This window comes from Callithrix jacchus, chromosome 3 (assembly GCF_049354715.1).
Source record: "Callithrix jacchus isolate 240 chromosome 3, calJac240_pri, whole genome shotgun sequence".
NCBI lineage: Eukaryota > Metazoa > Chordata > Mammalia > Primates > Cebidae > Callithrix > Callithrix jacchus.
The window spans coordinates 61,609,656-61,753,834 of NC_133504.1; positions in this window are offsets into that span (position 1 = coordinate 61,609,656).

Genomic DNA, 144,179 nt, shown 5'->3' on the forward strand with positions numbered 1-144,179 from the left:
GATTGAGCTCCAATTTTATGTAGTATTACAAGTAATGCAGCATAACAACTAGGTGGCTATGAAAAAATATGGAATAAAGAAGATTAATACTCCCTGATAATTATATTAATTATAGCTACATACAATAGGAATATATCCTGAATAATTTTCAAACAAATTGCTAAAAAGAGAACATAGGCAAAATTTTCCAAAATTTGGGGTGAGAATGTGGAAGAGCAGTCCAGATTTTTTAAATTGCTCCATGTTTCAGTTTGTGAGAAACTTCAAAACACTTTTTTGATAGATAATGAAGGAAAATCATAGTATATGGTAGAGTAAGAGAAATCAGAAGAGACTGACCTTAGTTCCTGTTGCCACCCCAAACATAAGTAACTCACTTACATGTAAGGAAAAGTAGTTAGATTAATTCACTATCCTTGGAATTGCAGTTAAGGTCCATGGCAGAGAACAAGGGCACTTAGTACTCACACCCTAAAAAGAACTGTTAAGCAGCCTCCAAAAATAGAGCTAGAATCTGTGCCCCAGCTCTGCCCAATCCATGCTTATAAAAAGCAGAAGAGGCTTTACCATCTTTAACCACTGCTACATTAACTCCCCATCCATTCCTCCCTGCCCACATCAGGACCAATAACAACAACAGTAACAAAAAGACTGTGCTGAGTGACTTGAAGAAAAGATAGGGTATTTATTACATAGGAATTATTGTAAAATAACTATGACACGGCTTAGTAATGGCATTTCCCAGTTTATCATCAAGAAGAACAAAAATAAATTCTCCTGTGAAAAACTTTGTTTAGGGAACAGTGGGAGACACCATTAGCCCATAATTGAGCTTCTGTATAATCTTATTTTACACCCTAATCATAAGTGTTGCACTCTCCTATAGCGCACCCACATCTAGAGAAGCAACAAGCATAAGAAAGTGAAACTGACTACAATGGATTTGGGATATGGGCACCTTCCTTCAGCAAGGTATGACTGGTTATATATGCAAGAGGATCTTTATATTCCTTTTACCCCTTTGTGCCCCCCACCAATCTTGGTGGATCTGGTGTCTCAGAGCAAGTTAAGGGTCCTCTTCTCCATTTCTGGAATGGCTGTGCTATGAAAACGGGAGTGAATAAACTCTGAACTGAATCTGAGATTAGAGTTTTGAAGCAGATTGGGCTAGGTTTTAATAACCAGCATAACCGAAAAATAACTATTTAAGTATTAAGAGGAAACAATCTTAGTACAAATAAAAGGTTTGAAATAGCAAAGGCAAAGGGCGCTTTTTTTGGAAAACGGCATTCTCAGTTGAAACTACCTAATGAACTATCAAGTTTATTTATCAAGTTTATCAATAAACTATCTAAGCTGATTATGTATAATCTACCATTTCAGAAGTCTTGGGTAGATGTCTTTATTGAGCAGAGATGGTTCAAAATTTTCTGTGAATATTACATGTGTCTGTACTCCAAACAAAAATGAACATTAAAAGCAATTCTCTTATACTTGGAGATAAAATTATCTCTGTTTTATAGTAGCACATTTCTCCAGCTCAGATAGTATGTCGGCTTTAGCTATTGAAATAAAATACAGTAGTTTTGTAAATGGTAAGACTTATGGAAAATTGATGACATTTAACATATAAGATAGTTCACTTCAACTTTGACTGTGATGCTTTTATAGTTAAAATTTTAAATGGATATTACGTTATTCTTTGTCAAATTTATGTATGAAGTAATATTTTGTGAAGATTATTTCCAGTTGTGAATTATTCTGTCTGATACATCTTGCTTCAAATTATTTGCAATCAATTTTATTGAATTGCTGCACTATCCAGATATGTTATGTTTGATTGTATCTAGACAGTGTCTTTGTAGAAAAATATTATTTTTGTAAGTATTACTTACTGTTTTCCCAAGAACAGACAGTACCATTTACATGATATATATGAAATAATATAAGGCAAAGTTACAAGCATTAAGTTTTCTTAGACGTTTTACTACCCTCCAGACATCTTATTTGTGATTCACTGTTTTCATTAAGTTCTCTTTCCAACAATAGTGTTTAAGTTTAATGACATTTATTTTTACTTTTGTCTGTTCTGAAGGGATTTTGTTCTGCTCAGTATTTAACATGCAGGCAGGCAGGCATCTGAAAGTTTTGTTTTAACTTTAAAGTTGTTTTTTTCTTTCAGTTCCATCCTGACAAAAAGTAAACATAAATATATTTTATTACTCAGATCATTTAACAATAACAACAACAAATCTACATAGTATACAGAAATGCCAATGTAACAACTGTGTTCTATATGAAATCATTAGAATAAATTTCTCAATACGCAAAACAATTTTTCCTCCATTTATTTATAAGCAAGAATAGTGAACTAGACTGAGAAATTTTCCACAGTTTTGTTAAATAATAAATTGAAAAGATTTTTGCATAGGACATTTAGTTTCTCTGTACAACATTTAAACAATTATATTTCTTATGTATTAGAAGAAATGAGCCATATTAAAATGCATCATTAAGAAAACATACATTTCAATTTATCTTCACAATATACTTAGGGGGAAAAATAATGCTGTTTTGCAATAAATAGCATACTACAGAATTCCATGCATGTCAATATCTTGTAAAGCTCAACATAATTTAAATATGTAACTAACGAGATAGATTAATTACTCTAAAAAATAAACTCTGTTCAAAAATTAGAATGATACACTCAGGTCTCAATATCTACTTTTTGTGTTCATTTCTTAATGCCCATTTGGAATTATAGTAAACAACAGAAAGGATTATCAGTTTCGTCAGACTCCATCAAATTCTCATCGTTACAACTATTTCACAGTGGGTAAAATAGATACTCCGAGTTGCTGACTCAACAGACACACGCTATATTCTTTCTTTCTAGCAGAAGCTTGATTTTCTTAAGGGGTCAGTGTGCTCAAAAGCAGGAAATGACTCCTGATTTCTAATCACTGAATTGTCTTTGGCTCCTTTGCTAGATTTTGGCCACTGGATTTACAAGAAACTATGCTGGGAGGACCTAGGGAGGACTTTCTTTTCCTGATAAAATAAATTGAAGCTCTCTTCAATTTTTTAATTTCTTAAAGTGGATATTTACTATAGTTACAGAAACCATAGCGTTACTGTACAAAAAGAATGTGAAAAGCAAAAGTCAATATGATAAAAGTGTCAGAGTTTTCACACAGAATGGATCAGGGTTCTTAAAATTTCAATTTTTTTTAAACAAGTGAGCAAACTTGATCATGATTGCCATGAAACCCCGGGACCAATTACAGTGTGGTAACAGGAAGGAAAAAGCAATACTTACTAGGATTGAATTGTGTCCCTCCCCAGCAAAACACTATGTTGGACTGCTAACTCCCAGTTCTGCACACTGTGACTTTACTTGAAGATAGAATTTTTACAGATATAAGAAAATTAAAATGAGGGCAACAGGGTGAACCCTAATATAATATGACCACTTTTTTTTTAAAGGAGGCAAATCTGGATGCAGACACAGACAAGCACACAGAAAGAATACTATGTAAAGAATGGAGTTATGTTGACACAAGCAAAGGAACTACCGTAGAAGCTAAGAGAAGCCTGGAACAGATACTTTTCCAGAATCTTCAGAGAAAGCATGGGCCCACTGCTGTCTTCATTTCAGACTTCTGGCCCCTAGAAGTGTGAGAAAACAAATTTCTTTTCTTCTAAGCCACCCAGTTTGTGATAACTTGTTACAGCAAGAAAATAATATGATACTTAAGTTTTAAAAATGAAATAATTTCTAATTATTTACTGAATAAAATGAGATTTTAAAACAAAACTTACCTGTTAGAATTTAGTTGATCTCATCATTCTATATATAATGAGGCAATAAATATAATAGACTTTCTAAAATGAGGCTAATATTAATTCTCAGTCTTTAAGAAAGTCTGCAATAGAAAAATCAGCATTTATTTGTTCATTAGATTCCCATAGACTAAGGTAGCAATGAAATATCTTTAAATTTCAGTCTATTCACACTGCACCCTTCAGATCAGTTTACTTTGATGTCTTTATAATGCAATCAACCAATCTATTCTCAATCCTTGCTTTCTTATTCATTCAGCGTAACAATATCATATGATTTATCTTTTGAATAAGGTGATGCTTTTCTCAAACTGTATATGATTCACAAATTGCTTTCTTCGGCAGAGGGAAATGTGAGCTCATTTCCTGCCAAACAAAGTAACTGCATAAGAAGGAAATAAATGGATTAAAATGGTGCAAGTTTTATCTTTTTACAGAAAAGAATGTAGTGTGAAAGTTATTTTTGTTATGAAAGTTGAAAAGGCAAAGGTCTAATGTTCATCTATTCCAGGATAATAGGCTAAAAGTTAAACATTTGAAAAATAGGGGTATTCTCTTCTGTACAACCCTAGCTAGAATAAATTCTAGATGAGTTTTGCAACAAATCATATGATTCTACATAAATCAAAATTTTGCAGGCATATAATTTTGTTAAGTGAGTTTTCTTGACAGTGAACAATTCCATTACATCATATTAGTAAACGAGACAGATTAAATGATTAGACATCTTTGTCAATGACTTATTAAATGAGAATTACTTAAGGAAAAGGTACATCATCCGATGAGACATTTTCCTAAATTGGGATAAACAAAGTAATAGTTATATTTGTAACAATTAAGGATTTTTCTAATTGGCCATACTCTCTGTTTTAAAGAATGAAAATCAATGAATTCTCCACAGACTTTCACTTCCATTACAAATTTTCTGCACTTTGCACAATATACCCCTTTGAGAAATTCAGGAAATACATGAGCATGTTACAAACAAGAAAACTTGTATAACCTCCCCTAATGCTGAGCTCCCAGAAGTTTTTTCACTAAGAAATACTTTTTTAAAAATTAATCAACCATATAAATACTATTTATTATCCAAAGGATGAGACTGTAAAATATAAAAGTTTAAGAAATTAAAGTCTATAAAATGTCTTTTGTTTTGATAGATCATCCCCATAAAATGAATTTCCAGGAAAAACTTAATATTATATATGTCTTACAATGGACAAATCATTGATAGATGTCATAGCCAAGATTTTTGCCTGTGGGCTGTGGTTTTCCCACCCCTGTTTATTCCAGAATATTAAGTTTCATGGACTTTATAACTGATATAGTTTGGATATTTGTCCCGGTCCAAATTTCATGTAGAATTGTAATCCGCAATGTTAAAGGTGTGCCCCTGTAGAAGGGAATTGAACCATGGCGCAGATTTCTTTCTTGCTTTTCTCATGACAGCGAATGAGTTATCATGAGATCTGTTTGTTTAAAAGTGTGTGGCACCTCCCTCTTCTTTCTCTTCCTCCTGCTCTGGTCATGTAAGACGGTGACTCCTTCCTCTTGGCCTTCTGCCATGATTATAAGTTTCCTGAGGTCTTCTCTACCATGCTTCCAGTACAGCCTGCAGAACTCTAAGCCAATTAAACCACTTTTCTTCATAAACTACCCAGTCTCATGTAATTCTTTATAATAATGTGAGAACAAATTAATACAATAGCCTATCTATTTGTCTTTTTGTGAAAAGAATAGGGTTTTCTTCATTCAAACTTAGTTCTCTTGAGCCAAAAGTTCATGTAATTTTAGGAAGGACAAACAAGGAAAATATGAGAAGTATAACAGGGCATAATACATAAATCTATATTCAAATATTTAGTATGCAATGTCATGCTACTGAACCATACAGTAAGGCTTAATTAATTATATTTGTCTCCCCTTATCTTTGCTAGGTAGATACTTGCATAAGATCTATTTTTTCTTCTTAAAATACCCTCATTCTCCTGACTTTATTAAAAGTAAAATAAAATATTGTGCCAAGGAAAACATAAGAAAGATAAAGCTAATTTGTGAGTTTACTATCATCATCTTTTAAACTATGTAAAAGAGATTTAATTACATGTTAGAAAAAAAATGAGAAAAAATATATAAATTAGAAACTTAACACTGTTACTTCACTTTATCTTTTTAGAGTAATCCAAGTTTGAAGACTGCAGTATGTTCATTTTCATTCTTATGTAATATTCCAGTTTTCCAATATTATTTTTTCATTTTTTTTTTCTTTTGACAGACACATAGATTTTTCCCATTTGGGCTATTAAATACAATACTTCAATGAACATTTTGTATGTGGATTCTGGTATACCTGTGTGGACATTTCTCGTATATATATACTTAGTAATAAGACCAGGAAATGTATACACATCCTTGAGTCTACTGAAAATAATTTAAAATGAATATTCCCCATAGATGTATGAAGTTATACTCCCAATGTCAGTGAATGGATGATGGATCTCCTTATTTCTCTCTTCTTTCTCTCACTCTCGCTCACTATCTCTCTCTCTCCAATTTATCATTTTTGAAGCATTTTCTAAGTTGCAGGCACAGCTCTACATATAGGTCATGCAAGCTTATTTTAACTCAAAAATCTCACAATGATATATACATTGTTACTAACTCTTTGCATACAGGAAGTAGCAAAGGGAAATAGAATTTCAATGAGGAGGTTGTGTTCAGCAATACATCAGTTCCTGCCTCTAGGCCCTGTAAGATGGAGTCTGCAAAGAGTCCCTTGGCTTTATAAACAACTACTGTGGTTTTTGTTACAGACTTTTCATGAAAGCCTAAGATAGATTACCAGAGACTAAAGACGGCACAGAAGGGAAGAATGTGAGCTATACAGGTGACACTTTGAATAAGTTTGCTTTGGAGAAAGCAGAACAGAGTGTGAAGATGGACTTGAAAAAGAAAGAATGAATCTCTCTGTCTCTCTCTTGGTTAAGGTATGATTTACATATAATTTTAAAAAATATGTTAGTGAATGACTTTATATATATTATTTCTTTTTATCAGTGAATGATATACACTTGTACGGATACACCACAATTTGTTGATCCATTTGCCTGTTGGAGGACATCTTCACTGTTTCCAGTTTTGGTCAATCATGAAAAATTCATTGCATATATTCATGGGAAGTTTGTGTGTGTGTGTGTGTGAGCATAAGTTTTCAAACCAATTGGGTAAATACCCAGAAGTATGATTGTAGGATTATGTGGTAATACCATGATTAGCTTCAGAAGAAGCTGCTAGTTTTCCAAAGCATTTCTACCAGCAATGAACAAGAGTTTCTGTTTCTTTGATTCACCCTAGCATTCGGTTTATTAGCTTTTTGGATTTTAGCCATTCTAGTATATATATATATATATAGTAATATCTCATTGTTGTTTTAATTTGCAAATGTTTAATTCTCTAATATAAAAGAATGAACATATTTTTCATATTATTGACATACATATATTTTATTTAGTGAGAAGTATCTTTCGGAACTTTTTCTCATTTTTTCATTGGATTGTATGTTTTCTTATGGTTGAATTTTAGTTGTTCTTTCTATATTTGGGGTATAATACCTTATCAGATATGTGTTCTTCAAGCATTTTGGCCCAGTCTGAAGTTTCTCTTTTTATTTTCGTAACAGAACTTTCAGCAGTTTTAGTTGAATTTAACTTACCATTTTTATTCATGAATTGTGCATTCGATGTTGTATATAGTAACTAATTGTCAAACTCAAGGTCACCTAGATTTTATTCTATATTATCTTTTAGGATCTTTATAGTTTTGCATTTTATATTAGATCTATGATCTATTTTAAGTCAATGTTTTAAAAGATATAAGATCTGCATATAGATACTCTTTTCTGTTTTTGTTTTATTCTTTGTTACTTACTTTTTTTTGGCATATGATGATTCATCTGTTCAAACACCCTTTGTTAAAAAGAATATCCTGTGTCCATTGAATGACCTTTGCTCCTCTGTCAAAAGTCAGGCTATATTTGTTTGTATCTATTTCTGCTCTGCCTACTGTGTCCTATTGATTGATATCTATTCTTTCACCAATAGCATACATTCTGGATCATTATAACTCTATAGTAGGTTCTGAAGTTGATATGCTTTGGCTACATCCCCACCCAAAATTTCATCTTGAATTTTATTTCCTATAATCCTCAAAATCTCAACATGTCAAGGGAGCGACCAGGTGGAGGTAATTGAATCATAGGGGCAGTTTCCCCATGCTGTTTTTATGATAGTAAGTGACTTCTCATGAGAGCTGATGGTTTTATAGGTGTTTGGCTGTTCCTCCTGTGTTCATTTTCCTTCTTGCCACCTTGTGAAGAAAGTAACTTGTTTCCCCTTCTCCTTCCACCATGATTGTAAGTTTCCTGAGGGCTTTCCAGCCATGAGGAACTGTGAGTCAATTAAACCTGTTTCCTTTATAAATTACCCAATCTTGGGCAGTTCTATACAGCAATGTGAAAAAGGACTAAAACAGAAGTCAAGTTGCTAGACTTTTCTTTTTTTCTCTTTTTTTTGTGACAGAGTCTCACTCTGTTGCCCAGACTGGAGTGAAATGGAGTGTTCTTGTTCTACTACAACCTCTGCCTCCTGGGTTCAACTGGGTTCAAGCGATTCTCCTGCCTCAGCTTCCCAAGTAGCTAGGATTACAGGCGCCAGTCACCACATCCAGTTAATTTTTTGTATTTTTAGCAGAGACTGGGTTTCACCATGTTGGTCAGGTGGGTATCAAACTCCTGACCTCAGGTGATGCACCCGCCTTGGCCTCCCAAATTGCTGGGATTACAGGCATGAGCCACCACGCCCAGCTGTAATGCCAAACTTTCAACTGACATTTCAACATTTGTACACGTTTAGTTCATTCTGCTAAACATTTCCCAAATGCTCTCACTCAAAATATAGGATAGTTTCACCTGCTCAACATTCTTCTCAACATTTGTATGGTCTGTCTTTTTCACTTTTAGACATTCTGATGTATGTCTAATAATATTTTGCTGGGATTTAATGTGCATTTCTCTGTTGAAAATGACATTTTTGGCAATCCTTTAATTAAGCTGTCTTTATGATTTTCTTGTTGATTTTCAAGAGCTGATAGTATCTTCTGGATATAATTACTTTGTGATACATGTGGATAAAAATATCTTTTAAAGTCAATTTTAATTAAGAATTATTTATTACTCTTTTATAGTTAACTTTTTTATATTCTGTTCAAAGACTGTGAAAATATTATATTATGCTTTTTCTAGAAGACTGATTGGTTTACCTTTTATATTTAAGTCTATAAACATCTTGAATAATGTTTTTGTAAGATAGGTCAAATTCTCATTTTGTACTTTCATTTTGGGTAGATAATGAACTAACTATCATTCACTGAAAATACTTTTATATTGTAATTCATTGTGACTTTCTTTGAAATGAAGTGAATATATGTGTAAGTGTCTCTGTTACATTCCGTTAGTCTATTTTTCTAACCCTAAATAATACACACTATTTAAATTATTGTAATTTTATAATGGATCTTGATATATTTGATGCAGGTCTTTTGATTTTACCTTTTTTCTCCAATATTGCCTTGGTTTTTCTAGTCCTTTTGCATTTCTATGTGAAATTAAGATTTAGATTATACATACATATACACTGACTTCCTGATGTCTGATGCTTTTATGTCATTTCAATAAAGAACACCAGGAAAAAATGTAAACACATTTTACACAAAACACTCTAGATTTCTGATATCTTATTATATCAAGAGCCTTTCTTAACTTTCTTTTTTTTTACTTTCCAACTTTTATTTTGGGTTTAAGCAGTACATGTGCAGGTTTGTTACTTGGGTAAATTGTGTGTACCAGGGGTTTGATGTACAGATAATTTTGTTACTCCCCTCCCACCTTCCATCTTCAAGTAGGCTTCAGTATTATTGTTCCGTTTTTTTGTGTAAATGCGTAGTCAATGTCTTCACTTGTTTAGGAGCTAAGGGTACTCTCAAACCCTTAGACTTGCAAAAGCCGAACTATATGCCCATTTTTTTCCATTTAAAAATGGAAGCTGAGGCAGAGAGGCAGGTTTTTCAAATCACCTTTAATTAACCTGTCTTTCTAATGTGTGATGTTTCTTCCATATGACAGTAAGTTTCCATTTATGTACTTTTTCATGTGAAATATTAGGCTCATGGCTATTATTTTTGATACTAAATTTTATAATATCCTATAAGATCTTTTAGATCTAAGTCTCATCTAAGTCTATTTATATTTCTAAAATAAGTAATAAATTTTGTACATTACTGTACAAAAGTTAGCTAATTGCACATTTTACTTTTCTAATATCAGAATGCTCCAGTAATATGGTTTGTATTTAGGCAATGACAATTTGTAAACATCCTGAATTAAGACCCTATTAAAAAAACTGTTTCAGAATCTTCGAGTAAAATATTATTATATGGTTTAAAGTTTTCAGTTATTTACCCAGAGAGTTGTGATATATTGCAGAATCCCAAATATATCAAAGGATTTTTCTTTATTTTTCTGCCCCTGTGATTCCATGATTAAAGCAGCCTACTCACCCTAAGATTTCCTAAGTAAGAGGAAGCACTTAAGAATTTATTCCTTAAACAAGATGGTCTATTATAGATTACTATAATTTCCACAACTAGACATAAAATAAGGGTTACTCAATTTAACATGTAATATATTCATATAGGTTCTAATAATATTGGAAGAAGAAAAAGTTTAAAATAAGTATGAACACAAATCACTATCTTGAATGCATCATTATTATTGAGTCTGTATAAAGGGACAGAAGGCACAGCTATTTTGGGGGAAACTATCATAAGATTAGTTTTTAAGAGAAGGGTAACAGATCCATGTGAATATGTTTAGGAGGCTTTAAATATAGAAATGAAGATTAGAATGTGATAAAAATGAAGATGTACATCAGGTAATTATCCCCTAAAAAAAATTTTAACTCTCTTTTTAAATTTTATATATCTTAGTCTGTTTCCTGTCTTCAATTTTCTAACTATGAATGAAGAAAATATATTTGAACGCTGTAAGTTCTAGACTGAAAAAAATCATGTAGACTAAGGATGTAAAACTACTGTTTGGGGGCATATGTGAGATCTAAATAGGTAAGTAAGTTTACCAAGAAAGAAAATATACAGAGATAAATAAAGAAAACACACTTGCAGGGAGAATGAGAACAAGCAGGCAAGTTTGCTTTCTCTATGCTCCCATCTTCCAGTCCAAAATTTCTGTGAGACCTAATTATGATTATTTGGAAGCGAAATACCTTATTTATAATTAATTCTCTCAGCAAGAGATGCCCTGCTAAACAAAGTTTACTAACTTATATCATCACATGTTTAGTTTGAATTGAAACTGACCAGTAACTGAAACTGGATAGCAACATTTGGGTAAAAATAATCTAGATGATGCTTCTGGGAGTTTATTCACATATGCTACTCCTGAAAGTTACCCATCCTCTAAAAAAGTGGGTATACTGCATAAATAAATTATGAGATATCTCATGTTTTATGTCACACCATGAGATAAAAGTTACCAAAACATACATGATAGGGAGCCACCAGTTTGGAAAACCACCTCTGCCTTCAGTCATCTCCCCTTTTTCTTTCTTTTATGCTATGTATCATTTATGCTTAGATAATTTTTACCGTCTGGCAAACTGAAAGAACTCCTAGGAAAACATTCTGTTGCTTATTGGGACTTTATGCAAGTGGCATAAAAGCAGGAATCTTCTTCCACCATGAGTTTTGCTCAAAGTTGAAGTGTGATGCCTACGCTAAAACTACTGTGACACATACTCTGCTTTTTCTTGTCCTATGGAAACCTTTCTAGTATCACTGATGGTTTCTAGGTCATTTTCGTGATTTAGATTTCACATATATTATATGGTTTTCTAGATGACAGTATATAATTTAAAAAACGTAAAGATTTTCCTTCTTTCCTTTCCTTGATGGTATACAGATTCACAAATATAGATATTTGAATGATGAAGAAAGTGGAGTTAAATAAAATGGTTTACTATCTAAAAGATCTCTTAGTAGAAATAAGTATAAAATATAATGACATTTTATAAAAAAGAAAACATGTACAAGTTTGGTAAACAACACAATCTAATTTTACTTTTCAAATACTTTTAAACGTATGATAAACGACTAGCAATATGTCACTGATAAATACCAGAAACATTCCTAGATATTTGTGGTATTTTGTTACTTTAAACAAAAAAATTTTAAAAAAAGAGAATTATTATTATTATTATTATTTTGAGACGGAGTTTCGCTCTTGTTACACAGGCTGGAGTCCAATGGCGTGATCTCGGCTCACCACAACCTCTGCCTCCTGGGTTCAGGCAATTCTCCTGCCTCAGCCTCCTCAATAGCTGGGATTACAGGCACGGGCCACCGTGCCCAGCTAATTTTTTGTATTTTTAGTAGAGATGGGGTTTCACCATGTTGACCAGGATGGTCTTGCTCTCTTAACCTCGTGATCCAAAGTTGATATCCTCAAGAGAATGCTTGTAAAAGTTAAGAAACTTGTGAAACAGGGAGTTATAAATAGATCAATTTCTCAGATTTGGGTCTAAGGCCAAATCATCACGTTTCTCAATGTTTCCACAAAAATAGTTTGTTATATTATCTTAATAGTTTCTAAATAGACCTCAAATTACTCCTTTTTATGGTGCTACATTTTATCCCACAAAAGAGTAGGTATTTAGATGAATGACAAAAAATGATGATGAAGACACACCAAAGGTAAAGCAGGCACACCTCACAGTATTATGTATCCTTTATTGCACTTGGTAGATATTGCATCATTTAGAAATTGAAAGTCTGTGGCAACCCCATGTTGAGCAAGTATATTGGTGCCATTTTTTTCAATAGCATGTGCTCATTTTGTGTTTCTTGGCCACATTTTGGTAATTCATGCAGTATTTTGCAAATTTTAATTATTATGTTGGTTATGGTGATCTGTGATCAATAATGTTTGATATTATTATTGTAATTGTTCCAAAGGCATCAAGAATTGCCTCCATATATGATGGCAAACTTCATTGACAAATGTGTGCTCTGACTGTTTAACTGACTGTCTTTCTCCTTTTTCTTGAACCTTCATATTCCTGGAGATACAACACTATTAAAATAAAGCAAATTAACAACCTTACAATGGCCAATAAATATTACAATAAAATGAAGAGCTGTACATTTATTACTTTCATCAAAAACTTGACATAATTAAGCCTAAAGAGGAAGGCATGCCTAAAGCCAACATAGGTGAAAAGCTATGACTCTTGTGCCAAACCATTAGCCAAGTTGTGAATGAAAAGAAAAAGTTCTAATACAACATTAAAAGTTCTTCTTAGAGCGTAAATTAGTTCAGCCATTGTGGAAAGCAGTGTGGCAATTACTCAAAGACCTTACAAAATACTTAACTTTTGACCCATTATTAGGTATGTACAGAAAGGAATATAAATCATTCTACCTTAAAGAGACATGCACACAAATGTCCATTGCACCACTGTTCACCATAGCAAAGACATGGAATCAACCTAAATACTCATAAATTGTACACTTGATAAAGAAAATGTGGTACATATACACCAAGGAATACTATACTGCCATGTAAAAGAGTGAGATCATGTCCATTGTAGCAACATGGATGGAACTGGAGGCCATTTATCCTAAGCAAACTAACACAAGAACAGAAGACCAAATACCACAGGTTCTCACTTATAAGTGGGTGCTAAACAGCAAAAACACATGGTTACTAAGAGGAGAACCACAGACTCTGGGGCCTACTTGAAAGTGGTGGGTAAGAAATACAAGAGTATTAAAAAATACTTATTGGATACTATGCTTACCACTGGAAAACAAAATTGTAAGTACAGCAAACCCCTGAGGCATGTAGTTTACTCATATCGCAAACCTGCACATGTACCCAAACCTAAAATAAAAGATAAACAACAAAAAAAAGAAAACCTCCTGAAGCTTAAAAATATATATGTGTGTCTCCAGTGAGCACACAAATAATAAGAAAATAAAGGGCCTTTCTACTTATATGGGGAAAGTTTTAGTGGTCTGAGTAGAAAGTCAAACCATCCACAACATTCCCATAAGCTAAAGTCTAATCTGGAGCAAAACCTTAACTTTTTTTAAATCCTCTGAAGCCTGACAGAGGTGAGGAAGCTACAAAAGACAAGTTGAAACCTAGCAAGATTGTTTTATGAGGTAAGGAAATAAGCCATTTTCATAACAAAAAATGCAGGTAGGCCAGGCATGGTGGCTCACGACTGTAATCCCAGCACTTTGGGAGGCCGACAGGGGTGGATCACAAGGTCAAGAGATCGAGACCATCCTGGCCAACATGGTGAAACCATGTCTCTACCAAAAAATACAAAAATTAGCTGCGTGTGGTGGTGCACGCCGGTAGTCCCAGCTAATTAGGAGGCTGAGGCAGCAGCATTGCTTGAACCCAGGAGACAGAGGCTGCAGTGAGCTGAGATCATGCCACCTCACTCCAGCCTCGTGCCTGACGACAGAGCAAAACTGTCTCAAAAAAAAAAAAAAAAAAAAAAAAGCCGATGAAGCAATGGGTGCTGATGGAAAAGTTGCAGCAAGTTATCCAGAAGATGTTGCTAAGATAATTGATGAAGGTGGCTACATTAAATATTAGATTTTTACTGTAAATAAAAAGCCATCTGGGACTTATATAGCTAGAGAAAAACATCAAAGTCTGGGTTCAAAATTCAAAAGTAAGGCTGATCTTTTGTTAGGGGCTAATGCAACTGGTGACTTTAAATTGATGCAAATACTCATTAACTATTCTAAAAACCATAGAATCCTTAAGAATTATGCTAAATCTACTCTGCCTGTGCTCTACAAATGGAACAAAGCCCAGATCACAGCACATCTCCTTATAGCATGGTTTACTGAATATGTTAAGTACGTTGTTGAGACCTACTAATCAAAAAAAAAAAAAAGATTTTTTCTAAATATTAATGCCCCTTGAAAATTTACCTGGACCCTTAAGAGCTCTGATGGAAAGGTACCAGTAGAATAATGTTGCTTTCTTGCCTGCTGACAATGATTCAAAGAATAATTTAGATTTTCAAGATTTATTATTTGTAAGATACATTTCACAATGCTATATCTTCCACAGATAATAATTTCTCTGATGATTCTGGGCAAAATAAATTCAAAATCTTTTGGAAAGGATTCGCCACTCTAGATGCCATTAAGAACATTGGTAGTTCGTGGGAGAAAGTAAAAATATCAACTACAATAAAAGTTTGGAAGAAGTTGATTCTAATCCGTGTGGATGATTTTGAAGGGTTCAAATCTCCAGCAGAAGAAGTAACTTAAGATGTGGTAGAAATATTAAAACAATTGGAATTTGAAGTGGAGCCTGAAGATGTAACTGAATTGCTGCAATCTCATGATAAAACTCTGATGGGTGAGGGTTGCTTCTTATGAACGAGGAGAAAAAGTGGTTTCTCAAGGTGGAAACTATTTCTGGTGAAGTTGCTAAAAGAATCGTTGGAATTAACAACAAAAGATTATAATATTACAGAAACCCAACTGATAAAGCAACAGCAAAGTTTCAGAGGATTGACTCCAATTTTGAAAGAAGTTATATTATGAGTAAAATGCTGGCAAACAGCACCATATGCTACAGAGAAATGTTTCATAAAAGAGTCAATTAATATGGCAAACTTAATTTCTGACCTTTTTAAAGAAATTGCCAGTCATTCCAACCTTCAACGACCACTACATGGATCAGTCAGCAGCCACCAACATGAGGTGAGGCATTCTACCAGCAAAATTATTATGACTAGTTGAAGGCTGACATGATTGACTTTTTAGCAATTAAGTATTTTTTAAATTAAGGTGTACACATTGTTTGTTTAGATATAATGCTATTGAATACTTAATAGTCTACAGTGTAATGTAAACAGAACTTTCATATGTACTGGGAAACCAAAAAACTTTATGTGACTTGTGTTATTATGATATATGCTTTATTGAAGTTATCTGGAACTGGGTGCACAATATTGCCAATATACTGATGCAATAGCTATTTGTAATATATTGCCTGGTTCTCAAATTATTAATTGTCTTTCCCATTGAGTCCTTTTCTGGGATCTCTCTTGGAGGAAGAATGACTCCCTGCCCTATTGACATCAGACTTAGACATGTGACAGAATTCAAAAAATAAACTGAAGTATTTCTGATTTAAGAGTCAGTGTGGCCCCACTAATTCTTTTTATTCTGCTCTTTCCTATATTTATGCTGCTCCTCAAGCTTTAGTCCTGGTCTGCAAATGATGGCAGGCAGAGTTAAAACTAAGCCAGGATTGCAATTTGCTGTATAAAGGGATTTTTTTTTTCATTTTGGTGCCCCAGAAAGATTTCAAACTTAAACTGCAACATAGCCCAGAGAAAGCAGATTGAAAGATTCATCAGTGTAAATGATTAACTTTATCTTTCCAGTGACTGATTTTAGGAATCCATATCTGACTCCATTCAGAAATTGTGCCAGAAGACCTCTGGGAAAAGTTTCTTTGCTCCAATTAGGAGACACTGAAGATAAAGGAAATGGCCTGTATCCTTCTTCTGGTGCCCTTAACATAACTCCTGGAACTCCTGCAGCCATCTCATAATAATCAAGGAGGAAGGCAAAGTCTAGAGATTCAGAGAAAACCAAAACTGGAGCTCTAATTCACTCGGTTGGAGGTCTGCCTTATCTCTAGTGATATTTGAAGTGAAATAATCAATCCCTTTATTTTTAAAGCCAATTTGATTCAAGCTTGACATTGCTTTCTTATATTAGAATGTAATATGAACATTATATATATTCTAACTATAGCAGTAGACATTTCTATATACATGCAATAGAATTTATCTTAAAATGTTACTTTTAGATCTATGGTGATATTTTATAATTTAAAAATAACAAAAAACATATTTCCATAAAATACCATTTTACCTCAATTCATATACTTGAGCCTATTGTTTTCATTGTAGTTGGCTGCATAAAATCTAATAGCTATGAGAAAGCAGCTTTCAGAGAAGCTCAGCAGCATTGCCAGATAATTTATTTCTGAAAATAATGTGCAAAGTAGCTACTTCTTTCTTTCTTTTTGTTTCTTTTTGAGGTAAACACTTTAAAGGTGTTCCCATTTCATTATCACAGCATTAAAGATTTTTTTGGTGGAACTCTTTGTGCGGATTTTCAATTTTATAGCAGCTTATAAGTGATTGGCAAAGAGTTGTGCAGAGCCCTACAACTTTGAGGATATACAGCCTTCCACTTGGCAGAGAGAGATGCTATACTTCAAAAAATTTCCTGTGTTAAAAATGCAAATTAGCATAATATTTTTCTGACTTCAAATTAATTTAACAAGTTGTTGAATATTCAAAGATAAAATGTAGAACATAGTTTGCTTCATAAATAACACAAAAATTCACCTAAATTGTGGCTCTCTCTACGCCACCTAACTTGTTTCATATTTGCATAACACATGGTCGTTGGTGAAGTCTGAGTTAGAGGTTTATATCCACACTCACATCAGTTTCCTATGGAGGAGTAAAGGATGAACAATTTGGATATACTTGAAGTTTCTGGAGAAGTAGGTTATAGTCATTTGTGAAAAGTAACTTGGGGCTCACGCATCCCAACAATTTGGGAAGCCAAGCCTGACTGATCTCTTGATACAGGAGTTTGAGATTAGTCTAAGCAACATAGTGGAACTTCGTCTGTATGAAATAATAGAAAAATTAGCCAGGCATGGTGGCACCTGCCTGTAGTGCCAGCTACCCATTGGGAGACTACAGATTGGGAGGCTTAAACAAAGTAAGTAAAAGATATTTTCACAGCCTGGAGGCTAGAAGTCCAAGAGCAAGATATCAGCCAATTTGGTTTCTACAGAGGCCTCTCTCCTTGGCTTTCAGATGCCTGCCTTTTTACTGTATCTTCACGTTTTTCCTCTGTGCAAGAGCAGTCCTCATGGCTTGCTCTCTGTGTACAGATGTCCTCTTCTTACAAGGACACTGATCTAGATTGGATTGAGGCCCACCATAATGACCTTGCTAATTTAATCATGTCTTTAAAGGACGGATCTTCAAACACAATCAACATTATGAGGTACTAGGGATTTTCGCTTTCACATATGAATATCGGTAGGACACACAATTCTGCTTCTACTTCTCTATGCTCTAGAATTGGAAAGAGGGTAACAGTGGAAATAGATTTATGTTGGAAATAGATACTCTGTGTTGCAAAGAAAAATTAACCCTGAGACAAAGGATTTTTCAGCAATACAATTTTTACTTCCTTGACTGCAGGAAGGGTACCCTCACTAGCCATCATGCCAGGAGAGTACAATGAACAAAGGAAAACACACAAATTTATCCCTTATGCATCTTGGGGTGTGCTTACTGCTGATCTCCACTGGCTGAAGCAAGACTTCACAATCTAAACTAAACCAGATTGGGTAACAACTTAAAACTTTTCTGAACAGGTAAAAGCAGTGAAGAGCTGGGCCTACCTGTGAACACAGATATTTTGGTTAAAGAAAAAGGAAATAGAATGTACTATGTGCCTGCAAATGTGGCATGTTTGACAGCTACACAGGATAGGACTTAACAAAGAGTTACTAGCAAACTTATTCTTTAACAAGAAAGGAAACTTTAAAAAGGAACTTTTCTATTTCCCACAATCTACATAGTCATAATGACCATACATTCTCTATGAATATGGGGAGTAGACAAAATCTTTTTGTTTCTTTGAGGGACCTAAACAACACAGAAAATTAAATACATAAAATTTATCCTGGCAGTGGATAAATACTAATGCACTGAAAAGGAAAAGCATTGCATGTATTAGAAAATACAGAAGAAATAAACAGTGTAAAAGTGGGCTTTAAAAATGAATAATAGTAGACTTTCTGTGATTAAAAGTATAGTGCCCTGAAGAGATAAGCAGGTAATGAATAAAATGTGGGCTAGAAACGTAATTTATTCAGAATTTACACTGAAACGGTAGAGGATATGCTACAGAAATAAGAGCAAGGCTGTGTAATCAGATAATTCTAATTTCAAAATGAAGCTATGTTAATTTGGTAAAGTTGTATAAAGATTTTAATATCTGTGAGTGATATGGTTAGGCTTTGGATCTCCACCCAAATCTCATCTTGAATTGTAATCCCCATTATTCCCATAATCCTCATGTGTCAAGGGAGAGAGCAGGTGGAGGTAACTGAAGAATGTGGGTGCTTTCCCCCATGCCGTTCTCATAATAGTGAGTGATTTCCCATGAGATCTGATGGTTCTATAAAGGGCTCTTCTCTCTTCACTCAGCATTTCTCTTTTCTGCTGCCTTGTGAAGAAGGTGCCTTGCTTCTCTTTCACCTTCTGCCATGATTGTAAGTTTCCTGAGGCTTCCCCAGCCATGCTGAACTGTGAGTCAATTAAACCTCTCTCTCATAAATTACCCAGACTCCTGTAGTTCTTTATAGCAGTATGAAGATGAACTAATACAATGAATCACCCTTTCTTTTCCTAAATAAATCAAAACGATAATATTCTGGTAAAGGCACCACTCCTTTCAAATGTCCATTCTCTTATCCTTCTTCAGTAGGAATCTCAATTTTTGTCTTGCCAAATTCTGCCCAAGTACAATAATACCTCATTTAGTTTCTACTGAAACCATATTTGGTTTATGTTCAAGGTTTGGCCATTCCTAGGTAAGTCAAAGTATTTTGTGCAGTCTCCTGGAAAATGCCTCAACGGAGGGTCTGTACACTCTACCTCTACATTCAACCTTAAAGTGTAAATTAGATATGATGGCTGAAGCTCCAACAGTCATCTTGGACCATAAGAGTAAAGGCCGTATCTTAAGAACTTTAGACTGGAAGCAGCCTGGGTACCGCAGTTTGTTGAGCTAAATCAGTATATTATAATATACCTATACTTGGCTTTTCTACTTCTCTACTTCTTTTACATGGAATTGGCAAACTTTTATCTGGGTTAATCTTTGCTAATTGCATTTTTGGAACTTCTGTAGTATTGAATCATTTTTATATTTACAGTGTTGATACAAAGGTATGCTAATAATGAAAAATGACTAGCTTTTTGTTTTTTTGTAAGCAAGGATTATTTAAGGCAAGAGACTAGCAAGATAATAAAGCAGTTAACAAATAATAACTTTAGGAATTTACAAAAAAATATATCCATGTGGGAAAGAAAGGAGGCAAAGGGATCTTTAAAAGATCTCAGAGTCTAAGATATGAGAATACAAAAGAACATATTTCAGGTGGATCAGTCAGGCAGTGAAATATTGAGACAATGTGATTCGTGTAATGTAGACATAAAATTAGAAAGCAAACTGTTGAGCAAGCAGTCATTAAATTCCAAGGTTGTGTAGACAAGTGAAGAAATACTCAGTTGGCATTGGCAAGAACCTCAGCTTCTCAGGAAGTAGGGATAAGGGCAAAGTCATGAGAACAGAAGCATCAAGAGTAAGAGTGGCCACATACATTTAATAATCAAATTGTGTAAGTGCTATAGATAAGTTAGAGGATTTTTATATTAATACATGGTAAATACTTTCTCATTACTCAAGTAAACTGGCATTTGAAATATTTATGGGCAGGAACGTCTATCAGGATAAAGGTTCCCTTTTGGTTACCGGATGTTCTGGAAACTGCCTAATTTTTACTTTTACTATCCTCTGTTTTCTTTACTATATGACAAAAATAAAACTCTGCATTTGATTAGAAACCTAAGCTAAAATCTTGTATTGTATATATTTATTTAGATGCCTATGCAATTCATTGCTAATATATAACTCTTTGGTTACCCTAGACACCAACATATTCCTCAAGCATCTCACAAAATCAGTGACAAAATCGGGATCAAGATAGACAATGAAATTACTGTGTAAACTATAAAGTGCTAAAAGCAATGAACATATCTCTATTACTATCTTGTTTTTTGAAATGCAGTTTCTTCATTGTAACCATTCACTGGCTCCCGTGGCTGAGTATTTGTGATTATTTAATGACTCTGTGCCTATTAAGGTAACATAGAATATTTTGAGACATCTTGCAAATGCTGAGTATTTTGAAATACAGCTAGAGTTATTATTTTACACTTTATGATTATGGTTTACTCTAGCACAATATGTATTTACTTTTGTCTTTCGTCGATGTATCTTACTTATCAGGTCTAAAAATGGAGAATGTCCATAAATTGATCTATTCATTAGTAATGATACTACTTCACCCTGACTAGAAGGACTATCATCAAAAAGTCAGATAATAACAAGTGTTGGGGAGAGCATGTGGGAAAATTAGAACTCTCATAAACTGTTGGTGGGAATATAAGAAGTGGATAAGGATAAAATTTCAAGCATTCAGTGAAAATATAAGCACTGGGATAATCTGTTATAGTGAAACTGTGAAGGAATATTCAATTTTAAATGACTGCTGTTGAAAATAATTACAACTAGTTGGACATATAGAAAGTAGGCTTCATATTTCACATATCAGAGACCAGTAATGGATATGACATATGAAGAATTTTCACATTAATAGTTCACCTGCCCCCATGCAATAAAAACCAATGTAGAACCAGCTTAGATTACTTTTACCTAGCCATGAGTGAGATGAAGGAAATTAGTAGGACAGATAGAAGTAAACTTTAAGAAACTGTTGATAGCAGAAATTCTCATATTTGATGAAGTTCTGGAAGGGAGTAATGAAAAGTTGAAGTATATGATAGCAAAGAAACTAGGATGCTGCACTTCCCATATATTGAACAGATTTTTTAATTGAACTTTTTAGCCCTTGGTTTTCAATAAAAGTTTATTTGCAGAAAAGTATTATCTGCCACTTCAGTTTCCAGGCTGTAATGTTAGTGGATTCATAGTATTACAGACCTATACAGTTTTATTGTTTGGTTCTTGATTATGTGTCAATGGCTCATAGCTAAATAAAAAAAATGGAATAATAACTAATGAATCATCCTGACAGGTAAAAATACTATACAGTGATTAATAATGGTATTTGTTTACAACAAATTCTTTCCAGAATTGTCCCTAACTCAGTTGTTTTCATTGTGTCTGGTTTCATGATGGAAAACAATATTGCTTAGAAACATTAAATTTCTTTATACAGAATGTTGATGCCATCGAGTAGTTCTTTATAAGACTGAACATAACTAGAATTTGCATTACTTATAATATTTGCTTAAGTAGAATAGTTCAAAAAAATCTTCAAAGAAAAGCCAGATAACTTTTGGTTTGTTAATACATGAAAGTGACTAAAATAATGGAGCATTTGATAGTGATATAACTTTCATATAATAATTGAATTTGCAGTGCTTAGTGCAATGTGGTATTAAAACAAAGATGTCTTTCTTCACACTCCCCAGATGTCATTTGAAATAAGTAATAGCATACACATGAGGTAAATTATTTTTCAAATTGTTTATATCAGTTAGAAGTCTTCTATTTTAGTTGACAAAAATGCATCTTGAACTAAATTGAGCCATGAAAAGGAGAATTTAGTGGCTCAACAAAATTAGCCCATGAAAAGAGAGAGATGAACATGAGGTCAATTCAATCAGTTGGCAGAACTGAATAGATGCAGAAGTTCTCCTTCATTTCATATATCTGTTGTTCTATGTATTTTATCACCTTTCTGTCCTGATAAAGTTAGATAGTTGTGTTCAATGTATGTAAAAATAACAGTTGGAAGTTCTGGATTTTTATCACACCGACTCAGAGACTAAAAGTAAAGAAGACTTCTCTTGACACCTTACATGAAGTTCCAGAAATTGAGCATGGTTAGCTTTGAGGGAGTTTTGCCACTCAGACTGTATCAATCACTGTGGGTTATAGTGTTTGTCCCAGACTAGATTGCATGGAATTCATATGGAAATACTAGTGGCCCAGAATAGTCAAATCAATGTTGAAAAGGAAAATGGATTTCATCACTTACTACAAAACTACAGTAATGAACACAGTAAGGTACCAGCATAAAGACAGACATATGAATCAATGGTGTACAATTGAGAGCCAAAAATAAGCTCTTGATTTTATAGTCAGCTGATTTTCAACAAAAATGATAAGAAAATTCAATGGGAAAAGTCTTTTTTTTCAACAAAATATGCTTAGATGATTGGTTTCTACATGCAAAAAACAAAGTTGGAGTGGTGTCTCACACCACAGAGAAAAACTTAACTGCAAGGGGTTGGCTGACCTGAATATAAAAACTACTGTAAAACTTTTAGAAGTGAATATTTAGACTCTTGGGTTAAGCAGGAGGCGGAGGCTGCAGTGAGCCAAAATCATGCCACTGCACTCCTGTCTAGGCAAAAAAGGGAGACTCCGTCTCACAAAATAAAGAAATAAATAAATAATCTTGGGCTAGACAATGATTTCTTACATATGATGCCAATAAACAAGTGATATTACAAAAATATTTCCAAAATATGTATCACAAGACTTATATTCTAAACCAAAAAGAAAAAAAAACCCCTTACAACACAACAATGAAAAGATAGATAACTAAATTGAAAATGAGGAAATATCTGAAGATATATTTTTCTAAATAAGATGCATGTATGGCTAATAAACACATTTAAAAGATACTCAGTATTACTAGCTATGAGGGAAATGCAAATTAAAGCCACAAGATGTGACTTCACACTGACAGTGACGTCTACAACAAAAAAGACAAATAATATCAAGTGTTGGCAAGGATGTAAAAAAACCAACACCTCATACACTGTTAGAATGTAAAGTGATACAACCAATAAGTAAAACAATTTGTCAATTTCTCAAAATGCTAACTGTTTACTTATAGAATCTGGCAATTTTATGTATATATATATATAATATATAATATATATGTATAATAGATACATATTATACTCCTAAGTATATATACAAGAGAAATAAAAATATATGTCCACACAAAGACGTATATGAATATTCACGGAGATATTATTCACAATAGTAAAAAAGCAGAAACAAGTAAAATGTTTGTTAATTGATAAAGTTTGACATACCTATACAAAAGCATAATATTCAGCAACATAAAGGAATGGAGTATTGATAATGTAATATTGGGATTCAGGGGTTCAGGGTGCCCTCAGCTCCCCTGAGAGGATGTTTTTCCAGGTTCTTGGTCTCCTGCCCTCTCAAGAATGAGAGAGGGGACCACGGTGCAGTGCGCAGTAAATGCAGGACTCAAAAGTGTTTGTAGAAAGTGATTTATTTAGAGAGAGAGAGAGAAACAGGAGAAGAAGAAAGAAAGAAACAGCTAACTCTCACACTGAGTGAGAGAATCCAGAAAAATGGAATCCAGGAGAGGAAAGCAGCTTCCACACTGAGTGGAAGGGAATAGAGAGAGAGAGATGGAGTTTAGGAGCGAAAGACAGGCTTCCATGAGAGAGTGCGGAAGGGGACCCCAGAGGGAAAATCTAGAATAGAGAAAAACAGCTTCCACAAGAGTGTTCATGGAAGGAGATCCAAACATGGAGTCCCAAGGGGTGTGGAAGAAGGGGGATTTTAACCTGGGAGGAACCCCCACCTTCTCTAAGACCCCAGGCCAATGAAAGGAGTTCCTGATAACTTCGGCTAGAGTGATTGACTCAGTTTTTTCCCCTGCGCCTGCAAAATTTTAAAGTAAGCAGTTAAATATCCTGATGGAGAGAGATGGGAACGGAGCATGGTGGTGGGAAATTCTTGCCCTTAAAACTAGGTTCCCTTGTGGACCCGGAAAGTGAACACATTCCCTCAGATACGTGTTACAAGATGGAAGAACCTAAAAATCATTATGCTAAGTGAAAGAAGACACAAAATAACATATAATGTATGAATTTATTTTTATAAAATGCCAAAAATAGGCAAATATATAGAGATGGAAAATAAATTATTGGTTGCTTGGGGCTGTGAATGAACACTCTTCCTTTCATTTTTTTTTCATTTTTTTTAACTTAGGGTGTTGGAAATGCTGAAAATTTACAGTATGATAATGATCATCTATCTATCCATATATCGCAGTTAATTGAATTGCACATTTAAAATGATCAATTTTATAATACATAATTTATCTCAAAACAACAGTATTTTTTAAAAGGCATAGGAATTCTTTATAAGACACTATTTAAAATATCAATTGCCACAAGAATGTTGCATAAAATGCCACCTCACACTCAGTGTCCTAAAGCAATATGCATTAATTTAGGTCATGAGTTGGCAGGCCACTCCGTGGAACCTCTAGTATCACATTAGCTAAATCATGTGTCTGTGGTTAACTGCAGTCCAGCCATGTGGCTCTGTTGATCTTGGCTAGATGCTGAAGACCTTGTCTAGGGGTTGACTAGCTTTCAGCTTACCTAGAATGGACTCAGGTGTGTGTTCTTCTTCCTCCTGCAAGGTAGCACAAGCACATTTTAATGGTACTGGCAAGCACAAGGAGAAGTGGAAATGCAAAAACAGATTTTCAAGGCCCTACTGCACATGTCTCATTGGTCAAATCACATGGCCAGTTTTATAAACAAGAGATAAGAAAATGAACTCAACTTTCTGACAGAGGATGCTGCAAAATAACTTGATAAAGCTAATTACATTGGAAAAGATACAGGACATGAAACAGATACAGGACATGAAATGTGGGGTCCAATTTTAAAAAAAAACTATTCTCAAGATATCTTTTAAGTAGGCTGAAAATAAAATTACAGTGAACTTTCTTATTTATAAATCTCTCTCCCTCTCTCTCATAAACACACACACACACACACACGAACAACAGAGAAAAAACTAGAGAGACAGAATTATGTATCAGAGTGGTCATTTTCCGTGGGAGGATCCAAATGATACAATACTATTAGAATTATATTATTAGTTTTTAATATGGTTACATATTCTGTGTATGTATATTTCTATGTGTACATATTTCTGTATATATTAAATTATATATTTGTTATATTTCAAATTCCATCAATTATATACATTACTTAATAATTTTTACAAAATAATTTCATATTAGTAATGGCTTTGAATAAAAATAATCAAGATATGATTATCCTTAGAGGCTTAAAAATTACCTAAAATAGGCCAGGCGAGTGGTTCAGATCTGTAATCTCAGCACTTTGAGAACCCAAGGCAGGTGGATCATGACGTCAAGATGTGTAGACCATCTGGCCAACATGGTGAAACCCCGTCTCTACTAAAAATACAAAAATTAGTTGGGGGTGGTGGCGGGCACCTGTAGTCCCAGCTACTTAGGAGTCTTATGCAGACGAATTGCTTGAACCTGGGAGGCTCATTGCAGTGAGCTGAGATCACGCCACTGCATTCCAGCCTGGTGACAGAGTGACCTTCTGCTTCAAAAAAAAAAAAAATTACCTAAAATGTTAAACATGGAAAAGAGAACAACAGTTTTGAAATTAATTACCCTATTTATTTATTTATTTGTTTGTTTATTTATTTACAGGTAAGGAAACTGTGCACCAAGAAATCTAAAAGGGCCAGACCCGGTGGCTCATGCCTATAATCCTAACACTTTAGTAGGCTGATTTGGAGGATTATTTCAGGCCAGGAATTTGAAATGAGCCTGGCCATCATAGCAAAACCCCGGTGCATTGTGGTTCCTGCCTGTAATTCCAGCTACTTGGGAGGCTGAGGTGGGAGAATGGCTTGAATCCTGGAGGCAGAAGTTGCGGTGAGCTGAGATTGCACCACTGTACTCCAGCCTGGTAAACAGAAAGACTCTGTGATAAAAATAAATTAAAAAATAAAATAATAAACAAAAAGAAAAGAAAAGAAATAACTAAAAATGTTTTATTAGGATTATCTGAATTTACAAGCAATTTTCTTTTTGGCTTTTAACATAATAGTTGTTTTTTTTTTTCTTTGCCATCTGACAGGCTGGAAGGATTAATAATACTCTAGTCTATTTGCAAACAGTAAGAATTAGTTAACAGTAATATGCATTTTCTATATATATTATGTATTACTATGTTCTCATATAGTTCTAGATAAAGCAGATGATTTTATATCTTAAAGTTTATGTATTACATTTATGTATTTCCTTAGGAAACTTAGAAAATACATTATATAAGTCACATCATAGCTCTTACATTCTCATCTAACCTGGTGCAGAAACTCAGTCAATAACTTAGAGTATAATCCTACATTAAAAAAAAACAATTTTCAACACTGGTTTATCAAATTATCTGATAAAATATAAAAATGATTAAATATGAATATGATCAAAATCAGTAGTTTTTACTGTAGTACACTAGACAACGAAAATGGTTACATAAATGCATGTGTTTTTATGCATTTTGCCTTTGAGAAACTACCAAGAAATTAATTGGTTACATTTCTTTAGCTCTGGTATCTGATTGGTAAAAATTTGTTTTTCTTTCTGCAACTTGGACACTTCAGACAGCATTTATAATTTTTATGCAGAACTATAATCATGTATTCATTACATTATTAATTCATTCATATATTCTGAAAATATTTATGAAATACCTACCATATTCCTGGCACCAAGACAGGATCTGGGTCATGAACACACACACATGATGCCTTTCCCTTGATGCTTACATACATTGCTCAAAGGCCTCATAAAGAGATATCATATTTTTGTTTAGCCTGGACTTTAAGGCAAAAGTTAGGTAATTTTCAAGTACCCCAGCACTACTGACAATAAGGGTTATAAAAATGATATAGTTAAGTAAATAGATGGATAGATTATAGATATAAAGTTTATAATAATTATGTAATATATAAAATGTAAAAGTCATCAAAATATGAAGGCTTTAATAATGAACTTTCAATTAGATAAGGTTTCTAAATTCACCATATATTCATTTTATTTTATACTCTTATTTCTATTGGGACTAGAATGCTTTATATTTTAATATTAGTATTAGAATATTGTGCTTTCAATATTTATGTTTTTGAAAAAGTAACATTTTACAATGTATGTAATCAAATGTTCCCTAAATAGACTACCCTATTTAGGATAAATGAACATTTCAACTCTGTCACTTCAACATCTAGTACAATATGATGAATTCAGTATACTTTTTCTTTATTTTTTAATTGCTGGAATAAATGACCTGCATTCCAGAGATATATTTGACCCTTAATATTGATGAGGTTACATATTCTTAAATCAGTGAACTAAGGTACTTTCAAATCTTCATGCCCCTAGCTACAGATCCAAGGGAAAAAATTTAAAATCAATCTAGGAAGTTAGTTTTTTCAAGGTTCCAAGTGAAAGTAGCTTTGTTCTTTCATTTCATGATCCTAGCAGAGTTTTCTTCTCAGACAACACAATAGGAGGTCCCATTATATGGACTTACTCCTTTTTAAGCAGTGCCCTAGGCATTGGATAATTGCTCATAATATAAAGATCTACATTATAAATACTACATAAATCTTTTGTGTAATATTTTACAATTTATATTTTTGTACTTTATTATCTTTGAGCCCCCTACAGATGTTTTTCAAAACATTTACCACCCCTTATATTTTCAAGGATCTAAAATATATAAAGGCTTCTCTGTTGGGAGTCCACTATAGAATTCTCATTTAAAATATTTTTTTCATTTCTTGTTTTGATTTATTTCAATTCACCTATGTATCAAATGACAAATCAGTTGGTTGCTGACCTTTAAAAAAGTCCCAGTGCTTTAAGAGAAAACTGTAGGGAATCTGTCAAAATACTGCTCATCTTATAATAACCCTATAGCATTTTTCCTTTGCAAACAATTTGTAAGACTGTATGTACTTTTAATAAAATTATATAACTAAATACATATTTTATTAATATTTTCTATTGTATGCTTCTGTCTTATTTTTCTGTGTGTTATTTGTTAATTTATTTATTTTATGGAACTTAAAGGATAAAAAGGCAATATTATTTTTTGATAAGCTGTATTAACCAAATCCTAAAATAATAGATATCTCAACATTTCTTAATATCCTTTGTTGAGAAAATAAAATGACTTCCGGAATGAACTGAGGACCTTAATGAACCAATATTCCACAAAAATAACTACAATACTGTCAAATCAAGTAAAACTGAACATTTCAGAAGTTCTGAAATTAATTCAGCTATGTAACAAACTTAAAATGGGAAACTGTCTTTCCAATAGAAATAACTATACTTCAGTAAAACAGCAAGGTGTACAATGGTGATTTAATATGAGGAAACTATTCCCACTTTCTGCACAGCTCAGTGGTCTGATAGCTGTGAAAATCCAGCAGTCTTGAAACAAACATAGAATAATGACCTCTTTTGGAGCTACACCAAAAGCATCTTCCACAGTCATTATTTTATCCAAAATACAAAATAGTGCTTTTAACTTTGGAAAATCATTTTGCAGTTCTTCAAAATATTAAACATTGAGCTACCATAAGCCCCCACAATTTTGCTCTGGGTACATACCCTGAATAAATAAAAATATTTGTCTACAAAAATAACTTGTAAAATATTAATAGTGGCATACTCATAAGAACTAAAAGAAAATAAATAATCCAAATTTCCATAAAATGTTAAAAGAATAAACAAAATGTAGTTTATCCATACAATGGATTATTTTTGGCAATAGAACAGGAAAATCTATATGTTCCACAACATGAATGAATCTGGAAAATACTATGTTGTGGGGAAAAAACTCACACACACACACGTATTTTATATTTCCATTTACATGAAATGTCCAGAATGGACAACTGTGTTGAGACAAAAAGTAGATTATTGGTTGCCTGGGGTTTGAGAGGGGTCAGAAAATGTGGAGAATGTGACAATGTGTATGGAATTCTCTTCCAGAATAAGAAAAGTGTTCTGAAATTAGACAGTGGTGGTTGGATATCTCTGTACATATAATTTTTAAAAATTCTGCTGTATATTTTAAATAAGTAAGTTATATAGTCTGTAAATTATGTCTCAATAGACATGTTAATACAACAGAAAAAAATGATAACATTCATGCAGTAGAAAGACTTTCAGTGCTTCATCACATCTCTGTAGGAAATGGTACACACCCTGGTATTGCAACTACAAGATGTAGAATATAGGGTCGCAAATCTCATTTCCAAAATAACTATTTACCTATATTTGATATTAATTTTTTAAAAGATGAACATTTTGATATTCTCTTTTATTTCTTCAGTAGCCCTGATGTAAGACATACTGATTGCATTTTACTGTTTCTAATCGGGATTTGAATCTTCCATTTTTTACCTACACCATATTGCAGTGCTCTTAACTTGTGTCGTTCACTCTCCAAAATCTGTTCCCTATTGCTCGTACATTGAGATTCATTATTTTGATACAATTCCTAGAAAAGTAGAATTTCAGCAGACCCTGTGTACAAACACTATGTTCTTTTTATCCCTAGGCAATATAAGGAATAAAATAGAATTACGGATTTATAGAATCTTAGACACATTCTTCCATATTTAAGCCTCAGAACTTTTTATACAATATTGTATTTAAAATCATTTGGGATATATTACATAATAGGTTTAAGAAGTACATAGAAAATAGAATTTCCAATATAATGTCCCACAAAGCACTGTTTGACAAGATGAATTTTCAAGCTAAAGGAAAAGTGTTCTAGGTTAAATGTGTTTGAACAACAACAACAAAAAGGATCAAATGAAACTGAAATACTTTTTCCACATAGACTTCCCAAACCATTTAAATGTATTAAAGTGAATTTTGACTCTCAAGAAGGTAAATATAGTCATTTCCAAATGTATGTGACCACAGGAACTTTTCACTTAAACAATATCTATAGGTGTTATAAAACATATTTTGGAAACCATAAAAGAATTTTTTTCAGCAAATCAATTCAGGAGTTCTAAATTTCTTAAAATCTAAGAAGTAGTCTATATGTCCATCACTTTAATACAAATACTATATTTGATTTTGTTTTATTTAATTATATTTATATAAAAATACTATAATACACAATTTTATTTATGTATAAAAATTCAAGTTGTAAAACGAGATGTAATAAGAGAAAAATTTTCCTATCTCTTCACCTTTTATCTGCATATTCCTGTTACTGATAGCAAATGTTAACAATTTTTATTTAAGCTCTTTATTCTACCCTTCACTTTGATATTTCTAAAATTCATTTTCTAAACTTACACTGATCTTTTTTCCATAAAATTATGTTAATCTCTGTCTACCATTCTATACTTTCACTCTCTCTCACACACATTTTGCCCTAGTTGTCTCACCAAACAGAAACATTTCCAGACATTTGAGCAGAAGTTCAATGAAATCAATAATTAAACATTACATCTGCACCTATGTTATTTGACACTCATTTATGTAGTAGAATATGTAAAGAGTTTTGTAAGCAAACATTGCGTTTGCTAAAATAGTTGCTTTATTGTACATAGAGCTAAAAATACCATAACCATTTAGACTTCTAAGCATAGCTGTGAGGATATGATGCAGGTAAGAACACTGAATTGAGTGCTAGATTTTTTTTATTATTATCTATTTACTTATTAGATGGATTCTCACTCTGTTGCTCAGGCTAGAGTGCAATGACATGATCTCTGCTCACTGCAACCTCCACCACCCAGGTTCAAGTGATTCTTCTGTCTCAGCCTCCCGAGTAGCTGGGATTATAAGCGTGTGCTACCACACCTGGCTAATCTTTGTATTTTTAGTAGAGTTGGGATTTTACTATATTGGCCAGCCTGGTCACAAACTCCTGACCTCGTGATCCACCTGCCTCAACCTCCCAAAGAGGTGAGATTACTGGAGATTTTTAAAAACCCAACTATTAGGCGATCTGGCTACTCCTCACTTCATATTTTTGTAACTTTGGCAAAGCATTTAACAACTTCAATTCTAGACTGAATCATACAAGCTGAAGATTCTATACATGTATATATATATATGTACATACAAAGATACATAGATAGTTTGTCTAAAGTCACTAGCTGTTGCAAAATTCAATAATTTTCTAAAGCTACTTAGAGTCTCAGTGAGAGCTGAGGTTCTAAGTTATTTCATAACTTCAATTTGGTGTTCTTTCCAATAAGCTATTCTACTTTCAGAATTTGGTAAGATTTCTCTTTTCCTTCTACATTATTTTACATAAGTTGAGTATATTTAGCCTTCAGTAGTCAAATAATTGTTCAAACAATTATATTTTCTAGGTAGACTTTGCTAATGAAGGCCAGGATTCCATTAATGTTCCAACATTATTTGGTTTTAGTAGCTATTGTGTGTGCATAAGTAGAAAGAAAACAAACAAGCACTATGACCAACAGGTACCACGCTAGGTCTGTTGGAGCAGTGATCTTTGAGAGAAACACTGGGAGACACAAGCATTATAGGGTGTGAAGTTCTCCCTCTGCCCATGGCATTCTAATGTATCATGCAGAAGTTTAGCAAAACCAGGGTAATCAGACTTCAGAAAAGGATCTGTCCTCAGAGTACAGGCAGGATGCTTAAGCTGTGAGAAATGAGGAACACTGACTCAGCTCCCCTCCACTGTGATCTAGAGTTGGATACACTAGCAGTACATTGGGGAAAAACCTTGGCTTGTGCTCTGCTGCATGCATAGCTCAGTGTTTGTGACTGGGTGTGACCATAACCCCTAAGCCATACTGATTTCTATAGAGTTTTCAGAACAACTCCTTTGTGTAGCCCAATATTCATAGTGCACTCTCAACATACACTATGTGTGTGTGTGTGTGTGTGTGTGTGTGTGTGTGTGTAGAACTACACTATGCATGCAAATATTGGTGTATGTATGGCTGAAGTATGTGAGGTGTAACTGGAAAAAAAATGACTTTAAATTTTCTTTATCTTGATACACCCTGAGAAAAGATGGTCTTCCCTGAGGATTAAATGAAGCCTGTTTAAGGGTGATTCTTACCTTCCACTAGACATTGAAGTTATTTTATAATTGCCTCTAGGGGCCTAAATGTTGTGGTGACACTTATATTCCTAACTTTACTTTCAACCCTTCACTTTCATTCAATTTATTTCAGCCACACTGGCTTACCTTCTAGCACTTGGACAATTCAGTTCTTTTTCTCCTCCACAGAGACACTCCAAAACCTGAAAAACCCTTTTCTGTGTTCTAATATCTTCTATTTGTTATATCAACATAAATTTATTATTTGTTATAACTTTTTGTTATGTCACCATCAGACAATATCTCTGCCAGTCTCACATCCTTTGATGCTCTTTATTGTACTTGTTATTATCTGGAATTACCTTTAATATTTACACATCTTCTTTCTCTACCCATAAAAATATTAATTGTACAAGGAAAAGGATGCTGTTCCATCCATTATTTTGCCCATGATCTAGAACAGTTTATGAGACTTAGTGGGTACTCAATCTATTATATTTTGAGAGAATAAATTAGACAGTGTCATTAAAGGCAGTGAGGGGCTGAGGCCTTCATACTGGGGCTCATTACTTGGCATTATGTTACGTGAGTCCCTGAAAATAGTTGTTGGTGTTTGAACCCACAGTGGCCCAGGGCAACCAGATACCTGAACACAAAGAAGTCGGTGACTGCAGAGCTTTGGGGTGGTTAGATACTTTTTGTTCTTTCTCAAAGCTATGTTGGGGGAAAGGCCACAGAGCTGATAAGGAACAGGCGCAGGAGCTACATTAGGAGGCAGAAATAGCCTATTCCTTTAAAGCCAAAGAACTGTGAAGCATTATAAATCATTATTAATAAAGAAAACTATTCTAAACTCTAGGAATTGTTTTAGTTATGATTTTCTCTCTTCAGTAAACAACACAAGAATATATTATCTAGTTACAGGTTTTCTTTCTCCTTATTCTCTTCGTGATTTTTTAAAATTCAGAAAAAAAATAAAAACATTTGAGCAAATATATCCAAGAAGCTAATAAAGCCAAATTATTTTTATTTGCTGTTAAATGTAATGGAAGTAATTAAGTGCTGAGGAAGAATGATAATTTAAGTAGTGATTATTTTTTAATAATCAGCTGCATTCTAATATTCTTAAATACAGCCTAGCATAGCACATGTAACATTTTGTTAGAGAGTTAGGAACATACTGTTTCATCTAAGGATATTTATTAATCCATTGTCAATTTACACGATATTATATTAGTACAAAAGAAAAACACTAAAGCCATATTTCTATGCAATGGAAGTAGAAGAAATGCTAAATATTTAAATAGTTTATATACTGGTTAATTATCTTTTTGGTAACAAATTAAAAAGTCTTATCTTTTAGATAAAGTGTGCTCCATTTATTTTGATTTATTTACAGAATCCCAGTGAGTAATCGAGCATTGTTTTTTTTTCCCTTTCATTAGTCTATTATCTAAATACACCTACTGATTTTTCCTTCATGTTTTGTTGTATAATTTAGGGTATTTGGTTGTAAGTTGGTGAGGAAGAGTTTGCATATCTGAGTATGACCTTTTTCCCTTTTTCTCCTGTTAATACTTGGTTAAAATATAGATATTTCCCTATGATACAAAATAATCAGTCATTAAAGACTTTGATGTTTATGGTATGATAGCAATACTATTTTCATCTATGAGCCCTATTTCATATGCCATTTTCATAAATCCTTATTACCCTATAATCTAGATATGGTAGGAATAAGATTGTTTAAAACTCATAACTGTTGTAGGAAAAGGAAGAACATTTCAGTCTTTAGAATGAAAAAACTTTTCTTATACTATTTAGATTAGATGCCCCTCTCTTTTCACTAGATACCAGAATGTTCTTAAAGCATTGTCTCATCAGCAAAATACACAGTAGAGAGTACCCAGAATAGAGAGAATCTTTCCAGGAAGCAGATGAAACTGAAATTGCGCAAAGATAAAGGCAAGGATCTTGAAAATACATTGTTGGGCCCAAAATATAAACCTTAGGTATTATAGATAGAGAATAACAGTTCATTCATTTTGCATAGTAGCTCAGTAACAAGAGAGGAACCACCAAAAAGAGGGAAAAGTCAACAGGGGAAACCACAAGGACAAGACCAAAACTTAGGATGACAAAATCAAATTACTTGGACAGAACCTTAAAGTTATAATTTCTCACAACACTACTACAATACCTGGTTAAGCATTTCAAAAATGACATTCCTAAGTAAACTTTTTTTGCTCAAGCAGACTCCTGGCATGTATATGTATGTAAATTTATTTTTGGAGTAAATGAAGAAAAGTTGAATAAATAGACTTAAAAAGAAAGAAAACCATGCAAGTATTGAAAAGACAAATATCTGTTTTCATCTCCACCAATCAAGAGTGCAGTGCCTCAGATGTGCCCATCCTAACAATAGGACACCTTTATAGATGTTCTTTGAAACTGTTCCTCTATTATCTAAGACTTCAGAGTCTAGCATTTCTATCTACTTTATCAGAAAAAAAGAGCCCATGTGAATTTAATTATTCATTTTATTAATTTATCTAACATAAATCAGATAATATTTACTTAGTAAGAATTGAAATGGCTTGCCCCAAGAATAATGGGGGCCAATAAAACCTTTACTACACTTGAGTCACGGTATCTTGGTTCATATCCTGACTTTGCTAGTTAACTCAATGTGTATCCTTTTGGTAATAATACATTATTCTAATACTTAAATTCATTATCTCTAAAAGGGAAATGAAAATATAAACTATCTAATAGAGATTTGTAAAGACTAAATATAATATTGGTAGTATAATCAAATATTTTATATATATGTATGTCTGTATATCAGGAGTTCAAATACTAACACATAATTTTTTGCTGCTTTTACATGATCACAGCTAATACAGAATTAATTGAGGAATCGTTGGCTTTTAAAGATTCAAAATTTGTTGACATTTTTATGAATTTTACTTTTTATATTTAATTTTTATGAATTTCTTTCTTCCTAATCTCTACATTTATAAGTCATGCAGTTCTTCAAACGAGTAATGTGACAGATCAAGGATCGCATTAAAAAGTAAGAATATAGTTTATAAATCATGTTATAAATCTGTCTAAAATGCAGACATAAACATAAAGCCTCTTTTTGACAAACACTGGGTCTCAGTAGATTAAAGCAATATGTTGAATGAACTTCATGAAAATAAATTTTAATATAATGAGCACAAAAGAATAAATCAACTAAAGAATATCAACTGAAACAGTATTTTCCATTTTAGATTTATCATTTTCAAAAATTTCTACAGAATTTTTTCAAAAATTCAGTCTAATTTTTAGAAATGGCACGATTTCTTATATCTGATGACTCCTCTTCTGTAGAAGGTACTCCTTTGCATAACAAGTGTCCAATCACCTTAGGTCTATCATCACTAGGACATCATATGACCCACTTCATATTAAGTGGCTGCAAATTATGTTTCCTTATTTATTTTAAATTTCTACTTGAAATGCAAGTATCTACTCTGATAATTAGGCTTTCATGGAACAAATACTTATAGAGTCAATATCCTTAATTTTGTATTGCTAATCAGAAACTCTTAATAGTTGCAGTATGAGACACAGAATTAGGTCCTTAAATCTTGATCATATTCAAACCCAATTTGATAAATTTATTCATATTCAAACATATTATTTCCTACTGAGGCACTAAACTATATTGACTCCTTACAAGTGTGCCAAATTCAGATTGCCTGGGTTTAAATTCTCTGCAATTTGGAGTTTTCATGCCTCAAGTTCCCCACTTGCAATATGGGAATAATAATAGAACAGAAGTAATGAATTTGTTGTGATGATTAAATATGTTAATATTACAAAATACTTAGAGTGCAATGGGTACATTTGTGGCTGGCAAGATGGCCTAATAGGAACAGCTCTTGTCTGCATCTTCCAGTGAGATCAATGCAGAAGATGGGTAATTTCTGCATTTCCAACTGAGGTACCAGGCTCATCTCACTGGGACTTGTTAGACAGTGGGTGCAACCCATGGAGGGCAAGCTGAAGCAGGGTGAGGCATTGTCTCACCCGGGAAGTGCAAAGGGTCAGGGAACTCCCTCCCCTGGCTAAGGAAAGCTAGGAATAGTGTATTTCTGCCCAGGCACTACACATTTGCCATGGTCTTCACAGCCCACAGATAAGAAGATTCCCCTGGGTGCGTATGCCACCAGGGCCCTAGGTTTCAAGCACAAATCTGGGCAGGAATTTGGGCAGATACTGAGCTAGCTGTAGGAGTTATGTTTCATACCCCAGTGGCACCTAGGGATCCAGCAAGACAGAACCATTCACTCCCCTGGAAACGGGGCTGAAGCCAGGAAACCAAGTGGTCTATCTCAGTGGATCCCACCCCCACAGAACCCAGCAAGCTTGAAATTTTCGCTGCCAGCACAGCAGTCTGAAGTCAACCTGGAATGCTTAAGCTTGGTGGTGAGAGGGGTGTCCACCATTACTGAGGCTTGAGTAGGTGGTTTTCCTCTCACAGTGCAAACAAAGCTGCCAGGAAGTTCAAAGGCTGAGCCCACTACAGCTTGGCAAAGCTGCTGTAGCCAGACTGCCTCTCCAGATTCCTCTTCTCTAGTTAGGGCATCTCTGAAAGAAAGGCAGCAGCCCCAGTCAGGGGCTGATAGATAAAACTCCCATCTTCCTGGGACAGAACACCCTGGGGAAGGGGTGGCTCTGGGTGCAGCTTCAGCAGACTTAAATGTTCCTGCCTGCTGGTTCTGAAGAGAGCAGTGGATCTCCCAGCACAATGTTCCAGTTCTGCTAAGGGACAGAGTGCCTCCTCAAGTGTGTCCCTGACTCCTGTGCCTCCTGACTGGGAGATCTCCCAGCAGGGGTCAATGGACATCTCATACAAGAGAGCTCCAGCTAGCATCTGGCATGTGCCCCTCTGGGACAAAGCCTCCAGGTAAGGAACAGGCAGTAGATTCCACTGGTGATACCCTGACAAATGGTCTGGAGTGGACCTCCAGCAAACTCCAGCAGACCTGCAGCAGAGGGACCTGTTAGAAGAAAAACTAACAAATAGAAAGGAATAGCATCAACATCAACAAAAATGACATCCACATAAAAACCCCATCTGAAGGTCACCAACATCAAAGACCAAAGGTAGATGAATCAACACAGATGAGGAAAAACCAGCACAAAAGGCAATTCAAATATATTATTAAATAATAACAACAATGATTAAAATGACAAAATATCAGCATGATGGTGGCAACAACACCTGTATAATAAACTCTTTTCTGATTAATTAATATAGATAAAATTAAGAAATATTATAGGCCTATGAGATAAGTACTATCAATTTTTTTAATTTTTGGCATAAGGAATTTGAGATCTGAAGATATTATAGCACTTGCACAAAGTTATCTAGTTAATATATACCAAGGTCCAAAGTAGAGTCCAATCAGTATAACTCTTGAGGCTATTCCCTTAAGCACCTTTTTATACTGCCTTCCCCTATCATCTGTTCCTTCAATTAGTTCACAGTCTAGATTAGAGAATGGGAGGCTAAATAAGAGATTACATGAGAAAATTGAAAGGCATGCAAATTTATGCTCAAAGCAATAATCTTCAAAGGAAGATTGACAGTGAGCTGGGTCTTTCAGAATGCGTAGGCTTTCCTTAAATGGATAAGAGGGATACTTGTATGCCGAGAATGGGAGGCAAAGATAATGGATGCCAGAGTAAAGGCCAAAAATGATGTGAACTAAGAGCATGGCAATATAGTGCCAGAGGTGGCTAGGAAAACTACTTGGGTTCATGGCACAAAATACTTCACTACCAATGTAAAAATACATTTATATATTACAGTACATTGGTAAAGTATAATCTTTGCGTAAGAAATGAGGGAAAACCCTCATGTATTTTTTTCCTTTTATTTTGTTTAATAAGCAAGAACATTTTCTATTACTACTTAGCTGGCAATGTACTGGATGGGACAGGAGAGTCTAAGGCCGATAAAATTAATAAGACTAAGACAACTATTAGAAAACACAACTAAAATACTTGCAGTGGAGATAAAGCAAAAATAATAGACTATAGAGCAATGTGGGTTCTAAAATTAACAAAGCTTCTTATAGCAATCCTCTGTGTGGGATGAAGGATTGAGAGAAGTCTTTGGTTGCTCTAAGGTTTCGAGTGCTCTGCTCTGTTCTATAGGGTATCATGTTTGGATGATATTGTTATTTATTTGTAGATGGAATATAGAATAAGTATCTTTTGGTTTTGAGCGTTTTGATCCCTAATTTTCTAGAGAGTGGAAGTATGGAGTCATATAGCATATAACAGGCAACACATTTTGCAGCCTAGGAAAAATAATTTTTTTTAAGTGGAGATATTGGAATAAACAATGCATTATATACCCAAGTGGAGTAACTCTAATAATTAGGGTTACTAAAACACATTGCCATTTTCTATTAGTGCAAACTACTAAATAGTCTATACTACATAGCTTTTTATTTCTACTTTCACAGATCATTTTAATTGAGTAGCATAAAAATGTTGAACCTCATCTGAGCCTGATATTTCTGGAAAGCAGTGATGGTTGAGAAATTCACTCATTTTATTTTTGTTTCAAAAAACAGCTTTTGACAAATGACCACATTGTCATTATATATTAGGTAGATTAATTAACCACCTCCACCCTTCAAATGAGACTTGTTCATCATTCCTCAGGACTCCCATAAGAGTTGCTGAGGACTCCCTTATCTGCTTTACTACACTTAAGTTCTCCCTCCTTTTCTTGGAAATAATATTCAGAAATGAGAATTCTACCTATTGTAATAGCCTAAACAAAACCAACCCCTTAACTGATGCGTTTTATCCTCTACATAGACAGCAATCAATCAACCGTGATTAATTTCCATGGACAGAGATAAATATAGGTCTGAATTAATCTCAGTGCAGCCATTTTTAGCCACATAACTTAAAAAAGTGACTATCTCCTTTATTTCTCAATGTGCTTATATAGTAAATGGAGCTTCTATGAGCTTCATGTTTTAATGTTTTATTTATTTTGAGATTTTTAACCAAATTGTTTACATAAAAGAGCACATCTAAATCCTTCCAACTGAGGAGCCTGCTATGTACACATTCCTTGGCAATTTCTATAGAGAATAAAATTGAATAAAAAGATTACATCTCCATTTTCTGAATTGTTGAAATTTAAAATCTTGTATTTGTTTTGTCCTTTCTTTTACCATCCGTTTTCAGTAAGTTGTATCTAATTCTTCCTTTTTTTTTCTGTCCCAATGCAATAATTTTAGCACATATCTCATAATTTCTGGTTGATCAAAATAGACTTACAATAGCTGTTCTCACTGGAAAACACCTACTCATCCTAAGCTATCTTTACATTATTTGTATTATTAAAATAGTAATACAGAATTATCATTCATAACCAACAAGTTTCTATGCCCATTATCATTTAAGAAAAAGTTGGTTATCCTTATAATATCAAACCTCTTCCTGTTCTGGCCAATGCCAACATTTTGAACTTCAATTTTTTCTGTTTCCTCACGCATCATCTACATGAAACATCTAATCTGGAACATTCTATACTATAGTCACAATGAACACTCTTGGGGGTCCAGTTAAAAATTCTTATTTATACAATTTTACAAAGGGGAAAATGTAATCATTGTTTTCAGTATTCAAATCCCTAACTCATTGATTCTGAAAATTTTCCATGAACAATTTTCTCCTCTTCATTTTATACACCTTCATACTGTATTTTATCTTTTCCATTTCTCTCAATATACGAAATGCCTGAAAAGTAAAGTGTTTGTTTTGTTTCATTTAAATCCATAACACCTGGCCCAGAGCTTATCACATATTAGGTGCACTCTGTATGAAAAAATAAGTCGTTGGACACCGAGGTGGATGAATCAGGAGATCAGGAGCTCAAGACTAGCCTAGCCAACATGGTGAAATCCATCTCTACTAAAAATACAAAAAATTAGCTGGGCTTGGTGATGGGGACCTGTAATCCCAGTTACTCGGGAGGCTGAGGCATAAGAATCTCTTGAAGCCAGGAGACTGAGGTTGTGGTGCGCTGAGATCACACCACTGCACTCCAACCCGAGTGACAGTGCAAGACTCCACTTCCAAAATAAACAAATAAAAAAGAGGTAATCTGAAAAAAGAAGTCATGATTCAAAACGAAAGTTTAACCAGAACCAAAACTGATCTGCTGTGCATTAATCAACAAGTGAATTATCTAGTTTAAATTTTATCTGAAGATGTTGGCAAAACCCCATCAAAATCCTTTATAAAACATTTGAATATTATTCACTATGTAAGAAACACTTTTGAATGTTTGCTTGCAATTTTTCACCTACGTATAGAAATAATGTAATTTTTGACCTAACTTATGTAAAGACAATTACATTTGTTTTTTCAGCACTGTATCATGTGAAAACTACCAAATGGATTTTCACCTAAATTGTGGACTCTATTTTGATATTATTAAACTTAAAATATATATTCAATAAACTGTGCAAAAAATTTAATTTTTGAATATATGAGTACAAATATGCACTCATTTCATGTTATTTTATGATTATCCTGAGAAATAGAACAGTTGCTCATTCAACCCATGTTAGCAATTTTCCACTCTATGAGGCATAGAAATTTTTAACAGGCTTTGGAGCTCGGTCCTCCAGAGTTTTAGTTCAAAACTTAATTCTTCCACTAACTAGCTATGTGACTTATGCAATTTACTTGACTTCTTTTTTGCCTCTAGTTTCTAATTTTTACATTAAAAATAATACCAGCACTCAGTTTATATGTTTACTGTGGTTGTTTTTTTTGTTTTTTTTTTTTTTTTTTTGAGGCAGAGTAAGACTGTAGACTCAGGTTGGAGTGCAGTGGCAGGATCTTGGCTCACTGCAAACTCCACCTCCTGGGTTCAAGTGATACTCTTGACTCAGTCTCCCGAGTAGCTGGGATTACCAGTACCCACCAAAACACCAAAAAAAAAAAAAAAAAAAGTTGTTTTTTTTTTTTTGTGTGTGTGTGTGTGTGTGTGTGTATTTTTAGTAGAGACGGGGTTTTACTATGTCAGCCAGGCTGGTCTCAAACTCCTGACCTCAGGTGATCCACCCATCTCAGCCTCCCAAAGTACTAGGATTACAGGCATGAGCCACTGTGACTGGATTCAATAAAATAGAATATGCATAGTACAGAACAAGTGCCTACCACAGTTAACTTATTGTCATTTTTGGCTTAGCTTGTTCCAGGATAAGATGATTCAGTGATATACTGAAATACTGAAAATGTTCGGTCCTCATAACCTATGTATCCTTAAGTAAGGCTAGAAAACAAACATTTGCACATACTAGTATAAAATTTTGATGTTGCAAAGTACTAAAGGAGAAACATATTTCTATGACAACTTGTATTGGATTATGGGCAATTAATTGAGTTTTTAAAATCATTCTCTGAGGAAAATATGACTGACCTAAGAATTTAATTTGATGAAAGGAAAACCATGCCAGATGGAGGTGACACCATGAGCAAAGGGACTGGTGGGAGAAAGAAGGATGAAACGACATGTAGACATAAATAACTGTATGAAAGAAAGAGAACAAAGGGGTAAAGAACTGGATGAATCTAAAGAAATTCGGAGGAAACAAAAGTGCCAATTTCAGCAGGTAAGTGTGCCAAGATTGGCTATGATTTACCTGAATGATAAATTAATTTTCACTGTGAAACGAGATTAGGACAGTGGCCAAAAGGTATGTTGAAACCTAGTTAGGAGCTTATTGCAGCAGAATAAGGGAAAAATGTTAGTAATTTGGAGATTAGGTCAGTGGTTCTAAATATGGAAAGAAATAAATGAAGAGATATTTAGGAGGTAAAAGTTGCTACTTGTTTATAAATTAGGTTTAGAGGGCAAAACAGAGGAAGCAATTCTAAATTCTTAAGAAACAAAACTGTGAGAGGAAACTCTAGGTTTAGCCAACCTTTTAAAGAATAAGTATTGGTGCCAATTTACTCATATGTTTTAACAGAATTAAAATGTATTCTTTTTATATGACCTTGAAGACATTGGACACACATTTTCACATAAAAGATAATTGATTCCATCACTAATGAAATTAAGCAGCTTGAAAATCAATTATCTGAAAATTAAATGCTTTTGATAATCAATCAAAAATGAAATTAGGAAAAAACATTAATTCCATGAAAATGGTATTCAAATGTGAATGAAAGCATGTGCGTATAAATATCTGACATCAATGTAACAGTAATATGCTTAGTATAATCATCACAATTCAGATGCAGAATAATGGTTTATGCTTCCTATTCATTATAAAACAGAACAACTTTTACTGAAATACAATAACGGTTTTAAAAAGAAGTGATTTTAAATAACTGAAGAGAAGACTTTAAAACTTACTGAAATAGCCTATATTTACCAATTGAAATGTATGTCTCATATTAAATTGTATAAATATTATAAGTAATAAAATAATGAGTGACATATATTATAATTCATTATAACAAAATATAATTGTTACAATGTTTTCACAAAATTATTCTATTTACATCTTATAGCAGTATTATAAATTGGTATTTTTGATGTAATTATAGAGATAAAGCAAAAAGACTAAGAAGAATTTTCCTATGTCCGAAACCAAAAATCTAGTAAACATACTTCCCCATCTATCTAAGCCTTCTAGTTTCGTATTTATTATTTTTTCTTATTGTATTCTGGTGATATTAACAGGATATCAGATGTTGTCTAAAAAGGCATGCTAGGACCATGACTGTTAATTTACAAGTCTAGCAAATTCACAGCCCTTCTGGACCCTTGGATATCACTAATTAATTACCATATTTTCTCCTGTTGAACTTAAAAGAAATCATGTTCTCACAGTCTTTCTAAATGTAATTATCTTAAAAATAATGATCATTGAGGCAGAGTTAATACAGGGATAAAATCTGTTCTGAGCTATAAAGAAAGTTGAGAAAATTCCAAGTAATATCTAAATCTCATCATTTGCTCCATTGAATCTTATAAGTTTAATAAAACATTCTGATCTGAATTAGAGACAATTGAATAATAATTGAAATAAATGCTTTTTTCATTTTCATTGATAGAAAGAAGAAACAAACGTATAAATATCAAAGATCTCATCTGAGATTTCACAGCAATGTAGCAGCAAAGGTAGGATTTGCACTCAGATCTATTTAACTTTATAAATGGATCCATAATTTGCTTCTTATCCTGACTAGAGTAGGAGCAGGACAACAAGCATACAAGTACTCTGCAGAACTTCTTTAGGATAATTCTTCCCTCCTAGTGATATTGATATCTGTAAATTTGGACTTGGCAGCATTCAGCATAGTTACTACCAATAATGCAGAACTGAGGCTAAAAGTAGCATAATCTAACCAAAAAAAAAAAAAAAAAGAGGAAGATTTGTTATTTTCCACCAGATAAACAATTTTTTTCCAGTTACAAAAACCTATATCATTTCCCCTGCTTGCATTTTATTTGGAGTAGTGGGCAGGTTGACTTTTACTGTGAATATTAAAGAGACTGCAAAATAAATGAATTTTTAAACATTTAATTCCAAGTCATTCTTTAACACTGTTCTTTTACTTACCACTCTATGAGTTGATTTTGGGGTTAAAGAGAAATATATATTTTTCAGTTCACTGTCTCTTAACAATACTCTTCAGATATTGGCTAAGTTTCAGGAATCAATATTCATTCAAAACATCTAAACATTTTACAACACTAAAGCATTAAATGTATAGAAATATCCAAGATTAGAATACTTGCCTCATGCGTGTGTTCAATGCAACAAATATAAAAGATGTATTTTTCATGTATCAATTACAGAAAAATAAGGCTGTATGATAGCAGGCCATTGAAAATCAAAAAAGCATTTCATAATACAGACATTGTAAATCAATACATTTTATAAATACAGACTCTATCTCTGCACTCTGAAACTAACTTTCCTGGTTTGCTTGACTTCTTTCTTTTTCCCAAATGATTTTTAATTGCTGGTAAGGAAAATCTGAGAATTGCCACATTGCACTTTCTTTTCTTTCTTTAAAGCTGCTTTGTATTTAGTTGCTATTGTTATTATCATTATTAGTGTTATTACTCGTGTACTAAAATAATGTTCTTGATCCAAGCACACACACAATGGCCAGTGGTTTTAATCTAGCAGAATAAGAAACACAAACTCAAATTCAGTCAAAGCAGTATAGCCCATATTTTATATTCAAAAATAATACTGCTGACAATGCTAGTTTATGTGTTCACATGAGAACAAGCAGGGAAAAATATTTATGTGTACACTGTATTCCTTTCCTAAGTACACTGTCTTTTAATGGCAAAAATCTATATAATAATAATAAATGTAATAGGATAGCCACAGGAAAAATCACTGGTTGGAAGTACTGAGCACACAGCACAGTGGTGTCTCTCAGAAAGGGAGTCTGCTGTATACAGAAAAGCTCAGTGATGAGACTGTAAAGGGACATTCAGCTGAGCAGTATCACTACTTGGCAAAACCATAGACTGAAAAATTACAGAACTCACACAGGCGTAGATGAGAACTATGTAGATAACAGTTGAATGACTTCTTCTTTCCTCACTGTAGTCTAAGAGGTCTTGAAATCCATGAAGACTGGATCAACCAGAGGGGGCTAACAGAGCAAAAGAATCCAAATTCTGTCATACTTTGGAGAGGACTGACTGCAGTGTCTTATAGCTCTTTTTTTTTTTTTTTTTTTTTTTTTTTTGAGACGGAGTTTTGCTCTTGTTACCCAGGCTGGAGTGCAATGACACGATCTCGGCTCACCGCAACCTCCGCCTCCTGGGTTCAGGCAATTCTCCTGCCTCAGCCTCCTGAGTAGCTGGGATTACAGGCACGGGCCACCATGCCCAGCTAATTTTTTGTATTTTTAGTAGAGACGGGGTTTCACCATGTTGACCAGGTTGGTCTCGATCTCTCGTCCTCGTGATCCACCAGCCTCGGCCTCCTAAAGTGCTGGGATTACAGGCTTGAGCCACCGCGCCTGGCCTTATAGCTCTTTTTAATAAACAATTGATTTTACCCATTACACTACAAGAGATAAAAACAAAACACAAAAGCAAAAACTAAGGGTTATGTTACTTGATATATTTTGTCTATTTTTTTTTTATTGGATTTTAGGTTTTGGGGTACATGAGCAGAGCATGCAAGACAGTTGCGTAGGTACACACATGGCAGTGTGCTTTGCTTTCCTTTTCCCCTTCACCCACATTTGGCATTTCTCCCCAGGCTATCCCTCCCCACCTCCCCCTCCCACTAGCCCTCCCCTTTTCCCCGCAATAGACCCCAGTGTTTAGTACTCCCCTTTCTGTGTCCATGTGTTCTCATTTTTCATCACCCACCTATGAGTGAGAATATGCGGTGTTTCATTTTCTGTTCTTGTGTCAGTTTGCTGAGGATGATGTTCTCCAGATTCATCCATTTCCCTACAAACGACACGAACTCATCATTTCTGATTGCTGCATAATATTCCATGGTGTATATGTGCCACATTTTTCCAATCCAGTCTATTATCAATGGGCATTTGGGTTGATTCCAGGTCTTTGCTATTGTAAACAGTGCTGCAATGAACATCCGTGTACATGTGTCCTTATAGTAGAACGATTTATAGTCTTTTGGATATATACCCAGTAATGGGATTGCTGGGTCAAATGGAATTTCTATTTCTAAGGCCTTGAGGAATCGCCACACTGTCTTCCACAATGGTTGAACTAATTTACACTCCCACCAACAGTGTAAAAGTGTTCCTTTTTCTCCACATCCTCTCCAGCATCTGTTGTCTCCAGATTTTTTAATGATCGCCATTCTAACTGGCATGAGATGGTATCTCAATTTGGCATCTCTCTGATGACCAGTGACGATGAGCATTTTTTTCATATGATTATTGGCCTAATATATGTCTTCTTTCATAAAGTGTCTGTTCATATTCTTTGCCCACTTTTGAATGGGCTTGTTTGTTTTTTTCCTGTAAATCTGTTTGAGTTCTTTGTAAATTCTGGATATCAGCCCTTTGTCAGATGGGTAAACTGCAAAAATTTTTTCCCATTCTTTGGTTGCCAATCCACTCTAGTGACTGTTTCTTTTGCCGTGCAGAAGCTGTGGAGTTTCATTAGGTCCCATTTCTCTATTTTGGCTTTTGTTGCCAATGCTTTTGGTGTTTTGTTCATGAAGTCCTTGCCTACTCCTATGTCCTGGATAGTTTTGCCTAGATTTCCTTCTAGGGTTTTTATCGTGCCAGGTCTTATGTTTAAGTCTTTAATCCATCCGGAGTTAATTTTAGTGTAAGGTGTCAGGAAGGGGTCCAGTTTCTGCTTTCTGCACATGGCTAGCCAGTTTTCCCAACACCATTTGTTAAACAGGGAATCCTTTCCCCATTGCTTGTTTTTGTCAGGTTTATCAAATATTGTATAGTTGTAGATATGTTGTGTTGCCTCCGGTGCCTCTGTTTTGTTCCATTGGTCTATATCTCTGTTTTGGTACCAGTACCATGCTGTTTTGATTACTGTAGCCTTGTAGTATAGTTTGAAATCCGGTAGTGTGATGCCCCCCGCTGTGTTCTTTTTGCTTAGAATTGACTTGGCTATGCAGGCTCTCTTTTGGTTCCATATAAAGTTCATGGTGGTTTTTTCCAGTTCTGTGAAGAAAGTCAATGGTAGCTTGATGGGGATAGCGTTGATTCTGTAAATTACTTTAGGCAGTATAGCCATTTTCACGATATTAATTCTTCCTAACCATGAACATGGAATGTTTCTCCATCTGTTTGTGTCCTCTCTGATTTCGTTGAGGAGTGGTTTGTAGTTCTCCTTGAAGAGGTCCCTTACGTTCCTTGTGAGTTGTATTCCAAGGTATTTTATTCTTTTTGTAGCAATTGTGAATGGCAGTTCATTCTTGATTTGGCTTTCTTTAAGTCTGTTATTGTTGTAGACGAATGATTGTGATTTTTGCACATTGATTTTATATCCTGAGACTTTGCTGAAGTTGCTTATCATATTTTGTCTATTTTGTCCTGTTGCAGACTACAAAAATCTGGAGTTAAAATTTATGTTCAAAATGTAAGTATAAAAATTTTTACTTTATCTTTGTCCTAGCGATTTCTTATAAAACTGTCAGCCATTATTCAAAATACACTCTCAACCACATTTCCAGTCTATCCTCAGTGGTCCCTTAGTGGCACTTATAATCAGCCCCCTTACATAGTGAATGACAATTACCATTTTCCTTCCCTCCAGCTTTTGTGGTCTGAGAAGACTTAATGCCAAGCTCCCTGGTGCTGACACAGGCTGGGCTCCTATTGCTACTGCTGCTGCTATTACTAAAGAGAAGCTGCACTAACCAGAGACTGCATTGAAGCAGAACTGATTTGAGAAAACTCATAACCAAACCCATATTGCTAAAGAGGTCTCTGGCTTTCTTAATGGATCTGTACAGTAATCTGTGCTTCATCATTAACCCAACTTCTCCAGTAACAGAATTCTAGTTATCATGTTTCACTCATTCTTTTTCTCATATTTAAGATAAAGTTCAAATATTTTTGCAATTTTGTAGGGCCATTCAAGAATTCCTGCCTAGCTCTTCAGTCTTAATTTTAATTACCTTCAACAGGGCAAATACACCAAACTACATGTAAATTCCCATTTACACCATGATCTTTCTTACCTCTAAGTTTTTCAAGAATTATTACCAAGAATATGTTCTCAACTATTTTTACATTGGATTTGTAATAGATTTTGCAGCAGTTTCAGGTTCATAGCTAAATTGATCAGAAAATTGATACTTAAAAATGATACTAAATTGATGCTTAAAATGCTAAAGATACAAAATATAAATATTAACCTTCTATGTCTTCATCATTCAGAGTTAACATAATATGTACTTTTATTGTTCAAATATTTTTTAAAAAGAAGTTTTACTTTGGGGTTTCTTTTTGTTAAAAAATGGAACAAGGATGAGGGAATGTGTTCTCTCTCTGGGTCCACAAGGGAGCATAGTTTCAAGGGCAAGAACTTCCCAGGCCGTGTCCCCCTCCCATGCCTCTCCATATCCAGGAGATTTAACAGATTCTGTTTAATTTTTGAGGGCACTGGAAGAATCAAAACATCAATCACTCCACTGGAAGTTCAAAGGAACTCCTTTCATTGGCCAGGAAACTTAGAGAAGGTGGGAATTTCTCACAGGTTAAAAATCCCAGTTACCCTCATCCTGGCAGATTTCCCCTCGGGGGTCCCCTTCCACACTCCCTTCGTGGCAGCTTTCTCTCTTATTCTCCTTTTTCTCTTTCTCTACATAAATAAATCACTTTTCTGCAAAAAATTTTTGGGTCCAGTATTTACTTTATGAGTGCACTGCATCCAGTGTGGTCCCCTCTCCCATTCTTGGGTGAATGAGAACCCAAAAAAATTCTCCCTGGGGAGCTGTGCCTCCCCTGTACTCCAAAACCCATTCACAAGTGTACTAAAAATTATTGAAATAACTTAAAAAATGCATGAAATCAAGTGAAATATTTTAAAAGTCAAATTTTAATATAAGTAACCACTGTTTGTTAATTTTGAGATGGAATCTAGCTCTCTCGCCCAGGCTGGAGTGCAGTGGCCGAGCTCCACTCACTGCAACCTCCACCTCCCAGGTTCATGCCATTCTCCTGCCTTAGCTTCCCGAGTAGCTGGGATTATGGGCACCTGCCACCACACCCAGCCAATCGTTGTATTTTCAGTAGAGACAGGGTTTCACTGTTTTGAGCAGGCTGGTCTCAAACTCTCGACCTCATGATCCACCCACCTCAGCCTCCCAAAGTGCTGAGATTACAAGTGTGAGCAACCGCACCCAGCCACATAACCACTGTTAACATTAGGTGGACTTCAGTCTCTATCTATACTTCCGATATAGTGGCCAGTAGCCAAATATAATATTAAGCACTTGAAAGTGGTTAGTGAAACTGAACAACTGCATTTCTAATTTCACTTCAGTTGATTAATTTTAGTTTAAATAGCCATGTATGGCTTGGGGCTACTGTATTGAATAGTGCAACTAGAGATATTATTTAATGTATTTATGCGTATGACAATGAAATATTTCTAAAAACGGAATTATGCTATAGGTAGTTTCAATACAATAATTCAATTTATGTTCGGTAAATTTTTAAAATAAGAAGTTAAAGTGAAAAGGAGAAGATTGTTGACACTGTAACAAATGTGTGTACTACATAAGTAATAGCACTTTCTGACAGAGTTCACTAAGTTTAAGAAGTTTTCAAGGCATTAAGATGGCTCTTGTAAGCTCTGCAGTTTGCCTCTCTACTAAGAAATATAGTGATATTAGCAACTGCCTAGTTCTCCAATTTTCTCTGCCCTTAATTTTGCTTAGTTATATGATTATTTTCACATTCTGCAAGTTCATATAATTCTGTTTTATATCCAGAAGTACATTTTCAGTAGCATCATTATTTTTGAATGAATTAAATGCTTATAACTAGCTCTTCTTAACACTCTTTTTTATTTTAAAATACTTTAAGTCTATCTTGACTGGATAGTAATTTCACTAAGGATTATCAATTAGCACTGTGTTCCTTCATTTAACAGGCCATATTTGCAAATATCTATTTGTTGCTCTTATTTTAAAATGATATTTTGATCATAGATAGTCTTAAATATCTACTACTTTATTAAAAACCCTAGGACTTCCCGGCTTAAGGTAGTAAACCTTTTATTTTTTTCTCACCATTTTTTCTCTATCAGCAATGCAGATAGAGTCTGGTAGGATGGTTGGTCTCTTTTCCAGAAAATCCAGGGCTTTACCTGAAGTGATTCCTACTGCCAAGGCTGGAAAAGCTGAGATGGCTTTTTGCTCATATATCTTACGCATCAATGACACTCTACATGCCCTCTCACTCAAACAAGGGAAACTTCCTGCATTTCAGCTAAATAAAGAGGGAAGGAGTAGAAATGCCAGCTCATGTGTAGTTGAGGCTTGGATATGCTAGCACATCTCTTGCCCCCTTGTTCAAAGGAGGGATGACATACACTCCACCCAGGGAAGCCAGCACAGGGAAGAGACATATACTAATACCTAGTCACGTGTTTCTTCAGAAATTTATAAGCCTTCTAACATTTTCTTTTATTTAACTTTGTTAAGAAATTTCAAGTCAATTTGAAAACTTTCTGCCATACCCTCTCCTTATGTACACACCAATTCTACTTTTTCTTGTTTTTAATACATACATTTGAGAAATTGGTCTTTAGTCATTAAAAACTATAGGTTAATTAATGCACATATCTCCATTCACTATGCACCTCAGACGGTTCTTATGTCTGCAAACTATTTTTTAAAATTATATCTTAGAAGTTCTCTGCATTATATCTTTGAGTAGATCTGTTTCATTTCTTGATGAAACAAGCAACAATTATGTTTATGTTGGATTGTATCTCTAAAGGCATTAACATTTTTGTCTTTTTATGTGCAGGCTATTCATTGTCTTAATTTTTCCTACGTGATTCAATTGTAGTGGTGTTTTCCATTTATTAATAATTGCACAGTCACGCTGTTTTGGCCTTCTACTTGTTCTTTATGTAATCTCCCTTCTTATCTCTTTCTGCTGTTTTGTGTAGTTTCCTCTTTCTCAGATTTAACTCTTCAAATAGTATTTGAGAATGTCCCCCAAGTTATGGTTTAAGAACAGTGTATTCTTTTTCTATCAATTTTCTGTCGCCTGAAGAAATGATGGAGGATGAAAGAAAACTGAGGGGAAGTAGTGTATGCTATTCCTTCATGCTTCCCTTACTTCTAAGGCTTTGCTGAGACTTTTGTACTAGTATTCACTCTAATTATTTGGTGGGTGGGCTTAATCATTTTCTGATTTCTTTCTATAACCCTGAAATGATCTTCATTGTCCACATTCTTTGTTTTTCTGTTTCACTCGTTTTTCCTTAGAGCTTGTCCAACAATTCCTATGTAAATAGAAAAAAAAGTATAGCTAACCACTCAGATTTCAGTGTTACTAATGTTGTGCATGTGAGAGGATTCTGGGTATTGTACTAATTAGTACAAGCTCTGATGTGAAGAATAGACTAGGAGCTGCTTCTTTATTCTCAGCTGCATAATATTCCATGTCCTTATTTATTAACCTAGAATAATCTCAATTTTCTTGTATAGTTGCAATAAATTAACTGTTACAGAAGGGAGAAGAAAATTCAGTAGGGGGTTTAATTTACTGTTTGAACCCCAAAATACTCCACATCTTGGCAGAATAGTTCTCACACAAGTCTTGGAAGTCACGCTAGTATTATACCTGATTTTGTTCAGCCTGGATTGTGTGACTGCTTGTTCCTACAACAGAACTTATCACAGATTTTCTATTTCTTTCTTAATCAGTCTTGCGCAGCATTCACTGTGAACACCTTCAAGTGGGTCCTATCTGTCTTTAGTCCTAGTTCCTACTGTATAATTAAACTTGAAATATGTTCAGGTTTCTTTCTCTTTTTTCTCTTTCTCTTTCTTTCTTTTTCTCTTTCTCTCTTGCTCTGTGTCTCATTTCTTCTGTCCACTATCTTCTGTCTTTTCTCTGTCTATTTTCACCTCTGCCCACTTCCCAGTACAACATGATGGCTGACATGAGGCGATAACTAAAATTTGTTCCATCACTCTGCCTCTGGAGGCTTTTCTTTGAATCCATATCACAAACATTAATTTTGTTTCCCAAAGATAAAGATTCTCCATTAACTAATAAAAGTCTTTTGCATAAAGGCTTAGACTGAACGTCTGTACAATTTGGTGGTCTATAAAAATATCCAAATCCTAAATAAATGGTTTATCAAGCTGGGATCCAACAATATTTTTCTTCTGAATACATTAAGAATTAACCTGAAGAGTCCCCTCAAATTTAGCTCGAAAACATATCCAGGGATTATAATGGAAATTCACATATTAATGTTATTCATGTCCCTGACCATGCTGCTAATGCAAATACCCAGGTAGCAAACATAAAGAAAATGGTAACGTTACCTTCTGTGTTCTTTAAATTGGATTCTAAATATTATATCTGTTTACCGGCCCTGATATAAATCATGCTGCTGTTTGTGTGTTTCTCTTTATCTATTATAAGTTCCTATTTTCAGCCCACTCCCAACCACAGGCTAGATGCTCCTTCCCAATGTGAAAATCACTTTAGATTTTTTTCGCTGTTACATATCAAGCTTCTCTAGGCAGAAAACATCTAGCAGCAGCTACGATTGTTTTCAGCCAGCGCAGTTTCACATTTATGAGGAGAGAGGTTACTTTCAAATATGTGAAAATGCAGCAGTTAGATATAATCTTTGCTCTGCTAACTGGGGAATAAAAAGGCAAAAAGCTTTCTGTGCAATTTTAAAGATTTGGCTATAATTATACACATATAGGTGTCAGACAGAATAACCCTTGTAAGTAACAATAAATGCCTCTGAATCATTTTATTAACCTTTTTTTTTATTTGCCATTTATTGAAAAAGTGACCTTTCCAAAAGTCGGTTAATTCATGTAAGTTATTATAACTTTGAACAATACTTAGGAAAGAGAGGCATTTTATTACCAGAAGATCATCTTGTTAACAATCAAAGCAATTTGCAGGAGAAATTGTGGAAGGAAAGATGTAATAACTGACAGTCTTCTTACTACGTAATTCGGTTATCCTAGTCAAGAATACTTCAAAAAATAAAAGCACTCTGAGACCTTTATATCATAGTCTCACAAAAATTATGAAATCGAAAGTGACCTTACAGATAATCTAATCTAAATGGTTTATTTATAATTAAAGGAAATGATAGCCAAGCAAGTTAACATATTGCAGCAGTTTGGTCTCGCAAGATCACAAAAGCAGTTTAAGAAAATGTCAGACTAGAACATGAGTTATCTAATTCACCATCCGTTGTCTCTCCACTATCTTGCACCACCTCCATAAAAGCTCCAGATTATAAAATGTCTTTTTATTGCCACAGAATATTAGTAAAGAACACAGACTACCACCTTTTACTGTCGATGCCACATTGGAGGAGTTACTTAACCTTTTTATGGCTCAAATTCCTTATTAGAAAAGAAGACAATAATCGGATTTATTTTCCTTTCACTTAAAAACAAGAAATATCAAATACAATTGTAGTAAATTTTACCATGTCTTCATGAAACTTCTCTATATATCTCAAGATATATTAAACCTTAATCATCACAGATGGCCTCGCATTTATTTAACAGTTAACGTATTTGTTAAATAATGGACCAAATTAATTTCCTTGTCACAGACCTGGAAAGTTATATCCTTCAGGAAAAAAAATTGTTCCTCTCTATTCTTTGACATTTAAGCATAGAATATTACTTGCACTCTGGAGTTTATGCATTTTCTCTCAGCAGCATTTGGCACTATTTACCACTAAATCTTTTGCTTTATATTTTTTTCTTTCTCATTTGTTAACACCACAGTCTGACCAGAACATCTACGTCTCTCTTCCTACACTCGTTCATTAAACAATCATAGTTTGAGAATTCTCTCATATAACACTCTCGTTTATCACTCAACACACTCTCCATGGAAAATATTATCCCCTCTCATGGTTTAAAGTATTTATTTACCATTATCTACATTATGGCCTGATATTATTCCCAAGTATCTGAAACAAGTATCAAAAAAATACTGCCCTTTATATATCCCTCATTTTATTAGGCAAACTTTTGATACATTCCAGGAGGTTCTCTTTCCCTTACTAATCTCATAATAGTTTACTGAAATAAATTAGAGAGTGATCAAAACACTTACGGATATATAATGGCCAGAAATAATTTTCAACAAAGTTCCTCGATTTTCCTCTCAAAATCACAATAAGTAAAATCATATGTTATTTGTGTTATGTATACAAAATTCACAGTAAACCTGGAGAAATCCACTGTCCTGACTTTTCAGAGATAGATCCAAAGATTCCTGTATTGTTAACAGTAAGGAGACAATAAAGGCAATGCTTCTTGTTGGTGTAACACATCTCTTCTTTCATATTTAAGATGATTAAAGTGATGACATAAAATTACAACTTATCCATTCTCATTAAGATACTAAAGAAAATTGTCTCCATTTTTTAAGATGTAGTCCAAAACCATTAGTACACAAATATTTTCACATGTCAACAGGTTAAAGAATCAACAGAATCTTAACATTTTACTTCCTTCCTTGATTTTAACTAAAGTGTAATTTACCTTTTCAAATGTTGCATACCCTAACTTTTTTTTTTTAATTTTACTTTAGGATGTGGGGTACATGTGCACATCCTGCATCCTGCAGGATTGTTGCATAGGTGCATACATGCCATGGTGGTTTGCTGTCTCCATCCCTCCCCTATTGCCTACATCAGGGATCTCTCCCTGTGTTATCCTTCCCCATCCTCCCCGACTCCTACTGTCCCTCCCCTCCCCTTCCCTCCACACCCCAGATCTAGCCCAGTGAGTGTTGTTCCCTTCCCTGTGCCCAAGTGTTCTCATTGTTCATCACCTATGAGTGAAAACATGGTTTTCTGTTCTTGTGTCAGTTTGCTGAGAATGATGATTTCTAGATTCATCCATGTCTCTACAAAGGACATGAACTCATAGTTTTTTATGGCTGCATGGTATTCCATACTCTAAATTCTTAGTAAGCTTATTTAAGCACATAGACTTATAGATGAATAAACTTTTAAACTGTGGAATCTTTCATCCATTGAAGCCAGGTTGCTACAAAGGGCTCTTTCCATACATAATATTAGATCTAAAACTGAACCCATAGTTTCTTCTCATTTTTTACAAGATCACCCTCCTGTGTTGTGCAATAGCACAAAACTAGACCAAGATACTCTCATTGTAAATCCAAGTGCTATCCTAGAATCTTTCATTTTCATCGTCCCTCAATCCAATGATTCATTGATTAAGTCATATTTATTTTCTATTTATCTCTTTATTTTTTCTGTCTCTTAATATCAACTTCATGCACATGTATATTTTGTCTGTCTCTTAATATCAACTTCATACAATATCATGTAGGTGGCGATGATTCCTTACTTGCCTAATGGAAAAAACAAAACAAAACAATAACAAAGTGTTCTTAGCTGTGTGCAGTGGCTCGTGCCTGTATTCCCAGCATTTTGTGAGGCTGAAGTGGGTGGATCACCTAAAGTCAGGAATTCAAGACCAGCCTGTCCAACATGCTGAGACCCCATCTGTACTAAAAATATAAAAATTAGCTGGGCATATGGGAGGCACCTGTAATCCTAGCTACTTGGGATGCTGAGACAGGAGAATCGCTTAAACCAGGGAGGCAGAGGTTGCAGTGAGCCAGGATCATGCTATTGCACTCCAGCCTGGGTGACAAGAGTGAAACTCCATCTCAAAAAAAAAAAAAGAGGTTGCCCTAATTTGACTCCTAAGTTCAGTACAGCACACATTCTTTCTCAATGCACTAGGAGAGAGTCTCTGTAATGTTTGATTATTTATGTAGCTCACATCTTTCAAATGTGTTTTAATGCTGGAACCTTTCTAGAAATAAAATAATTATCTTTAATAAATCTTAAAATGCCTTGCAGAATTTCACCCTTTTGTACCATGAGGATACTTTCACGAGAGTTTACTTTATTCGCTTTCCTGTCATGTTTTGTATTATAATTGCCTTTGAATGAGAATTTATCCCTACCTTATCAATAATTACAAAGAAGGCACACATTTGAACTCATTCACCATTTTATAAACAGCAACAAAATTGTTGCTTAAAAATAGTTGTCAGTAAGTACTAGCTAAATAAATGAAGTGTATTAATGCAAATTTGACTTTAAAGTGACACTCTGCTAAATCTAGAGTGTCATGTAGCAAACAGTTTGAGGACTGGGAATCAGGAATCCAACTCCCACAATTTCCCAGTGTGACTCTAGGCATTTGACTTCGCCTCTCTAAGTCTCGGTTTTCTTGTTTCTGAAATAAAGAGATTGGACTAGGTAATTACCAAGATTCTATGAACCCAGGAGAAAGATGAGAAAATGTGCAAGAATAAACACTCAGGTGGAAATGCTGCAACCCTGAGAGGCTCCCAGGATGAATGAAAGGCATAGTACCCTCTTACCCTCACCCTGCCAAAAGCCAGTTTTTCAAACCTTTCTCATAGCCCCTTCAAAAAAGGAAAACTTAAATTACACAAGTCATAGTTCAAGGACTTTGAATAGATTATTTGTATGCTCAAAAGTAACTCAAAAGGATAGGGCTGTGAAGAGAGAACCTCTTAGGAAAGAGACCTTTTGTATACAAATAAATTTCTCTGCCTTCTGAATGCATCTCATATTCTGAAAGATTTCCAGGTTCATCTTTTTAAGAATTTTAAGCAGATTTATTAGACAATCTTGTTTAAAAAGAGTGAAATGTGTTGAAATTAAAATCATAGAATAAACCACCTGTCTACTGTATACACAGTCGGTAGCATGTTCATATTTTACTATTGATATTACTATTAATTATCATTGATATTATATATTGGGTGGAGAGTGGATATATTTGTTAGAATTGTCAAGCAACACTGAGCAAAATGATACCACGATTTTTTTGAAGATTTAAAGTTGCACTTAAAAGTTTGTATTGTGCTAGAGCCAATCTTTAAACATTATTTACATACAAGAAAATCAAGCTAAAAGAAATAATCATTCTAAATCCAAACTATGCAATATATAAATATTCAGTTGAAAAAGGAGTAATTATTTTAAAATATAGTAGAAATACTTATAACACATACTTATAAGAAACAATTTTTGTTAGCAAGGAAATATTTGGCATAAAATGAAGCAATTGTCTTTGACTTTAAGGTAAGGCCACCATTACAAAAAACATATTGTGAGCTAAGGGAGCAAATGCATTCTTTTGCATGAGAATATGCAGTTTTCCTAACACCGAATATTAGGTGTTTTCCTAACAGATTATATATTGGGTTTTTTTCTGAACTCTTTATTCTTTTCCATTAGTACATATGTCTGTATGCCAGTATCATATTATTTTGATTACTGTACCTTTTTATGTTTTTTGAAATCAGAATATGTGAGGTCTCCAGCTTTGTTCTTTCTCAAGATTGTTTTGGCTATTTGACATTCTACCAGTCCATGTAGATTGTAGTTTTATTTTTTCTATTTCTGTAAAAATGTCATTAGGATCTTGATAGTCATTGCATTGAATCTCTTGGACTAGCATAAAAATTTTAAGGTGTACCTTTTATGAGATGAACTTTTAGATTTCACATATTTGTAAAATCATGCAGTTTATCTTTCTGTGCCTTGTTTATTTTTATATAACATGATATCATACAGGTTCATCCACAGTACTTCAAAAGATAGAATTTCATTGTATTTTATAGCTGAACAATATTCTTTTGTGTATATATGTATATATAAATACACATGTATATATATGTGTATATATATAAGAATACTGTATATAAATAATACTGTATATAAATAATACTGTATATATGTATAAACATTTTTTCATCCATTTGTCCATTGATAGACTTTTAGGTTGATTTAAGCTCTTGATTATTGTGAATAGTGCTGCAATGAACATAGCAGTGCAGATATCACTTCAACATACTGATTTCAATTCCGTTGAATATATATTTATATACAATTACTGAATCAAATAGTAATTCTAGTCTTAATTTTTAAAGGAAACTCAGTATTGTTTTCCATAATAGCTGTGCTAATTTACACCTCCACCAAAAGTGTATTAATCCTCAATCCTCATCATCCAAGCCAGAATTTATTTTCATCTCTTTTTATGGTAGTCATTCTAACTGGAGTGAAGTGACATCTCACTGTGATTTTGATTGGCATTTTCTTAAGAGCCAATGATGCTAAGAATTTTGTCATGTATTTGATGGTCAATTGTATATCTTTTTCAGAGAAATGTCTAGTCAGGTATTTTGTCCATTGTAAAAATCAGAGATAATTTGTGATTATTTGCTTTTGAGTTGTTGCAGTTACCCACTGTCAGATGCATAGTTTGTAATTATTTTCTTTCAATCAGTATATTTTATCTTCACTCTGTTCATTTCTTGGCTGTGCAGAAGTATTTTTTATTTGTCTTCGTTTTGTGTCATTGTTCATTTATTTAGTTTGAAATGATCTGATTTGTCTTTTGTTGTTGTTGTCTGTGTTCTTGAAGTCCTAACCAAAAAATTCTTCCCAGAGCAATGTCATAAAACATTTCCCAGATGATTTCTTTCAGTAGTTTTACTTTTAAGTTATGAGTCTGACTTTTAAGTTTTTAATGTATTTAGAGTTGATTAACAGAGAGAACAGTCTCACTTTTAAGTTTTTAGTCCATTTAGAGTTGACTAAGAGAGAGAACACTCTATTTTCATTCTCTGATATGCAAATATCTAGTTTTCTCAGCATAATTCATTGTTTTGTCTGTCCTGTCGGCAATGTGTGTTCTTAGCACCTTGCTTGAAAATAAAATGGCTGTAAATGAGTGGATTCATTTTTGTACTCTCTATCCTTTTTCATTGGTCTGTTTTTATATCAATACCACACTGTTTTGATTACTATAGCTCTGTAATATATTTTATTTTTTTAATTTATTTATTATACTTTAAGTTGTGAGATACATGTGCAGATCATGCAGATTTGTTACATAGGTATACATGTGCCGTGGTGGTGGTTTGCTGCACCCATTGCTCCATCATCTACATTAGCTATTTATTCTAATGCTATTCCTCCCCAATTCTCCCAACCCCTGCTATTCCTCCCCTAGCCCCTGACTACCCCCCCCAGACCCCAGTGTGTGATGTTTCCCTTCTTGTGTCCATGTGTTCTCACTGTTCAACACTCACTTATGAGTGAGAACATGCGATATTTCATTTCCTGTTCTTGTGTCAGTTTGTTAAGAATGATTTTCAGTTTCATTTATGTCCTGGCAAAGGAAGTAAATTCATCCTTTTTTATGGCTGCTTAGTATTCCATGGTGTATATTTGCCATATATGCTTCATGTGGTCCATTATTGCTGGACATTTGGGTTGATTCCAAGTCTTTGCTATTGTGAATAGTGCCACAGTGAACATACGTGTACATGTATCTTTATATTAGAACAATTTATAGTCCTTAGGGTATATATCCAGTAATGGGATTGCTGGGTTAAATGGTATTTCTAGTTCTAGATCCTTGAGGAATTGCCATACTGTCTTCCACAATGGTTGAACTAATTTACACTCCCACCAACAGTGTAAAAGCATTCCTATTTCTCCACATTCTCTCCAGCATCTGTTGTCTTCTGATTTTTTAATGATTGGCATTTTAACTGGCATAATGTGGTACCTCAATGTGGCTTTGATTTGCATTTCTCTAATGACCAGTGATGATGAGCATTTATTCATATGTTTCTTGGCCACATAAATGTCTTCTTTTGAAAAACATATCCTTGGCCCACTTCTTGATGGGGTTTTTTGGATTTTTTCTTGTAAATTTGATTCAGTTCTCCATTGATTCTGGATTATAACCCTTTGTCAGATGGGTAGATTGCAAATCTTTTTTCCTATTCTGTTGGTTGATGGTTTGCTTCACTGATAGTTTCTTTTGCTGTGCAGAAGCTCTTAAGTTTAATTAGATCCCATATGTCTATTTCGGTTTTTGTTGCCATTGCTTTTGCTGTTTTAGTCATGAAGTCCTTGCCTATGCCTATGTCCTGAATTGTTTTGCCTAGGTATACTTCTAGAGTTATTGTGGTGGTAAGTCTCATGTTTAAATCTTTAATCCATATAGAGTTAATTTTTGTATAAGGTGTAAGGAAGTGATCCAGTTTCAGCTTTCTGCATATGTCTAGCCAGTTTTTCTAACACCATTTATTATATAGGGAATCCTTTCCCCATTGTTTGTTTTTGTCAGGTTTGTCAACGATTAGAGGTTGTAGTCATGTGGCATTCTTTCTGAGGCCTCTGTTCTGTTCTCTTGGTCTAAATCTCTGTTTTGGTACCAGTACCATGATGTTTTGATTACAGTAGCCTTGTAATGTAGTTTAAAGTCAGGTAGCATGATGCCTGTAGCTTGTTTGTTTTGTTTAGGATTGTCTTGGCTATGCAAGCTCTTTTTTAGTTCCATATGAAGTTTAGGGTTTTTTTTTTTTTCAATTCTGTGAAGAAAGTCATTGGTAGCTTGATAGGGATAGTACTGAATCTATAAATTACTTTGGGCAGTATGGTCATTTTCAAAATATTGATTCTTCCTAACAATGAGCATGGAATATTTTTCCATGTGTTTGTGTCCTCTCTTATTTTCTTGAGCAGTGGTTTGTAGTTCTCTTGAAGAGGTCCTTCACATCCCTTGTTAGTTGTATTCCTAGGTATTTTATTCTCTTTGTAGCAATTGTGAATGGGAGTTTGCTCATGATTTGGCTCTCTGTCTGTTATTGGTGTATAGGAATGCTTGTGATTTTTGCACATTGATTTTGTATTTTGAGACTTTGCTGAAGTTGCTTATCAGTTTGAGATTTTGGGCTGAGATGATGGGGTCTTCTAAATATACAATCATGTCATCTGCAAATAGAGACAATTTGACTTCCTCTTTTCCTAATTTAATACCCTTCATTTCTTCTTTCTTTCCCTTCCTTCCTTCCTTCCTTCCTTCCTTCCTTCCTTCCTTCCTTCCTTCCTTCCTTCCTTCCTTCCTTCCTTCCTTTCTTTCTTTCTTTCTTTCTTTCTTTCTTTCTTTCTTTCTTTCTTTCTTTCTTTCTTTCTTTCTTTCTTTTTCTTTCTTTCTTCTTTCTTCTGTCAGATTGCTCTGGCCAGAACTTCCAATACTATGTTGAGTAGGAGTGGTGAGAGAGGACACCCTTGTCTTGTGCCAGTTTCCAAAAGGAAAGCTTCCACTTTTTATACATTCAGTATGATATTGACTGTGGGTTTGTCATAAGCAGCTTTTATTATTTTGAGACAAATTCCTCAATACCTAGTTTATTGAGAGTTTTTAGTACAAAGGGCTGTTGAATTCTGTCAAAGGTCTTCTCTGTATCTATTGAGATAACCATGTGTTTTTTGTCTTTGGTTCTGTTTATGTGATGCATTGTGTTTATAGATTTGTGCATGTTGAACCAGCCTTGCATCCCTGGGATGAAGCCAACTTGATTGTGATGGATAAGCTTTTTGATGTGCTGTTGCAATTGGTTCGCCAATATTTTAGTAAGAATTTTCATACCAATGTTCATCATGGATATTGGTCTGAAATTTTCTTTTTCAGTTGTGTCTCTGCCAGTTTCTGGTATCAGGATGATATTGGTCTCATAAAGTGAGTTAGAGAGGATTTCCACTTTTTGTATTGTTTGGAATAGTTTCAGTAGGAATGGTACCAGCTCCTCTTTGTACCTCTGGTATAATTTGGCTGTGAACCCATCTGCCTGGACTTTTTTTTGGTTGATAGGCTATTAATTGCTGCCTCAACTTCAGACCTCATTATTGGTCTATTCCGAGATTCAACTTCTTCCTGGTTTAGTCTTGGGGTGGTATAAGTGTCTAGGAATTTATCCATTTCTTCCAAATTTACTTTGCATAGAGGTGTTTGTAGTATCTCTAGTGATAGTTTGCATTTCTGTCGAATCGGTTGTGATATCCTCACCTTTATCATTTTTATTGCGTCTATTTAACTCTTCTCTCTTTTCTTTTATATTAGTCTGGCTAGCAGTCTATTTTGTTGTTCTTTTCAAAAAACCAGATCCTCAATTTATTTATTTTTTGAAGGATTTTTTGTGTCTCTATCTCCTTCAGTTCTGCTCCAATCTTAGTTATTTCTTGTTTTCTATTAGTTTTTGAATTTGTTCTATTTGCTTCTCCAGTTCTTTTAATTGTGACCATAGGGTGTTGACTTTAGATCTTTCCTCACTTTGCATGTGGGCATTTAGTACTATAAATTTCCCTCTTGACACTATTTTAAATATGTTCCAAAGGTTCTGGTAAGTTGTATCTTCATTCTCATTGGTTTCAAATAACATCTTTATTTCTGCCTTCATTTCATTATTTATCCAGTAGTCATTTATGAGCAGGTTGTTCAGCTTCCATATAGTTGTGTGGTTTTGAGTGAGTTTATTAATCCTGAATTTTAATTTGATTGCACTGTTTTCTGAGAGACAGCTTGTTATGATTTCCATTCTTTTGCATTTGTTGAGGAGTGATTTACTTCCGACTATGTGGTCAATTTTAGAGTAAGTGTGATGTGGTGCTGAGATGAATGTATGTTCTGTGGATTTGGGGTGGAGAGTTCTGTAGATGTCTATTAAGTCTGCTTGGTCCAGATCTGAGTTCAAATCCTGGATACCCTTGTTAATATTCTGTCTTGTTGATTTGTCTAATATTGACAGTGGAGTGTTAAAGTCTCCCACTGTTATTGTGTGGGAGTCTAAGTCTCTTTGTCGGTCATTAAGAACTTGCTTTTGTATCTCATTAAGAACTTGCTTTTGTATCTGGGTGCTTCTGTATTGGCTGCATATATATTTAGGATAGTTAGTTCTTCTTGGTGCATCGATCCCTCTACCATTATGTAATGCCCTCCTTTGTAGAGACAAAATCTCACGATGTCGTCCAGGCTGATCTTGAACACCTAGGCTCAAGCAATTCTCCTGCCTCTGATTTTCAAATGCTAGTATTACAGGAATGAGCCATTGCCCTCAGCCCAGATGTGAAAGGTTTTTATCTCTCCTTAATGGAACATTTCTGGGTATAATATTCTTGACTAATAGCTTTTTAAAAATTGTTTATTTGTTTGTTCTTTCCTTTAGCACTTTGAATACATCATTGCATTGTCCACTGGTCCACAGGGTTTCAGCTGAGAAATCTACTAGAAGCCACATTAGGACTCTATGGAATATATATTTTTTTCTCTTGCTTTTTCTAGTATTTGTCTTTGATTTTTGATAATTTAATTATAATGTGTGTTAGAAAATTTCTATTTGAGTTAAATTTGATTGGTGAACTCTGAGCTTCCTGTAACTAGATATATTTGTAGACATTATTCCCTAAATATTCTTTCTAGGCCTTTCTATCTGTCATCTCCTTTTGAATTTTTATGATGTGGTGGTTAGTTCACTTGATGGAGTCCCATTTTAGACCTTCATTTTAAAAAAAAAATTTATGCCTTTAATCCTCTGATTGAGTAATTTCATGTGGTATGTTTTTGATCTTACTGAATCTTTCCTTTATTTGATAAAATCTGCTGTGGAAACTAAATTTTTTAATTCTGTTATTGTATTTCTTGTATCTAGAACTTCTATTTTCATAATTGTTTCTATTTTTTGTCAAATTTCTCACTGTCCACCAGGCATGGGGTAGTCTTTAGTGGGAAGGAGAATACTGACTTCTTTCCAAGTCAGGGGAAGGCTCCACAAGACTTCATGTTTGATATGTTCCCAACCCAAATCTCATCTTGAATTGTAACTCCCACAATTCCCATGTGTCATGGGAGGAACCCAGTGGAAGGTGATTGGTTATTGGGGTGGTTCTTTCCTGTGCTGTTCTCATGATAGTGAACAAGTCTCATGAGATCCAATGGCTTTAAAAACTAGTTTGCCTGTACAAAGTCTCCCTCTTTTCCTGCTGCCATCCATGTAAGTGGTGACCTGCTTCTCCTTGCCTTTCTACGATGATTGTGAGGCTTCTCTAGCCACATGGAGGTGTAAGCCCATTAAATCTCTTTCTTTTGAATATTGCCCTGTCTCAGGTATGTCTTTATTAGCAGCATAAAAACAGACTAATACAATGGTTTGTGAAAAATCCAGCCAGAGGTTCAGGTATTCCCATAGATCATTACCTCCTGCAGCACTACAACAGTGGTCTGTCTCCTCAGCATAGAATCCCTGTTGAATGAAACACAGAGTAGCTGCCAACATCTATGTATCATATTGATGAGTACCCCAATATTTGTCTCCAATTTACCTCAGGTAGTTCAGCCCTTCTGGCACTTTCAGTGCTTCCTGTGGCACAGGACTGGAGTAGGGTTCCAGAAAATTTCTCAGACCTGTAGGGAGATCAAACATCACCTTCAAGTCACTCCTCCTACCTCAGAAATTCTGAGTGTGAAAAAATTCTTCATGGGTTGCTTTTACAAGGTTGCTGAATGGGTGGTGTGGTCTAAAATAACCATTCCTCTTACTGGTCAAGGTTTTTCTCATTTCTGTTGATCCAAGTTCTTCCCCAAGTTTGCTGAATTCAGAGATGTTCTTAACTTTTGAGTGGTTGCTAGATATACTGGGGGAAGTTATGCTGAGTCACCTTCTGTTTCACCATCTTGTTAATATCATTCTGGCGCTTTCTCTCTCTCTCTCTCTCTCTCTCTCTCTCTCTCTCTCTCTCTCTCTCTCTCTTTTGTTAGTCTGGCTAAAAATTTGTAAATTTTGTTAAACTCCTTTAAAAATCATCTCGTTTCCTTGATTTTTTTTCTATTCTTTTCTACTCCCTATGTGATTTATTTCCACTCTAATCTTTATTATTTATTTTTTATCATAACTTTGGGCATAGTTTGTTCTAATACTTCTAGTTTCCAGAGCTCTAGAGCAAGGTTGTTTCCTTAAGATCTTTCTTCTTTTTAGTGTATGTGGTTATCAATATAAACCTCTCTCCTAGTACTACTTTTACTCGTCTTACATGTATGTTGTGTCTTTGATTTTATTGTGTAAAGACATTTTGAATATCTTTTTTCTTTTGCTTTTTGACACATTGGCTGCTCAAGACTTTGTGGTTTAATTTTCACTTCTCTGTTAATTGTTCAGCTTTCCCTTGGCTACTAATATCTAGTTTCATTCTATTGTGATTGGAAAAGACATTTGGCATAACTACAGTCTTCCTAAATTTGTTAAGACTTGTTTGTGACCTAAAAGGGATCTATTCAGAGGATAATCTATGTGTAAGAGAAATGTGTATTCTTCTGCTGGTGGGTAAAATGTTTTACATATTTTCTTAGGTCTATTTGGTCTATGATGTTGTTCAGGTCTTCCTTTTTTTCTTATTTATTTTCTGTCTGGATATTCTATCAATCATTGAAATTGGAATATTGAAAATTTCTACGATCATTATGTTGCTGCCGAATTCTGCCTTAACTTCTGTCAATTCTTGCTTCATATATTTAGATGCTCGTAAATGTATATAGATGCGTATATGTTTATAATTCTCATACTTTCCTTTTGAATTTACCCTTTGATCATTTTATAATGTCCTTTTTGGTCCCTTGTGACAAAATCTGGTGCAAAATAATTTTGTATGGTATACCTATGGTAACCTGTGCTCTTTTCTGTATTGCACTTACATGAAAAATTTTTTCCATTCCTTTCTTTTTAATCTATGTATGTTCTTAAATCTAAAGTAAGTGTCTTATAGTTAGCATATAATTGGATCTTTAAAAAAATTCCTTTAGCTATACTATCTTTTGACAGAGTATAATTAATTCATATTTAAAATTATTATTGGTAGGAAAAGGCTTACTATTAACATTTGTAAAATTGTTTTCTGTCCATATTCTAGATTTTGTATCTCTTTTCTTGCTTCCTGTTTTATTTTGCATTTGGTTGATATTTATGGAGTGGCGTGCTTTGATTTCTTTTTATTTTCTTTTTTGTATCACCTTTAGGTATTTTCTTTGGTATGGCATTTACCTAAAATATCTTATGTTTATAACAACCTATCTTATTTGAACTTTAATTATTTAAGTTCAGTAATTCAATAACATTTTAATTGAAGTTATGTTCACCAACCACTACATACTTATGTTATTTAATATCACAAATTACATCTTTATATTGTTTCTATGAACATACTTTATACTTATAGTTACCTATATTTTTGTATTTTAACATTTATACCAGAATTAAAAGTGATTTATACACCACCACTCCAGGATCACTATATTCTCTATTTGTCTGTATATTTTCTTATGTGTAAGCTTTATACTTCAATATACTTTGTGTTGCTTTTTGGCCTATTTTTGTTTTAAATTAAAGGACATCCTTTAGCATTTCTTCTATGACAATTGAAGTGATAACCAACTCTGTAAGCTCTTATTTATCCTAGAGTGTTTTTACCTTTTTTTTTCCCCTTTTTAAGAAAAAACATTGATAAACACTGTATTCTTGGTTGCCAGTGGTTTTTTTTTCTTTTAGTACATTGACTATATTATTCTAATTTCTCTGTCCTGCAAGATTTTGCTGAGTAATCCACTTATAGTTATATAATGGCTCCCTTGTATGCTAAGTGTCTTTTCTCTCCTTGCTTCAAAATTTTCTGTTGTTTTTGAATTTTGACCATTTGATTAAAATGTGTCTTCATGTGCTCTTTGAGTTTACCTGTCTGAAGTTACTACAGCTTCTTTAATTAAGATATCCATTTCTCCCACAGATTTGGAAAGTTTCCAGTAATTATTTCCTGAAATAAGCTTTATATCCCTTTCACTTTATCTTTTCCTAGTTAGGCTCTAATATATATTGTTCTGTTTTATGTTATTCCACTAATATTTTAGGCTTTTTGCATTATTTTCATAATTTTTTTTTGATGAAACAATTTCAAATGACCTCTATTTGCATGTTTTATAATAATTATTTTGAATTTTTAATCAGGTAATTCATAAACATCACTTTTTTTAGAGTCATTTTCAAGGAATTTATTTTTTTAATTCAGTTTTTCTTGTTTCCTGATGTTACTTACAACTTTGTAAGTTATTCATGCATTTGAAAAAAAAAAAAAGAGGCAATTTGTCCAGTCTTTACCAACTTCCTTTGTCCAGGGAAAGAATTTTACCAGTCACCCTGGCTAGAGATTCGTGGGACTTCTCCAGTTTTATTTATGTATTTATATATTTCTTTATTTATTTATTTTTGTGGTATGTCTTCACTAGGCTTGTTTATGCAGCTTTTTACTTATCGGAATGTTCCAGTTTCTTTATTTTTTTTTTTCAGAAGCTTATAATCCCTTACTCCCTCTGTTATCTATCTTCTGCATCATAGATTTTTTGAAGCAACAGCCTGCCTCCCAGCTCTGTTTTTTGTTCACAGAAGCCCACAGGCAACTAGAGTATGCCAGGTTTTATAATTACTCTGTGTCAGACTATGGAGAAATCAGTCCCTCAGGCAACAATCTTGAATAGCCAGAACATTGGATGTATGATTCACTCTTCTCTTTCCCTGGAGGGAGAGCTTGCTGAGCTGTATCTGTATTGGCTTCTGTGTGCTGTATTACCGGTCCTCTAGAGCAGCAACACAGTTCCTAGAAAATGCATTGTTTAAAGAAAGAAAATATTTTGAAACCTTTAGCAAATTATCAACATTTTAGTGTTGTAGGGATATATTAAATGAATAAGAAATCATGCAACAGTCATATATACAGAAAAATAATTTTCCACAGAATTTGTATACATACAATCAAAGTTTTATGTACCTTAGAAGCAAATGTGCAGAACAATTAATGGGCTAATTTCTCCGTGTTTTTATTTTCTGTTTTTTTTCTGTAAATACTGTGTTTATAGACTGTCCCACAAAATAATTTTAGAATTGTTAAACATTAAATATAAAGGAAATAAAGTGTTTATTTCACTTGTAGGATTTTATATAACTGAAACTATCCGTAAAGTTATATATTTTGTTGGATAATATATCACCTACTTAAACATCAGATATCAGCTTAATTATTACTTCCCAAGGATGACTTACCTGAATTCCATGACTAGGTCAGCTTATAGTAAGAAAAACTAAAGTTTCTCTATGTATCCTTCTATTAATATTTAATACATACTAGTGGATTAAACCACTTTATACAAAAAAAAAAAAAAAACCTGTGGGAGTGAAGGTAATTGAATCTGACTGCAACATAAATCCTTGATAGTTTATATTAGTCCCTGTTTTTCAAAGCTGCTAAATTTTGTGGGTTTATTGGAATGGCTCCCAGCATCATTCTCAGTCTGCAGTGGTAAAGTAGGTGGCATTCAGATTGAAGTGAATTCACAGAAAATTTCAAATCTGCCTTCACATCTAGTAGCAACTGCCTGTGGAATATAAGGGCTTTGGCTTCACTTTTGCCTTCTCAACATTGAACAAATTTCTAGAATTGGCAAATGCTAGCCTATAAACGAGAACTATAAAAGGAAAGCTGGCATTCATAAACATAGTAAGAACCTTAGAAGGGAGCGCTTGTGGTGTCAAATTGACAACAGGCGATATCCATGTAAAATCATAATGCTGCTGCTATCCATTTTCAGGTAGCTGCAGGTCATCATATAAAATATGCCCAAGTTATTTCTTCCTCAGTTTCCAGGTTGTAGGAAACTTCCCATGAAGTCCTAACTATATGTTGAGGAAGAGGCTGTAATAAATGTGAACAATTGCTTTTATGCCACTTACTTGTGCTTTCAGATATTGGGCAGATGAATCTTCTAAATACCACTTCTCTAAATATTCTGGTTTTTAAATATTAATATAGATTTAACTGCCTATGTCTACATTAAACTTAAATGTTCTTGTGAAACAAGTATAATGGAGGATAAAAAAGCTGCCACTAAAAGTCAAAGGAGTTGCCACCAGTATTGGAATTGTTGATTCTCTGAAGATCTCAAACCGACATACTGAAAAAATAGTGGTTGCCAAAGCTGGCCTGGAAGTTGCTGAAATGTTCAGAATTCCTAAAGAATCTTCCGGAAACTATATCATTCTATAGTGATTAAAAACGTAGTTCATCAAAGACAGTTTGGAAAACTCTTTGAATCTCTTATTTGCCAGTTTCTCTGGTGAAAGTACTTCCAAAGAAAAATGATATCTATTTGTCTTTGCTTTTTAAATCTCCCACACATTCCTGTCCTTGGCAAAATCTAAGTTGGAACAAGGTACCCACATAAATTTTGGAAATCAAGTTTTCAGCATTAAAAGGAAATGGTGATGGAGCTGAGTTGCTATAAAGCTATTCAGCACAATAAGTATGGCTTATGTCCTTTTACTATCTCAAAACTTTTTTTTTGTTATTAACAGTGAATAACTGATATTAAATATTTGTGGAAAAAACAGTTAAATTTTATACATTGTACATCTGTATTTTCCTTATATCTCTCTGAAGCTGATGAATGTACATGCAGCTTAATCTGCAATGTTACTTTATAGCTTACCTTTTAAGAACATTTTAATGAGGATAAGTATAATGTTTTCTATGTAAAATATTACTTTTACCCTTTAAAAATATTTCTTAAGGCCATTTACTGTAAAATAATATGAGTTTGGGATGCTTTTATACAAGTTAAAATAGTTAAATGTTTATAGCATTATAACATGGTCTTAGACTCAGATTTACTAAAATTTATTTCTGCTATTTCATTACAGTAAATGCTAATGTTTTTCTGAAAATTATGGATTATAAAATATATAATATTTTTAAATGGCAATATTAACAATTAAAAAATACATTTTAAATTTTATGGGTGCATAGTAGGTGTATATATTTATAAGGTACACAAACTATTTTGATATAGGCAAAAAATACATAATAATCACATCAGGATAAATGGAGGTATCTAGCATCTCAAGCATGTACTATTTCTTTATGTTACAAACATTCCAATTATACTGTTAGTTATTGTTAAATGTACAATAAATTTTAATTGACTAGAATTACCCTGTTGTGCTACCAAATAGTAGATCTTATTTACTTTATGAAACTGTATTTTTTAATCAATTAACTATCTCCACTTCTCCATCTCATTACCATTCCCAGCTTCTGGCAACCATCATTCTACTGTCTGTTCCAAGAGTTCAACTGATTTAATTTTTAGCTCCTACACATAAGTAAAAGCATGTATAATTTGTCTTTTCATTCTTGGCTTTTTTTTTTTTTTAACTTAACATAATGTCCTCAGTTCCATCCATGCTGTTGCAAACATCAGGGTCTTTTTTTATATAGCTGAATAGTATTTTTTTGTGTGTATGTACTCCATATTTTCTTTATCCATTCATCTTTTGATGGATACTTATGTTACTTCCAAATCTTGGCTATTATGAATAGTGCTGCAATAAACATGGGAGTGCTGATATCTCTTTGATATGCTGATTTCTTTTTTTGAGGGGTATATATCTAACAGTAAGACTGCTGGGTAATCTGGTAGTCTGTTTTTAGTTTTCTCCATGTTGTTCTCCATGGTGGCTGTACAAATTTATATTCCTGCCAATAGTATATGAGGGTTGCCTTTGCTCCACATCCTCACCAGCATTCATTATTGCCCATCTTTGGATAAAGTGATTTTAATTGGGGTGAGATAACATCTCATTGTAGTTTTGATTTGCATTTTCTGATGATCAGTGATGTTGAACATCTTTTCATACACGTGATTTTCATTTGTATGTCTTGTTTTGAAAAATGTCTCTACAGCTCTTCTGCCCATTTTTAATTTGACTCTTAGATTTTTTTCCTTTGGAGTTGTTTGAACTAGGTTATGAATCTCTTTGTCAGATGGATAGCTTACAAATATTTTCTCCCATTCTTTGGCTTGTTCCTTCAATTTGTGAATTGATAGTATCTACAATTGAGTGCCTAGAGATAACATAGATTGCAAAACATTTTTATAACTTTCTTCTACTTTTTAAAATAATTTTATGCAGATATTTATATATATTAGATCATGAAAAGAACATTTATTATACTCTTTATGCAACTATTTGCACCAACTAATAATTTTTACATTTTGGAAGACAGGATTAAAAAGAGTTTATGATACTTCTGCAGGACTACAAAGTTTTAAAAGTTAAAAGATAAATTAAAGATTACATTGTCCAAATGTATGCATTTATAGATAGACAACTTAATACATGATTAAAAAACTATGTGATTATTTTCAAAACACTGGCTGGGGCAGAAATTATAATAAATCTCTTTTTGTTCAGTGTTTAGGCAATATCAGTTCATTTCCTTTTGATGCACTATTATTCATTTTTTGAATGAATAGTGTTCAAAGGGCTTGAACAAATTATGTACCTTGACCATTCTTTGCCCTAATTCTATTTATGATTTTCTAAGGTTATTCTAAAAATCGTCATATTGCCATCCAGACTTTGAGAAGTCAGTTGCTCTCTGCTAGTCAGATGTTTGTTTCTTCATAGACAGACCAGCAGCAGCATCCTATCTCTAATAAGATAGTTCTGTTTCTTGCATTTGTCCACAGAAAGGTTTTATTTTTAATTCCTCTTTGTAGTTAGGTCAGAGGAGATTTGGTTGACCTATAGCCAATAGAAGGTAGAGAAAGTCATGTCAGTGACTTTCAGCTCTTCCCCTTTCAATATCTGGCATAACATTTTTATCAATTCCTCTTATTCCTGAGGCTTTGAAGGCCACATAGACCAAATAGTGTAAAACCAAGGTGGAAGCAACCTTGATCTATAGTTGGAGCAAAGCAGCCCAGTAGACTCATGAGGCTATAATCTGATTGAGGAATGAGATTGTATAGTGTTGAACCTTTGTTAATTCAGCATTTATGTGTTATCTCACATAGCCTAGGTTCCCTGAGTAGTTTAAGAAATAAGCATGCTAAGGAATGTTCTTAGAACTATGTGTCAGGGTTAAAAATGTTGACACTTAGAGAAAATATTTTATTTTTAATCTATCTGATTCAGGCCAATTTAAGTTTTCTAGGAAAGTCTGAGAAAGTAAGAAGGTAGTAGGTAGTAACTGATGTCAAAAAATAAACTAATTGGCAACCAATTGAGATGACTTTTTGAAAGGCAAGCTCAACTTCGCAGAAAGTATTGCAGGTTGGAAGGACAACTTTGTTAGAAAACTCTCCTAGTAAACTTGGAAAAATAGCATATTTTCTAATGTTGCAATTGTTTTTCTTTTAAAAAATAAGCAATATTCTGACCTCATTAAGAAAAAAAGATCATTAATTGAAAGCACTTGAATGTTTTCCAGTGACAAAATACAAATGTCTTGCATAAAATGTAGTTGAAATTTAAAATTGTTGAAATTGTATTTTATTAGCAATGGATCTTTCCTTAGTTTAGTAATTTTTAACATCAAGAACACTATTAAATATAATTAACTGCAAAAGGCCAGTATTGTAAACATAAAATACAGTAAAACTTTTACAGCAGATTTCCTATGGTTTTGTGGTAGGATAAAGTCAATATAACAGTAATATTTTGCCTTTTTTTCTGCCTTGTAAGAGAAACAGTTCACAATTCACACATCACTTTTACCATATAATGTAGTACTTTCCAAGGTTTCAAAATAAGAAACCAGCTTGCCCGTATTTTAGCTACTTATTTTTAAGAGGAAACAACCAGTCTTAATGTTACATAATGACAATGCTTATCTAACCTCCTAGAAGGGGAGTGTGCTGGGTAAATAAGAAAGTTTACTGAGCATCTCCATTTCTCCCCATATTCTGCATTATGCTTTCTTATCACACTAATCAGTTGCTGTTTTCTGTCATGTTTCAGGCATTCTATATTATTAGAAAGGCAGAGAAAGACGATGGCAAGCTAAGTCAGAGAGAAATGACAGAAACTGATTTCCATTTCCATTCCATTTCTTTTTTTTCTTCTCTACATCCCTCTGTTTTCAGAGATGAGGACATTCCTTTCCTCCAGGTAGGTGGGGGAAACCTCTCAAATATGAGTCTCCTCCCAGGAAGGTTGGAGAATTCTTTTCTTTTTTTTTTAATGAAAGAAAGAAAGAGAAAGAGAAAGGGGGAGAGAAAACAGGAGTCTTCCTCTATTGCCCAGGCTGGAATGCATTCTAAAAATAGGTATTAAAAATCTTTTTTATGCCGATAATTTTGCTTAACAGCAGAGACAGGAAGGAATAAGGGAAGAAAATAACAAACAGCCAACCAATATTTCATTTAAGTCTGTGAAAATCTATGCAAATGCTCAAGAGTGATTTACTTCCAATTATGTGGTCACTTTCAAAATAGGTGTAATGTGATACTGAGAAAAATGTATGTTCTGTGGACCTGGGGTGAAGAATTCTATAAATATTCACTGAGTTTACTTGTTCCAGGTCTGAGTTCTAATCATAGATGTCCCTGTTAATTTTCTATCTCACTGATGTGTCGAATATTAACAATGTGGTGTCAAAGTCTCCTGCTATTATTGTGCAGGAGTCCAAGTCTCTTTATAAGTCCTTAAGAACTTGTCTTATGTATCTGGATGCTTCTATATTGGGTGCATATACATTTATGATCATTGACTCCTATTGTTACATTGATCCTTTTACCATTATATAATGTCCTTGTTTCTTTTAGTCCTTGTTACTATTAAAGACTATTTTGTCAGAGACGAAAGTTACGACTCCTGGTTTGTTTTTTTTTTTTTGCTCTCCATTTGATTGGTGAGTCTTCGTGTGTCCTTGCTTATGAGATGGATTTGGATACAGCATACCGATGGGTTTTGACTTTTTATTCAATCTGCCTGTCTGTGTCTTTGTTTGGGGCATTTAATCCATTTAAGTTTAGGATTCATATTGATATTTGTGAGTTTAATATTGTCGTTTAATCCAGAAGGAATAGATTCTTCATTACGGAAATACTCTTTACCTTTTGGTAAGTTTTTGGCATGACTGATACTGGTTGTTCCTTTCTGTGTGTAATGCTTCTTTCAGAAGCTCTTGTAAAGCAGGGCTGGTGGTGATGAAATCTCTGAGCACTTGCTTGTTTGTGAAAAATTTTATTTTTCCTTCATTTATGAAGCTTAGTTTGGCTGGATATGAGATTCTGGGTTGAAAATTCTTTTCTTTGAGGATATTAAATATTGACCCCCACTCTCTTCTAGTTTGTATGATTTCTGCTGGAAGATCTGCTGTGAGTCGGACAGGCTTTCCTTTATGGGTAACCTGACCTTTCTCTCTGGCTGCCCTTAGAATTTTCTCGTTTATTTCAACCCTGATGAATCTAATTATTATGTGCCTTGGAGTTGCTCTACTTGAGGAATATCTTTGTGGTGTTCTCTGTATTACCTGGAGTTGAGTTTTGTCCTGCCTTACTAGGTTAGGAAAGTTTTCCTGAATCATGTCCTGAAGAATATTTTCCAGCTTGGATTCATTCTCTTCATGACATTCAGGTACACCTATCAAATGTAAATTAGGTCTTTTCACATGGTCCCATATTTCTTGGAGACTTTGCTCATTCCCATTTACTCTTTCTTCTCTAATCTTATCTTCTTGTATCATTTCATTAAGTTGGTCTTCAACCTCTGATATTCTTTCTTCTGCTTAATCAGTTCAACTATTAAAACCTGTGCATACTTCACAGGGTTCTTGTATTCTTCAATTTCATTAATTCACTTATATTCTTCTCTAAATTGTCTATTCTCATTAGGATTTCATTAAACCTTTTTTCAAGGTTCTTAGTTTCTTTACATTGGGCTGGAACATGTTCTTTTATTAACTCACAAAAGTTTCTTTTCTTTTTTTTTTTTTTCTTTTTCCGAGACAGAGTCTTGCTCTGTTGCCAGATGCCAGGCTGGAGTGCAGTGATGCAATCGCGGCTCACTGCAACCTCTGCCTCCTAGCTTCAAGCAATTCTCCTGCCTCAGCCTCCCGAGTAGCCAGGACTACAGGCGCATGCCACCACACCCAGTTAATTTTTGTATTTTTAGTAGAGATGGGGTTTCACCATGTTGGCCAGGATGGCCTCTATCTCTTGACCAGGTGATCTGCCCTCTCTGGCCTCCCAAAGTGCTGGGATTACAGGCTTGAGCCACAGCTCCCAGCCAGTAGTTTCTTATTATTCACCTTCTGAAGCCTAATTCTGTTAATAAAACACACTGGTTCTCCATCAGGCCTTGTTCCCTGGTTGATGAGGAACTGTGATCCCCTGTAGAGAAAGAGGCATTCTGATTTTGAAAATTCTTAGCCTTTTTATGCTGGTTTCTTCCCATCATTATAAATTTATCCACTTGTTGTCTTTGTAATTACTGACTTTCAAATTAGGTCTCTGCGTGGATGTCTAACTTGTTGATTCCCAGCACTGGAATCTGAGCAACCTACTTTGCAGGCTAAAACAGCAGCATTAAGATTCATGGTGCTTTTCTGCCCGGGAATCTCTAGTCTGGCTTCCCTCTTGAGTCCCTGTTTCAATCAGCTGAAAGGGCAACTCTGCCTTCCCAGAGCTCCAAACGTGGACCAAAAGGGGACCCAGTCCTGTTTACTCTGCACTGAGAACCGCTGTGCTGAGGCACTGGCAAAACTACTGCACTGGCCACAAGAGTCACACCGGCGACCTGTGGGGCTCCTCCGCCGGGCATCTCCTGGTCCGTGAGCAACAGAAGTTCATCTGAAATTGTGGTGTCCTCTTGTTCTTTGCTCTTTCACTGGGAGCTACAATTCTGAGCTGCTAGTAATCAGCCATCTTGGATCTCTCTCCCTCCATTCCATTTCTTAAAACTTTTCTACAATCAGAGCTTCTATCCTATGATTTAATGTATAGAAACCAATCCTTTCCTTGGGCACTGTGTAAACCTTTATGACCTGCTAATGAATGGTAGAAATAAATGTTCACAATGCAATGTGATAAATATTATAATGATGGTCTATCCAAACTCCTAGAAATAAACCATAGAAAGGCCAAATATATTTGAGCTATAGGTCTCATATTTAATATCTAATTATCTATATGAAATCCATTGCTAATAAAAGGATAGTAATTGTGACTATGGCACTACTGATAAATCCCCAAATTAGTTTCTTCTTATCAGTTATTTGCTTCTAATTATTTAGTTAATTCTTACTGTCATGGAACATTCAAATAAAAGAAAATAAAAGACTTTCTCTCTCTCTCTCTCTCTCTCTCTCTCTCTCTCTCTCAACATTTGGAAATAAGTTACCTAATTTTTTAATTATCAAGGCTATTTTTTACTGTTATTTATTCCTTCCAGTCATGATCACGTATGAGCTTATTTAATATATTCTGATATTTTATTACAGAATTCAAAGATCTAAATGATTGAACAAGACTGGATCCAGGGCTAACTTAGAACATACTCTGATTTACTCTCCATATTTGATTTTGAACCAGTGATTATCACTGAAATGATGCTCACCTTCCTTTGGACACAACACAAGAGAAGCAGAATTGATTTGTGTTGTATATAATGAATAAGCACATTTAGAACAGGTCTCTTTTTCTGAACATGATTCTTAAAAAAATTGGAGTTAGCTAATATATCAAATAAGTCATCAAATTATTGAAGAATGTTATAATGGGCCTTATTCTTGTTTTGGTATTTACATAGCACTGGCTAATGGAAGTTTATAAATGTTTAAGGAGTCAGCTACAATTGCCTTTTTCTGGTTTAGGTCAGACTCATTTTCACTATTTCTTCTACTTTTGTTTTTCCGTGTAAATATCAGATGGCTTTTTGCTGGTGTACCATGTAGTAAAGAAGAAACTGGATTTAGAAAGGTAAATATCTCTCACAATGTAGTAAACTTACATTTTCACAAAACTGATCATTTTCAACTCTCTGTGAGGCAATGTAATGACTTATGTGTCAAGATATATTCTATATGTACCTTTCTACCTGCCATCAAAAAATCTATTTACATATTTTAACATACAGTAATCATGACAAACGAGGATTGGGATAGATCAATAGATAGACATTAATTTTAGCTGGGTAAAAGCTGTAACATGTATAGTTCAATTAAATTTACATAAAATATCAATTTCTGTAGCTCCTAAAGAATATATAATATCTTAAGAATCTTTGACAAGACTCAATTTAATTAGTTATTTATATCTACTAAATGTTTTTTTCTTAACTTCATTATGTTTTTTATACTTTTATTAATATTGCATTTATTTCCTTTTCTTCCAATTTCATTTGCAAATATATGACATTTTAGTCACCTTGTTGATCCATTATCAAACCAAAAAATCTAGAAACCATATCTAATGATGTCATCTCTATGCAAATATATCCCCTAACCCAATCACCCAATGCATGAACACAGTTAGAAATGGAAATCAATGACAAATTAGTTTAATCATATAGTAAGATACTGAAGTTTATGACTTCATATATTTAAAATTTAATTATTTTCTACAGTATGTCTAGAGAAAGTAAAATTGGTCCTATAGTTTTAACATAATGTAACTAGTTGAGACTAAAACTTTGTTCAACTTAATTTGTCATATCTTATAACTGTGTACTAATATTGCTTAAATGGCCTGCAATTTTTTTGATCAGCAGCAAAATCCAAGATGACCATCATAAAGATATTTGGAGCCCAAAGTAAGATAATCAAAATTAAGCAGTAAATGAAACAGAAAATTTAGATGTGTGCATGCATTTTGAAATTGAGACAATATATCTAATTAGAATAGTTTTCTTATTAGTTAATTAAATTTATTTTGATAAATTTAATTTATCAATTAACTGATGCTCAGCACAGAATGCCATGGTGATTAGAGCTTACTGCAGCCTCAAATTCCCGGGCTCAAGTGATCCTCCCTCCTCAGCTCCCGAGTAATTGAGACTACAGGTGCATGTTCCTACACACAGCTATTTTTTATTTTTAGTTTTAGTTTTTGTAGAGATGAGGTCTCACTATGTTGCTCAAGCTGGTCTAAAACTCATAGCCTCAAGCAATCCACCTGCTTCAGCCTCCCAAAATGTTGTATGCTTTTCTGTCTATAAATACCCAAAGGTAATTGATCTGAAATGCTAATTAGACATAATAAAAAATATATACCTTAATAGACAAATATGCTTCTGCAGTATTAACCTTAATTCTTTCTTTCCAAATTCTTAAGATAATTCTTCCATAATTTATTATAAAATTTCTAGGAATGCTTGAACTGATTTTATTTTATTTTATGTGTTGCCTGAGAAAAGGGTTTTCTACATCTTAACAGTCAGATAACCTGCAGAAAAAGTTATAAGTCATTAGGTAAACAGAGTCAATTGCAGTTTGAGATCTATAGATCCCTTTGCTGTCTCTGGTTTTCTCTACAATGGAGTGCACCTAGGACACCCACTGACAGATTGTGGGACTTTTTGATGAAACAGGGTATTTTTTAGAGTAGCTCTATAAATTCTCAGGTAAGGAAACATGCTCCCTAATCTGTATAAAGCTATGAGGCAACTTCTGTATATTCTTTGGACTTTTTCCTCATCTAAAAAGATAACTAGGCTTTTAAAATTAGAAAATGTGTGTACCAACATAAAAATGAAGTTTCAGGCAATAAATCATTAAATATAACATGTTAAGAAATATTTGTTTTGTCTCTGATGTGCTTTTTTTCCTGAAACTTTGAAATAAACAGGAAAAGGTTATAATTAAAACTGCATTTATTGAACACCAACATATGCTAATTCTGAATTTATTCCCATTGCATCCTAATTAAAATACCTCTTTTATCTTCAAAGGGAGAAAAAATCAGAGAAAAGGAAAGAGTAATAAAATATTGAAAACCTCATATTGGCATTCTATTGAATTATTTTTAATGCAAAGAGGACTAGTTAATGGTAATGAATGTTTAAGAAGAAAATATTAGGCCTTTCTGAACTTTTTTTCTCAATATTTTAGTTTCTACTCTATGAATTCCATTATCAGTTTATAATTCTTGGATTATAACCCAGATGAATCTGAGGTGCTATTATGTAAGTCTTTTCAGCTGTCACTTTAAACAACACAGACGGGCATAGTTTGCTAAAGGAAAATCTATTATCAGAATCTGAACTATATTCACAAACTCATTATTGACAGTGGAGGCCAAGTATAAGTAATCAAGCCTGAATAGTAGCTAATTTTCAGCAGTATCTAATTGAGCTGATAATAAGAAAGACATATGGATGTTCACTATAAGCTGGAGAATCTTGGTAAATCATTTCCGATGCAAAATCCCATAGTTTAAGACTGAATAAATCATAAATACCAGTGAACAACTTTATATTTATGAAATTTTTCCAATGCGCTTTTTAGACAAAATTAGTGTTTAGCCTAAATTCAAGTGACATTTTTCAAACTATTTTTTTATTTTTCAAATTATTTGTAATTATTTTTTTAAAGACAATTTTAGGGAAGTGAATAAGAAAATCCGGTTGTGAGGAAGGGGCATGTGTAGCCAATGTCAACAAGAGTGCTCCAGGCTCATCATGCGCCTTGTGTTTTTTGCTGTTTTTCTTTAGTGACCATGTTTATCCCACATCAAGAACTGCTTTAGGTACTAAAGGCTTGGCAGCATTTAGTTGCATTTGTTCTATTCAGAGGATACTATCTACCCATCTCACTGTGCATGGCATCCCAAATGACATTTTGGAAGATTTTTCGCTTCCCAGTGTAAGATAAACTAATGTAATTTCCTCCATAGGCTCCTGTCATTGAGGCAGGCAAGACTATTCAACACTTACCCAGTGATTTAAATGTTTAATGAGGGTTAGTGACAGACCCCATTATTAAACAAAATTGCACTGTAATATGATGAGACTTTATCAATCCATACCTCTTTCTCTGTCTTCATTTCATTACCAGGGATCTGATGTCAGTTCTCAGTATAGATCAGCTCTGAATGGTTGAGGTAATTACATAATGGACGTGCTTTGGTTGTTTTTCCAGTAATTGCTTTGAAATACTGCTAATATATTCTGCATTTTCTTTATTCTCAACTATATTTTATTAACAGTGTTTGACAGTTGTGTATTCTCCAAATATTGTGCCTGATGCTATAGAAGAAATGATGAGAAAAACCACAAAATCAAAAGATTTTCAGGAATATAGTTTCTTGTTTCTGATATGTAAAATTCTAGGTACTTTTGTGTGATATGTAAAATTTATGTAAGTTGATTTATTTAAAGTAGAATGTTTAAAACAGATTGACACATATATGGTGAGCATAGTTTAAATAGTTAGAAATTTCAATTAACTATTGATAATTCTACATCCAAGAGGCTATAAGGAAGATTATTATACTCCTAAAAAAGTCCACACCTCTTAATATTTCTTTAGGGAGAAAGGTTTGTAACATATGCAAGAGTGAAGATCTACCTGAGTTAACTTGACATGTTTATTATGTGGTTTCTATTTTTGCTGTTACTTTATGAAATTAATAAAAGTGACAAGGTTGCTGCAATATATATTTTTATTTATCTTGGTTATATGTATCGTGAATGTTCACAGCTACTTTGTCAGAGTTTAAGTACCTTGCTAATGCAACAGAATATACTCTATAAATTTCCTAATCAAAACTTGATGAGTTATATTTCTCCCCTTTGTTGGTTAGAAAGCAGATCAATTGAAGTATTTTTCTGAGGGTGGTAAATGGTACAACTAGATGTGGGAATGAAGGAATGTGTTCTCTTTCCAGGTCCATGGTGGCGGGGGTAGCTTTAAGGACAAGAATTTCCCAGTGCCATGCCCACCTCCCATCTCTCTCCATCCAGGAGATTCAACAGTTTATGTTTGTATTTCGAGGGTGAGGGAAGAAACTAAAAGTAAATCACTCCAGCAGAAGTGATTTACTCCTTTCATTGGCCCAGGGTCTTGGAGAAAGTGGGGGTTTCTTCCAGAATAAAAGTCCGTGCTCCCTCAACTGCCCTGGATTTCCAGCTTTCTGGAATCCCCTCCCACATGGTGGGAGCTCCCTCCGGGATTTTCCCCTCTGGAATCGCCTTCCACAGTCTTTGTGGAAGCCTTTCTCTTCTTCTCCTTTTCTTCTTTTTTCTCTACCTAAATAAAATCATCTTCCTGCCACATTTTTTGGGAGCTGATATTTACTTTTACGAGCATATGGTCCACCTGCAGTGGCTCCATCATTTATTCCTTAAGAGGTTGGAAGCCAAGAACCCACAACAATCACCAGCATCCAAGAAAAAATCCCAGTTACAGGAAGTATAAAGTCAATCATACTGTCCTACATATTAGGGTGTCTAGCTTTTAGTTAAGTTCAAAATATTTCTTCAAGACTTTATGGGTTCCATTATATGTAATATGCCACGTTATTATTATTATTTTATACTATTATTTCTAGATATTTTAAATTTCATTGAGATTTATTCTTGAGTTATGGGGTACTTTGACATTGTTTTGTGAATCTTCAAACTTTTAATATTTTCTGGTTATTTCTTGTATTACTTTCTAACTAAATTTTACTGAGGTAAGAGAATAATACTCTTTTTCATGTTAATGATGTGGTATCTGTTTAAACTTTTTTTATTGGCTCACCATATAGTTCATTTTTGAACATGTTTCATATGTACTTGAAAATAATGTATAATAGTTGGCCATGTTAGAAAAAGCATCTGTAGTTTTTAATATTCTCTAATTCTCAGTTTCTTCAACATGAAAAGAAGAATTTCCCATTGTGGTTTTGATTTGCATTTCTCTAATGACCAGTGATGATGAGTTTTTTTTCATATGTTTTTTGGCAACATAAATGTCTTCTTTTGAAAAGTGTTCACATTCGCCACCCATTTTTTGACGAGGTTGTTTTTTCTTGTAAATTTCTTTAAGTTCTTTGTAGATTTGGGATATTAGGCCTTTGTTAGATGGATAGATTGCAAAAATTTTCTCCCATTCTGTAGGATCCCTGTTCACGCTAATGATACTTTCTTTTGCTGTGCAGAAGCTCTTTAGTTTAATTAGATCCCATTTGTCTATTGTGACTTTAGTTGCCGTTGCTTTTGGTATTTTAGTCATGAAGTCTTTGCCCATGCCTATGTTCTGAATGATATTGCTTAGGTTTTCTTCTAGGGATTTTATAGTTTTAGGTCTTACATATAAGCATTTAATCCATCTTGAGTTAATTTTTATATAATATAAGGAAGGGGTCCAGTTTTAGTTTTCTGCATATGGCTAGCCACTTTTCACAACACCATCACACCAGTTAGAATGGCAATCATTAAAAAGTCAGGAAACAACAGATGCTGTAAAGAATATGGAGAAATTGAAACACTTTTACACTGTTGGTAGGAGTGTAAATTAGTTCAACCATTGTGGAAGATAGCGTGGCGATTTCTCAAGGATCTAAAACCAGAAATATCACTTGTCCCAGCAATTCCATTACTGAGTATATACCCCAAGGATTATGAAGACACACACACACTTATGTTTATTGCAGCAATATTCACAATAGCAAAGACTTGGAACCAACGGAAATTCCCATCAATGATAGACTGGATAAAGAAAATGTGGCACATATACATCATGGAATGCTATGCTGCCATAAAAAAAGGATGAGTTCATGTCTTTTGCAGGGATGTGGATGAAGCTGAAAACTATCATTCTCAGAAAAGTAACACAGGAACAGAAAACCAAACACCACATGTTCTCACTTATAAGTGGAGGTTGAACAATAAGAACACATCAACACAGGGAGGGGAACATTACAAACAGAGGCCTGTCAGGGGGTAGAGAGGTAGGGGAGGGACAGCATTATGAAAAATACCTAATGTAGGTGACAGATTGAAGGGTGCAGCCAACCACCATGGCACATGTATAGCTATGTAACAAACCTGCACATTCTTCACATGTGTCCCAAAACTTAAAGTATAATTAAAAGAAAATATAAAAAAGAAAAATAGGGAGAACGATCCAAGATGGCCAATCGCTAACATCCCGGGATTGCAGCTCTCAGGGAAGGCGCGGAGAACTAGAGGACGCCACACTTTCAGACAAATTCTGGTCGCTCACGGAGCAGAAGATCCCCCAGTGGAGGAAACACACGGTGGCCAGCACGACTCTCGTGGCCGGCACAGCGGTTCCACGGGCACCTCGACACGGCAGCTCTCAGAGCAGAGTAAACAGGTTCGGAGGACCCACACGGGTCCCCAGCACAACACCAGAGCCTGGCGCAGCGGCTGCGACGGCACCTTGGCACGGCAGAGCTCGGCGCAGAGTAAACGGGACCGGTTCCCCTTCTGACCGAGGTTTGGAGTCCCGGGAAGGCAGAGTCGCCTACTACGGACACAAGAAGGAAGCCAGACAGGAGAACCCTAGGCAGAAAAGCACCATCAGTTTTAACGCCGCTGCTCTGGCCCTGGGAACTAACAACCCGGACGTCCACTCAAGAGACCTAATCTGAAAGTTGGTAATTTCAAAGATGACAGGAGGATAAATTTACAAAGACGGGAAGAAACCAGCGTAAAAAAGCTGAGAATACTCAAAGTCAGAACGCCTCTCCCTCCAAAGATGATCACAGTTCCACACTGACAATGGAACAAGGCTTGATGGAGAACGAGCGCATCCTGATGACAGAATCACTCTTCAAGGAATGGATAATAACAAACTTCGGTAAGTTAAAAGACCATGTTGTAGCCCAACATAAAGAAACTAGGAACTTTGAAAAAAGGTTTGATGAAATCCTATTGAGAATAGACAACTTAGAGAGGAGTATGAGTGAATTAATGGAACTAAAGAATACAATACAGGAACTCCAAGAAGTATGCACAGGTTTAAACACTCGAATTGTTCAAGCAGAAGAAGGGATATCAGAGGTCAAAGTCCAACTTAATGAAATAAAATGTGAAGAAAAGATTAGAGAAAAAAGGATAAAAAGGAATGAGCAAAGTCTCCAAGAAATGTGGGACTATGTGAAAAGACCAAATTTACATTTGATAGGTGTACCTGAATGCGATGAACAGAATGAATTCAAGCTGGAAAATACCCTTCAGGATATTATTCAGGAAAATTTTTCTAAACTAGCAAAGCAGGTCAACATTCAACCCCAAGTAATACAGAGAACACCACAAAGATATTCCTCAAGAAGAGCAACCCCAAGGCACATAATCATTAGATTCACCAGGGTTGAAACGAAGGAGAAAATACTAAGGGCAGCCAGAGAGAAAGGTCAGGTTACCCACAAAGGCAAGCCTATCAGACTTACAGCAGATCTCTCAGCAGAAACTCTACAAGCCAGAAGAGAGTGGGGGCCAATATTCAACATCCTCAAAGAACAGAACCTTCAGCCCAGAATTTCATATCCAGCCAAACTAAGCTTCACAACTGAAGGAAAAATAAAATCTTTTATGAACAAGCAAGAACTCAGAGATTTTATTACCACCAGGCCTGCTTTACAAGAGCTTCTGAAAGAAGCATTACACACAGAAAGAAACAACCAGTATTAGCCTTTCTAAAAATACACCAGAAAGTAAAGAGCACCAACATAAAGAAGAATTTACACCAAGGAATGGATAAAACAGCCGGTCAACATCAAATGGCAGTAACCCTAAATTTAAATTGACTAAATTCCCCAATCAAAAGACACAGCCAAAACCCAACGGCATGTTACATCCAGACCTGTTTCACATGCAAGGATACACAAAGACTCAAAGGGATGGAGAAAGATTTACCAACCAAATGGAGAGCAAAAATAAATAATAAATAAATAAAAATCAGGAGTTGCAATTCTCATATCGGATAAAATAGATTTTAAAGCAACAAAGACATAGTGGTAAAAGGATCAATGCAACAACAAGAGCTAACGATCCTAACACCTAGATAGGAGACTTAGATTCAATGAGACAGAAAATTAATAAGGATATCAAGGACTCGAACTCAGATCCAGAACAAGTAAACTTAATAAATATTTATAGAGCTCTCCACTTCAAATACACAAAATATACATTCTTGTCAATACCACATCACACCTACCCATAAGCTTAAATGAAACATTTATTGGCCATCATTAATACCCAATTTTTTTCAAAATAAAGCAATATTTCCATTTACTCTCCCTCTTTCTCTTCCTCTTTCTTCCTCTCCTTATTATTATTTTTTTCCTTTTTTCTCTCAAAAAAAAAAAAAAAAAAGAAATCAACTAGTAAACCTCTAGATCCAGGTCGGCAATGTCTCTCTCATTGCTTGATTTCCTTCCTTCCCTTCCCTCCCTCCCTCCCTCCCACTTCCTCCCTTCCTTCCTTCCTTCCTTCATCCCTTCTTTCCTCCCTACCGTCCTTCTTCCCTCCCTTCCTGCCTTCCTCCCCCCCCCAAAAAAAAAGAAGAAAAATAAAGAGAGAGAGAAAAAAGAAGAGTTTCTAAGTAAGGATTAAATATTAAACTATCAGGTGCCTAAAATAGTAATTTCCCAGCATAGGAATAACTACATCAACTCTTTGCTATGTGAGTTTTTCTGATTTTTTTTTGAGAGACACCTAATTCCATAGAAGATATTATATCATGACTGGTATTTGAAGTCTTGAGACATTTTTAAAAAAATACATGTTTTGCAGAATGTATTTATCTTAAAGAGTGTTTTCTTAACTTTTATGTAGTTATTTATTAACATAATAAAGAGATGCTAAACAGGTAATCTATCCTCACCTAATTGTATGTATTTTGAGCCATGATTCCTTTTCCCTGGATAGTGGAGTTTGTGTTCCTAGCTATCTGTAATTGATGTTGCAGAAGAAAATTAGTGATGGAATTCAGATTCTATCTTCACTGTAGGAAAAAGTTCTTAGGTATTCTATTTATCTTCCCTCTGTGGTTATCTGTGTACAATGTTGGTTTACTTTTAAACTTTGAGATTCAGAAAATTATTTCGTTATTCTAAGTTTGGATCTTTCTTTTTCTTTTTCTTTCCCCTAGATCTTGGCTGGAATTTATTTATTTTTATTATTTATTGTACTTTAGATTCTGGGGTGTTCATTAATTGACATTCAAAATTCCTTTTTTTTTTTTTTTTTTGAGACAGAGTCTTTCTCTGTCACTCAGGCTGGAGATCAGAGGCATGATCTCAGCTCACTGAAGCCTCCACCTTCCAGATTCAAGTAATTCTCCTGCCTCAGCCTCCTGAGTAGCTGGGACTGCAGACATATACCACCATGCCTAATTTTTTTTTTTTTTTTTTTTTGATTTTTAGTAGAGACATGGTTTCACCATGTTGGCCAGGTTGGTCTAGAACTCCTGAGGTCAGGTGATCTGCCTGCCTTAGCCTCCCAAAGTGCTGGGATTACAGGTGTGAGGCACCACAACTGACCTCCCTTTCATTTTTAAGGATACGAGTTTTTCTTCAGGGAGCACTGTTTTGTGGAATACCAATTTGAATATCTGGTGATTCTTTTTATCTTAGCTCATTCCGACAGAAGGAATGCTGATATGTACACTCTTACTCCCTAAAATGTCAACAGATGTTTATGCTTATATGCTCTTTAGTATCTCACTGGGTTCTGCTTTAGATCAGCTCCTTTTCTTATTCTACATCCCTTTCCTTAGGTAATCTCATCATTACTTTAAGTATCTCCTCTAGCAGAAAGATTATGTTTTCATCTTTTGGCATCCACACTTTGGTACAATATCTGTCTCAGTGCTAATTACATATAAAGTACTAAATAAATGTACACTGAGCTCACCTTCTGAAATTGAATGGACATGCATTAAAAGTACTGAGTTAAGTCACTTATTCAATCACTTTGGCAAAGAAAATTAAGAATACAAGTACTGATCAGAATTAGGAGATGTATTCTCTTCCTGAGACCACAAGGGGGCGTAGTTTCAAGGGCAAGAACTTTCCAGTGCCATGCCTCCCCCCACCTCTCCATCCAGGTATTAGAGATCTTTGTTGTTTTTACAGGCATGGGAAAGAATCAAAGGTCAATCACTCCAGCAGAAGTCTGAAGAAAGTCTTTTTATAGGCCCGGGGGCTTGGAGGAGGAAGGAATTCCTCCCAGGTTAAAAGTCCCCTTCTTCCACACCTCTTCAGATTCCATATTTGAGTCCCCTTCCACAATCTTGTGGAAGCTCTCTCTCATCTTTTTCTTTCTCCTTTTTCTCTTTCTCTGCCTAAATAAATTACTTTCTGCAAAAACTCCTTGGGGTCTGATATTTACTTGCCAGTGCACCACACCTGGCATGGTCCCCTCTCCCATTTTGGGGTGAGTGAGGGCCCAAGAGCCTGGAAAAATATCCTCTCAGGGGAGCTGAGCTTCCCGTGCACCACAAAACCCAGCAACAATAAAGTAAATAATAATTAAACAATTTTTTTAAAGCAGAGAACACAGGTGATTATGTAAGGAAATGAATTTCAAAGACATTAGTAAGAGAAATTCAAATTAATTTTTAAAATTAAGGAATCTAACCCATGGTATTCAAATTATTATTTCAAGCTAATTGCTATTTTCCAGTAACTGATTTTTTCACTCCAAATACATCTGTAATTTTATATTAGTGCTTTAATAAGCATCTATTTATAAATATACATTAAATCATGAAATATGTTTTTAAGATACTATTGACACCATTATTTAAGTAGAATCCCAAATCTGTGATCTTAGTAGAAATAGATTTGAACCAAACCAAGGTAAATAAATGCATTGACTAGAAACACAAAAAGGAAAAAAATAAAAAGCAAGATTGATAGAATGTTCACAAATAAGGAACAGAATCATCACTCTTAGTAAACTTAATGTCCCAGTAGAATTATTTTCATCTGATTGGATTCAAGTATCTGAAAACTGTCTCTCTGTCATTCTTATTAACAGATTTAGGACTATACTGTATTCTATCTTTTTAAGAGTTTCATAATGCCCAGCTTCTAATATCTGAAATAGTTCACTATGTCTCACAGATAAAAGTGCTAAACAGGATGCTATAATTTATTATTTCCCATTAGATCATTATTAATGCATAAAACAAAATTTAAAATTTAAATGGAATATTTACATTTATTATTATAATTATTTTTGAAAAACACAAGGCTAAAGTATCTATATAATTTGTGATTTTATGTGACTTCTTGTTTGTATATTATACAGAATAACTTGTTATTTAAATTGTGATATACAAATTTGATGTTTAATGTCATCATTTGTTATTCAGAACAAGAGTATATTCCTGGCCTCCCACCAATTAGCTATTAAGTGTCCTGGGATGTATTAATATTCAATTAAGCAAATCTATAAATAATTTATTATTCATACATTTATATGTATTAGTAATGAAATAATATATATGTAGTAATATGACAATAGTAGTAATGTTTGTACTTAATATACTACTAAAATATATCTGTATATAAAGGATATTTAATAAGTACAGTATATTACTACTATGTACAAATATTACGTATACAATTAATATATCAACCAATATGTACATATCAAAGCAATCAATGTGTGCATAACTACAGCAGTTCTCAATTTTATTTTCATGCCCTTATTGGAAGTTGGTATTATCTCTGTTTTGTATTGTTACTTCTGGTTTCCCCTGGTCTTCAGCCAGCCACTAATTTGCTAAAAGATCTTTAACTTATCAGATAAATGCATTTTTTCATTCCTGAAACACTTATGATATTAGTGGCTCTGACTATTTTGAGTGTTGTAGCTTTCCAACATCTTAACTACTGGCCATGGGAGTGATTAGAAGCAACTCAGAGAATTCCCCGAATTTCCTACCTATGAACTCTTGCTTGTATTACACAGTGGTAACTTAATTAATGCTTGACAATTAGGTTCAATCATCAAGACAATAGAGCAACCTCATTATCTGATGTTCAGTGGAATGTGAAGCCCAAAGTGGCCAGGGGGCAGTTTCTGTTGCTAGCTTAATGAAAAACTATGTTTTGTCCTCTGATGAAATATTTCCTCCTTTGAGAAATAAGATCCCTAAACCAACTTTTTTTTAGTGGATTATTACAACTAATAATGAGAAAAATTACTCCATCTTCTACCTCTTATTTTGTGACCTATGGTTAAAAGTTAAATGATAGGTAGATACAGATTTCTCGCTCTCTTTCCCTCTTTCTATATATATAAATGTGTATAAGTTTATATATCTATATATAAAGATACATATATATATTTATATATAAAGATACATTATATGTATGTATATTTATAAAGATACGTTGTGTGTATATATAGAGATATATAGACATATAATATATTTTTTAAAACAGCACACAGACTACACATGGTGTTTTCTCAGGCAGAGATAGCTTTGTAGTTGTCTTCTATAGCTGTTCCAATGCCATATGAAATCAATTGCTTCAGGGTGGTAGGAGTATGGTAAGACCAGTAAATGTCATAAAGATAAGCACCATTACATTTCTTTACTCTGTAAATTAAACTAATTGATCAGTGGTGAATCTAAATAATATTCTAGGAGGTAAATAAGGTGCTCTCTAAACCACAGATGTTATTGCTGGCAGAAGCATATCAGGCAAGAAATAAAAATCCAGATTAAAATTAACCATCTATTCCAGTTGGGGCTAACTGCTACCCCTTCCATGATTAAAAATATACACTATAATCAGTCTGCCACCAGGTGGCTAGCTTGTTCTCAAGGAAAGCAGCCACATCACCAGGTTAGTGTGAATCTTTGCTATTTGGTTAAGTAAGGAAAAGCCCTTCGTTGTGTCATGTACCAACTTCAGCCTGCTCTCATTGGTTCTTTTTCTTTTTTTTCTTTCTTTCCTGAGTATCTGGGACTACAGATGTGTGCCACCACACCTAGCCCTTGACCCCGTTGCTTCTAAGGCTTAGTGAATAAGGTTTAGGGAGTGGGTTGTCTTGTCCACTGAATTAACAGGAGCCCCTATTCAGTGTCTGTCCTTGTTGCAACCATGAATATTCACATATTCACAAATATCTGTACTCTTGTATCTCAGTTTTAGGGTTCTATACACATACCATTCCCATATCTCTTTATTAACAATTACACAAGTTTATTTTTTTCTCTGAACTTCCCTCAAAGCCTTTGGCTACTTTCTGAGTCAGCCATAGCTCTTGCCATCTTTCTTTTGGACAAAGGGAACCACTAAGTAAATTTCATAGATATCTGTCTACTAGCTAGATTTATTTTCCCTAAGTGTTTCCAATCCACCCTATGCAATGCTGTAATGCCACATCATTCACATTCAACTCATGCAAGCACAAGATTTAAATCTACCAAGAAACTAGGACTGTGCTTTTTCTTCATTCTTCAATGAGTTTTAAGAAACTTAATTTTAGAAATATGGATTTAAGAAGAGGGAAAACTGTGGCAGTGGTTGGCTATGAAATTACCAACTTACTAATGAATTTAACTGGCTCATGAATTAACTTTCTTATGAAGCTTATCTGTGCCATCAGATGTTGCTCAATACTGACCTTGTTTATACTGTATTTGATAAATTTGGTACCATATTTGAAATTATGTTATGTCACATGTCTATTCACAATAGGTAAATAATATTTTTTCTCATAAATCAAATAATGCTTCAGAAGGTTGTTGATCTATTACACTTGTATAATACATTAGTTACTACCAGAAATCGATTTGTTTCAAACCGTTTTTATGACTTTCTAAGGTTGCTTTCTATGTTGGTAACTCTGCCCCTCTTTTATCTGGTGGTGATGATTTGCTACCGTATTAGTCAGGGATCTCTAAAAGGACAGAACTATTTGAACATACGTGTGTGTGTGTGTGTGTGTGTGTGTGTGTGTGTATATACACAAACACAAAGGGGAGTTTATTAAGGGTTAACTCACAGGATCACAGGGTACCACAATAGACCATCTGCAGGCTGAAGAGCAAAGAGAGCCAGTTTGAGTTCCAAAACCAGAGAACTTGGAGTCTGATGTTTGAGGGCAGAAAGCATCCAGGATGGGAGAGAGTTGTAGGCTGGGAGGCTAGGCCGTCTCTAGTTCCACATTTTCCTGCCTGCTTAGGTTCTAGCAGTGCTGTCAGCTGATTAGATTGTGCCCACCCACATTAAGGACTTGTCTGACTTTCCCAGCCCACTCACTGAAATGTTAAACTCCTTTGGCAACACCCTCACAGACACACACAGGATCAATATTTTGTATCCTTCAGTCAAATCAAGTTGACACTCAGTATCAACCATCACGGCAACACTATGGCCTCTATTGCTGTAGGAATTCACCACTATCATATAATTTAAAAAGCATGCTTCAATAGCTGCATCATTAGGGAGACATTTTAGACAAAGGGCATGCAAATCCAAAATATTAAGGCAAAAGATAATATGCATTTAAGAAAGGAAAATTGGTATTTTATTGTTAATATAGAAGCATTTCATAATGATTAAATCACTATCTTTGGTACATATAAAAGACTGATAAGACATGATCCTGAAGAATAGACAAGAGTAGGTCATGAAAAGCCTTGTGCTATTTTGTAGGGAGTTCAAAGTTCTTGCATTTTAGAAACATATATGAGTGATTTAATGCCAGGTGTAGAAAGAGATAGACCCTCTATTTACAGGAGCAAAACCTTAGAAAATTAAGATTGACAATATCAAGTATTTGGCACAAAATGGATCTATCTTTAAAAATATTTATTTTGAGCTAAAATATTTTATTTGTAAAGCATTTTATTACTCATTGACTATAATTCAGTAGAATGCAAAGTGAGCCCTTATTTTAATATTCATTGCATATGGGGATTGCTTTTGAATATATATCAAGAATAGCAATTATGGATTTGTATACACAGAAACTGGAGTGGGAAAAAGTCAAATTCACTAAACCATTGTTTATTTTGAAAATAGCCAATTACTATTGCTTGACTGACAGTGATTTTCATACAATTAGCTGGTCAATTAGGCACAATGTGTTTTTATTCAAATTGCTTCCATGTACAAAAAGCGGTAGAAGCAATGCATTTCAGGAAGACAGAACGTAGCCTCTAACAAACATAAGAACTGCAATTTAGGTCAATATTTAGGCTTCATAATTTATACTGACTTAAGCGCCTTGTTTTATTGCATTCTATTTCCATAATAAGTTTGTATCTTAGAGAAACAAATGGTATTCTATCCTCTATATTATTGCGTTTGTTATATGGAGCTAGAAGCATATTTAAAAGAGTAGTGTGGCTGAAAGTTATTCATAATATAATTTACTTCATATTTATGCTTTGGTTAAATTCACTTTTGACTTAATATTTTCAATAGATTTTGCTCTAATTTACCAGCTAAAAATATTTTAAATATAAAAATAATGTTTTGCTTAAAACACTAACATTTGAACAAAATTCTCATTTGATTAGACGTTTCCAATATCTTTGAGGTTATGCTGGTATATTGGCCCAAGCATCATTAGTTTACTCTCTTCTTGATTACGAGTGCAACTATAAATGGAACGCAATGAAATAAATATGGAAGATTACCAATTTCTGTTTGCATCCAACTACGTGCTTAAATATGTTTTCATTTATTATGAAATTATTACATCCTGCCAACATTTGAAATGAGACGCAATGACACACAAAATCAGAACATTTATCACTAAGAGGCAAGCAGGCTGCCTCTACCGGTTATAGAGAGTGTGCTTGTATACATTAGAAATCCAGTATGATTATTGAATTTAATCTATTTCAAGTGGAAATGTTCATATTATCATTGCCTCCATCTGTGCTTCCTGCTATGTGATTTAAAATCATAAAACAAAGTTTTCAAGTATCAGTACAATTATAATAGTTTGCATGAGTTTTTCCAGCTGGTGCATTATAATTTGGTTTACCTTCAATAAGCAAGTTGTCCTGTCTTCTGATTTCTACAGCTATTAACACCACCACAACCATGTGAATAATGTTTAACATCACCAAAATATATTCTTTACGCAAACCAACATTTATATAGAATTGTCTTAATGAGTTTAAAGTGAAATCACTGTGTTAGAGTAATTGTTAGGTTCTAAACAATTATACTTAATTTTAAGCTAAATTTATATAAGAGATATTTGATTGAATATGCTCTATATTACCTCATGAGTGGATTATGCAATTATCTCTATGCTTACTTTTCTCTTTTGTTTAATCTACACTAGACCTAACAGCAAGAACCGCTTTCTTAATTATTTTATTTCACAATAATTCTATTCATTCTTCTATTATTAATTTATTTAACAAATATATATAAAGCCCTTCAAATATGCCTGGTTCATGTGAAGGAACAATTTACCAGGCATATTTGAAGGGCTTTACAAATATTAATAGATTTAACATTAAACCCACCTTTTTCATACTACCAACTTTAGTCCCTCTTCTCCTTTTCTGATCTATAATTGCTTCTTTTACTTCTACTTGGGATCCTTCTCCCAATTCATGTTAAGAATCAAACAATTGAAATATTCCATAGTAAGTTCAGTTGTCTGGTACTAAAAACTAGGTCAATACTGCTTGATGTGTATTTCAGTTCAGTATTTAAAATAGATTTTCTTCTTAAATTGTTGAAGAGTTCTAATATTTAGAAGAATTGGTGTTATACTCTATAAAACGTTGCTGCTCTGGTTTAGTCAAAGAAAATAAAAGCAGTCAAAGTAAAATAAATAAACTAGTACAAAAATGTCAGATAATATACCAACAATTTAACTTGAAAAATGGCTAACAAAATAGTTTGAATTTTATGTACAACTGTTTAACTTCCTACAACTTCCTCAAATAACCCTGTATTATCACATACTTTTACATTTTAAATGTGTCATCTCCTACCCCTAGAAAAGGCAATTTATAGATGCACATATAGAGAGAAAAAGATAATTTGTATATTTTTTCTAATATAGGTGATATAAGTCTGTATATATATATATATATAGTGCATATATATATGTATACACACACATATAAATTGACAGTAATATAAATATAAAGCAAATAATTTACCATATTAAAATAGCTTATCCATAAAAGAGATTACATAACAGATTTATTGCTTAGTAAGATTACAGCAATTTCATTAGATGTTAGTTCATTAGTATCACTTAATAAAGTAAATATATTTTAAATGTTTGTCATTACTAAGAAATTCTTCTTGTATGCTAATTTCAAAACACAACAATAGACATCATTTTAGTAATCTGAGTAATTAAAGCATTGTTCTATATTTTAATCAATTCATTGAAGAAACACAAATTTCAACATTTCTGAAACAGTTTTATTTTCAGAGATCTGGCAAGTGATTATTTTATGATGTATGCTAATCACATTTGATACCTAAAAAGACACACAGGTGATATTTTAATCTGTTAGTAAATACAATGTTTTTATAAGTGCTCTAAATAATTACTTTTGGCTATGAAATGCATTTTAACTCATTTTTATGATTTTAATTATTTACCATTTTTCTAACTCATGCCATGTAAGTAAATAGTGAATAAAACATAATGCAGTCTGTAATTATGCAATACATGATGACTTCTGATTTTCTAGTATTCTCTTTATCTCACTCATGTAAATAAATTATTTTTATTATTTATTTTTTGCTTTTCAAACATCATGAGTAAATTACTGTTTTATATAACTCCTGCTAAAGATATTTAGAATTTAGCATAATCTCAAATAGAGATTCTCTCAAATATTTTATCAGAACTAGTTTATGAAGTATAACTTTAAAAAGATTAGAAGACTATAGTACTCAAACACTTAAAATTTTTACATGTAGAACATTTTTCTACATTTCCCTCGAACTGTGATAATAGTTTGTTGTAAAAACTTCCCATTTGTTTCATCAAATAGCATATAAATACATGTGTACATGTATACATATATTTTAGTTTATCATTTTTCAAACTCCCACATGCTTAATCTTCTAGAGGCAAAATTACAAATTGCTGGTATTTACTATTTAATAATCCCATAGACTGGGTTACTATGAAAATGAAGATGAAATAAAATACCTCATCTGCTTTATAAACTTGTTCAATCACCTTTGAGAAGTGGTTACTTCGCAAAAATGAAAAAAATGCATATATATGTAAAACAAAGGTCAATTACAAATGCAAGCTTGTTTCTTTTAAAAATACATCTAGCTTTCATTGCTATTTTATTAAAATCTCTCTTTTAAATGTGATTGTTTCAGTTTTCAATAGCTGCTTACAAACCACCACAAACTTTGGGCTCAATAAAGATTTGTTATTTCTCATGATTCTAAAGGTTGGTGGGGTGGTTTCTCTGCTGCTTTCACCTGGAGGTCTTTATTTGGTTGCATGCAGCTGGTGGTTACGTTCGGGGCAAATCTTAGTTGGACTAATTTAAGTGACTGGCTTTCTCTTCCTCTGAGATCTTTTCTTCTTGGGCTTCTTCATAACAAAGCGGAGGTAGAGTTGTGCTGCAAGTGGACATAAAGCATAACGGCAAATCTTTTTGAAACCTAGACTAAAATTCACCCATTGCTTTTGCCTCATTATTGACCAAACCAAGTTATGATAAGCCAGACTCAAGGAGTAAAGAAATAGATCCCACCTCTTAGCAGAAGGTCTGTGAAAGACATTTTGGCTGCACTAATCGTCTTCTCATAAACTACCTATTACAGTTTTAATATTACATCTGCAATTTGTATTTATATCTGAAGATTGGAACCTCAAGAAGAGAGTCTCATTGTCGAAATAATTGTGGTATTGGTGAGATAATAACCTGCTCTGATTCAATTTTTATATTTTCAACACTCTGGATATTAAATGCACATATCTCTGAGTTACTGTGTAAATGAATTAGGATAATACATAAAGTGCTTACTTCAATATCTGGCATATAATACATTCTAGATAATTGTTTATCCTTAACTATTTCTAATAGCCTTTCAGCACTCTAAAAATTATAATCATGAAGCAGACATGTTATGAACCATAACTTAATTTTTACTTGGCATGTATAAGGCCTGCTCATAAAAAGAAAAGGCTTTTTAGATGCCATTTTTCTAAATTTATATTAATCTTTAAACTTTTTCTAATAGCACTTTTCCAATTTGGTGAATAAGATCAAAGAATATATAATATTTATTCAGTGCAAATGCATTTTTAGTCACAAATTTTAAATGTAAATCTGCTTAAATCTTTCATTCTACATCAATGCAATCTTCAGCGTAATGGAGTCAAGTTCATTGGGAGGCTAAACTCAACCCTATACCAAATCTTCATGCCAAACCCTGAAATCAAGGATATCTGGATATTAAATTTATAATGTGTCCTGAGCCATTGCCTTTCTGGCTCTGCATTAATTATCATTACTATGGTTAAGTGTGACTAATTTGTCAAACTATTATGAAACCCATTCCCAAAAATTAAGCTTCTAGATGGTTCACACTATCAGTAATTACTTCCCAGTCTATTTTCTCATCTAAAAACTAATTTACTATTTGTTTAAGAAGGATCATGTCACCCAGACACCTAAACACATAAATATATATGCACACCATTGTTGACTCTCTCACAAATCGCTACACACATAATTCTTGACTCTTTCACAAATCCCTGCTTTGACTGAAAAATTTAGCTATAGAATTAAATATCTGTGATTCCTCACACAAATGTTCTGACTTTCTTATTCCTACTATTTTCAACAAGAATCACAGAGGAAAATATAGAGTATTTTACTTAGTATTCCTATAGATATTTTATCCACAAACATCTATGTAACATAATTTTATGTCTCTACTTCTTTCTCTATCTCTGATCTATTTGGTTATAGGAATTTAATCTGATCCATCTTAAATTGAGATTCTTGGTCTAATGCCTTTACAAACTAGACTCAATAAATGGTTCTTAAATGAATGACTTTATTCACATTATATTTATTATTTCAAATGTTGTTAGGTTAAAGTTAACTCAATAGGTGCCACAAAAAGATTTTGTTGAATAACAGAATACGTGATCATTCCCCAATTCCAATAATAAAATTTTTGAGAAAAGGAAATAAGAATTTAACTAATGTAACAATACCAAGGAAATTGTATTGCTTTATTTTAACCATTGGCAAGTAATCAAGAAATATTTGCTGTTGTCATTTTTGAACAGTGAACTAAAGCTGTATCTTAAAAAAAAAAAAGTATCCTGGAATTTATAATGTAAGCTAATAGACCAAATTTAAAACAAAAGTAATTATAACAGCAAGAATATAACTCATTTGTGGGGAAAGTATTACCTGATTAAATACAACAGGTCTTCAGATAACATCATTTTATTTAATGTAGTTTTGATATAACATTAATGATGGTCCATGGTCTGTGTGTTTGCACATCCCCAGTACTACTCCCTAAAATTATCCTCATAATACTAAAACAATCTACTATAAGCAATAAAACTCTTTCTTCCTTTTTTCCTACAGTTAATGAAATAAAGGACCTAGGCTCGATGATTTAACTGAAATACACAAATTGTAAATATGATCATTAGACTGTGTCTTGGTTCTGTACCTTGTAATACCACAGCTCTCACAAAATAAGATGATCCAAGCATTTGGAGGAAACTAAAAGACATAATACATGGATAACCTACAAAATGCTGCACACAGTTTACTTTATGACAACTTCAGCTGATTGTCAGAGCAAACTTTTAAGTGTACAATTTCTTTAATCTTATGCAAATTTGTTTTTATTATTTGGTTATACATTTAAATTTCATGTTATTTTATTTTAGACATATTTGCTTGTTTAATCTATTTTGAAAGCTGCAGCAAAATATTCCTACCTCTGGATATTTTACACCTGGTAAAAATAGAGTTGGGTTTGGCTTCCACAAACCAACTGAATCATATAATCACAGATCATAAACTAATGGAGTTAAAAAACATGAAAACAATCTATTTTAGTGGGATTTAAACTTTAACTACTTTATCAGTGAAAATGGCTGTAGTAGTCCAATCTATAACTATGATAAAAGAAGACCCCATTGTCTGAAATAAGGGTGTATAAGTTGGAACCTCATCAACCTCCTAATGTTACCACAACTGAGCTACTAAAATCTGTAGGACTAAAGAAAAGTGGAATTTGAAGAAAAAAATTATCTACTTCAGCCTCCCTCAGTTCAAAGAAATAGTACCTTCTACAGTGACCTAGGGAAAAGTCATGTATATTTTATATATGCCATCCACTGAAAATAGATTAAAAGTCAATTTTTAATCAATTTAAAGCAATACTAAGTGTAAGAAATAATATGAAACTAAACTTTTCTGCATCAAATACATATGATTTTAGGACACATTCTGTATTAGTCCAATTTCATGTTACCGATAAGGACATACTTGAGAGAGGGAAGAAAAAGCTTTAATTGGACTTACTGGTAGGTCCACGTAGCTGGGGAGACCTCAGAATCATGGCCAAAAGCTCTTCTTACATGGTGGCAGCAAGAGAGAATGAGAAAGAAGCAAAGGTAGAAAACCCTGATAAATCCATCAGATTTTATGACATTTATTCACTATCACAAAAATAGAACAAGAAAGACCTGCCCCCATGATTCAATTACCTTTCACTGGATCCCTCACACAAATTGTAGGAATTCTGAGAGATATAATTCAAATTGAGATTTTGGTGAGGACACAGGCAAATCATATCACATTCCATTCTAGAGTGACATGATATAAAAATATTCTTTTTTTAAGGTAATAAACATTGAAGTTTCTTGTTTTATTAATGCATTAGTACTGCCATTAACTTTTTTTTTAGAACTCCTTGTGAGAGTTATTAAAAATCCCATAAAGATGAGGAATACTATTTACCATGTTCTTTGAATAAATATTCATTAAGAGTTTATGCAAACATCATTGTTTTTGCGCTACTGACTCTTTTGATCTGTTGATTCAAAACTATCACTCCAGATCCAAGGAATTCAATGACTGAATTCAGCACTATTTTAGTCCATTAGTCCACTTGTGCTGCTCTAACAAAATACCACAGATTTGGTAATTTATGAAAAATAGAAATTTATTTTACACAGTTCTGAACGCTGGAAATCTAGATCATTTTGATAAATAACACTTTATACCCTGCTTGTAACAGAGAAGACTGAAACAAGGAAAATCACATTTCAGAGAAATAAGAGAGATGTGGCAATCAGAATGAGTTCATTACTTTCCTTCGGAGTCCATGTGCATTTCTTTTTGTCCTTAAACAAAAGCAACAATTATGACCCAAAAAAATGCACAAATATGAACACACATACACAAACACATCACTTGCTTGCAGTACTTTTTATTCAAAATGCAATACAGGTAAGGGAGTGGATGTATATGTGTGTGTGTGTGTATATATATATGTATATATACATATATAAATGCATATGCTCTAGTTTCGGAGGGAAAAATAAGAATGGGATAAAGAAGTATCTTTTAACTTTTTACTTTACCTCTTTTGTTTTAACATTTTGCCATCATAGGTGGGGTAGTACCCGTGATGGCCATTTTGATTTCTGGCCTGGGTGACCAAGGTGTTTCATAAATCCCATTAGATTGTACAAACTGAAGAGTGAAAGACCTTGTAGCTCTGTGGTCATTGAACACTCCTTGGAAGACCATTAATGTAAAGAGTGAGGTAATTAAAACTGTGGTTATATGGCAAAGGTTAAATTCCCCAAAGCTTTGAGGACTATTAATAAGCAGTTGGGAAGAGTGAAAGCGCAACGTTGAGACAAGAGGCAGAGAACCAGAGAAATGCCAGATTAATGCTGTAGCATTAGTATTGCCAGGTGATTTATCATGTGGTTGACAAATATAAGCCATTGTTAAATACACAGGGTAACAAGGAAAGTGGCATAGACTGTAATAACTTGTAAACACGGCTACAAATAGAAGTGAGTGATGAAGAACAGCAGCACAATGCAAGTTTTCATTCAAAACAAACTTACTGAAGGCTACAGTGTAGGAAATGAGATCCAGTCTAACTGCAAAGTCAGTCTAGATAAGGACCTTTCTCTCTAACAGCAAGATTCAGAAAAAAATATAGAGTCAACTCCATGACTCTAGGCAGTATGAGTTAGGTAGATAATGGAAATCTATACACATATTCTAGGAGGGTGGATTTGTTTTTAGTGACATGCCAGAAAGTTTAGGATAAGTTGTACTAGATATAAGAAGGACAAATGATCTTTCTACATGTGGTTTTTATAGAAAACCTGAGAAGTGTGAAACGTAGGGGTGAATTAGAAATCACAAAGTAGTTTGGTATATTAGGAATAAAAAGCATTACGTTGAAATGCTCGCTTAAGTAAATTAAGTTGGCTAAACAGTGGATTTGATTAATTTGCTATGCTGTTATTGAGACTCAGACATGCATTTTAGGGATGGGTTACTGTTTAAGAAAGCTTTATTTAGTTTATCTAGCAGGAGAGCAAGAAAGTGAACACATATTCATTGTTTTTAGGGTGGTCGTGATTTGAATACATGCTCATACAGTTTTTAGCTGTGGGACTTTGGGAAAATTCTTTAAACTCTCCAATTCTCATTATATTATTAGAAAGACGCAGTGATATGTAACCATCAAAGTATATAAAGTATTAATTTAAATATAGAATGATTCTAACCTTGAATATGGTAGGCATTTGGCTATATATTTTTGCTATTCTTTTCGAATGGTAAGTTAGAAACTTCAACTCTCTTCCTCTAAGGAAAATCGTTATATAAAATACCTAAAACATTAATTTTGCATGTGTAAAAATGGCAATGACATTAAAAGTATAATAATAGAGGTCCAAAAAAAGTTTCACTAATAAAGCATAATGGGAAAAGCTAGAAGACCATAAATAGCAGAAAACAAAAGCTAAAGGTCAGGAAAACACAGTGTTAAGGAAACACTTAGTGGAAATATCGCTAAATACAGTGTTTAGAGGACGTAAGTTACTATTTGACATTTTGAAAATAGCAGGAGACAGACAAATTCCTAGGCAGACAAGCGCAGGTCCTCAGTAAAACCCAACCTTCTGGTCAAAAACATACTGAAACTCGAAAACCCAGCTACCAGTTCTGGATGAAGTTCATGACTGACCAGAGTGAAAACTTCATTGTTGCCTTTTAGCCAATCAAATGATGCTTTTTCCTGGCCTGCCCATGAACCACTCAGCACACAGTCCCTTATTCTGCACCCATAAAAACCCTGGACTCAGCCACATGCTAGACTATCCGCTTTCAGGTCCCCTCTTACCCAGAGGGCCACCCACTTTGGGGTCCCTTCTCTGCTGAGGGATTTCTTTCTGTCACTCAACAAAAATTTTCCCTGCCTTGCTCACTCTCCAGTGTCTGTGTAACCTCATTTTTCTTGGTGGCGGGACAGGAATCTGGAAACTACTAAACCTTAGGAGCAAAAATGGCTATAACGTGTCCCTAGTTGGCTTGCTAAGCTGCAGGCAGTGACCAGACTTTGGGAGTGAAGAGTGGTGAAACTTCTGAAGGCCCAGACCTCAGGGTTCCCCAAGCCAGAGCTGTGACACCACCACTTTCACTAGGCCACTGACAGTGGAAACAAGCTGTGACATGCCCCTGTTCCTGTGAACAGTGGGAGAGCTGGTTTCTCTGAGTTTGGGGGCACAATAGCATTCCTCTCACCCAGATGCCTCTGCCCAAGGCAGAATCTGGTTGCAGCATGCCTGTTCCAGGGTAGACTTTTAATATTTTATTTAGTCTTTACCAAAAATATTCTTTCACTTTTTATTTCATTAAAAAAGTAAGCAGTTAAACATTTTTACACCTTGAAAAAATATTTTTTTCTAATCATGGTATCAAACAATTAAATTAAAACAACTGGAGGTCATTGCTCTGGACTAAGCTTCTGCACTAGGTCCCAACAGACCAAACTAAAAATCAAAGAATCACTCATGCTGAAGTTCCATGTCATCAAACTGAAACTGAGCCTTTTGAGAAATCAGGAGACATAGATAACAGCCTAATTTTATAAACAGCAGTGTCAATTCGCATGATAATGAAGACGTGATGTTAGCCAATCAGTTACTTTTCTATTGTTCTCTTGCCCCTGCTTTACAAGGACAGTAACTATGAAATGACCAGTCTGCTTTTTGCTCTTTGTTTCTGCATACTTCTGACCTGTTTCTGTCTATAAAGCTAACGTGCTCTCCTTAACTGCTCAGAACACTTGTTCTATATTATGGAATCAAGTGTTGCCTCAACATGGAATCTCATATCAAGACAACTGAGAACTTTGAGTTAAATTTGTTGTAATTTTGTCCTTTGAAACACTGTTTTTATTCAGTTGTCCTTATTGTAACCAGGTCACAGGATGAGATGGGGCTTAGCTCCCTCCCTGATTTGATGTGCCCGAGGTTCTTGGCCTCTCTTTGCCCCAAGAATAGGGAAAAGAGTTCTGGCTGCACAGTGAGCATACCGTTCAAGTAAATATAGGACCCAAAGAGTTTAGCAGAAAGTGATTCATTAGGCAGCGAGAGAGAGAAAGAGACACAGCACCCAAGCTGCCACGGAAGGAGAATCCGAAGGGGATTTCTGCACAGATAGAGAGGGAAAGACACCTCCCACGTTGTTGTGGGAGGGGATCTCAGAGAGGAAACACCACACAGGTAAGGGACTGTGGGGTTTTAACTTTCAAGTTATTCCTGCCACATTCATCTTCTTATCCATAAAAGGAGTTCTTTCAAACTTCTTCTGGAGTGATTAATCTTCGACTCTGATCCCAGGCTGGTTGCTTGAGCCCACAACAGAGCCCCTCCCCCCAGCGCTTTTGGTGGGCTTTCTGAACAAAGAAGCTCACCTGGAATTTCTACCTAGTCTACGCCCAGGAAAGTTAGACAAAGAACTTTACATCTGATATCCCTCTGGTACTCCAGATAGGGCCATCGATGGAGGTGTGGCATTGGGAAATTCCTGCCTTTGAAACACAGGCAATTTTCCTTAACACAGTCCCTTGTTATAAGGATCATTGAAATAACTTTTTAATATTATTTGAATTTATAATCCATATGCTAAAAATTTGGGAGGAATCTTTTACAAACATACATTCCTATGCACACACCTACACACACACACACACACACACACACACACATACATACACACTATGCCATAGAAATGCTGGTTAAATATAATGTTTTAAAAAATATTCTGGGTTGGAAGTTCAAGTCAATGGACCCATATTCTTAGGATGATCTAAATGTTTGAAATGGGGACCAGCTCTGCCTCTTGGTCTAATTATGTTTTAAAAAAGAAAAAAGAACCTGAGCCAAAAAAGTGCAAAAGTGTAGCATACAAATTTTATTTTTAATTCTAGAAGATGCTAGACCATAAAACTATTAAGAATATTCTAGAAAACCCAGGAAACCTCAGAGACAGTGAGTGGCAAACATAAAATTGTCACAGAGCAATGCAAGGATTTGGAACTACAATGGAAAACAATTATTGCTACAGATAAATTTATTTTTCAAAATGACGTACATACCATGATATAAATGTATCAATATGAGTATAAGCAGATGCTACAAATAGAAGCATTTACAATTCAGTATAGAAGAATCAACTATTTAGAGAAAAAACTAGAAAGTTTCATAAAGGCAAATTTCACATAATGTTCTTGTATTAATTTGTATTGCAATTTAATCTTATAACCTTATTTGTTACTCAGAAGAAAAGCCATGTATCAGTTAGATGAAGTATCTTTAGGATGGAATATTTTTCATTCTAGATCATCAATTCAATAAGGTAATTAAAGATAAACTTGAAATACTGTTTCCTTTTTTCCCCTGTTAGCCATAAATAAATTCAAAACCAACATATAAGGTATTCTGGTTACAGAAATGTTATCTTTCCCGATAAACTTAGTTTTTGTCAACTTTAGTGTTTAAAGTCTTTTATATCAACCTGCATATATTTAAACTTGTAAACAAAAGGATTGAAAGCTGTCATTTGGAAATGTCATGTCTGTTGTCAGTGATTCATGAATAATTGACATTGAGATTACCTAGGGAAATTTACAATTAGCCTTCTCATTAACATAAGAAGGAGCAGTAAGCTGCTTGGTGAATGCTAGATTTAAACTTAAGTATTGACTCAAGAGATAAAAAGTTTATAAAAGGACCTCTAATGAAAAATTCATCAGTTCAATGCAATATCCCAGGAGTTCCCAAGCTACTTCATGAATCAGTCATTGAGAAAACCAGAACCCATATTCATTTATTAATTTATGCATTCAAATAACTGTGAATGTCCACAGAACAAAAGACATCAATCTAGAGGGAATGAGGGAATGTGTTCTCTTTTCAGGGTCCACGAGGGGGCGTTGTTTTAAGGGCAAGAACTTCCCAGCACCATGCCCCCTCCCATCTCTCTCCATCCAGTGAGATTTAACGGTTTCTGTTTAAATTTTGTGGGCATGGAAAGAAACAAAAAGTCAATCACTCCAGCGAAAATTCTAAGGAACTCCTTTCATTGGCCAGAGGAACTTGGGGAGGTGGAAATTTTTCCCAGGATAAATTCCCCTGCTTCTTCACCCACAGGCGATTTCCAGCTCTCTGGAATCCCCTCCCACATAGTGGTAGCTCTCTTTCCCTCCTGGATTTTCCCTTACTGGGGTCCCCTTCTACCCAGTGTAGAAGCCGCTTTTCCTTGCCTAAACTCCATCTCTATTTCCTTCCATTCAGTGTGGAAGCTGTTTTCCTCTGCTCCTGGATTCTATCTTTCTGGAATTGTCTCACTCAGTTTGAGAGTTAGCTGTTTCCTTCTCTCCTCCTCCTGGTTCTCTCTCTCTTTAAATAAATCACTTTCTGTAAACACTTTTGAGTCTGGCATTTACTGCACGCTGTGCTTCTCATTCTTGAGAAGGCAGGAGACCAAGAACCTGTATAAATGTCCTCTCAGGGGAGCTGAAGGAACCCTGAACCCCAATATAACAGTATCATATAATAAAATGGTGATTTCAACTGCAGTGATAAGAAATGCATACCATGTAGGCCACGGTTAATCTGCTATTGATTATTCAGAGTTCAAAATTAGGCTCTAAGAAATGTCCACGTTAACAAAATAACAAAATTTGTATATACAACTACTATAAAATAAATTTTATATGTAAAACCACTAACATGACAGTAAATATCATTATGGCTCAACATACTCTCTTTAAGGTTTATGTTTAAAAACCAAGGGAGCATTGATCTCCATAAAAAAGGGCACTGATCATTGCCTAAGTATAGTCATAAACAAGGTAAAGCGGTAGTGTTAAATAGTGTGCACATAAAGATAAAAAATGTCTGTTTCTATTCATTTTTATGTTAATAATAGGGTCAGTTTAATTGCATCTCACTTTGGAGGTGTCTTTTAAAATCCACATGTATTTTAGGTGTAATTAAATGCAGTAAATATTTTAAAGAATTCATTCCTTTTGATTCTGTTTTAGAGATGAAGTGATGAGCAGTGTAAAATAAGTTGATGATGTTAGAAAATAATACAACATAGTTCACTGAGATCTAAAGAAAAGATATTTGTATAGAGTGGGAAAAATACAAATGTATTTTTGGAATAGTTCATATTTCACATACTGCATGTTATAAGTATGTGTCCTCCAGACAATAAACTCATGTAAGAAGTAACGCATTTGGAGAAAAAAGATGATTTTGCTTTATATAAAGCATCTCCTCTTAAATTACCAAGAAGTACCAGGAATCAACAAAGATGTATCAGAGGCTACCTGACCTGGCAAAAAAAAGAAAAGCCCAAAATGTTTGAATTGTAGACATAAATTAAACACCTTTTAACTTATCCATTTTTATCAATTTTACATATTTTATTTTTTCTTTCCAAGAGAGTTTAAATTTGAAGTTTGCTTCCTGTTTGTGTAAGTGACATGGATACTTCCTAAGAAGACTTTGTAACTGCCTAGCAGGTTCACTTTACTCACTGTCCAGACAGAGCTGATTTATCATGACAGCAGAATTGCAATAGAGAGTTATTTACACAGAGCCAGCTGTGCAGGAAACCAGAGTTTTATCATTACTGAAATTAGTCTCACCAAGCATTTTTGGAACAGAATTTTTTAAAGGTAATGTGGTGGATGGGGGTGGCCTGTGAGTCAGGAGTGATGACTGGTTTGGTTGGAGATGAAATTATAGGGAGATAAAACTATCCTCTTGCACTGAGATGTTCCTGGGCTGGGCGGGGTGGTGTGTAATTTTTCTCAGCCCCTTTACTAGGGTCACAGCAGAGAGAGCCAGTCTACCCAGGCAACATCTGGCTTGTGCTCCAGCCTACAACTACTGTGACTGCATGCTCAGCCCGGCAGGAGGGAGCATGTGAGCTATGGAGTGCGGCATCCAGTCAGCCACTCCAACTGCTGACGCTTTGAGTGCTGCATGAGTAGGCGCCATGCAGGGCTCACCGCAAGATCAGTTGTGCTGCCCTGAGCAGAACGTGGCAGTGCCCAGCAGGCAGGGGTGTCTGCAACCCCAAAGCCCAAGAGGGAGTATTACCTCTTTTAGTTTCACCATCTGCAGCTCAGTAGAGGGTGATGTGTTAGCAGCTTAGGCATTCCCATATCCCATTCTAACCCATGGCTCTGGAACTGGCTCAGCCTCACAGCTGCTCCTGTCACATGAGGTGCCAGAGACAAAGGCCAGGTCATCTACAAAGGGAAGCCCATCAGATTAACAGTGGACTTCTCAGCAGAAACCCAACAAGTCAGAAGAGAGTGGGGATTTCATCAGAAGAGAGTGGGGATTTCAGTATATATATATATATATATATATATATATATATATAGTGGTCTTTATATTTTGGTGTGTGTTTTCTGTGACTGTTACTGTTACCTATCTATCTATCTACATATATATTTTGTTATATACATATTGTTATATATATTTTTATATATAATATATATATAATATATATATATGTTATATATATTTTTATATATAACATATATATATATAAAACAGTAACAGCCACAGCAAACACACACCAAAATATAAAGACTAATGACACTATAAAGAAACTGCATCACCTCATGTACAAAATAACCAGATAGCATCATGATGACAAGATCAAATTCACACATAACAGTATTAACTTTATGTAAATGAGCTAAATGCCCCAATTAAAAGACACAGACTGGTAAATTAGATAAAGAATCAAGACTCATTGGGTACTGTATTCAGGAGACCTATCTCACATGCAAAGACACACATAGGCTCAAGATAAAGGGATGGAGAAAATTTACTAAGCAAATGGAAAGTAAAAGAAAGCAAGGGTTGCAATCCTAGTCTCTGACACAATAGACTTTAAAGCAACAAAGATTAAAAAAGAAAAAAAAAAAAGACAAAGAAGGGCATTACATAATGGTAAAGAGATTACTTCAACAAAAAGAGATAATTATTCTAAATATATATGAACTCCATACAGGAGCACCCAAATTCAGAAAACAAGTTTTTACAGACCTATAAAGAGACTTAGATTTCCACACAATGATAGTGGTAGACTTTAACACCCTACTGTTGATATTAGACAGATCAATGAGACAGAAAATTAATAAGAATATTCAGGACTTGAACTAAGCTCTGGATCAAGTGGACCTAATAGACATCTATAGAACTCTTCATCTTAAATCTACAGAATATATATTCTCATTGCAACATGGAACTTGTTCTAAAATTGACCATGTAATTGGAAGTAAAACACTCCTCAGCAAATGCAAAAGAACTGAAATCACAACAAACAGTCAGTCTCTCAGACCACAGTGTAATCAAATTAGAACTCAAGATTAAGAAATTCAATCAAAACCACACAACTACATGAAAATTGAATAAGGGCTCCTGAAAGACTCCTGGGTAAATAATGAAATTAAGGCAGAAATAAAAAAGTTCTTTGAAACTAATGAGAACAAAGAGACAACATACCATAATCTCTGGGACACAGCTAAAGCCATGTGTAGAGGGAAACTTATAGCACTGAATGCCCACATCAGAAAGCTAGAAAGATCTCAAATAGACACCTTGATATCACAATTTTAAAAAAATAGAGAAGCAAGAGCAAACAAATTGAAAAGATAGCAGTAGAAAAAAAAAAAAAAAACAAAACTAAGATCTGAGTAGACATGAATGAGATAGAGAAACAAAACCCCCTCTAAAAAATCCAGGAGCTGTGTTTAGAAAAAAATTGACAAAATAGATAGATCACTAGCTAGACTAATAAAGAAGAAAAGAGAAGAATCAAACAGACACAATAAAAACTGATAAACAGCATATCACCACTGGTCTCACAGAAATACAATACCATCAGATAATACTATAAACACTTCTATGCAAATAAACTAGAAAATCCAGAAGAAATGAATACATTCCTGGACACATACACACTCCCAGGACTAAACCAGGAAGAAGTAAAGTCTCTGAATAGCCAAATAATTTCTGAAATTGAAGCAGTAATTAATTGCCTATCTACAAAAAAAAGCTCAGGACCAGAGAGATTCACAGCTGAATTCTATCAGAGGTACAAAGAGGAGCTGGTAGCATTTTTTTTTTCTGAAATTATTTCAAATAATTTAAAAGGAGGGACTCCTCCCTAACTCATTTTATGAGGCCAGCATTATCCTGATACCAAAACCTGGCAGAAACACAAGAGATAAAGAAAACTCTGGGCAAATACCCTGATGAACCTCATTGCAAAAATCCTCAATAAAATGCTGGTAGACTGAATCCAGCAGCACATTAAAAAGCTTATCCACCATGATCAAGTCAATTTTATCCCTGGGATGCAACATATGCAATTAAAAATCATAATCCACCACATAAACAAAACAAATGACAAAAACCACATGATCATCTCAACAGATGCAGAAAAGACCTTCAATGAAATTCAACATTCCTTCAAGCTAAAAACTCCCAATTAACTAGGTATTGACTGAACATATCTCAAAATAATAAGAGCCATTTATGATAAACCCATAGACAGTATTATAATGAATGGGCAAAAGATGAAGCATTCCCTTTGAAAACCGGTGCAAGACAAGGATGTCCCCTCGGTACTATGCAACATAGTACTGGAATTTTTTGCCATGAAAATCAGGCAAGAGAAAGAAATAAAGTGTATTTAAATAGAAAAAGAGGAAGTCAAATTGTCTCTGTTTGCAGACAATATGATTTGATATTTAGAAAACTTAATCGTCTCAGCCAAAACAATACATAAGCTGATAAATAACTTCAGCAAAGTCTCAGGATACAAAATTGATGTGCAAAAAATCACAAGAATTCCTATGCACCAACAATAGACAAAGAAAGAGCAAATTCATAAATGTACTCCCATTCACAATCGCTATAAAGATAGTAAAATACCTTGGGATGCAGATAAAAGTGATGTGAAGTACCTCTGAAAGGAGAACTACAAACCACTGCACTACAACAAATGGGAACAAAAGAGTACACAAAAAAATGGAAAAACATTTCATTCTGATGGAGAGGAATAATTAATATTATGAAAATGGCCATACTGCCCAGAAGTAATTTGTACATTCAATGATATTCCCATCAAACAACCATTGACATTCTTTCAAGAATTAGAAAAAACTACTTTAAATTTCATATGGAACCAAAAAAGAGCCTGTATAACCAAGATAATCTTAAGCAAAAAGAACAAAACTGGAGGCATCATGCTACCTGACTTCAAACTATACTACAAGGCTATAGTATTCAAAACAGCATGGTACTGGTACAAAAAAGACATATAGACAAATGAAACAAGACAGAAACCTTGGGAACACCACCACAGAACTATACCTATCTGATCCTCAACAAATCTGACAAAAAGAAACAACTGGGAAAGGATTCTCTATTCAATAAATGGTGCTGAGAAAAATGGCCTACCATACCCACAAAACTGAAACTGAACTCATTCCTTACACCTTATACAAATACTAACTCAAGATGGATTAAAGACTTAAATGTAAAACTCAAAACCATAAAACCCTAGAAGAAAATACAGTCAATACTTGAATATGCTATTCAAGACATAGGCATGGGCAAAGAGTTCAGGACTAAAAGAAATGGCAACAAAGGCCAAAACTGACAAATGGGATCTAATTAAACTAAAGAGCTTCTGCACAGCAAAAATAAACAAACAAACAAACAAACCCACTATCATCTGAATGAACAGGTAATCTACAAAATGGGAGAAAATTTTTGCAATCTACTCATCAGACAAAGGTCTAATATCCAGAATCTACAAGGAACTTAAACAAATTTACAAGAAACAAAAACAAACAACATCATTGAAAAGTGGACAAAGGATGTGAACAGACACTTCTCAAAAGAAGAAATTTATGTGGCTGATAAACATGAGAAAATCTCAACATCATTGTGGAAATGCAAACCAAAACTACAATGAGATACTATCTCATGCCAGTCAGAATGGTGATTATTAACAAGTCAAGAAACAATAGATGCTGGAGAGACTGTGGAGAAATAGGAATGCTTTTACACTGTTGGTGGGAAAGTAAATTAGTTGAACCATTTTGGAAAACAGTGTGGTGATTCCTCAAGGATCTAGAACCAGAAATATCATTTGACCCAGCAATCTTATTACTGGTTATATACCCAAAATAATATAAATCATTCTACTATAAAGATACTTGCACACCTGTGTTTATTGCAGCACTATATACAATAGCGAAGACATGGAAAAATCCAAATCCCCAAAAATAATAGACTGGATAAAGAAAATGTGGTATATATACACCAAGGAATACTATGCAGCTGTAAAATGTAATGAGATCATGTCGTTTGTAGGGACATGAATAAAGCTGGAAGTCATATCCTCAGCAGACTAACACAGGAACAGAAAACCAATCACCACATGTTCTCACTCATAAGTGGGGGCTGAACAATGAGAACGCATGGACACAGAGAGGGGAACAAAATGCACCAAGACCAATTGGGGGGTGGGGGGCAGGGCGAGTGAGAGCATTAGGACAAATAGCTAATGCATAAGGGGCTTAAAACATAGATAATAGATAGGTTAAGCAAACCACCACGAAACATGTATACCGAGGTGACAACCCTACACATTCTGCACGTGTATTAAGAAAGTTAAAGAAAAATAAAAAATAAAACAAAAACAGAAATAAAAAATAAAAACAAAATCAGAAACTTATACCTGTATATTTGTTTGACTTTTTTTCACAATGCTAATTTTCTTATTTAAAAAGAAGCTCTTAATGTTACGAAAGCCATAAAACAAAATGGAATCAGTTTGTGATAAAATAGATAAATGAAAACATTAATGACATATTAACCATTGATTAAAACTATGCAAATAAACGTATGTATACATAAAATGAATGCAAACAAATGAACCAAATTTAAAAAAATGGCTTTAATTTTAAAGAAAGAAAAAATGAAAAAACGATTCTGCTTTCTATAGTTAACCAATTATATTGCAGGACTTAAGAAAACAAACAATGGAGTCCTAATTTGTAAATCAAACAGGCATTTAATAAATAGTACTTTTACTCTTTAAAAAAAAAAGCAAGATGGAGTTGGTTAGGTCAGATCTCTTTCACTGTCTCAGTTATAATTCTGCAATTGTGGTTTTACCTTTTAAATTTACACTAGGTATTACCTCTTTATCTAACTCTTTAATTCATTTCATATGGAAATATAAGGTGGATAAACCTTAAATATATAGTATTTCATATTATTGTTATTATTTTAAACTAGAAGTAAAATCCGTAGTTCAGTTGTACAGGGAAAATTTTCTAGTTATTTGTAAATGAAGACATTATTATGTATTATTAAGACCTGTCAATAAAAAAATCGAATTTTGTAAAATATTTTAAAGTGGTCATGTCCAAGGGAACAGTCTCAAAAGGTCCTGAGAAAGTGTGCCGAATGTGGTCAGATTACAATTTGGTTGTATGCATTATAGGGAAAGAAGAAATGCAGGTAAAATTATAAATATTGGGCCGGGTGCGGTGGCTCACGCCCGTAATCCCAGCACTTTGGGAGGCTGAGGCGGGTGGATCACAAGGTCAAGAGATCAAGACCATCCTGGTCAATAGGGTGAAACCCCGTCTCTACTAAAAATACAAAAAATTAGCTGGGCATGGTGGCGCGTGCCTGTAATCCCAGCTACTCAGGAGGCTTAGGCAGGAGAACTGCCTGAACCCAGGAGGCGGAGGTTGCGATCGCGCCATTGCACTCCAGCCTAGGTAACAAGAGCGAAACTCCATCTCAAAAAAAAAAGTATATATGTGTGTGTGTGTGTACGTATATATATGTGTGTGTATATGTACGTATATATATATATGTAAATTATTATATGTAAAGTGTACATTGGTTTGGCCTAAGGTGGTGGGATATGTTGAAGTGGAAGACGTACAGGTGATAGGTAGATTCAGACTTTCTGATGGGCAATTGGTTGAATGAGTTAAGCTTTGTCCAAAACTTTGAAATCAATAGAAAAAAATGCTTCAGTTAAATTAAGATAAGGAGGGTTGTGGAAGCCAAGGTTCTTGTTATGTAGATGAAGCTTCATAGGTAGCAGACTTCTAACAGAATAGTTGAGAAATGTCTCTTTTCAGACCTTACATATGTCAGACTCTTAGTTAATCTCTCCTAGATGCAGAGAAGATCTTAGAAAGGGAAGATCTAGCTGCACTGAGAGACTCTCCACAGACGTACATTTCAGCAACAAAAGTTCACGTTCTCAGTGAAGTTTTAGCTGGTTTTCCTGGAAGAATACCTGAAACAAGAGAGTGAGGCAGCATAGCCTGAATTAGCAGAAATGCCTTGGCTCAATGAATTGCTAAGCAACAAAGTTCCTAAAGCAATACAGAATTCTAGAAGCTATGGTGGTCTTTCAAAATATATGACCGAGATCCTAGTTAACGTGTTACATCATCAGAGCAACCCAATAGCTATGAATGTTGCCAATAAATCATCAGCCAAATTTGGAAAGTAAGCCTAATGCCCTTTGACAAATCACCATCTTCCCTGCTCTCATCAACCAAATCAGTTATTGGACATCACGATAATTCAAATCCTAGTAATTTTGATCTCATAAAAAAAATTTGAAAATCTTTCATGATAATCCCTCTGGCTCAATACACCAGGAATATTTTATAGCTATTTATTATTGGTATTTTCAAATATTTGCCTACTTATTGTATATTACACATTTGAACTGTGTCTTAATGCTGTTATAGCATTTTGTGCTGCTATAATAGAAAACCTGAAAATTAGTGATTTATAAAGATAAAAGTTTTAATTAAAAAAAGTAAGCCTCATTATACTGGCTTAAATAGAAACCCATTGTTTAATAAGACTTTATGGGTCGTCGGCAAAACGCAAGTTCTATCCTCCCATCCTCCTCCCCAGACAGCATGAGCTTCACCATTCACTCCACCTTATCCGCCAACTACTGGTCCTTGGACTCTCTCCAGGCAGCCAGCTACAGTCTCGATCAGGTCAGCAGCCTGGCCATTGTTTTTATGCAGGCACCGGGGCCTCTGGTTCCCAGATCTCCGTGTCCTGCTCCACCAGCTTCTGGGGTGGCTTGGGGTCTGGGGCCCTGGCCGTGGGGATGGTTGGGAGTCTGGCAGGAATGGGAGGCATCCAGAATGAGAAGGAAACCATGCAAAGCCTGAATGACTGCCTGGCCTTCCACCTGAACAGAATGAGGAACCTGGAGACTGAAAATTGGAAGCTGGAGAGCAAAATCCAGGAATACCTGCAGAAGAAGAGACCTCAGGTCAGAGACTGGAGCTATTACTTCAGACCATGGAGGGCCTGAGGGCTCTTCACAAATACTGTGGACAATGCTAGCTTCGCTCTGCAGATCGACAATTCCCCTCTTGCTTCTGGTGACTTCAGAATCAAGTATGAGATGTGCCAGTCTGTGGAGAGTGACATCCATGTCATTGATTACACCAATGTCATTTGGCTGCAGCTTGAGACAGAGATCAAGGCTGTCAAGGAGGAGCTGCTCTTCATGAAGAACCATGAAGAGGAAGTAAAAGGCCTACAAGCCCAGATTGCTAGCTCTAGGTTGACCATGGAGATAGATGGCCCCAAATCTCAGGACCTCACCAAGATCATGACAGGCATCCTGGCCCAATATGATGAGCTGGCTTGGAAGAGCCAAGAGGAGCTGGACAAGTATTGGTCTCATCAGATTGAGGAGAGCACCAGGGTTCACCATGCAGTCTGTGAGGTTGGAGCTGAAACATACAGTCCAGTACTTGGAGATTGACCTGGACTCAATAAGAAATCTGAAAGCCACCTTGGAGAACAGCCTGAGGGAGGCCCGCTATGCCCTGCAGATGGAGCAGCTCAACGGGATCCTGCTGCACCTGGAGTCAGAGATGGCGTAGACCCAGGCAGAGGAGCACCACTGGGCCCAGGAGTATGAGGCCCTGTTGAACATCAAAGTCAAGCTGGAGGTTGAGATAGCCACCTACCGCCACCTGCTGGAAGATGGCCAGGACTTCAATCTTGGTGATGCCTTGAACCTTAGCAACTCCATGCAAAGCATATAAAAGACCACCACCCTCTGGATAGTAGACGGCAAAATGGTGTCTGAGAATAACGACATTAAAGTTCTGGGACGTTAAGCCAGCGGAAGCATGGGACCCTTTAGGGAGCAGCAGGCCAATAAAAAATTCAGAGGCCAAAAAAATAAAAAAGATTTTATGGTTTGTAATGTGACTTAACCCTGGTTTGCATGGCCTTAGGTCTTTTTTATAATTTGGTATTTTATTGCCACAGAGTTTGTTTGTCAGTTTGATGGTCTCTGTTTTAACATTAATGCTGGTCAGCTGCACTTAAACTCCAAAACAGTGCGGTACAAGGATGTATGACTGACCCTTCCCACTCTGGCACGGAATTTAGTTTTTCAGGTTTCTCTGGGATCCCCATGGCCTATGGACAGTTCATTCAGTCAGTTTGGGAGGCAGAAGATTTTATTTTTGATTTATGAACCCATTTTGAATATTTCTATCTATATTCAAAGGCCCCACAAGATATTGTATTTTTTTCCAAAGAGGAAGTATATTTGTTACATAAAAAGAATATGTACCCTTAAGAAATAACCATAAACTTCAAATTAGACTAGATCATGTTGAAAACAGCAAGTCTGTATCCATCTGGTTGTTAAAACTGATAATAGATATATTCTAAGGAAATTTAGCAGGTTATGATAGCTCACTTCTTTCTCACATGACAAATTTGACTGCTAAGGGTGATAACTTAAATGTAGTCGCAGGGGGAATGTATTTTTTAAGACATTTCTTTCCACTTTGAGGATATAATAAATGTAAAATTCTCCAACTATTCCAGTCTACTAGAAAAAAAGCCCTTAGGTTTTGGTTTCAGACCAAGTTAAATCATTTTTACTCTATAAGAAATAAAGTGAATTTTAAGCATAAATTATGTAGAAATTTTGCTTAAGAGCCCCATTATTAGAGCCTGTTAATTGACAATCTCCAAACTTATTTTCTAATTTAGAACTAACAAAATCAGTCTATCAGCCTAAACCATAAGGGCTATTTATCATAATTTTCTGTTCACTAAATGGAAGTTACAGTTTAAAACATTTTACTTAAATACAGCTACTTATTATCCACCAAGATTTACCTCTTTATTTCTATATCCAGAGGCAAAAATATCACTTAAGGTCTGAATTATAAATGTTTTCTAAAACAGTATTAAGTTATGTTCTTTATTCCTTATTTTAGATAAATTCGAGAAAGCTTAAAACCATTTCAACACTTTTAATTTAAATTTTCATTTTAAATATAGGTGTTACTGTATCTGTCCACAACATATTTTGCCAGTAATTCTTGAATGATTGGAATTTCATTTAGAGTTGTCCAACACAGATAAAATTCAAAGGCTTACATTATACCAGCATTATCAAGTGAGTACCGTTAATATTCAATATCAATCATTAATTGTTTTAAATGCCTTATGCATTAACTTATGGACTACTAATTAAAATTTTCCATTAATTGTTTTAAACTTAGTTAAACTATTATTTTGCATTATTATCATAATGTGTGGGGGAAAATCTGTAAGAATTTATTTTTAAGTATATACTAAAATTAATAAATCTATTTTCAAAACTTCAACTTCATGGATTAATATAAATATGCAAATTAAGAGTATTTAGCATTATTTGTATTATTTCTTATTCATGATCACATGTTATGAACTAAAATTTTCTTCTGCCATCACCCTTGTTCAGATCATCGTCACCTCTCAGCTGGGTGATTGCAGTAGTTTCCCGCCTACTGCTGTTACCGGGAAGGGGTCTCAATCCAGATCCTAAGAGAGGGTTTATGGATTTCACTCAAGAAAGAATATGAGGCAAGTTCATAAAGTGAAAGTGTGTTTATTAAGAGAGTAAAGAAATAAAAGAATGGCTGCTCCATAGGTAGAACAGCCTTGAGGACCCATTTTTATGGTTATTTCTTGATTATGTGTTAAACAAGGGGTAGATTTTTCAGACTTCCATTTTTAGATCATATGGGATGACTTTCTGATTTTGTCATAGCATTTGTAAACTGTCATGGTGCTGGTGGGCATGTAGCAGTGAGGATGATCAGAGGTCACTCTCATTGCCGTCTTTGTTTTAATGGTTTTCAGCCAGTTTCTTTATTCCAATCTGGTTTATAAGCAAGGTCTTTATGACCTGTATCTTATGCTGACTTCCTATTTCATCCTGTGACTTAGAATTCCTAATATCTGGGAATTCAGCCCAATAAGTCTCAGGCTTATTTTACCCAATTTTTATTCAAGATGGAGGCACTCTGATTCAAACACCTCTGAACACTATGGTACAATTGTTTTTCCCCAAGGCAGACAGTCATTTTAAGAAACTATAAATGCGATGCTATAATTCCTTTACTTAAACACCTTCAGTGGATTTGCATTGTATATAGAATTAAAACAGACCCTTAGCAGGGCTTATATCATTCACTTCATGTTTACCGTTCTAGCCTTACCTCAAACAGCATTCTCTTTGGCTTAGTATGCAAGTGTCTAGGTTCCCTTTTGCAACTCTTTGAGCAACCAATGCCCTTTCTTAGTTTTGAGGTTTCCTATATTCCGCTATGCCTGCTCAGAAGACTGTAACTCCTTTCATGAGTTATTTTTTTCCTGGATCTGGTCTTGACATGTCATATTTTATTCATGTCTGACAATCCTAAAGCCCTTCTCCATTCAAAACACCCAAGAGCATTTTGCTCTTTTAAAAAATCATATAATCGCTGGCCGGGCGCGGTGGCTCACGCCTATAATCTCAGCACTTTGGGAGGCCGAGGCGGATGGATCATGAGGTCAAGAGATCGAGACCATCCTGGTCAACACGGTGAAACCCGTCTCTACTAAAATTACAAAAAATTAGCTTGGCGTGGTGGCATGTGCCCGCAATCCCAGCTACTCAGGAGGCTGAGGCAGGAGAATTGCCTGAACCCAGGAGGCGGAGGTTGCGGTGAGCCGAGATAGTGCCATTGCACTCCAACCTGGGTAACAAGAGCGAAACTCCGTCTCAATTAAAAAAAAAAAATCATGTAATCGCTTATTTGTAAATTAGATATTATATTTTAGTTTGCCCCAAAGAAGATAAGTTGCATGACATTGATGCACTCATTTAGAGACTAGCACAGTTCCTGAAGCACAGTGCAAGTCATCAAAAGTAGTTCTTAGAAGTCTAATAACAGTACATTCAGAAATAACTTCTCTTCAGGAAGTTTAATAATTCAAGATTTTGGTTTATTTGCAAGAAGTTATTCATACTGAGTAGAAAAAAATATTTTACTCCATTTAGTTAAAATAAATTATGTAATGGAATTAAACTTTTTATACACAGTAGCACTACAGCATTACAATTATTGAACATTAAATTGGACTACTCCTGGAAGTAAATACAAAATAGAGAAATGCTATTTTTTTTTTGTTGTTTATTTGGTAGGAAATAGCATTCTAGTTCATACAAAAAAATACTTGCCTTCTTTCATGTAAAAACTGGGAGAAATTATAGGTGATTATACATGGTAGAACAACTACATTTTAACAAAGTTTGCAAAAAATGCAGACCGTTTTCATCAGCAGTATAGAAAGTTGCAGTAAATTTCTAAAAACAACTCAGTAAACACACTAACAGGAGAACAGAAAACTAAGGAGACTACTGATTCAATGCATATTTATATTTATTAAATTCTTAAGTCCTGGTGACACTGCACTAAAGTGACAGAGTTATTGTTTCCATGGCATGTATGTCAGTGGATAAATCAATATCAAATTGTTGAGTGAAGTAGTTATTTTATTACCACTCATCACTTTTCAGTTAAAAAATACTTTCAAAGTGTAGCCATTTATTAAGATTTTTAAAAACCTAAAATGTTGGAGATTCAGGAAAGTAAAACATTATGAGGCATGAGAGGAAAATAAAGTGTATCAAGGTCGGTACTTAGTTTAAATTATGTCAGGTTCAACTGTGAGAAGGCAGACGTTTAGGTAATTGTCAATTGTGACATATGCTTCAATGCCATATTTTGACCTACCTGAACCATAATCTCAGTCAGAGTACCATGATATCTATTCTCATTAGTTACTTCTGTATTAGTCAACTATAGCCACAATAGGGTTGTATAACAAGCCGTTCTAAAAGCAGTGGATAGCAAATCAGCCTTTGACTTCTCACTCTTATGTGAGTTTGGCTGGAGTTCAGATGATCTAAGGCAGCTATCAATTCTTTACCACAGATTTGGTTCAGGTCTATTTTTTGTATTTCTCATTTTGGAAACACCATTAGGTTTCTTGGGGCATGACCTTCTCATTATAAAGGCAAAACAGATCAAGGAAGCTCAGTCGTGCAGCTCCATTAAAAGCCTCTCTTCACATTTCTTGTATCAACACATTTGCCAGGGGAAGTGTCAAGACAAAAGTACATGGAGGTGAGGGGTCTGGAAAAACAATAAATAAATGTGGGACAATAATTAATCTATCACAAAATCTAATAGTCTGGCTAATGGACTGTTGCAAATTCTCATATATTTTACAATATCTGTTTTTATAGTTCTTGTAGTTACTGTTACTGCAATAAGATACAAAGTTTATGAGTATATGGGCAGCTGTATAGTAAGACTTTTTTTATGTTATAAATATAAGCCTTTAAAGGAATCCATTTTGCTATCTAAAATTCTTTTTTGAGAAAATTTTAGATAAACCTGCAGTTCTAAGAAGTAATCCAGAAATATTTCTTGTACCTTCACACAGTTTTTCTTAATGGTAACATCTTGCAGAACTACAGCACAATATTTCAAATAGGCAATTGGCCACTATCTGCCAGGTTTATTCAATTTTATATGAAATTATGTGGTGTGCCTGCATGTGTGTATAATCCTATACAATTTTTCTGTGCTAATTCATAGAAACATCACCACAGAAAAGACACAGAAGAGTCTCATGGTCGGATTCTCTTTGCTCTCCACTTACAGCCACAGACTTTTCCTCAAATCTCCTAATACCAATCTCCAGCACCTGGTAATTGTCTCTTTAACTTTATTATTTTGTCAGTTTAAGAATGTTATACAAATGAAATCACGTAGTATATAACCTTTCGGATTGCCTTTTGTTGCTAAGTATATTTCTCTTGGGATCTATCCAAGTTGTATACGTATCAGTAATTTGTTACTTTTTATTGATGAATAGTATTCAGTGTTGTGAAGTTACCAGTTTGTTTAAGCATTCAGCTATTGAAGTACTTTTTAAAAATTTTGACTATTATGGAATAAAGATGCTACGAATATTTACAGATTTTGTGTGAACCTGTTTTTGTTTTTGTAGGATAAATACCTAATAGTCCAATGCTGTGTCATTTAGTACACAGAGATATTTGGTAAGAAACTCATATTATCTTCTCAAGATAGCTGTACTGTTTTACCTCCTTCCCAGGAATTTGTAAATGATCCATTTACTTTAGATATTAATTATATCTTTTCTAAAATGCACTGGGAGAATCAGGCCTCTAATTTGCATAATGTATGTAAAATTTTCGTTTATTAACAGTCACTCTATAGGAATTGAAGAAGTATGCATTTCTTAGAAAATACCTAAAACAGAGCATCAAGCAGTCTTCAGGTAGCAGGAAATTGCTCACAGAATTCAAGAACGTTTCACTTTAATTTTATATTCTTAAAGTGAATTTTGCCTTTTTAACAATTTTTTGACATGGGGTCTCACTTTGTCACTCAGGCTGGAGTGCAGTGGCATGATCTCAGTTCACGGCAACCTCTGCCTCCCAGGCCCAAGTCATCCTCTCACTTCAGCCCCACCAAGTAGCTGGGATTATAGGTACCTGCCACCACACCCAGCTATTTTTTGAAGTTTTGTAGAGTTTTGCTGTGTTGCCCAGGCTGGTCTTGAACTCCTGGCCTCAGGTGATGGATCTGCTGTGCCTCCCAAAGTGCTGGGATTACAGGTGTGAGCCACCATACTTAGCCTAATTCTGTCTTTTAATTTATGGGATTATATGTTTCATTGTTCACAATACAATTATCGGAGATCATGATAGTTTCATATTGATTTACACAAATAAATTGAAGATGATAATAAATAGTTTGAGAAGAAAAAATTATGGGTTTAAGTGCTACAAAAGAAATGATTCATTTACTTTAGATTTTAAACTATTGTTCCAGATCTTTTTCACATTAGAGTTCACATTTCTTCCCTTTCTTTTTACTTTGATAGCTTAATTATGAGCCAAGTATATAAATATGTCATAGAAATTCCATATTCATGATTTCACAAACTTAGTAATCATGTGATAAAAAATGTTCTGGAAAACATAGCCAAGAAAGATTTTTTATCTCTATAGTTTAGGTCAACTGTCTATGACTGAACAAGATACATGGCTGGAAGGCAGATAATCAGAATGGTTACGACTTGGGGTGAGAATGAGTTTTCTCAAATTATTCTCATTTAAACAATATGGAAATATATATATATAAACTATAAACATATTTTAATACACATATTATATATATTTTTATAGTCAGAGTCTCGCTCAGTAGCCTAGACGGCACTGTCACACAGTGGCATGATCAGAACTCACTGCAGCCTCTACTTCCCAGTCTCAAGAAATTCTTGCACTTCAGCACCCCCCAAGTAGCTAGGACTACAGACATGTGCCACCATACCTGGCTAATATTTTTGAATTTTAGTTGAGAAAAGGTTTCCCTGCGTTGCCCAGGCTGGTCTTGAACTCAAGGGATCCTCCTGCCTCAGCCTCTCTAAGTGCTGTGATTACCGTTGTAAGCCACCACACCCAACCTAAATTATATTTTAATAGAGGAAAAAAAAATGGTTCCTGTGAAGATACCAGGAAAACAGAACATACTCACTGATCTCCCCCTCCCCTCAACTGATGACATTTTCCAAAGAATAATCAGATTTAATATCCAATTTCTAGCAATGTGAATTGAATTGTAAAGTAGAATGATCATAAATCATTATTTAAAACTACCTTGGTTAGAATTTATAATGTATATTTGTGGCATCAGCTTTATCTTCTGGTATGCCAGAGACAGACCTCACCAATCAAGCACATTTAACTTATTGCAGTTTTAAAACACTGCCCCCCCCCCATAGAGCCACTTCCAATTTATCAGAGTTGCCATGTTAGAGAAAATCTATTTGTAGTATCAGAACTGTCCAATGGAAAAGCCTTTAAACTACAATATCCTTCAAATTTTACCCCAGAATACTTGACTCTTTTTACTCTAATCCAGGATAAAAATAATCATCAAGCTCAAGTTAGAAAATGAAAACATATAAGTTTTAGAAAACATATAAAGCCATTACATTTTATTTTTATGGAATCAAATGATCACAAATTTTAAGTTATAGGTATTTATGATAGTAAAATTTCATGAAAACTGTAATTGATGGAAATTGGAATATTCAACTATTTCTAAAATCTTCAACTTTGTTCATGAAGTTCTCTAGAGAATGAGACAAACAAAAAAACTAAAAGACAAAGAATAAAAAAAATATGTTTCTGTTTTACATATATTGTCTCTATTTCAGTCATCGTTATATACATGATTAAGAACTTATTATTAAAATGTAACAGAAATGCTAATTAATTCTAAATGAGAATCTCACACAGCAGTACTTCAAGAGATAAATCTTTGATATAAGAACATACAAACTAAAAACTAGATCAATAAAAATGTAATCGTTAGAGTTTTTTTATGTAAATTATAATGGTTCTCAAATTTAGCTGTTTGTCACCTTGACTTAGGAAGTTTTGTTAAACTGCTGAGGATAAGCTCCAAAAGCAGACATACAGAACGAGGCCTCAAAAGGTGACATCCAAGCAACCTAATTGATTCTAGATACAAACAAGATTGTGAACTAGTGGCTTTGCCTTTAGTCAGTCTGTTGCTACTGGTTGTGTGACTGTTAGTGCTAGCATATCTACTTTGACACAATACGGGTTAAGAACAGTTTCCAAAGTATATATGCAGCCTTTTTGATAGGGAAGAAATCTGCAGCTGCAATAGTCAAAGAATCATGTTTTGTTATTTTTCTCTTACATACACAAAATACACCAAATTTATATGATTGTTATATATTTGATATAAAGGAAACATGTCTGCATTTAAAAAGCACAAAGTACATTGTTGGAGGTTGATCCAAATCTATTTTTTATTTCCCAGGCCTTTAATTTTGCACATCAAAATAAAATCTTAAAGTTTAAAATTTTTTTTCTACTTTAGTTTGCCTCAGTTTGTTTTTATTTCCCTTCTAATGATGACACCTGCAATTTTCGTGATAAGTTTAAATTTCCAGCCCAAACTATTTTCAAAAACCTTTTATTTTGTGTTAAAAGGAAGAACAGATTATCTTTTCATTTTATCCTTCCTGTACTTATAGAGTTCCCAGATCCTGATTTTATTAAATCAAGAATTTCAGAAATTATGGTGAGAAAGAAAATAAATTTATGGAATTCTATTGTGACCATGGAAGGTATGGTGGGGGCCTCAGTGGGGGGGACATGCAGTATATTCTAGAGAGGTGGGGTCAGCAGGTTTTTTCGCTTTAGTTGTATCATTGGTAGTTCACCATTCTCTCAGCGTAAAGTTTTATTGAATGATTTATCACCTTCGAGTGAGAAGAGCAGAGTGGCAGATGAAAAGTCTTAGACATTTTCCTATCCTGGATCAGTGTTTCTGGCCCCCTAGGTTATACATCAATGAAGTTGTAATGATATGGCTTTCAGCAGTCATTAATCAACAACCTTTCTGCAGTAACTTGTGAACAGTAGCATTGTAATGCTCACTATCAGATATTTTCCTAGGTGTGTATCCTGAGCATTGTCAAAGGAAGTGAAAGATTGGAACAGTAAAACTCGTATTTAAGGCAATAAGCATTTCTTAAGAGAATTATGAAGAAGCAAATAAACAATTATTATCCTCACTCTTTTTAATGTTTATTTCTGTGTATGTACTCCCCCTGCTCCTTGCGTGATAGCACACTTTCAGTTGTCCAACAACAATAAACAAACAAACATTGACCATTTTGTGTAGCAAAAATAAGCAGACAATGATATTAAATTTGACAGTGAAATAAGTGGCTGAGAAAAACAATCATCCACGTCAGTTATAGTAAAACCCTTTTATTACCCAAACTTGTACAGTGAAATCTTGGATATACCATAAATAATTTCAATATATGTAAAAGGATAATATCTCAAATTCATAAAACCTGAACAAAGCCCACTTAGAAGTAACTATGAGACTGTGATACAAAACCATGATTACAAAGAACTTGACAATAATTGCAACAATTAGCAATACTCTTATTTAAGGAGCATATGTATATTCTGAAAAAGCAAAATATATATGAGTTACAACATTTTAACAAATTCTAAATTTAGGAAACTGGTAATGGGGAATTTAGTCTGCTCAGTTCCTGCATGTATATATGACCCAGTATTTCACCTTTCCTTCCACATTTTACTTCTTTATCCGTTTCCTCTCTAAAACTTTCTTTTCTCAGGTACTAAGTTCAAGACTACTCAGAGAGACATGGTAAAGTCCTTAAATACTTTCCAGGGCACTATTACCTTCTCCCACCATCAAGTGCCCATTGTTCAATGTAGAAACTCAAGATATGCCTTCAGAATCAAATTCAAAAGACGAAAAAGGCTTTACACAGCAGGTATACTAGTAAAGTTGTTTAAAAATCTAGCCTCAAGAGGATAATGGATATAAGGTGACTAAAACAGTTAACCTAGCAATCAGAGGACCATACTACTCCTACTTTGAACTCTGTAAAAGGAAAATAACTTTTTTTAAAAACTCTGATTTTTAAAGTGATGTTTTTAGAAGACTAATAGGAATAACACTCTCATGCTGACCCTAATCTGTAAGAAGATGACAGATTAGTCCTTTTTACTGAGAAAAGAGATTTCTCCCACAATTTGAAGAAAAAAAGTAGCAAATAATGTTAACTAAATGTTATAAAAAAGAGCTTAAAAGTCACAGAATGAAGAAAAAAAGTACATTACGAATATTAGGATAAAGGCCCAAGGGGAAATTGATATTATCTAGCATTAAAGTATCTAATCAAGAAAAAATTTACTGATTATTTACACTGATCCAAATCTATAATAATCTTTATGAATGGTCCAATTTATACAGACAAGATTTCTTGTAACAATGCCATTGTACAAATTCATTACCTTCTCTTGTATCAAGAGTTATTCTTAGATTTAAAAAAAAAAAACTTCAAGTAATCTGTATTTACCTGAAATTATTCACGTAGGATAAAATTATAAAAGTCAAAAGATGTGCCAAAAAGAATTCACAGACCTAAGGCTTTTGCTAACATTCTTCTCAAAAAAATAAAATAAAACCCAAGACTATCATTTTCACCCTTTCTCTTAATATGGAAACACATAAAATAACGATGTTTTCTGTTCCTTTGAATAAATAACATTCCAAAGAAGCTGATCATCAAGCCACAATACCATAAGGTTTTGATTTGCCAGTTTTAATCATCACAACTTGGTAGTCCTCAACTCCTCACAACTACCAAAATGTGTATGTCCTTGCTGCTCATCCACCATTTTTGAGGGAGCAGATCCCATTTCTCACCTCCAGTCATAAAGACAGGTAGGTATATGACATAAGCTGAACTCATTAAGTATCCTATCCTTTGTGATCCATGGATGAACAAGCCAGTCCAGTCAGATTCCTTCACTAGGTTTCTTTGCCTCGTCACTGAGACTGGTAGGAATACTTTTTATACGTCTCTGATTATGAAAAAGTCAGAAATTAGCCACAGAACTTCTTGTGGTCCTATTTTTCTATGAAATATAAGAAATTTAGCTTTGAGAGAATAGATGGAAGTTATAAATAAGACATATGCCATACAGAGGTGGAGAGTGAGAGGAGCAGAATGTAACAGGACCTACAGGTTCATATGCCCTCTGTATAGTTACAGACCAATACACTGACACAGCAAGGATGCGGCAGAGAAAGGGTTTAATGATTATAGGGCAGCAAGGGAAGAGATGGGAAGAGAGACTCAAATTTATTTCCCCAAGAGTTCTGCCCTGCAGTTTTTAAGGGGACCATGGGGGGAAAAGGGGTGGAAAATCAGGTTTGTTGATTGGTCAGGGGAGGACGGCTAAAATCGTGAGGATGTAAAACGTATACTCTTTGTTGAGTCAGCTTCTTGTGGGGTTCTTCAGATCAGCTGAGATCAGTGGCTTTACTGGTACTCAGGGCCTGAAAGAATATCTTAAATAAAAATAATTACTGTTTTTGCCATTAAAAGTAATGGCAATTACTTTTGCACCAACCTAATAGAAATGTTGTATAATGTTCATGTTGTTATCTTTAGAAAATTTAAAGAAAGTGTAGGCTGGGAGCAGTGATTCATGTCTGTAATCCCAGCACTTGGGAAGGCTGAGGTGGGCGGATCACGAGATCAGGATTTCTATAGCAGCCTGACCAACATGGTGAAACCCCCTATCTACTAAAAATAGAAATAAATAACCGGGCATGGTGGCACATGCCTGTAATCCCAGCTACTTGGGAGGTTGAGCAAGAGAATTGCTTGAACCTGGGAGGCAGAGGTTGTTGTGAGCCGAGACCATTGCACTCCAGCCTAGGCAAAGAGAGCGAGAATCCATCTCAGAAACAAAGGAAGAAAGAGAGAGAGAGAGAGAGAGAGAGAGAGAGAGAGAGAGAGAGAGAGAGAGAGAGAGAGAGAGAGAGAGAGAGGAGAGAGAGAGAGAGAGAAGGAAGGAAGGAAGGAAGGAAGGAAGGAAGGAAGGAAGGAAGGAAGGAAGGAAGGAAGGAAGGAAGGAAGGAAGGAAGGAAGGAAAGAGAAAGAAAGAAAAAATAATCTTGCAACAGGCTCTAAGTGATTCTGAATCAATAGGTACCACACAACTCTGAAGCAGCAGGTCAGAGAGCAAGCCGACCTAATACACTTCAAGCTTGATTTGTTTTCGTCTCTACCATTCTCTTCTTTCCTTACTAATTTTTATGAAGTTTATAGGGGTGGTTTAAAGAAATTGAGAGAGGGTAATTAGATGTTGTCATTTCAAGGCCAACATGCTCCTATGATATCAATAATTTGATGTCATGAAAGAACAACGATTTCTGCTTTTTTAACTGAAGGAAATGGCATCTCTGTTGTTTCCAGTTAAAATAATTTTAAATATCATACTTTTCTCTAGCAAGTAAAATGATCATTTATATCCTGGTTGGATTCAAAGGTATTTTTATTTCTTTGGTATTTTTAAAACAATATGCAATTAATTACAACTTACATGTTTTTAGTGTTGAAAAATAAATTTTTAAGAGTTTAAGTTTGTAACACCTATTTTACATTTCAATGTTGCTTTTTTATTCTATTGAAATAATATAAAAGTGATATATCCAAGTTTTATTTCTTTAAATTCTAGATTAATGCAAATTTTCTCAAATTTTTTAATCAGAAAGAAAAACTTGATTATAAAGTTATAATATAAATATATAAACATTGTATATTTTTAGTATATTTTCCTTAATCAAAAGAAAAAATTCTTAAAACAAATCTAGATAAAATATGAATGTTATACTAATACTAGATGATAAAATATTTGGCTTTTTTTTTGTTTGAAGCAGGTACTTGGAGTCCCATCCACCAAACTTCACCAGAATAGATTTAGCAATAGCTCCACCGTCTTATTGAAATCAGGATAATCCATGAGTCTGATGGAAAACAATGACTACACCATATTGTTAACCAGATATCACAGTTGATTTTTAGAAATTTATTAGGTTTCTAAATAAGATCTAAATAATTAGATTGTAGAATAGCAAAGAAGCCATGGCTTTCAAGAAATTCTCCATGGATAAATACAAAAACTCAAAAGTTAACTGGAGCATATGGTAAGGTAAACAAGGTATTTCTCTGGAAGCACCAATTTCTCTTATATATATGAGAGCAATTTAAAATGTTTATAAACATGAAATATTTTATTTTGGGTTTTGATGTGTAAATATTGGTGAATTGGCTGAAATTATTCAAGCAGTATTATAATAATTTTGTCTTTTTATTGACTATATTCTGTCTAAACAACTTTTGTTTTGTTCATTTTTGGATAGGGAGTTTCACTCTTGACACCCAGGCTGGAGCGCAATGGCGTGATCTCAGCTCACTGCAACCTCTGCCTCTCAGATTCAAGGGATTCTCCTGCCACAGCATCCAGAGTAGATGGGATTACAGGCAAGAGTCACCACAACCAGGTAATTTTTGTATTCTTAGTAGAGATACGGTTTTACCGTGTTGGCCAGGCTGGTCTCGAACTCCTTACCTCAGGTGATTCACCCGACTTGGCCTCCCAAAGTTCTGGGATTACAGACATGAGCCACCACACCCGGCCATCTAAGCAACTTTTAATTGCGCAAATATCTATTATGATACTTAGATTATATGCATGTGGTTATGCTTTGTTGTCTTTCCACCTCAATGAATGTTTTGGCAAGATTTGAGTTTTGGAGAAAACTTAGTTTGGGCATTATTTTTTATTTATATTTTCATATATGTTATAATGTACATTTTCATTTTGAAACTAATATATATATGAGAAATTTTCAATGCATATTGAAAACCAAGTATTTGATATAATTAAAAAAATTAAGATGCCTTGAAATATTTGTGAAGTTTGATAGACATGCATGCTCTAAGAATATTTTTGCATGATTACAAAAACAATTATTAAATGAGTAGTAAGTAGTAATTGATTTTTAAATGTACTTAACAATCCTTTCAAAGAGTTTATTTAATTGGGAGATCCAAATGATCTTAATAAAAAATGTGAAAATATCATTTTTATAGTGATATTTAATAACAATCACTAGCATTTTTTACAACTTAACAGAATCCTGGGTTATAAGCAACACAGAGACATCAAAATTAATAAAACTAATATAAATAACTTGAGGATTCTTAAAGATTAGTCTAATATTACTACCTTGAAAGTTGAGTCTGACATAGTAGTGGTTTTCATGAAACTATATTCTGTTGAAGTCAAGCCTTTTGGGTCAAAGTAAAACTCAAGTTGGTATCAAAAACCATCAATAAAGTAGATAACAAAATTGATAAACTGTATTCTCAGTAATTCTTAAAGTGATAACATGTCATTAAAAATAAATGGCCCAGATATTAATGATTTTGATCATACTATTAATTTTTAATATGTTGTAAAGAAAACATTTCTTAAGGATATATCTAAAAATCTTACTAATTTTGCAGTAACAGAAACATATTTTTTAAAATGAATGGAGCAGCATTATTTTGTCTACTTGCTTATTTCATCTTTCTAGCACTTTTTCATCATCCGTTTTTTGAGGGAGTCCCAGAATTCCTCCTAAGAAAATTCCTTTTATTTCTGGGTGTATGGAAGGATTTCAGTCCTTTCAGACTGTCTTATCATCCACTGTATCTGATAAGCCATCTAGATGGTCTCACCTACAACTAAACTTTTAAACCAAATTGTATTATTTTTCCTGTACAAATTTCCACGAAGTTAGAAATCCATGAAATATGTTGAATTGTTGGAAATCTGTGGTGGCTTAAAAAAACAGAAGATTATTCTCTCAAAGTTCTGAAGGCCAGAAGTCCAAAATTTAGATAACAGCAGGTCTGTACTTTCTCCAGGGACTCTTGAGAAAAATCAAGTTCCACAAAGTCTACTCACTAAAAATAACAGAGTGTATGGAACAATAGACTTGGAGCAGGTAAGTCAAAGCTGTGCAATATTCTGAGCCAATACAAAAATGATAATCCACACTTGTGAGATCACTTTGACCAGACAAGCATCTCAGAAATGGAATGAAAGAGACACTTGTGAGATCACTTTGACCAGACAAGCACAAGTGAAATGGAATGAAAGCAATAGAAACTCCTTAGCTTGGGCAAGGCTGGTGGGTGCTCTGACCCAGTGGATCTACTTTTAAGATGGACCTGAGAGGTAATGAAATAAAGTGAGGTTTATACGGAACTCGTAGTGCTCTCAAGGTACAGAAGTTTATTTTTCAACACATACAAAAGAACTCCTGCTGCGAATGTAATCTTCCCTGCTGAACATTATAATTCTATTTTAGCCATTCCACTTTCCATTGCTTAGAAAAAAAAGTCTGTGTTCCAGTGTCACATAAGTATTACATGTCAACATTTCTCTTGTTATCAATTTCCGATATGCTAATGATACAAATAAGTATTGTGGTAGAACAGATGGTACAATGATCTTTAGGAAAGTTATTTTTTTTCCTTCCCCATGCCTAGTTGTTCAATTTATTATCTTATTGTAAATAATCATTTTATTGTAAATAACACATAGTCTCCTTATTTGCTTGTTTTATTTTTCTTCTTGGAACCAAAGAATATTCGCTTATACTAAAAAAAATATATATATAAATGTATGTACATGCATTTGGGTATGAAGAGTGAAAGAAACTAACATATATAAAATTTAATCACTCTTCTCCATGGATAAACAATGGGATTAATCAAAATAAGTATTAAAAATAAAAGTTAGAAATTTTTCTATCTAGAGAGTACTAGAACCTATATGTAGCAGACTTTCATATTGCATTGAGAGACATAAAATGACCTCAGCTGGGTATGGTGGCTCACACCTTTAATTACCACACTTTGGGAAGCTGAGGTCAGGAGTTTGAGACCAACCTGGCTAATATGGCAAAACCCCGTCTCTACTAAAAAGAAATACAAAAATTAGCTGGATGTGGTGGCACATGCCTGTAATCCTAACTACTCCAGAGGCTGAGGTAGATGAATTGCTTGAACTTGGAAGGTGGAGGTTGCAGTGAGCCAAGATCATGCCACTGAACTCCAGCTTGGGTAATACAGCAAGACTCCACCAAAAAAACAAAAATAGAAAAAAAAAAAAAAGAATGACAAATTCAGGACCATATCATATTTCTAAATATAGAGTATTAAAAATTTAAACATAGTAAAATATTTATAACTCAATTTTCTCATTTAGACAAATGAGAAAAATTATCAGTAAAGTCTGTCAATAAAGGGACACATTTTTCTATTGTAGGCAGAATTGGCCCTCCAGAAATATCTGAGTCCCAGCCCTAGAAGCTGTGAGCATCTTTGCCTTCATTTGGCAAAAGAGACTTGAAAGATGGGGTTAATCACAGACTCTCAAGACAGGAAGATTATCCTGTATTATCAAAGTGGGCTCAATATATGACATGAGTTATTAAAATTGAAGAAAATTTTCTGGGTGTGGTCTGAGGAAAATGTGACTGCTGAAGAAAAACAAGAGAGAGATTTGATATTGCTGGCTTTGAAAATGGAGAAAAGAGGCTAAGACCCAAGGAATAGAGGCAGCCTTAGAAGCTGGAAGAGGTAAGGAAATAGATTCTTCCTAAGACCTCCAGAAAGGAAACCAGCCTTGCCAAAATTTTAATTTCAGTCTACAAAGGCCTGTGCCAGACATATGACATACAACATTATAAGCTGGTACACTCATATTATTTCAAACTACTCAATTTATGGAAGCTTATTATGGTTGCTATAAAAAAGTAAAAACAAATGCAATATCTTAAGACTGTTCAAATATGAATTTGTCCAATAAAAAACGTGAAACCTTTTCCTTTTCTGGCTCAAATTGTCTTTCCTCCTGCCTTCTACTTTCTTTCACAGTTACCTTTTATGAGTTCTAATATTTTGATTTTTCTTTAGTAAGATGAAATTCCACTAATATTGATGTAAAAAGTATGTACATCTAAAACTAGCGATTTATTCATTTATAAGCTAATACTTTAAAATGAGTGAAGTATGAATTTCTATATGTAAATGTTTAAATCTTGGGTCATAGATTTTTTTTATAGAGATATAATCCTGAAAACTTAATATTATCATTCTATTGTTATTGTTGACCAATTTTGGTAAAATAAATAACTTTTGCCAGGTTTGTTAAGTTTTGGAAGTAGAAACTGACTTTTAAGTAGTCCATGCTCTCTGAGGTAGTTTAAGCATATAAGCTTCAAGAGGGCAGGGATTTGATGTGTTTGTATTCCCAGTAGCTGAAACAGTATCTGACATGTATTAGGTAATTGGTAGTTAATATGAATAGTTAATACATAATAAATACATTTATAATTACCATATTCAACTGTATATCTAATATGCTTACATGTAGATGCATATATATAGTATCCACAATTTGCTTAAAATGCAGAAACATTCATTAAATGATCTTAAAATATAATTATTGCCAGATGAGTAGTATTATCAACACTAATTGTTAACACTTTTTGAGAATGAAACTAAAATTAAGGATGTGATAGAGAAGTAGAAAATTATGAAACATGGTGCTGAATCTTACCCAGAAGAAAATAAAGTGTCTGTAACGTGTTTTCTTCATTAAAAAATTCCCATGTAACAAGATTACATATATTCCATTATTATTAGAAACGTTCTGTTTACACATCATTCTACGTCTTTCTTATTCTCTTTTCCTCTATGCTGCCATGAGACTGAAACTGTCATCCTTCAGTCAGTTTCTGTAGTAAATTTAAAGTCATCTTTAAATTTAGGTTTTTTTTTTTTCCCTAAAACTGTAACTATTTAAATGTGTCCCTTCTAAAGAAGGCCTTTGTGGAAAAAAAAATCATGTATTAAAATATTCTTACTTGGTAATTAAGAAAAATTTAAATTCTTGTTTTCCACAATTGTTTTTAATTTTTTAAAAACGGTTTCTCTATTAAATCAACAGAACTACTCTAATATACCCTTTCTTGGTGAATTTATTTTGATTAGTTTGCCTATCAATTAATAAAACAGTTAACACATACAAAGACAAATATGCTTTTTTTTAAGTCCTTGACTTAACTATTTCTTTTAGTAATAATCAATAGGTTAAACTTTGATTTCAAATAGAAAGGAAAGCAGGAGTTAATCTCTCACATTCTTCATTGTCTGTACATTTTCGTTTTACTTTCCTTTTTAAGCAATGGGTAGGTGATGAACTAATATTGAACATGAAGGTTAGGTTCTAGAGGACACAGAGAGGAGAGATTAAACTGGGAATGGAAGGGGGCACTTACATTTCTGCCAGCAGTTCCCAGACCTGGAGGCCACTCTGCTCATTTGTAAGCCTGATGACTTTCCCTTAAAAGAGGGTCCCTATTGAAACCAAGTAAAGATTTTCTTATTAGTGGCTAAAGGCAACTGATATACTTCACAGCCCACTCAACCATTGCTGCAGAGTTTTTGAAATTCTTTGAGGTTTTGCAAGCCTTCTGCATTATACATTACTACTTGCACAACAGAAGACAATTTAAAGATCTCTTGGAGGACAGAATTTAAAGTTCAACTGTTCTGAAACACTGCAGGGAGTCTAGAGAAGAGGGGGAATGGCAAGAGAAATGTGTAAGTTTCAGACAGACAGAACTTGAAAAAATAAGCATAATTTACATTTTATAATATTTTCTGTCTCTCAGATACATTCTCAGCCTATCATACAACTTAGTGAAGTAAAGGTCCAGGTCATTCTTTTATTATTTATATTTGATTATGAATAGTTCACACTGGGTGACACAAGTAACTAATTCAAATATTTTGTTTCTATTTTAAAGTGGAAATATGTGTTAAGAACAAAAAATTTCACTCAGACCCTCATAAAGACTTCTGTACCTAGGTCTTATACAGGATCTCTCTGTATAGGAAGTTAAAGACAACTTTGCATGGTGTCTTGCTATTATTTAAACTTTGTTATTAGCAAGTTAGGTAAATTTTAATTGGCAAATTAAGTACGTTTTATATCATTTATATGACATGATTTCTTTATATATAGAGAGAGTATTGTACTTTTGGTTTTGGGGTACATGTGCAGATCATGCAGGATTGTTGCATAAGCACATACATGGCAACATGATTTGCTGCCTCCACCCCACCCCCCCGTCACCTATATCTGCCATTTCTCCCCATGTTATCCCTCTCCAACCTCCCTACCCCCTGCTGTCTCTTCCCTGGTCCCCTCCAAAAGACCCCAGTGTATGATGCTCCCCTCCCTGTGTCCATGTGTTCTCATTATTCAACACTCACCTATGAGTGTTTGATTTTCTGTCCTTGTGTCAGTTTGCTGAGAATGATGCTTTCCAGATTCATCCATGTCCCTACAAAGGACATGAACTCATCATTTTTTTTATGGCTGCATAGTATTCCATGGTGTATATGTGTCACATTTTCCTTGTCCAGTCTATCATCGATGGGCATTTGGGTTGGTTCCAGGTATACTGCAATGAATGTATTTGTGCATGTGTCTTTATAATAGAATGATTTATAATCCTTTGGGTATACACCCAGTAATAGAACTGCTGGGTCAAATGGTATTTGTATTTCTAGGTCCTTGAGGAATTGCCAGACTGTCTTCCACAATGGTTGAACTAATTTACACTCCCACCAATAGTGTAAAAGCATTCCTATTTCTCCACATTCTCTCCAGCATCTGTTGTCTCCAGATATTTTAATGATCACCATTCTAACTGGCGTGAGATGGTATCTCAATGTAGTTTTGATTTGCATTTCTCTAATGACCAGTGATGATGAGCATTTTTTCATGCTTGTTGGCCTCATTTATGTCTTCTTTTGAAAAATGTCTGTTCATAGCCTTCACCCACTTTTGAATGGGTTTGTTTGTTTTTTACTTGTAAATCTGTTTTAGCCTATTGTCAGATGAGTAGATTCCAAAAATTTTTTCCCATTCTGTTGGTAGCCTGTTCACTCTAATGTTTGTTTCTTTTGCTTTGCAGAAGCTCTGGAGTTTAATTAGATCCCATTTGTCTATTTTGGCTTTTGTTGCCAATGCTTTTGGTGTTTTAGTCATGAAGTCCCTGCTTGATCCTGCCCCCTTCCCCTCCCATCCACTAAGGTTTTGCACATGTTGGAAGATTTCTCAATTACTTTATTTTATCAATTTGTTTACAGAAAAATATATTGAGAACTATGAGGAGTAGGTGATCTACTGTCTTTAAAACATTGTAATTTGATTATGGAATATTGGAATTTTAAATAGGGAGAGAAAAACTGATAATATCTGGGTTTGATACAATTATTTATTCTGTGGTCAAGCATCAAATGCCTCTTCACTAGGCTTAATATTTATCACTCATTAGGTTATTACAGAGAGAATGGGAGACTCCTAGTTTATCTAATTATTGGACATTTAGAAGAGGTGAGTTAGATATGAGATTCTGGATCTTAGAGGGAGAGATACTCTCATGAAATCGTCAGTTCCAGGCTGACTTTGCAGATGACTAGAACATGATTATTTGCAGAATGGCTTATAGAAGATTTTTTTCTCACAGTTAGTGTTTACTTTCAAGTCTACTGATATTTTTTTTAAATCCTTAAAGTTATATAGTACCCATAATTTCAGTGATATAAATTTAATAGTTTAATTTTATTCAACTTAAGTATTCCAGTGTGTCTTGCCCTATTTTAGTAAACCCCAATAATTTAATTGAGAAAGAATGAAAGAAAGAAAACAAAACAAAATTTAAAGTAAAACATGAAAACAAAGCTCATCAATTAATAATTATTTGTACATTATGTTTAACCATTTTTTCTGCCAACACAAAATAGTAACATGTAAATATTAAGTATTTACTTATAGTACAAAAAATAACTATATAAAACATTCTCATTTTACATTGGCATTTAGTAAACAATCATCTTTATTTCTTTTAAATTATTAATATTTCTAAATAAGTGCTAAAATATAAGCCTTTAGTCAAATATTTTAAAATTGCAAATTTTAAAGAGCTGATATGATCTAGAAAACATAAAATAACATAAAAGAGTATTTTAAAATTGATATAAACTCAAGTTTCTTCCTTATAAAATCATCTCTAGAAATATATTTTTCTCTACTTTATTTTAAAAATGGGAGAAATGAGGTTACAGAATAAGAATAAACTATCTGGCAGTTATTTAAGGTAAAATGGAATAATAAAATTCATGATATTTTAGAACTACCAACCAGTAGTTATTAATATTTTCAATTCCTAGATTATACATAAAAATGAGGACAAGCATTTCTTTTTTTTTTTATTGCATTTTAGGTTTTGGGGTACATGTGCAGAGCATGCAATACAGTTGCATAGGTACACACATGGCAGTGTGTTTTGTTTGCTTTCTCCCCTTCACCCACATTTGGCATTTCTCCCCAGGCTATCCCTCCCCACCTCCCCCTCCCACTTTTACCCCCAATAAACCCCAGTGTTTAGTACTCCCCTTTCTGTGTCCATGTGTTCTCATTTTTCATCACCTGCCTATGAGTGCGAATATGCGGTGTTTCATTTTCTGTTCTTGTGTCAGTTTGCTGAGAATGATGTTCTCCAGATTCATCCATGTCCCTACAAACGACACAAACTCATCATTTCTGATTGCTGCATAATATTCCATGGTATATATGTGCCACATTTTCCCAATCCAGTCTATCATCAATGGGCATTTGGGTTGATTCCAGGTTTTTGCTATTGTAAACAGTGCTGCAGTGAACATTCGTGTACATGTGTCCTTATAGTAGAACGATTTATAGTCCTTTGGATATATACCCAGTAATGGGATTGCTGGGTCAAATGGAATTTCTATTTCTAATTCCTTGAGGAATCGCCACACTGTCTTCCACAATGGTTGAACTAATTTACACTCCCACCAACAGTGTAAAAGTGTTCCTTTTTCTCCACATCCTCTCCAGCATCTGTTGTCTCCAGATTTTTTAATGATCGCCATTCTAACTGGCGTGAGATGGTATCTCAATGTGGTTTTGATTTGCATCTCTCTGATGACCAGTGACGATGAGCATTTTTTCATATGATTGTTGGCCTCATATATGTCTTCTTTCATAAAGTATCTGTTCATATCCATTGCCCAATTTTTAATGGGCTTGTTTGTTTTTTTCCTGTAAATCTGTTTGAGTTCTTTGTAAATTCTGGATATCAGCCCTTTGTCAGATGGGTAAACTGCAAAAATTTTTTCCCATTCTGTTGGTTGCCGATTCACTCTAGAGACTGCTTCTTTTGCTGTGCAGAATCTGTGGAGCTTCATTAGGTCTCATTTGTCTATCTTGGCTTTTGTTGCCAATGCTTTTGGTGTTTTGTTCATGAAGTCCTTGCCTACTCCTATGTCCTGGATTGATTTGCCTAGATTTCCTTCTAGGGTTTTTATGGTGCCAGGTCTTATGTTTAAGTCTTTAATCCATCTGGAGTTAATTTTGGTGTAAGGTGTCAGGAAAAGGTCTAGTTTCTGCTTTCTGCACATGGTTAGCCAGTTTTCCCAGCACCATTTGTTGAACAGGGAGTCCTTTCCCCATTGCTTGTTTTTGTCGGGTTTATCAAAGATTGTATGGTTGTAGATATGTTGTGTTGCCTCCAATGCCTCTGTTCTGTTCCATTGGTCTATATCTCTATTTTGGTACCAGTACCATGCTGTTTTGATTACTGTAGCCTTGTAGTATAGTTTGAAATCCGGTAGTGTGATGCCCCCCACTGTGTTCCTTTGGCTTAGAATTGACTTGGCTATGCGGGCTCTCTTTTGGTTCCATATGAAGTTTATGGTGGTTTTTTCCAGTTCTGTAAAGAAAGTCAATGGTAGCTTGATGGGGATAGCATTGATTCTGTAAATTACTTTGGGCAGTATAGCCATTTTTACGATATTAATTCTTCCTAACCATGAACATGGAATGTTTCTCCATCTGTTTGTGCCTCTCTGATTTCATTGAGCAGTGGTTTGTAGTTTTCCTTAAAGAGGTCCCTTACGTTCCTTGTGAGTTGTATTCCAAGGTATTTTATTCTTTTTGTAGCAATTGTGAATGGCAGTTCGTTCTTGATTTGGCTCTCTTTAAGTCTGTTATTGGTGTAGAGGAAGACTTGTGATTTTTGCACATTGATTTTATATCCTGAGACTTTGCTGAAGTTGCTTATCAGTTTCAGGAGTTTTTGGGCTGAGGCAATGGGGTCTTCTAGGTATACTATCACGTCGTCTGCAAATAGAGACAATTTGGCTTCCACCTTTCTTATTTGAATACCCTTTATTTCTTTTTCTTGCCTGATTGCTCTGGCTAGAACTTCCAGTACTATATTGAATAGGAGTGGTGACAGAGTGCATCCTTGTCTAGTGCCGGATTTCAAAGGGAATGCTTCCAGTTTTTGCCCATTAAGTATGATATTGTCTGTTGGTTTGTCATAAATATCTTTTATTACTTTGAGATACGTTCCATCGATACTGAGTTTATTGAGGGTTTTTAGGATAAAGGGCTGTTGAATTTTGTCGAATGCCTTCTCTGCGTCAATTGAGATAATCATGTGGTTTTTGTTTTTGGTTCTGTTTATGTGGTGAATTACGTTTATAGACTTGTGTATGTTGAACCAGCCTTGCATCCCTGGGATGAATCCTACTTGATCATGATGAATAAGTTTTTGATTTGCTGTTGCAATCTGCTTGCCAATATTTTATTGAAGATTTTTGCATCAATGTTCATCATGGATATTGGCCTGAAGTTTTCTTTTCTTGTTGGGTCTCTGCCGGGTTTTGGTATCAGGATGATATTGGTCTCATAGAATAACTTGGGAAGGATTCCTGCTTTTTGGATTATTTGGAATAGTTTCAGAAGAAATGGTACCAGCTCCTCTTTGTGTGTCTGGTAGAATTTGGCTGTGAACCTGTCCGGACCTGGGCTTTTATTGTGTGGTTGGCTCTTAATTGCTGCCTCAACTTCTGCCCTTGTTGTTGGTCTATTCATAGTTTCAGCTTCCTCCTGGTTTAGGCTTGGAAGGACACAGGAGTCCAGGAATTTATCCATTTCTTCCAGGTTTGCTAGTTTATGTACATAGAGTTGTTTGTAATATTCTCTGATGATGGTTTGAATTTCTGTGAAATCTGTGGTGATTTCCCCTTTATCAATTTTTATTGCATCTATTTGGTTATTCTCTCTTTTATTTTTAATCAATCTGGCTAGTGGTCTGTCTATTTTGTTGATCTTTTCAAAAAACCAGCTCTTGGATTTATTAATTTTTTGGAGGATTTTTCGTGTCTCCATCTCCTTCAGTTCAGCTCTGATCTTAGTTATTTCTTGTCTTCTGCTGGGTTTTGAGTTTTTTTTGATCTTGCTCCTTTAGCTCTTTCAATTTTGACGATAGGGTGTCAATTTTGGATCTCTCCATTCTTCTCATATGGGCACTTATTGCTATATACTTTCCTCTAGAGACTGCTTTAAATGTGTCCCAGAGATTCTGGGGTGTTGTGTCTTCATTCTCGTTGGTTTCGAAGAATTTCTTTATTTTTGCCTTCATTTCATTGTTTATCCAGTCAACATTCAAGAGCCAGTCGTTCAGTTTCCATGAAGCTGTGCGGTTCTGGGTTGGTTTCTGTATTCTGAGTTCTAACTTGATTGCACTATGGTCTGAGAGGCTGTTTGTTATGATTTCAGTTGTTTTGCATTTGTTGAGCAGTGCTTTACTTCCAATTATGTGGTCAATTTTAGAGTAGGTGTGATGTGGTGCTGAGAAGAATGTATATTCTGTGGATTTGGGGTGGAGAGTTTTGTAAATGTCTTTCAGGTTTGCTTGCTCCAGTTCTGAGTTCAAACCCTGGATATCCTTGTTGATTTTCTGTCTGGTTGATCTGTCTAATATTGACAGTGGAGTGTTCAAGTCTCCCACTATTATTGTGTGGGAGTCTAAGTCTCTTTGTAAGTCGTTAAGAACTTGTCTTATGTATCTTGGTGCTCCTATATTGGGTCCATTTATGTTTAGGATCGTTAGCTTTTCTTGTTTTATCGATCCTTTTACCATTATGTAATGGCCTTCTTTGTCTCTTTTGATCTTTGTTGCTTTAAAGTCTATTTTATCAGAGATGAGAATTGCAACTCCTGCTTTTTTTTTTTTTTGCTCTCCATTTGCTTGGTAAATCTTCCTCCATCCCTTTATTTTGAGCCTTTGTGTATCCTTGCATGTGAGATGGGTTTCCTGGATACAGCACACTGATGGGTTTTGTATTTTTATTCAATTTGCCAGTCTGTGTCTTTTGATTGATGCATTTAGTCCATTTACATTTAGGGTTAATATTGTTATGTGTGAATTTGATACTGCCATTTTGATGCTAGCTGGCTGTTTTGCCCATTAGTTGTTTTAGATTCTTCATTATGTTTATGCTCTTTAGCATTTAGTGTGATTTTGGAATGGCTGGTACTGGTTATTCCTTTCTATGTAGTGCCTCTTTCAGGAGCTCTTGTAAAGCAGGCCTGGTGGTGACAAAATCTCTGAGTACTTCCTTGTTCGCAAAGGATTTTATTTTTTCTTCACTTCTGAAGCTCAGTTTGGCTAGATATGAAATTCTGGGTTGAAAATTCTTTTCTTTAATGATGGTGAATATTGGCCCCCACTCTCTTCTGGCTTGTAGAGTTTCTGCCGAGAGATCTGCTGTGTGTCTGATGGGCTTCCCTTTGTGGGTGACCCGACCTTTCTCTCTGGCTTCCCTTATTTTCTCCTTTATTTCAACCTTGTTGAATCTGACGATTATGTGCCTTGGGGTTGCTCTTCTTGCCAAATATCTTTGTGGTGTTCTCTGTATTTCCTGTAATTTAGTGTTTGCCTGTCTTGCTAGGTAGGGGAAATTTTCCAGGATAATGTCCTGAAGGGTATTTTCCAGCTGGGATTCATTCTCTTCGTCACATTCTGGTACACCTATCAAACGTAGGTTAGGTCTCTTCACATAGTCCCATATTTCTTGGAGACTTTGTTCATTCCTTTTTGTGCTTTTTTTTGTGATCTTGGTTTCTCGTTTTATTTCATTGAGTTGATCTTCAACTTCTGATATTCTTTTTTCTGCTTGGTCAATTTGGCTATTGAAACTTGTGCATGCTTCGCGAAGTTCTCGTATTGTGTTTTTCAGCTCCTTTAGTTCATTCATATTCCTCTCTAAGTTATCCATTCTTGTTATCATTTCCTTGAATCTTTTTTCATATCTTTTTTCAATGTTCTTAGTTTCTTTACATTGATTTAAAACATGTTATTTTAGCTCACAAAAGTTTCTCATTATCCACCTTCTGAAGTCTAATTCTGTCATTTCGTCACAGTCATTCTCCGTCCAGCTTTGTTCCCTTACTGGTGAGGAGTTTTGGTCCTTTGTAGGTGGCGAGGTGTTCTGGTTTCGGGTGTTTTCCTCCTTTTTGTGCTGGTTTCTTCCCATCTTTGTGGATTTATCCACTTGTCGTCTGTGTAGTTGCTGACTTTTTGATTGGGTCTCTTAGTGGACACCCAGATTGTTGATGATGAAGTATTTCTGTTACTTCATTTTCCTTCTACCAGTCTAGCCCCTTCACTGTCCCACTGCTGAGGTCCACTCCAGGCCCTGCTTCTCTGGGGTGCACCTATAGCAGCTGTGGAACAGTGAGGGGTGCTACCAGTTTCTTTTTCTGCTATCTTTGTCCTAGAATGATGCCTGCCAAATGTCATTCTTTTGGATATAGAGGTGTCAGGGAGCTGCTTGAGGAGACAGTCTGTACTTTATAGGAGCTCAATTGCTGAGCTGTGAGCTCTATTGTTCATTCAGGGCTGTTAGGCTGCTATGTTTAATTCTGCTGCAACAGAACTCATAAAAAAAAACTTTTTTTTTCCCCAGCTGCTCTTTCTGAAGGGGTTGGGGCTTTATTTTTGAGTGTCCGCTGTGCTGTTCTGCCCAGCTAGGAGGCAGTCTAGTCACTATTTGCCTGCCGAGGCTCTGCCCTGCTGGTGTGAAGTTCGCCCTGTTGCTGCAGGCTCTGCCCTTCTGCTGCGGTCTCCGCCCTGCTGCCACGGGCTACGCCCTGTGGCAGAGTCTCTCTCTTGTACTGGGTTGCCTCGGCAACGGCCGGCTGCGTCAGCAATGGGCGTGTACCTCAGTAGGGGCTGATTTCTTCAGTAATGTCAGACGCCCCTTCCCCACGGAGCTGCGCTTTAAGGGAACCTCCTCACCGGGAGCATTTGGAATCACCATTTTGTTTGTCACACTGCACTACCCCAAACGCTGTGTCCCTGGGGTTTCCTGGGCTGGCTCACTGTCCAAGTCCCGTTCAGTCTCAAGTTCAGCCCTCTCAGGTCTCAGTTTGCCGGTTCAACAGGGTACCTGTAACAGTGCGCTTTTGTATGTAGCGCTGTGGAGTGCCTCTGCGCTCCAGCACAGGCCGCAGCTACACCGGCTGCCAGCTACAGCAACCAAAACCTCTGCCTGGTGCCCCGCGTCTCTTTTATACCTGGGTATTTCCTTGTTCTGTGGGCAACTAAGATCTGTCTGGAAATGTGTCCCTGACTCACCCTCTCTGCACATCCAGCGAGAGCTTCAATCCTGGGTTGTTCTCACAGCGCCATCTTGAGTCCTCTCCCCGAGGACAAGCATTTCATAATACTTTTCCAAAACATTATTTTTTTCTCTCCATATCCATGTATCACATAATGAAAAGAAATGAAAGGACACATAATTTTGGAGACTCATTTTATTTTCTCAAATTACCTACTGAAGGAAATCTTTTAATATCAAGATTGTAATTTTGCATTGTCAGCATAAGGAATATTTAAAGGAATTTCAAAGAAAGTAGAACAAGTGCGAGTGTAGAGAAATGAATCCATTAAAGACGAATAAATCAACAAAATTTACAGATTTCAGTGATAATTTCTCTAGGTAGCTCTAATATTTGCCTGACTCCATCACAATTCTACCTCAAGGGAACACACATTTTATCCTATTTTTAATTCACGTTAGAGAACTAAGATTAGATACTTAAGCTATATATTGCAGTTGTCAACCCCAGAGTTGTTTAAAAGTAGTAAACTATGTCAATCCCCACTTAGCAGCACCTAGCCTTAATCTATAGGAAGACGATCACATAAAGGAGGTGGAAAACTTCCTCAGTTTGCAAATACCTCTGGTAGAATTCCTGAAACGTTTATCTAGGAAGTGTTGCTCTTAAGAATCAATGTTTTTGTCAGTATAACCTATTACCACATGACGTGTGGTAATGCTTTTGTTAGTATGTTGCTCATGATCATGAATTTCTAGGTTATGTTTTGAACATTCAAGAAAAAATATTGCATTTATTATTGGGGACTATGCTTTAGAAGCATCTTAGATGTCAGAGTTTTAATTTATATTGCCTCCTACAGAGCAGATTCTAAAGCTCGTAAAATACAGAGAAGCACATGACATCAAACCAACCACATAGTAAATATCTAGCACTGTTTGCACACATGAGGCACTCACTCTTTCTTTCCCAATCTGGTAAATTATAGATACCATTTCAGATCTGTAGCCCCTGATATTGTTATTTGATATTTATCTTTTTCTATAGATTTTATAAAGTTGCTTTATTATCACTGAATATTGAGATAAATTTTTGTTCACTTAAACAGAGTGATAAAAAAAACTCAGAAATAATTAACTCAATGCCATTCATGATCATTTGTGAAATGGACATTACAAATAAATAAATATACGTCACTCATATAAATTGTCTCTGTTGTTCAATTTAAAATGTATTTTCATTCTAGGTATGTTCATTAGGGTGAAAAAGAGCAAGATAAAAACATGTCAATTCAACTTCCAAGGGTTTTCAGCAATTGTGGTGAGAAAAAAAAAAAGAAGATCCAACTGCAGGAAGAATGAGGGAATGAGGTCATTATAGAAAAGCTAATGATTTAATAGCCAAAAGTGAAAAACAAACGTGAAAAATAGTAAACATTTAAAAAGTAAATTATTTTCCAGGTTACACAAGTAAGAAATAAAAAAAGAAAGTAACATATACCTTTATATTTCTTCATAAGTCATGAATTACCGTATAGAAGTCTGACTTTTGGCCAATGTTTTATTTAAATATGTAGATTCTAATATTTCTTTCTCAACAACTGTTCCATGGCAGGATGCTCGGATAGTATAGATTTGTGTCTCATAGACCAGAAACAGTGCTGGGACCTGATTAAAGTTTACAAATAAAGAAGCAACCATTTTATCATTGCTTTGATGAAAATGTGTTTTTAAAAAGTTACGTGCTCTTAATAATTTTAT